At 44.7% G+C, this 131,070-nt stretch overlaps 3 protein-coding genes across 12 annotated transcripts; 2 read left to right on the top strand and 1 right to left on the bottom strand.

Annotated features, from left to right (window-relative positions):
- Positions 1 to 17,382: 17,382 nt before the first annotated feature.
- On the top strand, positions 17,383 to 66,141 carry PRDM11 (PR/SET domain 11). 9 transcript variants are annotated; one of them, XM_058421037.1, is made up of 10 exons: positions 17,383 to 17,473; positions 35,004 to 35,122; positions 35,500 to 35,603; positions 36,459 to 36,721; positions 37,525 to 37,592; positions 43,227 to 43,510; positions 45,078 to 45,225; positions 52,084 to 52,271; positions 55,380 to 56,030; positions 56,890 to 66,141. In XM_058421037.1, exons 2-10 carry the CDS (start codon positions 35,007 to 35,009, stop codon positions 59,052 to 59,054), a joined length of 3,987 nt encoding a protein of 1,328 aa, XP_058277020.1. In that variant the 5' UTR covers positions 17,383 to 17,473; positions 35,004 to 35,006; the 3' UTR covers positions 59,055 to 66,141. The 9 variants fall into 9 exon arrangements, with proteins under 9 accessions (XP_058277020.1, XP_039923930.1, XP_058277022.1 ...); XM_040067996.2 differs by lacking the exon at positions 17,383 to 17,473 and adding an exon at positions 17,945 to 18,018; XM_058421038.1 differs by lacking the exon at positions 17,383 to 17,473 and adding an exon at positions 33,276 to 33,292.
- A 3,981-nt stretch (positions 66,142 to 70,122) lies between these two features.
- SYT13 (synaptotagmin 13) lies at positions 70,123 to 89,258 on the bottom strand. Of its 2 annotated transcripts, none has more exons than XM_040068454.2 (6): positions 88,732 to 89,258; positions 84,635 to 84,857; positions 82,587 to 82,721; positions 80,726 to 81,039; positions 76,681 to 76,810; positions 70,123 to 75,971 (listed from the first exon to the last, which is right to left on the bottom strand). In XM_040068454.2, exons 1-6 carry the CDS (start codon positions 88,912 to 88,914, stop codon positions 75,667 to 75,669), a joined length of 1,290 nt encoding a protein of 429 aa, XP_039924388.1. In that variant the 5' UTR covers positions 88,915 to 89,258; the 3' UTR covers positions 70,123 to 75,666. The 2 variants fall into 2 exon arrangements, with proteins under 2 accessions (XP_039924388.1, XP_039924387.1); XM_040068453.2 differs by having other exon boundaries at positions 82,587 to 82,727; positions 88,732 to 89,245.
- An 18,147-nt stretch (positions 89,259 to 107,405) lies between these two features.
- LOC120754359 (astacin-like metalloendopeptidase) lies at positions 107,406 to 118,220 on the top strand. Its single transcript, XM_040067830.2, has 13 exons — positions 107,406 to 107,480; positions 107,705 to 107,729; positions 110,005 to 110,021; positions 110,400 to 110,424; positions 111,202 to 111,273; positions 112,119 to 112,253; positions 112,887 to 113,004; positions 113,757 to 113,935; positions 114,061 to 114,145; positions 114,538 to 114,665; positions 116,249 to 116,364; positions 116,762 to 116,987; positions 117,943 to 118,220. The coding sequence occupies exons 1-13, from the start codon at positions 107,406 to 107,408 to the stop codon at positions 117,975 to 117,977; spliced, it is 1,236 nt and encodes a 411-aa protein (XP_039923764.1). The 3' UTR covers positions 117,978 to 118,220.
- Positions 118,221 to 131,070: the final 12,850 nt, after the last annotated feature.

The following is a 131,070-nucleotide window of genomic DNA, read 5'->3' as shown; positions in this document are numbered from 1 at the left end:
CACTGCAGCTTGTAGAGCCAGGAAGCTCCTGAGGATGCAGCGATGCAGATGCGGTCAGTGAAACATTAAGATAGCAGCAAGAAGAGATGGCACATTCCTGCCCGGAAGGGAGAGAAGAGAACAAGGAAACAGAGCCCCAGGGGCCGCTGAGGTGCAGAGAGGTCACCGACCGTGGGCACACACCCACCACAGCAGACAGGGTCCGTCGCCCGTCTGAGGGCACAGCACCTTCCCTCCTGTCAGCCCTGCGGGACAGCTGGGCACACCGCACCCCTCTGCCCTCAGCACCCCTGGATCTCGCTGCCAGATGCTACCGGGGCAGAGCCGGGCGTGTCTCACCAGCACAGCGGAGGGACGTGGGAATGGAATTTTGATGCGTTCCCCCCAGGCACAGCAAAGCGATGGGGCAAGTACCACTGCTGGCAGGGCTCCTCCCACGGCACCTACTCACTGCCGGCTGCCCAACAGAGGGTTTTCAATTTTTGGATGAAACAAGGCCTGGAAATTTCAAAGCAACTTGGGAATTGCAATTGTGTTTTATGCAGCCGGTTTAATGGTATCTGTGGGGATAAATCCCTTGCGCCACTTCGAATATCACCAAAAAGATCTGGAATAATGAGTCATCAAAGGGCTTATTATATTTCCCACAAGAACTGATAGTCTGACGAGAATTCCAGATCGAGAAACCACTTTTTAATTCCACTTCTCTTATCAGCCACAGGCGAGATCTAACTAAGGCTCTGCTCCGAACCTCTGTTGAGCATTGTTAGCCAGCCTCTGTGATGTGCTCCAGCTGCAGAGGATGACATGGTGCCGCTGCATCTCCTCCTTTCCCTCCGGGATGCCGAGGCTTTGCCCTGCCGTCCTTTCCCCGCTGTGAGCAGACCCCTGAAGTCAGTCCACCGCCTGACTGTGGCAGGGATGCTCCTGCGGCTCAGCCCAGCTCAGCAAACGGCTCTGACCCGCTTCAGGCCCGAAACTGCTCAGGAGGGGGTCAAGTGCATTGCTGATCCTGCTGCAGGAATGTTCACGAGTTGCTTCCTGCTAGAGCCCCATCCCCCTCCATTAGCCTCCAGACCAATGTCAGCAGTAGATGTCTTCCTTTTCTTCTACCTTCTGTAAGAATTTCACTTGGTAGGAGCTGGGTGAAAGGGCTTCTAAATCAATTACTGATCATGAAAGTGGATCAGATCAAAGATAACCTTCCCCTCCATCCCTGGGAAGGAAATGGTATCACCCTCCAGACCGGCTTCTCCTTGCAGTTCTTTAAATCCTCGAAAAATGGGCCATTTTTCAATGTTTTCCACACTGCGTTTTGCACTTTTCCACCAGTTCTGATCAGTGGCCTCTAAATACATTCAGTTGCTACGGTGGAGAGTTACACAGTGAATTTAGGCACTTCCTTGGCAGAGTTTACCTTTGCTTTCTTCCAAGGGCCCTACAGGAGCAGACCACGGTCTTCCATATGCCTGCAGGCAGAAGCCATTCTATGGCATAAAAAATGCTCTTTTGTGACATGTATTAGCAAGCTCCTTCTCACGGTGTATGCAAGCTTCTCCTTACAGGGGACTATAAAGGCCAAAATTTGTGTCCATTTTAATCCCATTTAATATTTCCAGTAGACGACTGTGAAGCAGAACAGAATCACTCGCTTTACATTAGAGAAAGCTGAATAATTCAGAGACCTTCTTTAGGCCTCCTCGTCTCTTCCCAAGATGATAATCATCCCACATTTTTGCCTTACAACAAAACCAGCCACCGAGGACTTTATTGTATTCTCTAGGCTTGGCACTGACAGGAGGAAAAAGCACAGATCCTCTTGCCGTTGGAGTGAAAAGAGAATTTCATTTAATTGCTGGAACATGAGGCTTGTGATGTCGTTGCGCATTTCTGGCTGCCCTGGAGGATGGGCAGTGGCAGGTGCCCACTTGTACGGATATCTGCTCACACATTAGGGAGGATGTTTATGCAGCCCAAGGCTGGGGACTCAGCTTAAATGGGAAAAAAACCTTGCTGCAGATTTCCTCTGTGGTTTTGGCCACATCACTCCGTCTGTCTGTGACTCAGTCCTCCACCTGCAAAGAGAGCAGTAAAAGCAGTGCCTGCCTGCTGCTGATGGCCACAAGAAGCTGCAAATGCAGTGAGTGTCACAGGGTCACCGACCACAGTCACCAGGGCTGTTAAAGCTATTCCTCACCCTACACAACCTGTCCCCAGCCCTCCAGGAAGCATTGCTTCTCTCCTGTGGGATGCACCAGCAGCTTGTTCTAAGAACAAAAGAAATCCTAAAATTGTTATAAATCTTTTATCACATGAAGATAGTTATATATCTAATATTACTGTGCAAAACCCCTCAGCCATATCCAGTGTATATTTATCTGCTGTATTCTGGAGAGAAAAAAAAAAAAAAAAAAAAAAAAAAAAAAAAGTGCCATATTCTTATCCCACGAGATTAATGCATTATTCTACTCTGTTCTACATTAACAACCAAAATTGCTGAATATACTTTATTAGAGATAAATATTTTTAAAACAGGACACCTAAATAGCATTCAAAGGGTTTTTTTAAACTCTCTGAAGATCTCTCTAGACAGTTAATACCATTTTAAAATAAAATTTAGAAAAACTGAGATTTGTCTGCAAACTGTAAGGGAGGCATCATTCCATTAGCACTTTTAAATTATAAATGGGACACTAAGAGGAGAGGGAGATGGAGGGGGGGAGAGAGAGGCAGAGGCAGAGGAAAGATGTCTCCAGCTCACCCCCATGGCCACCAGCCCACTACTGGGGAGAGGGATACAGGGCAGAAGCAGAAGCATGTCAGGCTGGGTTATTATTGCACAGAGCAGGGTACTTTGTGTCTGGAGACATTTGGAGGAGGGAGAATCACAAATGTGCTTTTGTCCTGGGACAGTGACCGTGCCCATCACTAAACTGGCTAAATTAAACCCTATCATTTCTTGCCCTGCAAACCAACTAACTGGTAGACCTCAAACCCTTTTCACCACCCAGGAATGGTCAACATGATGTCCACTATCTCAAGATGTTTCAAGGGAGGTGCATCCCTGACCTGCTGCTCTCTCATACTCCAGCAGCAATCCAGAAAGGAACTTAGAATTAGTGTCTACAAAATTCTCAGCTCTCACTGCCTGGAAGGCTGGTAAATAATGAAGATTTACACACATACATTCTGGTTACATTGACAGAGAAAAGACTGTACTCTGGAAAACAGTATTTGTGAACAGACACAGTGATGGGCTGCCAGAGCACTGCTATGACCAGTGGAAAGGCACAGGCTTTGATTTACTGGAGTGATCCTGCCAAGAGGGTGCCCTTGCTGGGTCATCCTGCATGTGTTAGTGCAAGATAATGGCCAGACCTGCAATTACTGGAAAATGTGGGCAGCTGAAAAGATGAATTTTTCTTTTTTCTGCCTGAGCAGCTCTTCAAAAGGCTCTCCCTGTTTCAAGATGTTACTGAAGTGAATTTGAAGAAGGCAGATTTTTCTTTTTTTTTTTAAGCATTGTATGATATGAGCCAGCAGAAGAAGCAGTCTGTGTCCTTGGAAGGATACGGGCATGGTGGCACTTTGGGATTTGGGGTTTGTATTACCAAGCAAAGCCCAAGTGGCCCATGTCAATGTGCAGAGTCTCTGCTGAGAGAGCAGCTTGTGCACAAGCACCTCTGGGACCTGCCAGAAATTCGATGTGACATCTTTCTTCAGTATTAAGACTTCCTCTGGTTATTGAGACTGGCAGTCTCTCAAGCCACTCAGGAGTCCCTATGATCCTTTTCTTCTTCCAGTTACCTTTATCACAGGTATCTGACTTTGCAGTTCCCTCATAAAGGGGAAAGTCAGGACCTTGGTCAAGTGATTAAACTAAAGATAAATACAGCTAAACCCATTATCTTCAGTTTCACTGCCTAGCTTGCAGCTCCAGACAGGTGAGATTAACGCTTGCCTACCTCTACTCCAGTGCTTGAGTTGAATCTGTTCTGACCACCTCCTCTTGCTCAAAGTTTCTGAGGTAGCATATGCTGCAGAAAAGACAGAGTTGTGGACTCAGACATGAAAAAGAGGATAGTCCTCTCCTCATTTTTCCATGATAACGGGAATGGCTAATGGAATAGCTGCATGTAGAGGTATGCTAATACACTTGCACAGAAAAGAGAAAACCTTAAATCTCCTAAGCACTGGGAACGGTGCAAGCAAATCACGAGTATATGTGTGTGTGTGTGTGTGTGTGTGTGTGACTGCAAAAGAAGATGCATTGATCTCTTTCCTGCATGTGTATACTTGCTATTTCTTTTGATACTTGCTCTTTTCAAGCTGCAAATACAGTTTTTTCCCTGCTCTGTCCTGAGTAAGAAGGATGACTTATCTACCTGTTACATCAGCTTCTCCAAGTGGAGAGATAAACATGGGCCTAGGGAAAAAGCTTTGTCAGCTTTTGACAGAAAGATTAAATGCAAGTGGTTGCTGAACCTAAGGCAGTGCCAGTGCCCAACACATGAATCTCAGTAAACAATACAAATCCCTCCATTTCAGAGGCACCAGTAGCGTGAGAAATGTGTCCCACTTAGCTGTGACAATCAGTCTGATCTCAAAGGGGAGCAAAGCTCAGTCAGTCCCAGCATTTCTTATTGTTGCCAGCAGTATTGTTTGCACAGTCCTTCCTCTCTCAGCAGTTGGGCAGCAACTCCCCCTTTTTGGGGCTACAGAAAAGCAGACAGTTGGTCTGAGCTATCTCACCATGTGGGGGAAGAGCAGTATGAATTCAGAGAGGATTTACATCTTGCTAAGGGCAGGCTCAGCTTCTCCGCCCGAGTTTGAATAGTATTGATGAAAAAGCATCATAACAGAAAATTTCTCCCTATAGTGGAAAAGGGCTGATGAGATTTACTCTGGTAATTGTGAAGTGATATCGCCAGTCACAACCACAGACACATCTAGCTCTGCCATTGGCTCAATCCTCCTGCTCTCACCTGCACAGACCTACAGGGTAGCATGGATCAGAATTTTACTTGTTTACACACGTTTTGGATACCACAGCTGGGAGCAGAAATGCAATTTTATAGCCTGGCTCTACCTTACTCATCAGGTTCTGGGTCAGCCCTCACCCAGCAACACTGCACCAGTAACTCAGTACAGGGATTGAGGCTGTACCTTCCCTACCACTCATCCTGGTGCTTCTAGCTGCCCAGCAGAGACATGCTTCCCCCTTTCACAGTCCCCTCGTCACCCATCACCCCTGCACCAGCACTCAGGCGTGAACTGTACACAGGAAAATCTGTGGTTGGTGGTGTCTCCAGCAAGCAGGTAACACATGCATGCCTGCATCCTTGGGTTTGGTGGTGGTTTTTTCCAGCACATGTGTGTCACTGGAGCGCTGGAAGGATACAAAGAAAGGAAAAACTGAAACAAACCTCCCATGACATGTTGATCGGAGCAGGAACATTCAGAGCTTTTGCCTTATTCACTGACACCACCTCAAGAAGCACTGAGGCTGCTTTGGGGCTACAAGGGGCGGTTTACTGCTCTGAACATGAGAGGAAGGATGCCATCTTTCAGTTCCACTCTCTGTGAAATTGTGCTTTCAGATGCATGCGAAATGAAATGTGCTGTATCCCCACAAGTACTGAGGAAGCCTGTAAATGCATCAACAGTCCTGAAAGAGGAATACTGTATTTTCACACCTATTCCAAATCTGATGTTCTTTGACCCAAACTGGTGTAAACTATCGTTCAGGGATAACATCAGAGAGCAGCCTGCCAGCAGACCTAGAGCATCCATTTGATTCAGTCTTTCTAGGTGGCTCAGAGATGCACAGAAACATGATATCTCTGGACTTTAATAAATAGTTGTGCCAAGAACCTAGCAAGCGCCAGTGAAGTTTCAGGCTTCAGCTAAAGATCTCCCATGCCCCTTGCTGGAGAAACAGTGCCATAACAGAGCACTGGACAGCAAAGATTGAAGCCAGTAAAGTGGAGAATATAAGCTAAGCACATCATGAATCTATATTCCCATGGATAAAGAGGTTACCTAAAATTCATTTCCAGTAGTGAAAAGTTAACAACAAACCATGCAACTTAAACTGCAAAAGAGCACAGGCCTGGTATATACTGGCACCATATGTCTGATGTAATACAGTGCATATTCTTCTGTTTTTAGAACCAGGATGACCACTTCAGAGGCTGTGGTACGTGAGAAATTATAACAGATTTTCATATGGCATAGAGCAAGATGTGACTTTGTTGTTGTACAAAAGTACCGGAAATAACTTCAAAATAATTAAGCTAGTGTTAGTCCTGATAGCCATGCAGGGGTCCACTCTGGGATCAGCATTGCCATGGGCTGTTTCCATTGCCCAAGTTAGCCAGCTTCAGGCCAGCTCAGGAACATCCACTTGGCACCATCTGTAGTGCTGTTGACTGCACCATGGAGAAACCCAAACCTTCTGAGAAGATCTTGCACAGAGCCATTAAAAGCAGAAGAAGAGTAGAGAACAAATCAGATGGAACAAAGACAAGTGTAAGGTCTTGCACCTGGGAAAAGACAATGCTGAAGTGCAGCACGGGCTGAGGTCTACCTGGGGTCTGTGGGAAGGGACCTGGGGTCCTGGTGGACAACGAGCTCAGGGTGGTGCACAGTGTGATGATGTAACATAGAAACCAATGGGATGCTGGGCTGCATCAACAAGGGCATCACAAGCAGAGATAAAGAAATCATCCCACTCTGCTCAGTGCTTGCCAGGCCACACATGGAATACTGGGTTCAGTTTTAGTCCCCTCTATGCAAAAAGGATGTGGACAGGCTGGAGAGGGTCCAGTGAAGGGCCAGGAGGATGATCAAAGGGCTGGGAACTCTGCCATGTGAGGAAAAGCTGAGAGAATGGGGTTTCTCCAGCCTTGAGAATATAAGGCCTAGGGGAGAGTTTATCACCACGTTCCAGTATTTAAAGGGTGGGTACAAAAATGATGGAGACTGCCTTTTTATGAGGAGTCACATAGTAAAGATGAGGAGTAATGGGTACAAGTTACTCCTGAGGAAGTTCTGTCTGGACACAAGAGGACAAATGTTTAACAATGAGAACAATCAGCCATTGGAATAATCTCCCCAGGGAAGTGTTGGATTCCCCAATATCTAACACCTTAAAATTCTGGGGGGACAGGGTGCTGGGATGTCTTGTCTAGGTCATGCTTTTGCCAGGTGATCTTTGTATGATTCTATGATCCTCTGAACTTAAAAAGAGAAGTGATTTTGAATTGCTTCAGTTATGTAGAAAAGGTTAATGCTGTATTAACATGAACAGTATGCCCATGTGGGCAGTTAGAGCTCTGAGACTGCTGTCCAGAAGACTTTGAGCTTGTTTGAGAGACTGGCAGTGCTGGGTGGACAGGGGTTTCACAGAATTCAACATTACTGTGAGAGGTGATATTTGTATTTTCACACCCCACAGCTTCCTTTCCCCACTCCTTCACTGTACATTGTTCTCCCTCTGATACAGGCTATTCCAGTCCCAAAATACCTTCCCAACAATTCTGTCTTGCTCTGGCTTGGTTTTGATCCTCAGGGAGCTATCTTCCTTAAAAAATGAGCTTCAGTATGAAAGATATGGAAAATTCCACATTTAGAGGCACAGCTTTATTCAGAAATCAATTTGCACTTACTGATTCATCAAAGGTAAAAGAAACAATGTTGTCCTTTTTGTGGAGGAACACTCCAATATACTTGCTGCGTTTCACATGAAGAAGGAGCTCCATGGAAAGCCTCGTAAGATTCCCACTCTTAAGCTTCTGTTCTGCCTGCATAGTCTCCATGAATGCTGAAGAAAGATCAGTTTCAGGAAAGCTGAAGAAAATCAGTTTTGTTTAAAATATTGGGGGAGGGGGGGTGGGGGGGGGGGTGGTGTGGTGTGGTATAATTATTTTGCAAACATTTAATGTGTTCCTAATGGAGCATAAAGTGAGTGGACTCATCTTCTGACACTTCATTACGTCCTTTTTGCTTTGTTTATGGGTAGTGATGGCAACTGAGTGGCCTAGAGGGAATTGGCATTTAAATTTCTGTAGCAGCCGAAAACAAAATTTGTTTTAATCTAGGCGTGTATAAATGAATTGTTAATTTTCACAGAAGCATAGAACCATAGAATGGCTTGGGTTGGAAGAGACTATAAAGATCATCCAGTTACAAACATCATCATTGCAAAGATCCCACTGCCAGGAGGTGGGACACTTTCCCCTCGACCAGGTTGCTTAGAGCTACATCTACCCTGCCCTTGAACACTTCCAGGGACGGGCCATCCACAGCTTGTCTGAGCAACCCGTTCCAGCGTTTCATCCATCGCACGATGAAGAACTTCTTCCTCAGAACTAATCTAGAGCTACTCTCTTTTCTGTTTAAAGTCATTCCCCCTTCCTCTGGCCCTGCGGGCCCTTATGAGCAGTCTGTCTCCTTGGCCCTCGGAGGCGGCGATGGGGCGCGGAGCGTCTCTCCCAGCCCCTGCTTTGTTCCCAGCCCCGAAGGCGGCCGTGCGGCGGTGCCGGCAGAGGGCGGCGAGCGGCGGCCGGGCGGCACAACATCCCTCCGGGCCGGGAGAAGCGGGGTGCCGGGGAACGGGGCGCGGAGAGCCGGGCCAGCTGCGGCGGAGCCGGAGCCCGCAGCGGGGCTGCCCCGCCCGGGGAGCGGCCGGCCCATCGCGGCTCCTCCGCCGCCACACGGCGCCCGAGGCTGCTCCGATCCCGGCTCACCGGAGAGCGCGAAAACCCGCTTTGATCCGGAGAGGGGCTCCAGACCCGCGAGGGTTTGCTCGGGCAGCCTCTCGGCTCGCCTTCAAAGACCCCCACCGGCAGGCGGAGGTGCCCATAAAAGCCAGCCGAGCAAAGGGAATATGCACCACGCACTAACCCGTTCACAAAGGAAACGGAGGGAGAAAAACATCCTCCAAAGTACTTTTTCGTCCTGCTGGAAGAGATCACGACACATAATATTCTGACAAGTCTGGAGGAATCTGTTTGTGAAATTTAAAATGAAAACATTCTTAGCAGGAATCTACCCCATGTTTTAATGCACTCCTTTGACCAAATGCTCTTGAAACTAATTAAGATAGGAAAATCCATTCTGGTGAATTTTTTTTTAAGCTTTGGATCTGTTGAATTCTTCAGAGAGTAGAAAAGACAAATCCAGAGCTTTTACTGTTTTACTTTTCAACTTGTATGTATTTTTATTGAAATTGTTCTCAGAAACACTTTTGACACTTTGTATTAACCAAACGGCCTTTTCTTCGATAAGCTTAAGTCATTAACAATGTTACTAAAGGAAAATGTCATTCGGCCTTTGAGGTAAACTGCAGCTTCCACTGAGCAAACACGGGGTTTTACCTCCACCTTTGTGATGAAGCTTTCATCATAAAATGGAAACAGCAAAGAAAATGAGAAAATAATCTTTTCTCATTAGAAAAAAGAAAAAATAGTTCTGAAATCTCTTATCAATGCAAGTTGTACCCATGAAAACATTGTTTTCAGCTCAGTGGGGACTTTTTAATGTATTTCTTCACCTTGAGCACTTTTGGTGTTCATGCTTTTGATAAATTGCCTGCTTTGAAACTACCCTGCATCATCATCATTGTTGTCACTTGTATTAGTCCTTTTATTACTTGTATTAATGGAAGATGTAGAGACTGTGAGATTACCAAAGTGCTAATCAAATGCAGAACACACACACACACAAAGTGGTTCTTCACTTAAGCACACTATGATTAGGCAGGAGACCTGGAAGACTGCAGAGTTCAGGAACAACAGCGAAACAAAAAAAGGTAGCCAGCTACTAAACAGCCAGAATTAGCTTTATAATCATGACATTCAAAGCAATAATGAAAAGGAGGCTGCCTTTTATTTACTTCTAGCTTAGGTATCTTTAAATATTTTGTCCAGTAGCCCAGGCTTTCTGCAGCCTGTTAGCCAGAGGACAAGAAAGTGTTATTTTTAAAATGAAAGCCGAGAAACCTATGCAATCACAAGCTTTAAAGAAGATACCAAGTGTCATGACAGTGGGCAACACTGTAGTTCCCTTCCACTGTTTTTCTTCAAATTCTGTTTCTGATGCAAAATTTAAGGCTCTTTCCCCCTTACATTCTTCAATGCTGTGGTTAAGCACAGTATGTTGTCCTTTAAGTGAATGGTCTTTTTACAAAGCAATTTGATTATAGTCAATTATGCTGCTATCAACAGCTGAGATTAAGGAAAAAAAAAAATAAAATCAAAGCTCTACCATTATATCCAGTTTTCTTCTCCTTACAGACCAGAAGGTCTGGACCGTCATTTTACTTTTTGTTTATTATTAGCTCCCAGACACAATAATTTTAGACTCTGATGCATCAGAATAACATGAAATGGTTTGGATTGCAACAGTACAAGCAAAAAATTACTTGGTGGTTGTTGTGGGGTTTTTTTTGTTTGTTTGTTTGTTTGTTTGTTTTGTTTTTTTTCCCCCCCTTCAAGATTTCAAAACTACATGGAAGTATTTATTTGGTGTAAATTAATTTAGTTACCTTAATTAAAATTTTGATTCAGAGTTAACTTTGATCTACATGTCTCTAATTTGGAAGAGAGAATCCTGAGATTTCTAGATCATGTTCTCATGGTATAGAGCCTGTAACATAATATGTCAGTGCTGCAGTGAATGGCAGAGGCTCTGCCTGTGAAAATCTGCTGGAATTACTTGCTTTGGAGCTCTCTGCTCTGGTCGAGCATTTGTGTCGACTTATTTTACAAAATAGCCTGCTAAGGATAACGTCAGCTAGCGGGGAACTGTTGCACAGATTGTTTGTAACATACCATGTTAGCATTTCTGGAAGAGCAACACTCTGGCCCTCCCAATAAAATGAAACTAATAAATGATGTGTGCAGGAGGCATTCCATATGGTTGTCTTTAAGCTGAACTGGAAGAGCTGCCTGACAAGGGCCATCCTCTCACAACGCAGTGAGCATCATGAGAGCCTACCCCGGCCTTCCCAGCACGGAATATCTGCAACTCCCTGGTGAGAAGAGTGAATGCAGAAAGTCAAGGTGGAGTCGGAGTCAACCGCAAGACTTGGGCTGAAGTGACAACAACCTCTCTCAAATAATGTCCCCTGCTCAGGAGCTCTGCCTCCAGGTACTGCAATAGATAAACAGCTGGCAATGAATGGGCTTTCTAGGAAGTATTTACATCTAACCTATTCAGTCATATATCAGAAAGTTAAATATGAAATTACTGATGATAAAATTCACAGGTGACATCGAGATTAGCAAATGAGGGAAGAGAAGGTGTTATGCTATCTGATCTGAGAGTGCCTGATGTCAGAATGGGCCCATTCCCAGAAAGGGATTTTGCAGGCGGTGCCATTCATGGCACTGCGAGCACAAGCCATTCCCAAGGAGTGATGGAACTCCCTCTGGGTAACAGCAGCTCTGGAAATGGTAAAAGGACAGTTTCCTGGGGAACTTTTACTGTCCTCACGTGACAACATACTGTGGTGATCCTGAAAGCATAGCTGTAAAGATACTTGCATATAAATACATATGTGTATTTTTAGTGAAGTGGATCCTATATTGCCAGGGGCAGTTCAGACAACCGTGTTTTGAAAGTGATGTTGAAAAACTGAGTGGGGCTCACAGGAAAAGCAGAAAAATAATATAAAGACTGATAAAAATATCTTTTGTTGAGAGATTTAAAGACACAAAATCATTAACTAACTCAGAAGGAAATATCTTGAATTGACTAGATAACAGCACAGATAGTATCTTCCCAGGAAGAAAATATCAATAATGTATCTAAGCATTAAAAAAAGCATAAAAAGAACCAGTGGCTAGAAGATGGATGCTGCCAAATTCGTACAGAGAATCCAAGTCCATATTTATAATGAGGAGAGGACAAAAGGAAAGATAAATTCTTTATCTCTTGATTTCTGAGGAGCAGAACTCAGTGTCTTTCTTAAAGACAACTTTATAGTTAAGCACAAGTTATTTGGCTCAAGCCAGGGTAGCTGCTTGTGATATACAGAAGTGCACATTCCTATGGACTGCCAAAACATGTGACGGGTGCCTAGAAACAAACCACCGAGTTTTGAAGTGCTTGTGAGCAGAGACATTCCTCGCTTTCCAGTCCTCAGGCCAGCTACAGAGAGACCATTTCATATGGAAAAGCAGTCCTAGTTATTCATTAAAAACATACCAGTGCGAATTCTCAGACCCTAGTGTTTGAAAAAGGCTTTGTATGTGTCTCCTCTAGTCCAAAAGATTCCAGGACTGGTCTTGGGCAAGTGATTTAATTTCTGTGTTCCTGGCTACAGTTTGACTGCTCATTCCTGCTGCCATCCCTGCAGCCCGAGGCATGGGCACCAATCTCAGTAAAAGTCTATCTACGTGCACAGATCAATACTATGATACCTAAGCAGCTTTCTTGGGTTTTTTTGCGGATTATTTTTAACCCAGTTCAGCTTTCTTCTTCAGCTCATGGCCTATGTACAGCCTTGTCAGCACAGGCAGGACTGGGTGGCCATGGCAGCACTCACCACAGAACAGGAAATCCTAAAGACACCACTGCCTTGGAGGTGCAGATGCCAAAGCTGATTCCCTGGCTTGTTACTGCCAAGGGAAAGGTCTGGCTTTCCTCCTCTCCCCTGACAGCATGGTTCCACCACCACCTCCTTTTGCTGATGTTGGCAATTGCTGGGTTAGGCATGTGGCTCAGAGGGGGCAGCCCGAGGGACTGTGACTGCTGGAGCGACTCTCCCTGCCTGCTGCATGATGGCATCTCTACCATCAGACATACACTCAATTGCCTGTACAGCTCTACAGCGTTCCCAGGAAGGGCTCCATACACCATTCTAAACCCCAGGCAGGGTCATCCCTCCCTCCCCACTGTCCCTAGCCGTGCCTCTTCCTGCAGAGCTGCTGTGGCCATGGCATGGGCAGGCTCAGCCCTTCAGGCAGTGGCAAAACTGCCAAGGCTGGAGAAGACAGTAAAGGGTAGAAGATTGCACCCAGAAGTTTCTTGCTTACCAGTTGAACTCAGCAATATTCATCAGCCTGCTTGGAGAATTGTTCATTAGGCTTAATCCAGTGAAACCCATAACTTCAAGGAGAGCAATGCATTGCTAAAGGATTCGTATTCTTCTGCCGATAACAGTGGAAGACTCACATAGCATGATGAGGAAAAACACCCAGCACTGCTGGGTGAAGGTCATCACCGCTTCTATTGTACAACAGAAATAAAAACACAAGCTGCAGCTCTGCACAGTTACGTGCTCTTCAAAGAGCTCTTCCCCCGCACCTCATTCAGAGGCTGTCCCACCCTGCTACAGTAATTTGTAACTATGGGCTTCTGGCCGAGTTTCCTTCTCAGTCATGTAATTTCCTTTTCTTTTGTGGGCCATTTTCAGATTTTCAAAGGGAAAAGTTTGTGTTCTGCTGCACTATCCAATAACCTATGAATGTGGAAGTGTCCCTGATTTTGGTGTGGCCTATTAACAGACTTTTTAAGGCTGAGGTATGTTTAACAGCTAGAGACACACTGACTGAGAGCATCAGCACTGTGGTCCTGCAGTGTTTTTTCTGTGTGCCAGAGAAAAGCTGCCTGGGTAATAGCGGTAGGATTTTCCTTTCTGCTTGTAACTGAGTGACCTTTCCTGGAGGAAGATGAAGTTTGGCCCCAAGCAACCAGTTTCTTGGAGCCTGGGAAGCAGATGTCTCTTGGTATTGATGCGGTCACATATGATGTCGACAATCTTAAATGAGAGAATACTCAGTAATGTCAAGGCTGCTGCATGTTGCAGCTTTCAGAAGAACCTGAGCACTTTCCTACCTTTCCTTAGGCACCCTGTTGAAGACAGCCAGGCATCCCCCACCACCCCACACCCCTAGCACAAGTTCTGACTTCCACCCTCTTTGCAGTATTGTGCCTGAGACACTGGGTGTTTTTAGGTAAGCTCATTCCACAAAATCCAAACTCTTCTGGAGCAGGGGTCAGATTTTGCACCTGTCAGATGTACCTGCCAGCTCCCAGCACCTGGAGCTCTGAAGACCATTTAAGTGCATTTTTTGAAAAGCTTGATTCGGTTTCACCCACTCTTGCAAGCATTGTATTGTATACTTTGGCTAAAAGTTCAGTGTCAGTAGAAGAAACTTTTGCCTCTGCAGGAGAATATCCAGCATTTCATGGAAGAACAGATTTGACAGTATAATGCTAGAAAGCCAACACCTAATTAGACATTCATTTTGTCAACACCTAATCAGACAGTCATTCTGAACTGATGTTGCCATTTGCAAAGTTTTATTCTGAGAGCCCGTCAGACAGAGGAGAATTGGTATGGGTGGAGCAGTAGGGGCTGAATGTGCTCATTAAAAAAAAAAAAAAAAAAAAAAAAAAAAAATTCTTTATAAGGGAGGAGACAGCTTGTTGGAGAAGGGAAGACTTTTCAAGCTTCGAAGGTAACTTTTTTGCAGAGAGAGTACAAATTTGCACTGCCTTTCATAATTTGTTTCTAGATAAAAAAGATACAAAATCTTCTTCATGGGGATTTTATTTCCAGATGGGATGAGTTGACCTTGGCTGGACCCCAGGTGTCTACCAGAGCTGTTCTACCACTTCCCTCCTCAACCAGACAGTGGAGAGAAAATACAACTACTAAAAGCTCAGGGGTTGAAATAAAACAGGGAAAGATGACTCACCAATTACCATCAAGGGCAAAACTGACCCTACTTAGGAAAATTAGCTTATTACCAATCAAATCAGAGAAGGATAATGGGAAGTACAAACTAAATATTAAAACACCCTTCCCCACCCCTCCCTTCTGGGCTGAATTTTACTTCTGAGTTCTCTAACTCCTCCCTTCCACCACTGCAGGGGGAACAGGGAGTGGGGGCTGCAGTCATTTCATCACACATTTCCTTTTATGCTCCTTCCTCTTTAGAGGGACTTCTCCTCACATTCCTTCCCTGCTCCTGTGTGGGGTCCCTCCCACAGGCTCCAGTTCTTCACAAACTGCTCTTGTGCAGGTCCCCTGCAGGGTCTCAAGTCCTGCCAGCAAGCCTGCTCCAGTGTGGGTTCTTCTCTCCACAGGTCCACAGGTCTTGCCAGGAGCCTGTTTCCAGCGAGGGCTTCCCAAAGAGCCACAGCCTGATTTGAGCATCCATCCATTCTGGTGTGGGGTCCTTCAGAGGGCAAAAGTAGATATCTGTTACCCCGTGGGCCACCATGGGCTGAAGGGACACACCTTGCCTCACCATGGTGCTCTCCACAGGCTGCCAGGGAATCTCTGCTCTGGCACCTGGAGCACCTCCTCCCCTCCTTCTTCAACTGACCATGGTGTCAGGAGAGCTGTTTCTCTCATATACCCACTCTTCTCCCGGGCTGTAGTTGCTGTTGCGGTTTTTCCTTCCCTTTTTAAACGTGTTATCACAGTGGTGCTTCCACCACCACTGATGGACACAGCCTTGGCCAGCAGCAAGTCTGGCTTGGATCTGGCTGGACTCGGCTCTGTCAGACATAGGGGAAGTCTGGGGCAGCCTCTCCCAGAAGACAGCCCTGTAGCCTCCCCACTACCCAAACCTTGCCACACAAACCCAACACACTATTAAACATATAAAGGCAACTGGCACACATTAAAACCAGACAACTCCCACCAATAAATTAGCATGGCTGTGTTTGCAGGAAGACATAATAGCTGCTATTTATATTGCACTTACATATTTAATTTTCTTTACAAATAGAAGCTTTATGCCTCCCTTTGAGCCTCCTTTTGCAGCCTTTGACTACAATAGCTACAACTAAACTATTACTCCAAATTAGCCTGGCGTTCAGCGTGCATTTGTATTGCTTGCATGATTTTTATTGTTTTTTTAATTATTATATTTCCTTTTGGTTCATTCATCAATCATATTTACAAACCCATTGTTGCACTTACTGCCAGTTGAGTGTTCTCACACATTTCAGCACACAGACCGAAACTGCAAACTAGGGCAGCTCTATTAGGATCTCTAATATTTCTGAGGAGTCTGAAGGTGCTGACAGCTTATGGTCTTTCCAAGGCAAGTGCAAGTGCCTCAAAGTCCATCTATCTGCCGTTACTGGAAGGGGTAAAATGACACCGCACGCTTCTCCTCTGAGAAGGAATCCTCTCCCCAGAGGTTAGAAATGGGGAACAAAAAGCAAACTACAGCTGGAGATGGAGATCTGATGACTGATACTCGCTTGAACTTCCAAATAATCATCTGTGCCACACTGGCTGCTTTTGCAGAGAGCTTATTTTGAGCCGGAGTTGATTACCTTCCTTGTTGTTTTGCCAGACAATTTAAATTAAGTGATACATCAAGACCTAACCCTGAAGTTCTGCCACCCCACGACGCTCAGTGAGAGCAGGGGAAGCAGCTCAAGGATGGCAGAAGCAGGCCTCTATTTCGCTTGGGCTATATACTTTTTTAACTTTTTTTTTGCCCTCGCTCAGTTTTTCTCTTCTTTGCACTCGCTTTATATAGTAGGCACTTCAGGGTGGAGAGTATCAAGAAAGAATTTATTTCTCAGGGCTGCAGAAAACGGTGTTTCTCAGGGCTACAGAAAAAGGGAAGTAGTTCCAAGAATCCAAGCCGGCACATTGTCACCACAGCCCTCTTTGCATACAAGTCCACTGTCAACCGAAGGAACTGGAAAATTATAGCTATTTATCCATTCCTCTCTTCCCCCCGCCCCCCCCCCCCCCCCGGTTGTGCCTCTTTTGGCGAAGCTGAAGAGTTCGCATTGTTTCAAATTTAATACTTGCAGATGGTTTTATTTAGAAATTATTTTATTGGTGAGACATGCTTCCTCCGTTTATTAAATTGTGCCTACTCCTTGTCATCCGTCATGTTGCCCGCAATTTCTGCACAGAGCTCGGGGGTAGGGTTTATTGTTACTGTTGCTGTTGGGTGGGTTACTTCTTTTGTTGTTTTTTTGGGGTGGGGGGGGGAGGTGTAATTTGAAATACGATCGAGCTCCGAACGCCGGGGAAATTCCGCGTCTTCTCATTCACTTTTCCCGCGGACGAGCATGAGGTTCCCGACGGGCGGGCAGAGCCGCGGGGTGCAGCCGGGGGGACAACTCCGCCCCTGGCCCCGGCCGGCGGGGGAGCGCCGGGGCACGGCCGCGGGCGGGGGTCACGTCTGGCCGCCGTGCCCCGGAGCGGGCGGCCCCGAGGGCGCGGGCGGGCGGCCGGATCCCGCTCCGCGGGGCCCCGCGGCGGCTGCCGGGCGGCGGCAGGTGGTGGCCGGGGCAGCGCCCGGGGGGCAGCCCGGCGGCTCCGCCGGGACGGGCCCCCTGGGCCGGCGGCTCCTCCCGCGCCGTGCCCGCGGGCCGTCCGGGCGGGTTCCGTCCTCCGGAGCTCCCCCGAGCCCCCGGCCGGCCGCGGGCGCCGATCGCCGGCGGCTCCGCGCGGAACTCGCAGGCTCCGGAGCAGGAGGTGGGAACCGCGGGCGGTTCGGGCTTGCTCGGCTTCTTCTGCGTTTGTTTTTTGGTGGTTGTTGTTTTTTGGTTTGGGTTTTTTTTTTTTTTTTTTTTTTTTTTACCCTTGCTGTATGCGGCTTTTGGGGTTTGTTTTTTTATTATTTTTTCCCCTCCTCTTTTCCCACCGCGGGTATTTGGAAGGAAAGCGGGAATGCCGCGGCCCCGGGAGAGCCTCGGCGGGCCGGGCCGGGCCGGGCCGGGCGGGCCGGCGGCGCCTCCCCCCGGTTCGGGGGGTCCCCGGGCTCGGCCCCCGAACGCCCCTCTCTTCCGTTCTCCATGTCATTTCCTGTGCTAATAAGATGGTGGTCACGGCCGGGAGGGAGGGAGCCGCCGCCGCCGCCTCCGCCGAGCCCGGCCCGGCCCCGGGACCCGTCCTCGCCTGGGACTAGCCGGCGGGGCCGGCGGGGTGGGAGGGCGCAGCCAGCCGGGCTCCCCCCGCCCCTCCCGGGCGGAGCGGGCCCCCCGACGCCGAGGCGGGCTCCCCGCGCCCGCAGCGCCGAGGTGAGTCAGCCTCGCTGGTAGCCAAGGTGGCCACGAAAATGGCTGCGGAGCGCGGGGGGGAACCCGTCCCAGCCCGGGGGGGGGGGAAAGGTCCGGCCGAGGGGTGCCCGCAGCGGGCGGGGCGGCGGCGAAGACCCGCGGGCATAGGTATCGCCCTCCCCCCTCCTTTCCCCGCCCGCCCCGCTTTTCCCCCTCGGGGCGGGCTGCGCGGGGCCCGGCCCGTCCCCGCCGCTCCCGCCGCGCCGCTCCCGCCCGCGCCGCGGCTGCGCCCGCCCGCGGCCGCCAGCGGGGCCGGCGACTGACGCGGCCGGCGGCCAATGGGCGGCGGGGGCGGGCGGGTGCGCGCCACATTGGAACGCGAGGGCGGGGCGCTCCCGGGCGGCGGCACCCCCGGGACGCACGGGAACCACCCCCCCTCCCCGGGACACACGGCCGCCCCCGGGACCCACGGGCACCCCGGGACCCACGGGCACCCCGCCTGCGGCATCGCCCGCGACCCGTGCACAGCGCCAGGGCAGAGCTGCCCTTGTGCCGCTCAGCCGGGGTGCCCTCTGAACTCGCCCAGAAAAACTCCCTGTGCACCTACTTGGGCCGCCTTCTCTCTGTGTATTTTTTTTTTTTTTTTTTTAAGTTACAAAATTTCTCCAAGTTTCTTTGCAAATGGTCCCATATCGCTGATATTTCAGGGGGAAGTGGAAGATGCCTCCAGAGTCCCCTTTCAGATCCCTGACAAAAAAAAAAAAAAAAAGAAAGCGGGCCTGTGGGCAAAACTGTTGGCTCAGTGTTCCTTCCTCTTTTTCCTGTGATTAATGCTTCTCATTAGTGGGAGGAGAACTGGCAGAACCAGCTTAAAAAAATACCAGCCTAACTGTAAGATAGGATTGTTTTCCGGCGCTGCAGGTGTGTGCAGTGGTTTGTTGAGCAGCAAAGGAGCCCCAGCACAAAATACCAGCAGCCCCCTGGATCCGGTCCTGCCAGCAAGGTTTAACTCCCTGTGAGACTGGCGGAGCACAAGCTCGCTCTCTGGGTTGGGCTTCACCCAAATGTCCCCTAAATTTCCGTTTGTCTGATGACCAAGATTTTAAGCAGTGAAAGTGGAAAGGGAAATGAGTCTCCTGGTGTTCTAGTGAATTGTGTATAAACCCCACAACAGACAAGCATGCCTGATGAGGATGGTGTGCTTCTGCTTTTCAAGTGTAAGCTGCAGTCAGAAACAAAAGTATTGAGATGATGGGTGTTTGCTTCTTGTGGGGGGAGCTTTTGGACCAAAGGTGCTCCTGCTCTAGAGGGAATAGTTTAGCACAGGGCTGAGTGGCATGGAGCCTTGAAATACATTCAGCCTGCGAAGAATTGAAAGGTTGGTGTGGACTCTGTTAGCAAAGGAGGGGTTGGCTGCTGGAACCACTCAGCAGGGAGGATTTGAGGTAGCCATGGGGGATGCCGAAGTTTGCCCTGGCTCTTGGCTAAATGCTGAATTGACCGATCTCACTGCAGCGTGGAGTAGCAGGACCAGGGCAAGTCATTGTTCCCTCCTGCCCAGGAGTCATGTCAAGGCTGCTGCTCCTTCCAGCTGTTTGTGGAGCATTAAGGAGGTCCTGAGGCTCCTGATTCAGTGCTGGCTTGCTGCAGAGCTCTCTGGTTTTGGGATACCGGCCTGTTGTTCCTCTAGCATCTTTGTGGACCGTGCATGAAGCATGGTGCTTTCTGGTGCAGTTTATGGGGGATTCTCATTGTGAGCCTTATTGGTCACTGATAGCAGCAATTACTTGCACTCTTTTAGCAAGTAAAGGGGAGGATAATTCCTGATTTTAAATAATGAGGGCAAAAGCAAGGACTTCCTTGGAACCTGATTTTTTATGAATTCATCCAAGGTCCACCTTACTGGGATGGAATGGGGGCAGCTTGTTGCTCATATTCCTTGCTGCATAGTGATGGAACTGCTTGAAATTGGTAGGAGAAGTGTAAAGGTTGTGAGCACTGCAGGAGGAGCCTGAAGCAGGAGGGCTCCTGTGCTGCAGCAGGCTGGCTTTGCTATCAGGAGGGATACAGGCATTGTGGTGAGTGGAAGTTGCCACTCTGAGTCAGGAATCAAAGTCTGTATATTAATGAGAAATACAACAAGCCCAGGCAAGAGAGGTCTTTGATCTTTTTATAGAGAGTACCATGTACAGTTTATCCTTCTGTGGGCTTTTTTTTAATATTCTTTTTCCTTTTCGTAACTTCTTTCTCATGCTGGTTAATTCCCAAGTGGAGTTGTGGTGTTTTAAGTCTGTTTTTTTTCCATGTCCGTTTATGCAAGAATAGTATATGCTTTTACCTAACTATTCTTAAATTTGCTGTTAGCAGGGCCTGTCCATTTGTGCTACTAAATCATTTCCAGAGTTCTTAAAACACTGCATAATATTTGTGACGTTTTGGTGTAGTGTATTTAAAATCATTACTGCCAATCCGGTGGTGTCACATGGATGTGAAAAATTGCATGGAGAAACTAAATGTAGTCCCAAAGACAAAACTGTGTGAGTTTGTTTTTTGTTTTATAATCAGTTAATAATGCTGTGTGGTAACTTGGGAACCTTCAGAAGGAAGAAATAGGCTGCTAAAAGTTGGATCTGAAGATACAAGGCTGGGTAGCAGTGAGAAGTAATGACTTGTTCCCAGTGGAGTGAGTGCAGGTGGGAACTTCTGATGCCTCGTCTGCACTGGGAGTATGTGCATCTGAGACCTGTGGTTTTCCTAAGTAAAGCCAAAACAAGCAAATATCACTTCTACTCTTCAGTTTGCATTGCATTTTTCTGGCATTTTAAGAAATCTGGAGTCAGGGTTTGCTTGATGTATCTTCTTGCATCAGTGCTGAGTTACCTGCTCTGTTCTCTCAGCTGAGCACAGACCCCGGGGCTGAGAGATTCTAGAGCCGCAGGGGTAACCAGTGAAGGAGAGTTGGCACGTGCGATATCCGCTGGCATTGAGCAAGTGGCAGAATTCCTGCTGGCCTGCAACTGCGCAGCCCTGCTGTGGGATGCTGCCTTTACTGCTTCATGTTTCACCCCTTGTCATGCCCCTGGCGTTTCTCACTGTAAGTGCGTCTGTACAGCGCTCCTGCCTGAGGCTCTCTTGTAGTGGGTGAAGTTTCTTGGACCAGAGCTCTTGTGCAGCTGCAGACAGTTTTAAGTGTCTCCTCTTGCACTGACCCCTCTGCAGTAGTGGAGTAGAGAAGGCTTTAATTTCACGGGGTTCTCTGTTCTCCCTGTGACCTCTTCTCTGCTACCAAAGGCGTTTTTAAATAAAGCCTCTAGAGAAATGTTCCTTCTAAAGCTACGTAGTAAAATGTGGCTTTTCAGGAATTCCTGCTAGTTAAACTTGTCTGTGCAAGTGGATTCCAGTAGCAAGTCCAACCACCCTAAGAAAAGCAGAGGACAAGGTGAGAGGTTCGTGTCATCCTGTATGGCATCTTTGGAAAGATGAAGGAAAAGTGCTTTGGAAAGGGAAGAATTTTGCAGGTACAGAGGCCAAAGAGCAATGGAAAACAGAGCAGTCCTGTGTCATCTTTGAAAGGTAGAGGCTGCCAAGGTGGCTGGAGAAGAAACCTGGTGAAGAGAGCAGCACCAGTGTCCCATGCTGAAGAAGTTTTTAACGCCCACCATGTGAGGGACAATACTGATAGAAAAGACTGGGAGAATTGAGAGCACAAAAGCAGAGATGAAGGCAAAAATTTTGACTTGGCAACTAGAATAACATTTTCCATGTGGTTTTTTAGAAGCCTGGTTGCTGTCCTCTGCACGTAGGCTTTGAGGTTCAGCTATTATTGAAGGTGGTACTAGTACAGGCATTTTTCCAACTTCCATCCCAAGCTCTTCACGTAAGTACAAAAACATAGGTTTCTGCAGAGACAAACAATTAAAAATATTGATGCTTAAAGCTTTGCTGTTGTGTTTTCTTGGTCATCTCTCTGTTTGGGTGGGCAGGATAACTTGTATCCTTCAGAGCTGTTGCCGAAAGGGCACTTCTCTCTGCAAGGCTGGGAGGCAGTACTCTGGCAGTACTCGGGCTCAGAACAGTTCTGTGCAGTCAGAAGGTAAAAGCATTATAGATATGAGCGAAGGTTTAAGCTGCAGGAGCTGGCAGCCTGCAGCAGTCAATCAGTAATGCATACTGCAGAACTGTTTCATTGCAGTTCCTCGCTCATGGACAGCCGTCAGTAAGGGGCCCATCAGAAGGGTCTGTCATAAGCCAAGTTGTCCACTTTGAGCATGCTCTGCTAAATGGTTTCCTTTCTCTGCCCCCTTTTTTCTCTCTTCCTTAGGCTTTGACTTTTCAGCAAGGCTAGCTTTCCTTCGCCTGTAGTGACTTGTTCCAGAGGAGGGACTGCTGTTCTATAGCCTTGGCATCTAGCCCTGCTGGGGCTGCCGCTCCCAGCACTCACCTTGCTGCCTGCGCTGCTGTCAGCTGTGGCTGGCTTCTGCCCATGGAAGCCTGGCAGGGGGTAGTGAGGGAGATGTATAAGGACAGAGTGGTAAAAGTTCATGGGAGGTGATGTGCGGGATTAACTAGCGCAGCAGCTCTAGGGTTGCTGTAATTAGCTTCCCTGAGCACCAGCAGTGCTCCTGCCTTGCGCAGTGGGGAGATGAGGCTCTGAGCATCCTCTGCTGGTCCCCAAGCCAGGTCATCTCTGTGGGCTGCAGGGCACTGGCTCCAGGCACCCGACTGTGGATCAGCATGTCTGGGGCACACAGCTCCAATGGTCCCCCACTAACACCCTTTCAGAGTGTTTCAGAGTGTTGAAGGCTGCTGTTTAGAGATTTGGACTGATGGCCAGGGCCATCAGTCATTTGCAGGCTGATAATCAATATGAAATATTTTCCAATACATTCCTTTTTTAGTACAATGAAGCTTACTTTGAAAGTGTATCATATAAGCTGCATCATAAATATGCTGGGTGGAGTTAAATGTAGTCCTTCAACTGCAGACTCAAAACTAAGTATTCACAGCATCTTCCTTGAAAGGCAGCCTAAGTTTGACCCAGTATGTTCCTCTTTATGCCTTTCATTTGTATAGACCTTGACTTCCTCATGTCTGTGTATATCCAGGAGATTTGTTGTTATTTGCGTTTTTAAATTTCTTTTCTCCTCATGCTGCTGGAGTACTTCATGTCTGCTGCTTTCTTTGACTTGGAGACTCCTTGCATGGAAACGCTAATGAGAATGCTAAATATGCCGCAGTTTGCAGAGTCCTTTTATCAATTCAGGGGAAATTAATGAAAACACTTGGAAACTGACTGAAGGAAAAATCAATACTGATGACACAGAAGCATACTTCTGTGAGCAATAAAATATGTTCTGTAGTTGTCATGTTTCACACCTAGGCTTGCCGATTATCTTTTCCTAGATCAAATTAGTTCAAACAGCTTTTGAAGACTAGAAGCTTTTAAATTACTAATTTTCTCTTCCCTTTGTGATTGGTAAGACAACATTATTATGTGTGATATGTTTGTAAGTCACTTTTTTCCTTGAAAATTCTGCCTCAGGTAGTGAAGGGCCGCTGTGTGGGTGTAGAGGTGCCTGACCCTCAGCGCAAAGTCCCGCCAGCTAATGGTGCATCGCTGTTGCGAAGGTGGTGCCTCCAGAGCAGCAGATCCACTGGATGCACTGAGAGAGATGCTAACATATCCTCTCTAGCTGTGATGCAGTTAACTGGTGACTGGCTGGGTGGTTTTTTTTAACAGGTCTCATTCCTACTCAGGTGTTGAGATGTTGCTTTTGAATTCTTCTAGGATAGTTGGTGAATGTTTGTAGTCCCCTAGTGACTTGCACACATGAAGGTATTTCTGTGCAAGCCAGTACCTTTATGTAGAAGGTGCACTTAAGGTTGCACATATAGAACAGAAGTGCTTGGCCCTTGCTGGAAATGTATTTCTAGTTAGCTGTGTTAGGATATACAGGATCTGAACACCCCTCTCTGTGTATGGAAGGGAATGTGCAGATCAAATTGTGGTGGTGGTGAATTCAGCACACGGATATCTGGTTTCTTGGCAGATCTGACACTGGGAGTATCTGGACTGCTGCCTGCCCCAAGGAAAAGGGGGTCGGTGTGACCCATGCTCAACCACTACTCATCCAAGCCGTGTAACATGAGTCCCTAACCTGCAGACAGATTTACCAGCTCTGAATAATGTCTGTTGTGCTGTGAGATCTTATCTTCCTAATGGCCTGCAGGAGGGTACAAACGAGGAGAAATAAATACTGCTCTTGCTTTTGCTTCCTCTGCGTTTTGTGGAACGGTTGATGCATTCTCATTTTGCCTGCTGTGTTTGTTAGTGCTTTTAAAGGACTGAGCTACTTTGTTAGAATTTTGGGAACAAGTGAAAGTAAGATCTGCTCCTACCTCCTCATTTTCTCCCGCATACTCCTTCCCTTTTTGCAAAACAAGTAAGAAGGGAAGGGGCATCCTGCCATGTCCCGAAGTGCAAGTAGAGTAAAACCGCTGTAACAAGCATATAGAGGAACTGTCCTGTAAAATCCTTCCACAGAAACAGGTACTAACTTGATAAATGGTGCCAAAGCAGGATTTTAGCTTTATTTTACATCTTTGCTCATGGGTCCCAATGGAATGGGGATTCCCCTGCACCTGAAACTGCCTGCCTAGAGATATTGGTGCTCAAGAGGTGCTTTACAGTTTTACATTTGATTCCTGAAGCTTTTGAGTTGGGTGGTGGGAAGGGGGCATTGTTCAATAACCAGGTGCCTCCTGGAAATCCAGAGGTCTCTTGGAGGAATAGAAGTTTCTCTTCGGCCTTTGGGATAAAGAGCTTTGGGTTGTGATTTGTAAGTAATACAGTCTGCCCAAGAAACTTTCTGTCATGTGACTGTATCAAGAGTGAAACCGTGTTTTGTGATTCCTGACAGAATTTAGCAGGAGTCTTACAGAAAAATCGCTGGTATATGTAAAGGCAGACCAGCATTTGGTCGTTGCTGTTGAGTGTGTTGTTGGTTTTGTGCAGGAAAAGGGAGCCCTGGCAAAATGCACTGAGTTTTCTGAGTTGCTGGGGCAGTTTGATTTTAGTGCATAGCTTGGCCATGGCTCACAGATGTGCGTGCAAGCCTGTCCATCCATTTGGTCTTTTGACACCACTAAACATTCCCCAGTGGAAGAAAAAGACAGCATACTGCAGGTAATCTTTCTTTTTTAAAGAAAGGAGAAGCTGGAACTCTGGAAAAGTGTTGAGTGAAAGGCTGTCTTGTTAGAAGATGGATGTGCTTTCAGAGGGGCTAATTTTGACGCTAAGGAAATATATGTAGAGCTGATTGCTGGCCAGGTGCCAGTGACTGAAGGGCACGGGAGGCTGAAATGCCAGGCAGTGCTGGTAGTGCTGGCACTTCAGCCCATGACGGTTGGTTTGCATGAATTATCTCTCTGCCTTCTAGCTAATTTTATCCTGTTGATTTTCATGAATCATTTCCCATCTCTGTGGGTTAGAAATTAAAGTGGAAGTTTGCTAGCCAGAATAGCCACATCTGCTATTTAGAAACTAATGTCTGGGGTTTGCTTCCTGCCCACCCCCATGCCTTCCCTTCCCTTTCCCTTTTTACCTCCATCATTGTTGAAATACATGAATCACTGGTGTTGCTCACCCACAAAAACTTTTCGGCTGACCAGTCTGCACAGGTGCAGGGGTCTTCTGGGTGCATGTGACCCCTCTGTGGGCGGTGGGGCTAGCAGGCAGATGCTCAGTGCTATGTGGCAGGGTCCCAGGTGCACAGTGATGCTGGCAGGACCTGACCAGGCTATCTTGAATTTCCTGCACATGCTTTATAAAACATTAAAGGCACTCCAGTGTTTTTTCCCTCTCCCCAACACAGCAGAAGAGCAGGAGTGTGACAGTGGCCCAGCCTGTCGTGTACCTACCAAACACTTCTCTCCAGCTTTTTTGTCTGTCCATGAATGAGAGTAAAAGGTCATTTGGGCAGTAAATTCACATCTCTGCTTCCCTTTGTTGAGCTGTGTGCTCTTGACTGCCATTGTGGCTGACAGCTGGGCCAGCAGCAAGGGAAGGATAAGTTCATTATCCAGAAGTTGAGTGGGATCCAGGGACCCACATGGGAGTTGCGCAGCGTGGGGTCCTGTTGGTGAGCAGTTTTGCTAAGGAAAAAAGCACATTCACTTGAAATATAGTGAGCACGAGATGAATGAGAGGAGGTCTCTAGCTTGCTTATGTTCACTTTTAATCAGTCTTGGTGGATCACAGCAAATGCAGGAGACTGAATGAGTGATTTTGTTGGGACAGTTTTGAAAATCGCCGAGTGGATGGCCCAGGAAAATATAAGATGGGTAGCATGACACCAATCCTGAGTGAATATAAAGTTATTCATGCCTGAATGTCATGAAAAGTGTTTTGTAATTCTTAAAAAGGTCTGATTTTATTCTTTGAGAAGCTTACTGTTGGTTTAAAGAGAGGTCTCTACATGTGATATATATTTCCATAATAAAAGGCAGCTAACTCGGTGTGTGAGAACCCAATTAATATCCAATGCCAGAGAATATCAGTAAAATATATGTCACTTTGGAAGTGAAGGTAGCGACTGATAGAGAACCAGCATCCAATAAATAAACTGAAGTGGCATTATAAACAGTAAGAGGGATGAAGGATCCTCTAAGCTAAAGGACAGTACTAGCATACTAATAAATCAACTGTTTGAGGAGTAACTTTAAGATGAAGGTAGAAAATATCTTTACAGCATCAAAAGATCATGGTCCTGGCATTGCCACCTTAGACGAGGGGAGCAAATAATCCAGCTATTTTAAGCTAGAGCTTGATCATTTTACAGAAGAGTCTCTGCAACATGATATGTGGAGGCTATGTTTTCAAAGAAGTAGACTTGATGACCCTTCTCTTCAGATAAGGGGAAGGGAGAAGCCAGTTCTGCTTGACACTTACTCAGTGATGCAGAAGAAGACGTGACTCATCACTGGCAAAATGTGTAGATGAAACATGTTTGGTGAATTGTAGCTGTTGATAGGGGCAGGATGGTGTAATGCAGTTTGTTTGGTAAATGGGGTTATTGAAACCGAATCATTTTCGCACAGACAAGTGGAGATTTATGAACCTGGAAAGGCATGTCCTGGACGTGATCTGTGAAGGGAGGCTGTGTCCTGAGCAGGCCCATGCGAGAACATGGGGGTCAGAATGGGCAGGCGGCTCTGGGGAGCTTTCTGTGCCAGGTCCTAGCTGGAAAAGACAGCCATGATTTTGGACACAAACCAGGTGGTAATGAATCAGGGTGAGGAGGTAATTTTGTGTCTGTAAACCTTTTATTTACTTGAGATTCAGTCTTACATCAGTGTGGCTTTCTAGTGCCAGCATCTTGAAGTAATATAGAAAAAATTGGAAGATACAAATTGTTGGAAAGCTGAGAAGATACTGCGTGGGTACATATCCAGGACTCTGCTGTGTATGTGGTTTTATTCAGTGCTTATCACTATTGCTATCCAAACACCTTTCAGTAGTGCCTTAGGGAGGAAGGCTTACAGTTGTACTTAGTTGTACTCTTTATTCTGTCCTTGGGGAGAAAAATGGTAAAATAACATCTAGTTTTAGTACTGGGGTTTTGTGTCTGTTTGTTTTAACTTTATAAACATAGGTATATATTTATGTTGAAGCCAAAGGCAAAGAAGTGCAACTGGCAGTTCTGACCAAACATGGTGAGGTTTATTACAGCCATTAACCTGGGAAGCAATTCTTTCCAGTTGCTCAAAGCAGTGTCCTAGATGCCAGGTTTTTCAGCCTTTCCCATCAGATTCCACGGCCCTTGGAAAGAACTGCTGCCTGGTGCCCAAAACTAAAAAGAATCACATATGACTTGTCTGTGATGGGGATTAACAACTGAGATGAACTCATGAAATGTTGGCTTCTCTTCCTCTTGCTAGTCTCAGATGGAGGTTTTGTCATGTTTGTAGGCTAAAAGGAAAGGAGTAGGATGTACAGGGTGTCAGTCAGGTGGTCCTAATTCTCATTTCTGCCCTTAAACTGTGAATCTATGAGATCAGTGCATGGAGCTGAGTACAGCAAAAAAGAGAAATTTGCATGTATTTAAAAATGCAAATCACTTACACATTCTTTCAGCTGCAGTAAGTACCTGCCTTGGTTCTGTGGCTTGTTGCACTGTTTCAGAGGATTTTAGGCTGCATGGGAGGTTTACATTGTCAGCATCCTGCTTATTTGAGTCCTTACTCGACACCTAACTTGGAGAAGTTGCATTGAGTAATGCCTGCTTTGCATAGGCTGTGCTGCTCCATGACAGTGCATGGACCAGCACATGGATCCTTTTCCTGCTCTCCCTGCCATCAACAAAGGGCAAATGCTCTGAGACCACAACACGGAATTGTGTGACAGATCTAGTAGAGTTATCAGTACGTTCAGTCTTCACTAGAAGCTATCATAAAACAAAACTTAAGGCTGGTTCAGGGGTTATTTCAGCGACTTTCTGTCATCTTCACCCTCTGAAGCACATCTGTCGTGAAGAAGATCGTGGAGGGTTTTGATAACATGTTTTGCCAATGAACAATGTAAGAATGACAGTGTGAACTCATCTGACATCCATTTGAGACTACAGGAGGAGTTCCAGGTTGGCAAACTGGAATTTCCCTGTTCCCAGCTTGTCTGCAGTGAGGATGACAGTGGGAATTTGGTGTTGTGGTGCCCCATCCTGTTTGTCATGTCAGTTGCTGGTCTTGGGCAAGTTAAAACCACTGGAAACTTGCAGCCCTCCCTGCTTTAAAACAGCTTTAAGTCTTGTGGTTTTGAAGCTTGCTCTCCAAGCTTCCTCAGAAAGCTGCAGAAAACCTGGTGGTGTTTCCAGATACCTTCCTTGTAGTCCTGACCTCCTTCGGTGTTTTCAGAATTTGAAACTCAAACAAAATATTTCATACTTCTGGTGAATTTGTGGCTCCTGAGTGTAGTGGGATAATTGACAATGAGTTAAACAAGTCCTGGTCACAGCCCATGGCTGCTCAAATCCTACATCATGCATGACCTATAATTTTCACTAATTAAGTTTGAATTTGTGACTGCTTCAGCGTGTTGCCAGGCGTGCTGGCTGCATTCAGCCTTCTCTTTGGCCATCAGAGGAGAGCCCTGGCCTCGCAGCAGCCTGGGAGGCAGGTCACGGGTCTTGCCCTGCCGCCACCCGCCTTTGCTATGCCGGGTGGAGGGCAGCCTCGCCCACAAAAATGTTGTACTCTTGTGGGGAAAGCGCTGTGGCAATTGTCTAGGCAAAAGCAATTTTCCCAGTGGAGCATTGGCTTATATCTGTCTGTGGACAGTGGTCCTCCTCTGAGCAAACTGGTTCTCCCTCTTACTTTGTGGGATCTTTGATCTGTCAGAGTTTGTTCTGGCTGTAAGCATGAGCTGCACAGGCTTCATAAAGTGACCTGAAGTGGTTGGCATGGCCAAGGACCTTGGTAAGGGCATTCACCTCAGGGAGAACAGTCAGCCTGGGTCTTCCATGGCTGTATGGGACGGAGCTCAGAGCCTTGAATGCTGTGCTTTATTCCCTGTTCTCAGCTTGTCAGTAGCTGACTGTTCTGGATTACTATTTCTGGTAATAATATGCAAAAGCGTACGAACTCACGTCCATCTTTCACCATGGGTCCGCGCTTCGAATTTGGTACAAGCTAAGCAAGATCTGCCTTGAAAGAAGAGGGGATGACCTCCAGAAGGCCAGCAGTGAGAAACTGAGTGAAGGAGCTGTGTGCTGAGGAGGGGATGGATTCCTATATGGCTGTTTCACATGAAAGAATGTCCCAGTCTGGGAAACCTGCCAGTAAAATGTAAAATTAAAGCTCTGTTTTGGAGGCTGATCCATGCAGATAAGAGCCTGTGACTGTTAACTAATAACTACAAGAGGAGCAGTGATAAAGGCAGCATACTTGAGGACAGGAATTCACAGGTTCGTTCATGCTTAACCCCATTTGGAGTTTTTTTCTTGCATTAGAGATTAACAGCTCAGATGTTCTTGTGTTTTCTACTTCCCCAATTTTGAGCAATATGCCAAAGCTGCTGGAGATCTTAACAGGTGTCATGCAGAAATGTGACAGGTCCTTGCCTACTTTGTAAAGAAAACAGGAGGAGTTATGTGGCACTGCCTGTGAACCCAGGGATGATCCAGGGATGCCTCTTGGGATTTGTAGCAGTCACGCTGGTGTCCTGAGTTTGCTGAGGAGCACTGTGCACAACTGTCCTTGCTGTCCAGAGCGCTTGATGCTGTGTGCACACAGCACCTGGGTCATCACAGCGTCCCTCTCACCAAGGGATTGGCCTTGCTGACCCGCTGCTGGGACACTGCAGTAGGCTCTGTGCCCACTGAACATTGGGAGGGCTAAACCATGGGCACAGGGACATGTAGGTGAGGCCGGATTCCCCCTGGGAATGCCCTCAGCAGTAACCAAGGAGCCTGCTGTGCTTGTGGTGGCATGGTGCTTCTCCACAGCATCTGAAATCTTCAGAGGTTCTTCATAGTTAGGTGCTAGGACAAACACAATTATAAAAACTGGCAAGAAAACCCCAAAACAATGAAGTGGAGGGAGTGAAAATTGCAGAATGTGAGCTAGACTCTTGTAGCTGTGGAAAGCCAAAGGAGGAGGAGGAGAAAGAGAAACTAATGAGCAGTGAAATTACAAAACATTAAATACCACTTTGTACCACTTTGAATACATCGGAAGCTAAAAGAGTCCTAAAAGCACAGTCATCTGCTGAGGTCTGAAACTGGAGAAGTGTCATAGGTTTTTTTCCTGGAAGAAAAGCTAGAAGATGGTAATGCTCTCTGTTGTAGCAGTAGCTTGGGAAATTAGCAAATAGCAGCTATTACAGCAGTACATTTTAAAGTTTGCTATTCTGGCTTACTTGAGTCCAGGGATTTTAAACGGCCTGCCTGAGCAGCACTCTCTGGGCCATAAATGCTAATTTAAAAATAATTAAAAAAAACCCAACAAAAATCCCCACATGCGTTATGAGTTAGACTTAAAAAAAATGCGTTACTCATAAGTGAATAGGCCAATTTCAAGTTTAACTGGGCAAATTAAACTAGGCTACCCACAGTCTGATGTTCACTTCCAGTAAAATAACATAATAGCTGATATGGATCAGATTGGTCGTGATTTAAGGGGGTATTAATTGTAATAGTCAGTCTGTACAGGTTTTTTTAAAATCATTCTTTTCTAACAGTGTGATTTTCTGGTGTTCCTATAATTTTACTTGATAAAGGTAAAAACGGTTGGTAAGTCTAGCATGTTTAATGAACTGAAGTTGTGCAACAAATCATGGGAATAAATAGGTGGGATGATTCAGTGTGTCACACATGCACTGCTGGAGTGAGTCCAGAGGAGGCAGGGCTGTGAAGATGATCAGAGAGAGGGCTGAAGCACCTCTCCTGTGAAGACAGGCTGAGAGGCTCGGGATTGTTTAGCCTGGAGAAGGCTCCTGTGAGACCTGATTGCTGCCTTTCAGTACTTGGAGGGAGCTTTTAAGAAAGCTGGGGACAGACTATTTAACTGGGCCTGTGGCAGTAGGACAAGGGGGAATGGCTTCAAACTGAAAGAGGGTAGATTTAGATTAGATATTAGGAAAAAATCCTTTACTGTGAGGATGGTGTGGCACTGGAACACGAAGAAGCTGTGGCTGCTCTGTCCCTGGAAATGTTCAAGACCAAACTGGATGGTACTTTGAGCAGCTTGGTCTAGTGGAAGCTGTCTCTGCAGTGGGTTTGGAACTGGATGGTCTTTAGGGTCCTTTCCAAGCTATACTGTGATTCAATGCATAAAAGGAAACCTGACTAAATAAAGGGTCACAGTGTGACAACAAAAGGAGCCCCATTGCTGATTGTGTAGTAGTCTCAGCTGGGAATTTTTGGTTTTTTGGCTCAGTGCTAATCAAGAGGCAGAATTTGGTCTCTTCTCCCTATTAACAAGTGATAGGATGAGAGGAAGTGCCTTCAGGTTGCGGCAGGGTAAGTTTAGATTGGATATTACGAAAGAGTTATCAAGCATCAGAACAAATTGCCCAGGGAAGTAGTTGGGTCTCCAGCCTTGAGAGGTATTTGAAAGACGTGTAGCTATGGCACTCAGGGGTATGGTTTAGTGGTGCACTTGGCAATGCCAAGTTTATGGTTGGACTTGATGATTTTAAAGATCGTTCCCAGCCTAAATGATTCTATGATTTAGTGGTGGGCTTGGCAGGGCTAGATTTACATTGGACATGATGATCTCAAAAGTAATTTGCAGCCTGAATTATTCTCTTGATTCTAAAATTGTTGTTTTCCTGGGGAAAAAAAGAACAAACTTAATTTGGATTATGTTTGTGGGCAACATAAGGTCTGGCCAAGTTGCAAGTAGTGAAAAGAGGTGAGTTAGTGGTGAACTTGGGGTTGCATGTGTGCTGGGTGAGACAAGGACTTGTGTGACTCTTAAAGCAGTCACCTACTCTCAGAGCAGGCGGGAGGGTTGTCAGGATGTGTGGTGGCCTGGGAGCTGCTGCAGGAGCAAGGGCTCTTACAGCAGCGCAGTGGTTCTCTGAAAACAGAACCCCAGCTGGGCACGGTGACCAGAAAGTAAATGCAGCGCTTGGACACAGACACGGCAATCCTGAGCAGGGGCAGGGAGGGCGTTATCTCGGTGCAAGGTGCTGCTCCCGCCAGTGTGCTGCACAGGAATGTTGCTGATAAGTTGGAGGGAGTTCAGGGAGGACCAGGAGAGGGGAGGGCTGTGTAATGTGCTATACAGTAATACACAGAGCTTCATGTGTAAAGTAAATGCAGTGTTTCTTTCTTCTTTTTTTCCCGCCTTTGTTTGGAGCTATGCAGTAGTTTAACCAGAACCGAAGGAAGCGCAGTGACCTTCCTTGGCAGGAGGTCAGACTGTGTCATCACAGGGCTTCTCTCACTCTGTAAGACTCCATGGGGCAAGAATGGGAAAGAAAATGTCATTTTGTCTTCAGAAACAAATGTATGCATCTCTTCCTACTGAATGATTGGGGGATATGGGTGTTTTAACTCCAGGTGTCCTGTCTGCCAGGTTTCCAAAAGAGGTGGTTGTTCTAACTGAGAGCATCTGCCCCACGGCCAGCATCCACCTTTCCTGTGACAGTGCAGGCCCCACAGCTAACCAGCTCTGGGGCAGCACCTGTCTCTTCTTGTCTTTGAACATTTTCCCATTCCCCAAGCTTTCTCCCTCTTCAGCTGCTTTACTGCAGACTTTACGGAAAAGACCTTTTCTTCTCCGAGAAGGGCAGGTAGGCCCTGGTTGCTGCACTGGCTGGTGCATGGGTACAGGACTGCAGAGCTTTCCTCTTGCTCCAGAGAGCGCAGACAAGGGACTCAGCCTGCCAAAATAATGAGCCCTTCTTTGGCATTACTATCGCTTTCCTTCTGAATGGCTGTGGTAATTCCGAACAAAAATGTGTCTTGTTTTGGACATCCTGGAAAGGCTTAAAAGTGCATGTGTTTGCATGTGTCTAGTTGTACTTATGCTGAGGCTTTGCTTTCAGACCACTGTATGAGTATGAAGTAACACTCCTTGATAAAGGCTCGATAAACGTCTTTCAGGCTGCACATTGGCATGTGAGAAGTTCGATTGGAAAAATGAATCATTTGTCCCCTGGCACAAAGAGGAGCCAGAGAGGTTGAGAATGGCATTCCTTCTTGTGGTAAATAGGGCAGAAATGCAGACCAGACTTCCATGGTGTTCAGGCCCATACAAGCATGTGTGGAATAAGAAAATTCCTGTTTGTGACATTAGAACATGAATTTAAAAATGCCCTGAGCCAAGTCATGGTGGGGATGGGCTCTTCCACCAGTTTGCCCGACAGAAGTGGCCTGATGACCCACAGAGGCCCCTCTGTCAGCACTGCAAGTATGCAGCATAACAGAGCATGTCATTGGGCAGTGGACATGGAAGGGGCCAGCACAGGGGATTTGGGGGGAGCAGCTATGAAATCTGTCTGATCTGGTGTGGTACCTGAGAGCAGGCAGTTTGTGTTCCTTAGAGGAAGTCTTAAGATGAATGCAAATGAAAAGATGAGCAGCACTCTAATGTATTCTTTTTCTCAAGCTGAGATGCTGTTATGCTTAGTTGGCCCTTCCAAAAATTTAAATTAAATCCATTCCAAATTATTATCACTTGACATATATATTTTCTCTTCAGCACCACCCCGTGATGAGAGGGGGAGGGAAGTGTTATTGTTTTGCAACTTGCTGTCCTTAAACATAATTAAGTGATTGATGATTCTGTGAAGTGCCTCCTGGCTCTTGTGTTGGGCAGAGGGAGAGGCATTTTCACTACGGCAGCCTTGCGTGCCAGAAGGGTGGTGATGGCTCAGCTCTGGCTGCTGCTGATCACAAGCATGATTTGTACAATCTTGGTGGAGTCCCAAAGGGACTGTGGGCACTAACTTGGTCAGAGGTGTCAAGTGCACACGGAAAGCCCTGTCTGCAGGGATGTAGTACAGAACTGTACTCTGTTCCCAGGTGGAGACTGGCATATGAAAGGTTTGTAGGCAGATCCCGGTTCAGTGTCCCAGTCTGCATTCCTGTTTCTTGTCCTTCTGCCCCCACAGACCTGCTCTGAGGTAGTAGTGCTCCGTGTTCCCAGAACGTATCACACCCATCGCTCTTAAATTCCACGTGCAGTTGGGAATCCCATGTGTGTTTTTAATGGGCTCTGTGAAGCATACTTCAGATTCTCCATGCCTCAGGTTGCTCTGTGGTGTCTCACGTTCTTCACCTGACATGCAACTGAACTGCTCTTCCGTACCCAGTGCAGGAAGAGGTTTCCTTGTGCACGTGTGGGTGCTCTGATGTGGGATGGTGACTTTTGGTGCCAGAAGGGAGCCTGATCTCCTGCCTGCATTCTGGCCTCGGGGAGATGGCTGTGGTTCCTGGGGCAGCAAGGTGGTCATTTCTCGGCTACTCATATTTCTACTCCCTTCTTCCATTCTTTTTCAGAACATGAGTGAGAACTTGAAGGACTGTTTGATCCAGACCCAGGCTTCCTTAGGGGAAATGGTGACGATAAAAACAGAGACCTGCTCTCCACACCGGGACCAGGAGTATGGACAGCCTTGGTATGTGGCCCAGCTTTGGTCTGATGTACTCTAACCCCTTCTCTCCACCTACCTCCCAGCTTAAAGGTGGTTTTGAAGAATATACTTGAGCTGCTTGAAGTAATTAAAGCTCTTCCTTGTGGGGTCTGCCTTGGAGTGTTTGACAGGGGTGGTCACCTACTCATGTGCACCTACTCTAGCTGAAGCCATTATCTGCTATGGGTTTTAGCCTTAAGGATCTGCTGTACCAGCTTTTGGCAGGTTGGGTGGCAAGTTTGGTTATTTCTCTGCATGTGGGACTTAAGGAGTTGGTCATGCCCCATTGTTTCAGCTTCTCTCTGTGTGCAGTCCCAGCATCTTGCTAGGTTAACATCATCCTTCTGTTGTTCCCTCCTCAGTTCTGGAAGGCCTGACCCACAATCCATGGAGATGGAACCCCAGAAACTGAAAGGGAAACGAGATGTAATCATGACCAAGAGCTTTCAGCAAGTGGATTTCTGGTGTAAGTGTCTTGTGAGTGAAGGAAAAGCACCACTGCTGCTTGTGTAGTCTCTGGTCTTCCCTGTCAGTTTGAGGCAGGAAGCAGGGGGGCAAAAAAAGCCAGGGACAAATTTGCATTCTCACCTGAAAAGATTGGCATGGTTGATAGGGAAATTGCTGCACAAAAGCAGTTTGTCCATGAAGAGGCTAGGCAGAAGTAGAGAGGTAGGGCGAAAGCAAGCTGGAATGTGAAAATGCACATTGGAAAACCCTGAGTCTGGAAAACCCAACAACTTCAGAATTCAGAAACTTCAAAGGGAGCATTGGGCAGATGACAACTTTTCCTCATATCCTGGAAAGAAAACTGGTGCCATTTATATTGGCATACCTACAGATTATCAACTGGTAGATCTGCATCTCTGTCTGGACACAGCACAGGTGCCTGGGATACTGTCTCTCTCCCAGGCACAGAATGAAGGCTGTGTGATGAGGGTATTTGTTTTCAGGGATGCTTGTTTTAGCTCCTGTCTGGTGTGTGGGCAGTCACACCTTTTGGCTGCAGGACTTGCTGCTAACCAGGGATGTGCAGGGATCCCTCAGCCTCTGTGTCTGCAGACAGTGATGGGGCCATTCTGCGTGTGTTCAGCCATCAGTGGCAAACACATGCAGGGCACCAGGGCTCACACAGGTGCAGGGGAAAAGGGCAGGTGTGGGTTGGGCAGAGCCCTTGTTGAGAGGCGTGGCAGAACAAGGGAGTGAAGTGTCTGTGTGTGTGCAGGGTGGAGCCTGGGGAAGGGGCTCAGAGGACAGGGAGCTGTCCTGAGTGCTTGTGCATCATGTCTGCCCTACCTAACCCCTGTTTCCTTCACATCTGCAGTCTGTGAGTCCTGCCAGGAGTACTTTGTGGATGAGTGTCCAAACCATGGGCCCCCAGTGTTCGTGTCCGACACCCCAGTGCCCATTGGCATTCCTGACCGGGCAGCGCTGACCGTCCCGCCTGGAATGGAGGTGGTTAAAGAGCCCAGTGGGGAGAACGACGTGCGCTGTATGAACGAGGTGATCCCCAAAGGTCACATCTTTGGGCCGTATGAGGGGCAGATCTCTAGCCAGGACAGGTCTGCAGGATTCTTCTCGTGGCTGGTGAGTGACAAGTTTCTCCAACTAAGTGACACCTCAGCCACGCAGCTCAGAGCTGGGGGAGTCACGGGCTTGTGGAGCCAAACCTTAGCCGTCTTCCCCCTTCTCTGAAGGTCTTCTGCTGGCCACATGGGCACTACATCAGCATCTACCTGCCGTAAATATTAGCAGCTTAAGGGTATGGATAGATGATCTAGAGATTGCAGAGCTCTCTCATGGACCTCTAGCACTCCCTCCCAGCCTGCCTGAGCAGAGGAGGTGACCAAGAGGCCAGAAAAAAGATCCAGTCCATCAGGAACTGATCTTCATGTAGATTGCAGCACCAAAACCTTTTCCCCCTCATACTACAGGACTTGGTTATCATAAGAGATAGAGAGATCACTGGATCAGCACATGTTAATTATTATGAGAATTGCAATGTCAGACTTGAGTTATTATTAGTGAAAAAATTGAGAGCTGTTGATACGAAATGCTCCTCACACTTCCCTGTCTGTGAAATAAATGTGTGTCTCAGCCCTGTCCCGAAAGGGAAGTTAATCTTTTATATCCCAAGATTGTTAATGATTTGGTCAGCTGCATCCATAGTTACAGATATTTGTACACAGAAGAATGCCTCTCAGTTTGTTTAGAGTAGCCTCTATGCACTCCAGGTCAGCAGCCTGTAGTACTGGGAGAGCTGAGGTTCGCAGCCTAGAGTTTCACACCATGACTTCAGGCTAGAATTGGAGCAGTGATTTGAGATTCGTAGACCTTCTCCTGCCTGGACCAGCTGGTTGATGTGCTGCATCCATTCTCTTGTTCCACAGATCGTTGATAAGAATAACCGCTACAAATCCATTGATGGGACAGATGAAACCAAAGCAAACTGGATGAGGTGAGTCCAGAAGTTCTTCTGCCTTCCCTTTTGGGACTCCGCCTTCCAGAAAGAGGCTATCAAACACTCCTTATTGTTTCGTGTGTTGGAAAACCAAACCAAAATGTCACCACCCATTTTGCAAATGGTGTGCTTGTACTCTTTCAGTATTTATTGTAATGATTATCTTCGGCATCAGAGTCAACGAAATGGTCTAAAAAAGGACAAGGATGTCTTTGGAGGATCGCTGTTTTCTGGAATGAGGATAAATGTTAAAGATGATCCTATTTATCCACTCTTACAAGCACTGACAGGTCTCGCTCCATTTTTTTTTCACTCATTTCTTTTATGTTACGTTCCAATATTTGCAAAATGCTTTGCGCTCCCCCCCCCGAGGTAGCATTTGATTCTATTCGGGGTTTTTTTTGTCCCTACTCATTTGACAGATGCTAGAAGAGGTGCTTTGTTTTACTTTCTTCCTGGGCTTCAGTTGAGCCAGCCGTGGTGCTGGCTGGCTGTTGGCAGTGTCTGCTGTCCCGTGCGAGCAGAGAGAAGGGCGAGCTGGGCGGCTGGCGGCAGAGCTGGCGCTATGCTTGCGCTCCCTCTGCCGGCGCCGCGCCTCGGCAGAGCCTTCGGCAGCGCGGCTGGCTCTGCTGCGGCGCCCGCAGCGGGAGGGGACCCTGTGGACCCTGGGACAGCCGTTCGGGTGTTGGCAGAACCTGCAAACGTAGGTCACCGAGGCCTCGTACGAGCGGCGAGTCACCAGAACGGGGCGCTGCCGCACCGTGAGGCCCGTCAGACCTCTAGTCCTGCTTCTGCGCGGAACTTTGGAAGCGGTTATTGTCAAGAAGGCATTTCCTACGAGAGTAAAGCGGCGTGGGATTACCTGGTTTGTTGGCCTGGATGTCTAGGATTTTCAGTTTTCCCTCGTTAAGGGACTGAAAAAGAATGAAGTACAGGTAAATGCAAGATTGACCTAACCGGTCGTATCTGGTTTCACCACTTTCGGCCATTTCAGCCTTCACATGGATAGCAGCTCTTCTGAGATTTATGTTCATAAAGTTCAGCAAAGAATTTCACTTTCCTATAAGCTATTACAGTTGTTCACTGCTGGATGAGATAAAATACTAGACCAGGACTGAGGCTGGAATCATCACTTCAAAAAGAAGCAGTGGTGCAGTGAAGAGATTGGTAGGCAGACGTGTGTCTAGAAGTGAAGAATGCAAAATTCAAATATCTGCACAGATCTGGATCTTGGGGATCTGCATGACAGTGAAGCTGGGGCAAAACACAGTCTTGGAAAGCAAAAATTCTACCATGAGTTGTTCTTACTTCTGTGAACATAAGCTTGATGTCTGGATTTAAACGGGCACTGCTCGTGGTTCTAACACCGAAGAGCAGAATACTCTTGCCTAAACTTGTATTTGCTGTGGTTCAGTCTCAGTATGAGTGTGGTCTGGGCCGTTGTGTGCAGCTTTGAAAAGCTTGGAGGTTAAGGGTTTGTGAAAAGGGGATGTTTGTGACCCCTCATGGGAAGGGTGTATCAAAGAGTCTCTGCAGGCTATACCAGTCTTACTGACCTTTCTGATTTTACTCTTGAAAAGTGCTTATAACCTGTAGTATTATGTAGAGTCTGACTGACAGATCAAGTGGCGATAGAAGTCCTCAAAAAGCCTTGATTGTGTTTGTTAGCACCTTTTAGAGTAAGGTGTGCTCAATATTCTGCATTAGAACATCACCTGACACTGAGGTCACATGCAGAATCCACATTTGACTTCCAGGACGCTGTAGACAGCGTTTTGTTTTTCAGATGGTGCTCTTTGCTATCACTCACAGAAGGAGTGCTTTGCAAAGCAGATCTACTCACCTTCTGGGTAGGTGGGACTGGCATGGGGAGGGCAGCTTGGGCTGACTCCTCTCTCTTCTTGTAGATTTGGCTATTGTTTTTGTTGTTTGAATACCACATCCGAGTCCATTTTCATGTTGCCTGAGGACAATATGTACACTGCAGCACTTGCTTTAATTTCAAGTGCCAGTTTATCCAAGGCAGTGGATAACAGGGAGGAAGTAGTAACAAGAGCAGCAGGTGGCATGGCAATGGTAACATCCTCTTGCCCTTTCCCTCATCAGTTAGTCTGTGAAGACAAACTCCTGATGCTGGGAGCATGTTCTCCTAAGCTGGCTGCTGGCACACAGCTAATGCACTCCATCTCTGTCCAGAGTAAAGCCTTCCTGTTTGCAATACTTCATGGAACTCCATAACTTCAACATATGCAAACATCTTCCTCAGGCTTTATTTTTCTGGGGGCTGATTACCATGGATTACAGCAAGCACAATTAATGCTTTCTTGGACACAAACCATAAACTGCTGCAGATGGCAGTTCTTGGGGCTTCTTAAGGGTTGCAGAGGATCATCCATTTTCCTTGTACTTCTCAGGGAATTTGTTATTCAGTTGTTGGTGTCCTCTAAAAATAATGGATCTGACAAAAAACCAAAAGTAATTCGGAAAGTCCATTCTTCTGTGTATGTATCATTTAGCCCAGAATGAGAGATGTAGGATAGAAACTGGTGGTGCCTAACTGAACTATTGAAGTGTAGTGCCTCATGTTTGAGGTTTCCAGCATATTTTCAGCATTTCTGGTCTAGCCCTTCTTACATGTGAGCACATGAATTCTTAGGCTTTTGGCACAGTATAAATTCATCCTTTGCCTTAGCTGTTGTAAAAAGGCTGAAGCAAGACTTTCTCACTGCTGTCTCTTTGCCTTCCTTTCTGCACCCTTTCCTCTCCAAACATAGTAACAGAGATCATGGGGAGCCAGACTGTCCTGTAAATCTTCCTGTATCTCCTTATCATGGAGGCATTTCTGATTTGATTTTCATACAATAATAGAGGTTGGAAGGGAGCTCTGGTCAAATGTTCCAATAGCCTGCTTAAAGCAGGACCAACTTTGACTAGTAGTTCTTTTAAGTACAGAGCTGCTGTTTCAATCTTTTAAAAATAAGCATTTAAGAAACAGTCAGGGTTACTGTGGCTGCCCTTGTGTTCAGGGTGAATAAAAGCCACCAGCCTTGAATGTCATTTTGTCGAACTGACATAAACTGATTTCTGCTACCTTGCAGAAAGTGGAGCAGATGTTCTTATCTAGTACAGAGTCAAATTTATGCAGAGTGACGGGATCCTAAATTACTGTAGGACTGAGATCCTCGCAAAAAAAAGCCGAACCAAAAACTACTGCAAAGCCCTGGGAAAAATTGCATGCTTGTTTCTTAGAGGCCAAGTGGAGTTGATTGATATTTTTGTGGGGTAATCATTAAGTGCCCACTGTTCAATGTGTCTTGCACTTTCAGATTGACCTAGGCTGAGGTGTGAATTCGCAGCCTCACAGCTGGGGCTGCTCTGCAGCTTGCTAAACCCTTCATGGCATCACCAGAGAGGTACTTGCAAATATCAGTGAATGCCTCTAAGGACATACAGCATGCTAGAGGAGAAAAAGATCCCTCTGATAGTAATACTGTCTGCATTTTTATAAGGAAGAGGTTGATGTGGCTGCTAGGAACCTAACGTTAATTGATTTTGTGATTAAAACTGGCCAGAGCTCATTACTCAGTGTGGCAAGTTTGCTGTTGGAATATGTAAGTTAGATTGTTTTGACCGAAGTCGTGCTGGAGCGTATGAGTGGAAACGCTAAAATCTGAATATCCAGGCCGACCATAAGCTGTCCTAAGTGCACTTGAGGGGATGTCCTGCCTTGGAAGAGCAAACAGGGCTCTGGTTCCCCATTGGTGCAGCTTTGCTGGTGAGAGCAGTTGTGCGTTCAGCAGAGAAGAATGGGCACCAGGTTTGTGACACGGTGGCTCTGGAGAGCGCTGTTCTGTTCTGCAAGTTCACCCCTACCCAGAGCACTTTGCAGAATACGGTTACTCTTTATCGCCTGAGCAGCTTGTCACTGGAGGTTTGTTGTCACCTCAGGGAGGCACTGATGGTACTGTGTAGTTGTGCGTACCTGACCAGGAGATACACCAAGCCCAGTTCTGCTGAATGCAATAAAAGTCAGACTGTAAATGTTCCCTTGCTCAATGTTTTATGTAGCCTTTTCCTTCTTCTCGTGTTCAGCTGGGGGAACTCCTTTTTCCTTTTAAGTTTGTTGAGTTTTTTCGCTGGGGTTTTTTGAGATTCAGGGTAAAAGGTGCTTTGCTGGCTTTCCATCATTTCATTACCATCTCCACTAAATGCTCGTTCTTTCTCTCTATAAATGAAGCTCCACCAAGACAGCATCTCAAGCATTCATTTATGTTTGTTCCCATGAAATGCATCTGTGCACTTAGGTCCCAGCTCTCCCTGATGTGGCCTGGATTTGAGCAGCTTCTCCTACTGGTTTTCCAGCTTTAACCAAACTGACACTTGCCCCAACGACAGGCAGCAGTGTCAGTGAGATTGATTAAAGAACAGTGTTCACACCACTAGGAAGGAGCTAGAATAACATGGGTCAGCACCTTTGTGTAGGTTCAGACAGTCTGTTTTCTCTTTCCTTATTGAATAGATCTACTGCCTTCTCTTTTTTTTTTTTTTTTTTTTTTTCCAAATAACAAAACACAGGACTAATGTTTTGTTTATTTTTGTAGTTTTCTTTGACTGTGGCTGGAGAAATTAACACACACCTCCTTTGGACAAAACTGTTTGTTCTCAGGACGGATGCCTCCTTTTCCCAATGGGCTGAGGCTACAAGTCGTTCATTTGAAGCACCAGAAGCTGAGTGCAGGGTCACGTCAGTGGCAGTGACAGAAAGCCTAGCCAGGAAAACCAAGTGGGTGGCCTCATTCCTTTTGAGAACAATGGGAAATACCAGTCAGTTCTGGGTGAAAAGAGCTTGCTATGAAGCAGGCAAATGCTGGATGTAGAGTACCCCAATGCTCAAAAAAGAGATCCTTCCTTAGGGGAAGCGAGTTGCAGAAATTGCCCACCAGTCTAGTCAAAACCTACCTGTGCTAAAAAACCCCACAATTTAATGTAGCCTTTTCATGACATCGTGCAAGTTGTAACAGAAAGAGTGGTGTAAAAGTTTTTGTTGCATGTTGTGCCAGGTAGAACAATAAGAAATGTTTCAGGCCTCTAAATTTCCTCTACGTTTCAAGCAGTGTCACATTAGAAGCCAATTCACCGCTGTGATTGCGAGTTCTCACCTTTTTTTCTGTGCACAAACTGTGGCAAGTGATGTGAGGCTGAACTGAAAATCTCATATGTAAGTCAGGGCATCAGATGATGTGTAAAATTTAATTTTAACTTTAAAGCTGAGAAGGCTCCTTCACACTAGTGTTGCTTGGTATTTTTTTTAAGCTTGAAAATTGCCTTCTAAAAACAAAACAGCTGCCTTTTCCTGGTGAGAGGTTGTTGTGGGTCAGGGGAGCTGGATCCCACCAAACTCCTCTGCCCCAGTACTGCACTGGCCAAGTGGTTGGATGCAGGGGCTTGCTTTGCGCTGATTTCCTTTTACCCAATTATGCTTTGCGGGATGTTCAACCCAAGGAACATGGCTGAACGAAAGAGGAAGCCCAAGTTTTCCAAGGAAGAACTGGACATTCTGGTCACTGAGGTGACCCGAAATGAAGCCATGCTGTTTGGGAGGGAGACAATGCGTCTATCCCATGCTGACAGGGACAAGATCTGGGAAGGCATAGCCAGGCAGATCACATCCGTCAGCCAGGTCCCCAGGTCTGTAAAAGACATTAAACACAGATGGGACGACATGAAGAGAAGGACCAAGGACAAACTGGCATTCATGCAGAGGTCCCTCTCCAGCCCCGGCAGCGCGGGGCGGCCCTCGGCCGTCGTCCTGAGCGCCCACGAGAGAGCCATCGAGTCGGCGCTGCACTCGTCGCACCAGAGGCACGGCTGCCGCAGAGCGCGTCTGGACGTGGTTGACAGCCCATCAATGAGCTGTAAGTATCACTGCCTTAACACCTCTTGGGCTTATGCTTGCATATCTGTTTGACACCAGAAGAGCGTTGTGTGTTGTGTGAGATGGCTGGGTTGCCTGTCGAGACAGGTCCTTCTGCTGTGGCTGGTTGTGGTTGTTGAGATGGATTATTTCCAAGTTAAGATCATCTTTATCTAGTTCTTTTCCATACTGTCATCTGATTAGACGTATGGATTAATCCTACAGGTGAGAGAGCATCTGTAGTTGAAGTATGACTGCCTCCAGTCTTTGGAAAAAGTGCTTGTAAAGGATTAGGAGGTCTTCACCCTGATAAAACAGCAGTGCTACCAAACTGAGAGGCATCTGCCTGTCACCCATGGATCACTTCCAAGAGAGCTTTGGGGGGTCTCAGTGATCACTGGTGTTCACTGCTGAGGTTGAGCCACTAATGATTTCTCAGTAGTGGTCTGAAGACTCAGCATGAACGCTCTGAAAAAGGTAGACATTAGTGACTCCTTCTTCACTGGTTTTAAAGAAACTGTTGGCCCTGCTTTTGAAGTTAATCTTACACCACAATTCTCAGACACCTTCCAGTGCTAAACCACAAGCTGCTTTGTGCAGATTCTTTCCATAGTTTTTTATACACAGTTTTCTTTTGTGGAAGTCCAGCTTCTCGTTTGTGAGTTTTAGGGATGCAGAGGAGAGAAAGAGGCGATATCTTCTTGGGAAGTGAGTCAACTAACACCTCATGGGTGGCGCTGGTCTACCACACTAGGTCTGATCTCATGTCTGAAGTTGGTAGTGGGAAAGCCAGAGCAAAATCTTCCAGAACTGACAAGGTGGGACTTAGTCCTTCTTTGCATCTATCTTGGAAGCCAGTTGCACTATTTCAGAGAGAGAAAGAATACAGGTTATGCAAGGAAATAGTGGGCAGGTGCACCAGGTGAAACCTTGTGTCTTCTTACTCTTCACATACCTATATCTGTGAACTGGCACATCACTGGGTATTTACCAGACTAATGAAAATTTTCCCATGGCATTTTGCTTTAGTTTTGATTTTGCATCGAGTGTATTTGCCCGATTAACATGGGGTCCTGTTGCTGCTATATCTGTCTTAGTGATGCCAAGCCACATAGTGGCCTAGCACACTTTGAGAGCAGCAAATACAACATCTGTGCTCGTGTCAGTGCAGAGGCTGTCAAAAACAATGGGGGAGTAGGATTTTTCCATGAGAAGTCTGTGTCCCTCCAGAATATTAGTGCTAGCTACCTATGGGTTTGGGAAAGAGAAGTCGTTGCTGCTGTCTGAAATGGATTCATATTCTAGTAATGAACAGTGCTCTGAACAGAATACTATAATAGCTTGGGTTCACCCACTCTCGGGTTTCTCATGGCTAAGCTTGTCACCCAGATGCTAACACTGCAGCACTTGTATGCTGGGTTAAGCGTCAGAAGCTCCAGGCTTGTCTGATCTGGCAGACCAGGGGGAGGGGAAAACCCTTTTTCCATGTTCTTTGAGGTATCCTGAAACAGAAGCCAGTGTTGAGAGGGATTTCTCATTAATAATTCATGCTTCCTCTTCTGTTTAAGCTGATGAAGAAGAAGAGATGCCAGGCACTTCTCAGGAGCACCACTTTGCTTCGCTGCAGAGGACTGGCGCAGGTGTCAATCCGTTCTCCAGGCCCTCCTTCCTTCGCCCTTCCTCCTCAGCAGAGCCCTCGGAAGCTGCCAGGCAAAGGCAGGAACTGCGCTGTCCATCCCCACGCACCACCTCGGCCCGCAGACCCCCGCACCCCCGCTCACGGAGCCCGCCCCTCTCCAGCTTCGATCGCCAGCTTCTCCATTCCCATGCACAGCAAACAGACCTGTTCAGGCAGTTCTGCCAGGAGCTGGTGGCCATTCACAGGGACATGGCCGCTAGCATGCATGCCGTCAGCCAGAGCGTGGCTGACCTCGCCGGCCAGGTCAGCCAGATGTGTCAGACGCTGACAGAAATACGCGATGGGGTCCGGGCTTTCCATAGGACACAAGATCCTAGTGTCGTGCCAGGGTCCTGTCTGCAAGCAGCCTGCTCTGAACAGCCCCCCGAGCCCAGTGCAGAGTCTAACCAAAACTCTCTAAAACGGACGACTCCTGCACGGGCCACCAGGTCACGAAAAAGAAAACATCAGTTTTAGTCTCTGTCTTATAAAGTAAAGAAGGATGCCCCTTCCTGAGCTGTTGCATGTTCACGTAGCTTCTCCATGTGTATCAGTGTTCTGTGGGGAAGGTCAGCAGCTGACCCAACCCATCCATCCATCCCCCTGCTGGCCAACGGAGCAGTATGAATATGGCAGCTAATTGCAGAACTGGCCCTCTGCAAAGGCAGAGAGGAATCTCAAATACCTTAGAGCTTGGAATGTAGGACATCTTTGGGTTCATAGAGATTAAGAGTTTTCACTGGCCTCCCCATGCTTTGTGTGCTGTATAAACTAAGAGATGCAATAGAAATCATTATCTGGATCTCTTCCCATGCCTATGAAATATTATTTACTGAAACAGCATGCTACAGAGATCCCTTTGCAATCAACTCACAAATTTATCCTACTACTGCACTCCCATCATCTTCTTGAATATTAGTATATGCAGTGTGTGCAGAAATACAGCCTTATGATTCTAAAAACTCTTACTGATCATTGCTTTTATCTTTCATTCAGCAATAGTGGGCTATCCAGGACTTACTGTGACTTACAGCTTTGGGGAGAGGAGTGTAAAAGCAGAGCTTGTGCAGGGAAGGGAAGAAGGCACGATTCTGAGGACAGGTCTGAGCACCGTGGGGTTTTAGACTGCTGAAAAGGGTTACAGAAGCATAGGCCTGGATCCTGCTATGCCACATGTGCTTGTGTTAAAGAGTTCAACTTTTGTTTGCTCCAGTCTGAAACCCCTACCTTTCACAATTGCAGTTAAAATACAATTATTTAATAATATGACAGCATTTAAAGATAATTGTATCATATTATTTTCTTGCATGTTGTCAAACCTTCAGATTTGAACCACCTCTCCCCTTCAAAAAGTGAGAGACTGAACAGAAACCAGAAAAGATGTAGGGCCTGCTTCTGATCTCAAGCCAGAGATTGTTTTACTATAATTCAGTTAGCTTCAGTATAGCCACTTTGCACTTAGTTTTATTTGGGGTGGGATCTGTACTATGTTCTCCTGTCATGAAGAGTTTGCAGTCTAAATTCACAGATACATAGGTTAAAATCTTAGACACATTGGTTTTACAGTACTTTCTTTCCCCATATAGATGCAAGAAAGAGCTGTGTTACAACATTTGAATTGCTCTAAAGCTGTGTGAGGTTCCCATGTACAACACTGATTCTGGAACTAGGCTTTAATATTATCACTTCAGGTGGTAATAATGTATGTGCTAGCTCTTTTATGATATGTCTGTTTTCTACTTATTTTGCACCTCTGAATCTAGCATGCTACCCCCATCTCTGGAAAAACCCAGACCATTATACTGATTAACTTCAGCAGGGAAAAGGGTCAAGGTGTTAACAACACAGCACACTGTGCTCTCCAAACTATTCCAGTTAATATGATTGTGCATCATCATGCCATGACTGGGCTACAGACTTGGCAAAAAGTTACAGAAACTTCCATGAAACTGAACATAGGCAGCACAGTGTTGCAGAAGGATGGCTTGTTTTGTGTGGTCTTCAAGGATCATCTTTAACTTCTCTGGCCTCTCCTTTGAAAGTGTAGTGCACTTGCTTCTTCCCTGAAAAATTCATTGTATATCTGCTGTGTCAGGTATTCATTACATGCTTTTCTTTTTTTCTTTTTTCTTTTTTTTTAAGATGTTCAGTAATTCTAATTCAATTAATTTATTTTTAGTGGTGCAATAAAAGATTGCTCAAGGAAGTAATGGTCTGGCGAGGAAAAAAGCTTCATTTCTGAGGAATGACCCAGCTGGTTTCGTGCAGAGGACATTCCTCTTAGTGCTGGTGCCAGGCCAGGGCAGAACTTGCTCACCTTCTGCTGAGGATGTCCTTCTGCTTCTGTTGAAACATTTGTATTCTGCAAAAGTCACAGTCTCTCTTCAGATGAAAGGAAGATTGGGAAATGTGGCAGAAGTGCATCTAATTTATGAATCAGAGAGAGCTGAAAAAAGGGTAATATGTGTTAAAGGCTTTCTGAGTCAATATAGTGCTGCTGCTATATATTAATATTAGTATTTTATATTTTTATAAGATACGGTCTATACTGATGTCCTCCCATGGATATAGTGGTAAGATTAGTTCCTTTGATGTTGTCCAGGGGAATCCCTTCTGGGAACCCTCAGGTCTGCAAAGGAGGAGACTCCTGCAGGTGCTGGACACTGGAGGGAGTTTGCATCATTGCTGCCATCAGTTTGCCCACACAGATTTATTTAGAGAGAGAATCCTGGTGCAGGATGCACAGCTCTCAGTGCATATCCCCATAGGCTGAGCACTGGTCAGAAGAAAGGATCTTGTTTTCTATAAACTGCCTGGTCTCTCCCCTTGTTTCCTCTGTGGACTATTACAGATTGGCCCAGATCTGGGGATGTATCTCCTGCCCTGTGTAGACCCCTTGTGGAGTGGCTTTTCTGTATTGGCTCGCAAAGGATACTTCTGCACCTGTCATGTTAACTGGCTGTTGAAGTAAGTGTCTGTGTCAAAGCAAACTGCTGTGCTCAACCCCAGTATCTCTTGTACATGCTGAAAAAATTCTCTCTTTAAAAGTATTTTTGTTAAGAATGCAATAAATACGTAACACTTTTAACACAGATGCTGTTGAGTCGTTTGTTTCTCTACAATTTTTGCCTGAGCTGGTAACAAGCCTGTCACAGATGTGGGTCTCCTGGAGACACTTGTCATCAGAGCACTGAGGCAGGGTTTATGGGTATGGCAACCCATGGCATCAGCCTGGGCTGGTGGCTGCTCTCCTGCATGGGATCTCCTGCCCTGGCTCTGGACCTGAAGTTGGTTTGGGAAAGGTCCGTGGCTTTTTCCCTGCAGTGCTCTGTCCTGGCAGGGTGTCACTGGAGCCCCCCAAGGCCAGCTGGAGGGTGAGCTATGGAGTGGGCAGCAGGGAGCCATGAGGCAAGTCCAGGGTGATAGTGGAGAGGAGAAGGGGAGAAGCCTGAGCCTCCCTCCAGCTGCAGAGGTCTCCTTCCTCTTCACCATCTCTTCTGGATCCTCACCAGTGGCTCTTTTCCCCTCCTGGGGAGGAATGATCCCAGCTGCAGAAAAATACCTTGACATTTTTCTGGGTATGCTCACTTGACCATCCCAAAACTTGGGAATTTGGTGTCCTGAGTAGGCTGGGGCTTAGAGAAATGAAACAGTGATTTTTATTTGCTGCTAGCTAAAGAGTCTGTGGGAAAGGTGGTCCTGCAGAGCAAGGAGCTGTGCTCTGACAGCTGTGGGGTTGATCCTGGCCCAAAGAGCTGCAGATGGATCAAACTGGTTTCCACTGGTGTGATGTCTGGTCCTGAGTAACCTGGTCAGGATTTGTGGTGTTCTGGAGGCTGGCTTGTCCCAAGGACTAGACAGGACATGAAGTGATGGATTTGTGGCTGGTGGCAGTGCCTCTCTGCAGGACCAGGTGCAGCTGGGTCTGCCAAAAGAGCAGTATGACTCCGCTCCTTCTCTGGGGATCACAGTCCCTTGGGAAACCTGCTCTGCAAGCAGGGCTTTGCCCATCAGTGTGCAGTGCTTGGGTCAGCCTAACCATGCCTGTCCTGAGTGTCCACACCAAGGCAGCCTCCTTGCTTCAATTCAAATGGAGGATTTGGCGTTGGGAAGTGGACTGGACTCTATGCAGCCTTTGCAGGAAAGATTAGATTGTTCAGGATGTGAGCACTTGGGCCTTGGGTTGTATAGGAGTGAAGGCAGATCATGCAGTCTCTCTTCAGCAGGTAGTTTGTGCCCCTGGTTCACCAGTCTGGCTGCCCTTTTGTGGAATGACTCTCCATCCTTGGAAAGCATCTGCCTCTCAGCCGTGGTGTGCAGGGGCACTAAGTGTCTCAGATGGAATGTGGGTTTATGCAGGCCTTTGTAACCTGTGTCTTATGTGCCTCTGGGGAAGCTCGAGCCTGGGGCTGGACAGCACTGGTTCAGAATTGGGGTTTTTTGTGTGGATGATCTCATCCCATTTACCTTACCTCAGGGAAGTATCACAGATGGGAAGCTTCCTCACTAGGAGCATAAACCTCTTGCTAGCTGGGCACAGCTGTGAAGGAACATGTTTGTGACTGGATCATCCCAGTACTCTCTACTGGGGGCTCCTAATGAGACTTGTGTCAGTGGCTGCAGGAGGCTGGATGAGCAGCCAGGCAGCATTTGCTGCAGTGTTGCAGCAGTGCTGCAGGTCATGCCCTCCAGCCTGCGCTCTCCTCCCAGCTACCTGCTGCTCCAGGAGGTCGCCAGAGCCACAGGATGTGGGCAGCAGACCTGATGGATACTCAGGCAGAATTGTGCAGGGCTTAGAGGCAAAAGGAGAGCAGAGAACAGAAAAAGCTTTTGCTTGTGCTTAACAAAATACTTCATAATAAAAGTGAGCTCTGGTGGGAATTGTTAACTTCCCATTCAAAGTTGTATTTTCTACATCTCACTGTTAAGTGCAGTTTTCTGAAAATGCATTAGACCATCCTGCCACTGCTGCATGAATTCCTCAGTGCCACAGGCTGTGGATGTGCAAGTCATGTATATTGTATTAAGGATATCCGAATGACTTTACGTTAGTAAATCTCCACAGGGGCAGCCTGGTCTGTTTTGGACAGTGGCGTGCAGAGCAGGGTCTCTCCTTAGTTGGTGGTAGGAAGCATCCTGACATTTTGCTTGGACTGGAGAGAGCATCGTCTAGGTTCTCCTGTGCTGCAAGGCATCAGACCGACCACAGGACATCGGTCTGTCTCAAGGGTTGTGTATTTCATGGCTGGCTGAAGGCCTGATACGCCTCTTGAGGAGTGATCACTAACACCCAGAAAGCATCAGCCTGGCAGCTGTGTGCTGTTGTAGGACCTCCTTCCCACCACACTGGTCCAAGTCTCTCTTCCTTCTCAAATACACAAACTGGTACTTGAAAAGTTGTTTGTTTTATGATCAGAAGTAAATAAGGGTTAATCAAAGCAAATTTTGGCAGTACCAGTCTGCTGTTTAAATAATTACTGAAGATGGCAGAGAATCCCGGGTAGCACACATTAGGAAAAATACAACTGCTTGCAGGCGCATGCATGGTTGCTTAACATTGAAACCAGAATTGCTTGAGCCTCAGGCAGTCTGAGACACTGCCACGGCAGACTTGTTTTCTGTGAAGTTTCACCAAGTTTGTGACCTTATTAGTGTGTGTTAGTGGGATCACGTGCAGGTGGGCTTGTGTCTTTATCTGTGCATTCACATGGCTAGAGAAGGTAGAATATTCAAAAGATTTGGCAGATTTCTTAAGCCAAAGAAATACTTGTATATACGTTAGGGAATTCAGGCAAGGACTAATAGCAGCCGATGTCAGAGGAGCCATATGCTCCCTTGCAGCCTCCTTGCCTTTGCTGAGGTTGCTGCAGCAGGGAGTGCTGATCAGAGGCAAATGGCATAAGAGAAAAATAAGTTTTGGCCATGAGCTGTTCAGGCCTTCTTTGGGGTCTGCACGTGCTGTGATGGGGTCTCCTTCCTGGCTGGGTGTTGTAAGTTCATGCTGGTGGAAGCTGGAACCAGTATTACCAAGCCTTTTTCTTGTCCTCTAGCAGGAACATGAGGAGTGTGAGAGCAAATAATATGACCCTAGTGATAGATCTCTGTCTTAGCAAGTTGCACAGAGGGCTAGTTGCTTGGAGTGGGAATAAATACATTTCTCCTGAGCTGAAATGTAGCTGTTTCAAATCAAGAAAATAAATCTGATGCCCTGAAAGTGATCTTTTTGTCAGCACTGCCAAGAGATCCCCACAATGTGGTGCTGGGGTTTCCACCTGCAGAGCTGAATTGGTTTATTTATGTCACACTCTGCTGAACTCTGAAGTGCAAAACCTTTCAACAGTGGCATGTCCTTGGACAACCAGCACATACTCCCATGCACATTAGGTATCCATGTTTCTGTCCTTAGAATCTCAATTCTGCTTGCCTGAGAGGAGAGAAGCGAGCAAATCTGTTACCAACTGAAAAAGGAAGGTAGTGTTTTGGGGAAAGAGACAGGCGGAGGAACCCTGCCATATTCCAGGTATTCCTGAGAACAAGGGAGGGAGCCCTGGGATGTGAAGTGACAGTGGGGAGTCCAGAAACTTTGTTTCCATCACTAGGCAAAGATATTTCTGTCTGGAGGAGTCTGTCACCCTTGCTGGCAGACATCTCTTCAGACTGGATGTGCATTTGTGCCACCCCTTCCCCAGCAAGAAGCGGCCCCACTGGTTTACTGTTCCCTGGGTGTCCATGCTCGTTTGCACACCATTGCTTTTAACTCCATGCTTTCCGGCCTGGCTGTATTGATGGCTCTCTCTGAAGGTCATTCTGGCTTCTTCATGGTTGTCATTCTGATGCAAGGGGGGGCACAGGAGAGAAGTTTGTGCTTCACACCTGACTTGTCCCCTTGCCCTCAGGTACGTCATCATCTCCCGGGAGGAGAGAGAGCAGAACCTGATGGCCTTTCAGCACAGCGAGAGGATTTATTTCCGTGCCTGCCGTGACATCCACCCCGGGGAGAAGCTGCGGGTCTGGTACAGTGAGGATTACATGAACCGATTGCATAGTATGTCCCAGGAAACCATCAACAGAAATTTCACGAGTGGTGAGTCCCTTCCCTTTCCATCCTCTCTCCTGATCCCCTTGGGCTGCGCCACGGTTGGGCCAAGTGTGGTGGGTGAAGTAGGTTTTGCACAGGCTGTGTGAGGAGAGCTGCGTTTCTAGAAGTGGAGCACCTCCCGGTGAGAGCCCCCAGCTCTGCCTGGCACAGATGGATGGGTGTTCCAGGAGAAGAAACCCACAGTCATGGAGATCATGAAAGATTTGTGCTGTGATGTGTCACGTCATTTGTTGTGTTGTGCCATGTTTTGTGTGTGTGTGTGTGCTGCAAGGGCCTGATGCAATGCCAGGGATCACAGAGCTCCCCTGTCACAAGACTTTCTGGCCTGAAGATTGCCAAGCTGATGATCCTACAAGACAGCATTATGTTTTTCCTCTGAACGTGCTGCTCTCTCTGGCTCTTGTGAGCAGCCTGTTTGAGGGAACTCTGGCTGGTTTTGTGTCCATATGAATGAGATTTCCTTGGTGTGTTTGTATGTCCATTTTCCTCGTTTAATTTATCTCCTCTTTCTTCAGAAAGATAATTTGGGATCAGCGCGACATCAGCTCCTTAGTCTCACAACCTTAGAATGTGTATACAGCGTACAGGAGGCTTTGTACTTGTCAGACTGATTCTTCCTTGGATAAAAATTGTTGTGTAAAGAGTAGCAAGGTTGAAACAAACCCAGCAGTCCTTTGGGCCCATCTATTGTCAGCAATATAGGAAGCTTTAGAGGAAAGCAAAAATTCCTAATGCATCTGTTCATCTGTACAATGCTGATACCTGAGGTTAATTAGGAGCGTTTCTTTCCAGGCTAGATGCAGAACAATAGGGCCTCAGAGGGGCAGCCACACTGAATATAACTTTGTAATTATGATTCCTGAGTATATTATTACACAGCTGCTGTTGCTGCCTTGACTTGGTAAAAGGTGTCTCCTCTTCAGTGATGGGGTGGACAAGATGTCCTGAAAAAGCTGGTTATCTCTATCACCTTAGGGTTGTTATGCACTTGCAGTGTTACATCTTGGTGGCTGTACTTGGACAATTCCCACTTCTGAATTAACATTGGTATGAATTTGCTTTTTTATGTTAATGAACACCAGTGATTGATTAGGTAGAGGCTGCAGTGGTTTTGCTGCAATGGCATGCACACGTTAGTCATCCAGATGGCTTGGTGCTTTCTTAAAGTACAGCAAGAGACAGTCTGTGCCCTTGGAGCAGCTGCTCTACAGGGCTACCAAGGCTACAAGCTATTGCCCTGCCACGTAGACATGCCTTTAGTCCTGGTTTGTCATGGTGTCATGGTTTGTGAGAGCGGAAATGGTAACTCACAGCCTGCTCTGTGCTACAAGTGTGGTGAACATCCTCCTCAGGACTCTCCAGAACTTGACACAGCCTAATGCACCCTCAGGTAGAAACTCATGTGGCTACAGAGACCATTCCAGAAACCCCCTGACATCTTGGTGAGTTCATCCTGCTGCAAGCTGGGCTCAGTCTGCCTTCACAAAAAGGGTGCAGAGATGTTGTTAAAATGGAACATCACCTGGGCCATTGCTAGACTTGTGAGAGACATCAAAGCCTCAGCTGGGAGGGCACTGGGAGGTGGTCCCTTCCCACAGGAAGGAGCAAAAAAATCTGTCAAGTCACTTTCTATTTAAAAGATTGCAAATCCCTGCAGATGAGTCTGTCAAATGAAGTGGCACACTTTATGAATTCACAGAAAAATTACATGGTTCCTGGGTTTTGTTTCTGTTGATAGTTTCTGACCCACCTCATCATTGGAGTTGAGACCAATAATATGAGGGATCATCTTGTGATTTCTAGATTTTCCATTGGGCTGAAGCACTCAGCTAGCTGGGGGAAAAATCACTGAGAAAGAGGAACCTGTTCTTTAAATCCCTACCTTTCACAGTAGTTGCTGTGGTTTCCATAACAGGGGAAATACTAAGAGAGAGACTGAAAGCTTTGTCCATAGAAATTCTCATCAATGTGTTGAAAATGAGATCTGTTGTTATGGATTCCCTAAAGAAGTGGCTGGGTTTCCCAGCCAGCATCCAAACCCAGTGCAAAATCCCATCCATTCAGACTAGCTCTTTTTTACAGTGCCTTACTCTAACTGTTTCAAGTCTTGCATCTTTTCTGCATTCTTAGCATTGCTCTCCTTAGAGAGGGAATGGTAGCTTTTGCTCCATAACTCTTATGAAAGCATGAATACACTTTAAGCAAACAAAACCAAAAATCAGCATAAAGCAGCGTCTTGTTTGGGAAGCCATCAATGCTTGAAGTTATTTACAAGATAGAAGAGTGATGGAAATTGAGCCAAACCTATCGTCTTTTGAATTTCCAGGTAAGGAAATCTGGCTATTCCCTTTATTTTAAGCAATTAATAATTTGTATGAGGTTGCTTTTAATATTTTTTTTTTCGATTACTGAATGGTCATGCTCTCAGACTCCACCAGGACAAGCTAGATGTCCCATCCTTGGAGGGCATTCACCCGTTGTAGCTCAGCTGACAACGTGTACCTTAGGTTTTAAGTGTGCAAGTTGTGTTTACTCCTTTACCTTTGCATTTCTGAAGCAGCCTCCAAACTGAACAAGAGTAAAGGGGCTTGCAAACTTTGTGCCATGATGTGCACAGACACTGGGGTTGTCATGAAATGGTGTAAATCTCTCACTGCACTGCTGTACACTTGATACCTTTTACCAAGTCAAAACAGGCACAGAACTTCCAGCCAGCCAAAATGGCACTTAGGCTCTGGGTATAGTTTCTACCATGATCAGTCACTCACCTCATAGTCCTCTTCCAACTCAGGTTGGTTATACCTTCAGGTTAAACAAGCTGCCTGTAGTTTCTCTTCTCTTTGAAATGTGTGGGTTCTACTGTGCTGTGGTTACCCAGGACTGTCTCTGTTTTTGCCAACATGCCCATTAACGGGGCTTCTCCTCTTGCAAGACTTAGTTTCCACTGAATTGTGTCAGTTCCCTGGCTTGTAACATAACATGCAGACCTGCAGGGATTCAGTCTGCCTTTTTGTTCTTTTTTGTTTGAGTTTTAGATTGAAGGATGTTGCTCGGTTCCCAGTGATAATCCCCACCCCTCATTTTCCATTTTAGGAGACAAAATGTTACAGAATGAAAAGTCAGAAAAGAATGTTGAAAATCAAGAGGATGCAAGGGGAGCACTCCAGTTCACTACCTTAAAGCAGGGGAAGAGCCCTTACAAGCGCAGCTGTGATGAGGGGGAATCCCACCCCCAAACAAAGAAAAAAAAAATTGACCTCATCTTCAAAGATGTCCTGGAGGCTTCTTTGGAATCTGCCAAGTTTGAAGAAAACCAGTTAGCAACAAGTACACCACTTTCCCTCAGAAGAGCATCTAAATACCAGGCTGAAGACATCTTTGAGCAGTGTGGCAGTGCCATGCAGCACGGCTCCCTGAGCCTCAGCAGGAGCCAGAGCGAGAGGGAATGGAAGGTCCCTCACAGTTCCTCTTTCATCTCGGCCAAGGAGATGAGCATCCTTGAAGACGAAGAAGAAGAGCCCCTGTCACTTAAAGCAGACAGCCCAACCGAGCTGTCACTGGCCTCTGCACAAGGCAACTCCCATGAAATCCCCACCACATCCTTCTGCCCTAACTGCATCCGGCTGAAGAAGAAAATCCGGGAGCTGCAGGCTGAGTTAGACATGCTGAGATCTGGGAAGTTACCCGAGGCAGCTGTGTTACCGCCCCAGGTACCCGAGCTCCAAGAGTTCTCAGACCCCACAGGTAAGCCTTGCCAAGTTAGAGCATTCTCCAAACCCTGCCCAAGGAGAGTAGTGAGATGCCTGTGTGCTGTGTACCCATCTAAAGCATTTTGCTCTGAATATTCAGATAAACCTGTGGTTCTGTGGAAGGTTCTTTGGTTTTGTGACTGGGTGGGCCAGGAGCTGATGCTGTGGGTACAGTGGAAAACACTGTCTGGGAAAGACTCTGTATGACAATTTGCTCTATTTGTTGCTATTGTAATTGATAATGCACTGCCAATAATAAAGACATTCCATTGCAGACAGTTTGTTTGCTGTATTTTTGATGCATTCTCTTCCAGCGGAAGCCCCTCCACAAAGCCTCACATGCTACTAAGAGAGTATGAATGACTCTGGTAACACTGAAATGTGCTCTCTTTGTGTATGAAATTATGTCCTGCTGTGTCCCTTGTTGGAAATCTCTCTCTGTTTCCTCCACTGCCTTAACACAACCACGTGTCCCTTTCAGAAGACATACTTAATTTCCCCCAGGAACATGCTGTCAAGCAGCCAGGAGCCTTCAGTAAAAGGAAAATTTGGGTCACACAGTGTATTGTTCAAGTGGCCAGGATGTAGTGTCCATTTTTGCTGTTCATTGTGGCATGTTGGAGACAAAGTTCTTATGCAGAAATATTGATTTCTTTTCCTTTCAAAGTCATGTTTCAAATTCCATCCATAATGTATTGTGGGCAGGAGAAGAGAGGTTGCAGGCAGGAGAAGAGAGGTTGTGGCCAGCTCTTTGGACAGTGCTCTACTGTCTCCAGCAGGATGCTTATCTAGCTCAACAACTTTGTAAATACCTTTTTTGTTTTTTTCATTCTTTTTTGGTTTTTTTGTTACAGCTTCAGAAAGCATCATCTCAGTTCCCACCATCATGGAGGACGATGACCAAGAGGTGGATTCTGCTGACGAGTCAGTTTCCAATGACATGATTGCTGCTACAGATGAGCCTTCCAAGATGTCTTCTGCCACAGGACGGAGGATACGGCGGTTCAAGCAAGAGTGGCTTAAAAAATTTTGGTTTCTGCGGTACTCCCCGACGCTGAATGAGATGTGGTGCCATGTCTGTAGGCAGTACACAGTGCAATCTTCTCGGACGTCAGCCTTCATCATTGGCTCCAAGCAATTCAAGATACACACAATAAAGCTTCACAGCCAGAGCAACCTCCACAAGAAGTGCCTGCAGCTTTACAAGCTCAGGATGCACCCAGAGAAGACAGAAGAGATGTGCCGAAATATGACCCTGCTCTTCAATACAGCCTACCACCTGGCCCTGGAGGGCAGGCCCTACTACGACTTTCGGCCTCTGGCAGAACTACTGAGAAAGTGTGAACTCAAGGTGGTGGATCAGTACATGAATGAAGGAGACTGCCAGATCTTAATTCACCATATCGCCCGGGCTCTCCGAGAGGACCTGGTTGAGCGCATCCGGCAGTCGCCCTTCCTCAGCATCATTCTGGATGGGCAGAGTGACGACTTGCTTGCAGATACAGTTGCGGTCTATGTGCAGTACACAAGCAGCGATGGGCCTCCAGCAACTGAATTCCTGTCTCTTCAGGAACTCGGCTTTTCTACAACAGATAGTTACCTCCAAGCATTAGATCGGGCTTTTTCCAGCCTGGGAATACGATTGCAGGATGAGAAGCCAACTATTGGCTTGGGAGTTGATGGTGCTAACATTACCGCCAGCCTGAGAGCCAACTTGTTCATGACAATCAGAAAGACCTTGCCCTGGCTTCTCTGCCTTCCCTTTATGGTGCATAGGCCCCACTTGGAAATTTTGGATGCCATTAGTGGGAAGGAACTACCATGTCTGGAGGAGCTAGAAAACAATTTGAAGCAACTGCTCAGTTTCTATCGCTACTCCCCTCGACTCATGTGCGAGTTAAGGGTCACTGCTGCCACTCTGTGTGAGGAGACCGAATTCCTGGGGGACATCCGAGCGGTGAAGTGGATCATTGGGGAGCAGAACGTGCTCAACGCTCTCATCAAGGATTACCTAGAGGTTGTGGCCCATCTCAAAGATGTCAGTGGTCAGACCCAGAGGGCAGATGCTTCTGCCATTGCCTTGGCCCTCCTGCAGTTCCTGATGGACTACCAGTCGATTAAACTCATCTACTTCCTGCTGGATGTGATTGCTGTGCTTTCACGCCTTGCCTACGTCTTCCAAGGGGAGTACCTTCTTGTGTCACAGGTGGATGATAAAATAGAGGAGGCCATCCAGGAGATCAGCCGGCTAGCAGACTCCCCTGGGGAGTATTTGCAGGAGTTTGAGGAAAACTTCCGTGAAAGCTTTAATGGCATTGCTGTGAAAAATCTACGGGTGGCTGAAGCCAAATTCCAGTCGATCAGAGAAAAGATCTGCCAGAAGACCCAGGTGATCCTAGCCCAAAGGTTCGATTCCCGCAGCCGGACATTTGTGAAGGCCTGTCAGGTATTTGACCTTGCAGCTTGGCCCAGAAGCACTGATGAACTCATGAGCTACGGGAAGGAGGATATGGTACAAATATTTGAACACCTGGAGACAGTCCCATCATTTTCCAGAGAGGTTTGCAGAGAGGGGATGGACACCCGAGGGAGTCTGCTGATGGAGTGGCGAGAACTCAAGGTGGATTATTATACCAAAAATGGTTTTAAAGACTTGCTCAGTCACATTTGTAAATACAAGCAGAGGTTTCCCCTCCTAAATAAAATAGTTCAGATCCTCAAAGTCCTTCCCACCTCTTCGGCCTGCTGTGAGAAGGGGCGCACCGCCCTTCAGAGAGTGCGCAAGAACAACCGCTCTCGGCTCACGCTGGAGCAACTCAGTGACCTGTTGACGATTGCTGTTAACGGGCCGCCCATTGCCAACTTTGATTGCAAAAGGGCACTCGATAGCTGGTTCGAGGAGAAATCAGGCAATAGTTACGCACTCTCGGCCGAAATGTTGAGCAGGATGTCATCTCTTGACCAGAAGCCGATGTTGCAGAGCATGGACCACGGCTCTGAGTTTTACCCTGATATTTAGGAAGGAATGCCTCAGATCAGATAATTTTTTTAATCTATACTCTAAACTTTGATATATTATATAAAATATATATATTATCTATATTAAGGAAAAACCCACACTGAAAATTTAAAAGTTAAGACGATGTGCGTCTGATAGAAGCTAAGCAGAATTTTAAAGATTGAGACAATGTTTAGACATTTACTGGTGTCTCCAACCATGGCAGCTGCAATGTAGGTGGCAACATTTCATTCTTTAGAAGCATGTGCTGGGGCCATACTCTACATGTTCAAACCTAACAACCTATAAGCTAAACAACGGGTCTTTGTCAGCCTTATCCTCCCAGCGGTTTCCTTTGTATGTGTTTTGTCAGTTTGCTGGGTTGTTTTTTGTTTTGTTTTGTTTCGTTTTGGGGTTATTTGTTTGTTTGTTTGATTGTTTTCCCCTCGGTTTCAATCTCTGCCTCTCTTTCCATTGTTCAGCCCAGTTATTGAGCCATTTGAGCCTTTTGTTGGCAATCATCAGATTTCTGGTTTCTGACAGAGCGTCCCGTGTGTTTATGTTGCCCCCAGCTCCACCCAGTTCTCTTCAGTTGAGTGGAAGCTTTCTTCACTCAAAAGAGTAATGACAGGAGAGAAGGACTGGGGGCATGATTTTGGGGTTTTATTCTGATTTAGAAACAAATGCCTCCACTAAACTGTGATGCCCCTTTCTCAGTTCTCCCTACCTTTGGGCTGTAGAGTAATACTTGGCTTTCAGCTCCTTTTATGATAACCGTAGTACCAGTCTATCATATGTATGTTATAACATGATGTCATGTGCAGACTATAAAATAGCAAAATCGAGAAGGCAGGGGGAAATTTTTGCATTTATATTTTTATATTGTATGAGATAAATATATATATATATATATATACAACTATTCATTCAAAACCAGGGCTGCTGTGGAAGCTAGACAGCCAATGAGTCGAGAGCCACCTCTGGGCAGAGATTCAAAGGCTTAAAAAATTATATTCTAATTTACATTATTTATACTATGTCTTTATAATCCTAGATTGTTGTGGGGCTTTTGTTTTGTTTGTTTTGTTTTGTTTGGAATGACTGAAAGAAAAACCTGCTGCAGTTTGGTGGCAGGAGCTATCAATGCAAGATTATCTTGGATTATATTCATGTGTGATGTCCTACAAAGGTTCACTTACTCTCTTGTGACCAAGGTAACATGTTCCACAGCACAGCAGACTGATGACAGCAGGCAGAAGGGTTGCTCTGCTTCCTATGAGATAATTCTTCCTTTCTTGAAGGAATGCAGAGTCCAGCTGAAATGTGAATGGGGGACTTGCACCTTCCATCACAAAGAGATTGTTTGGTGGGGTTGGGGCTCTTCTTTGTTTTATTCTTTTAAAGTAAACAAGCTCCAGGCATCCACACAATATCACTTCAGGTTAGAAAAGAGAAAAAAAAAAAAAAAAACAAAAAAAAACCCACAAAAAAAGCAAACCAAAACACCACACAAACAAAAAAGGTGCAAAAACTCCACAGATGCTAGTGCCTTGCCCTGCTGATGTGGCATGGACAGCACCAACCTGACCAGACCATCGTGGGAGTGAGACATGTTATCCAAAAGGTGTCCATGTTCTCACTTCTCCGAGGGATGAGCTTTGTGCCAAGCTGTGTTGTTTGGAAACATGATGGTGGTATCAGCAACACTGAACCTTTCCTTTCTCCTGTTACCCCCCTGCCCTTGGTCTTGGTGCTAAGATATCTCTAGAACCGTTGCTGCTAGTTGATAGCTTTTCATTTATATAAATATATATATATATATAATATTATTTTATTTTTTAAACTTTTTTTGTTTGTTTTCAATGGAGATGTAGCATGTTTGGAACCGATCTCTCTCTGAGTCACTTTCACTGCCAGGGTTCACGCACTGTCTTCCCCGGGAAAACACACACTTCTACCTAGGTCTCACTCACCTCCTGCTAGCCCCTTTGCCTTCAGCAGAACTTCACACCCAGCACTGGCAGAGCTGTGCAGCCAAGCCACCGTGGACTGGCTGAGCTTTCAGATCCTGCAGGAACAGCTAGGCTGGTGTTGGTCAGGGTTTTGGAAGCGCTTGCCTCTGTCCCTGTGGGACTGAGGAGGGACTGAGCCCACCCAAAGCACAAGTGGTGGCCTGTCCTTGTGTCCTGACACTGCCCCTTGGCTGTAAAACGGGGCCTTTCAGTCAGACGGTCCAAGCGAAGCAGAGCAGACCCTGTGAATGTAGCAGTGAGGGCTGGTCAGGCCGGCCAGCGAGGGCTGGTCAGCACTTTCTGTAGCACTTAACCCTTGCCTTACCTCTGACAGCATGTGCAGCCTGAGGCTGGCTCAGGCAGGAGAGGGCACATGCGCCAGGGACACCCACCTGCTGCCAAGCTGCCACCAGGGGTGCAGGCACTGGGTGCTCTTCCTTGCGGTCCTCATGGAAATGTCACAAGCTAGGTCAGGGCATCACACAGTTGCAACATAGGGGCATTGATATGACACACCTAGCAAGCATGAAAAATGGCTTTGTTTTCATGTTTTCCTGTATTTTCTTATAATTGATGTGATCAAACTGATGCGTTCATGCAGAGGAGTAAAATTTAAACTGGAAGCCCTCTGCCAGCTTTGGATGATTGTTTGCCTGACCATAAAGCAGGGTCCTCTACACAAGGCGCTCGTAGGCTCTCCAGGTGTGGTGAATTGACTCTGTGCAGAGTGCTGCCACAGAGCTCTGGAGCTGCTGCCTGCCAGGGAGTGGCAGGCTCCCTTCCTTTTTAAAACCTGAGGAGACGTAAAAAGGTAAAAAAGATAGAAAAACTGCTGCTCCATTAGTTTCCGACTGGAGATGGGCAAGGTGAACATAGATCATAGAATCCATAGAACTCCATAGCTCTTCATGGGTGGAGAGGAAAAATCACCTGCCTTTCTGTTTGCAGCAGCAAAAGCTCCATGGCAGAGCGGCCCATCAAAGTGCCTGGCTCACACAGAGGGGAGGAACATCTGGGGACTGTTTCCAAACACCTTTGGAGAGAGGAATGCTCCACCAGGGCCTCTGCTGAGCAGCCCAAGAGGCCTGTTTACAAATCCTGATCTAAACCTCCTAACTTTTGCCACTGGGGAGGAAATGGTAAGGTAGGAGTTGCCAGAGGCCTGTTAAGAAATTATTCTTCGAATTTGTCACTCCTTCCCTTTGGTTCACTTGCAAATCCTGCTTTCATCAGTGACACCTTTCACTGGCAGCTCTTCTTTCTAATGGTGCAGTGAAATGTGCAGCATGTGGTGACTTTCTCTGGCAGCCAGCTGACACAGGCAGAGCACTTGTTCCTTTAGCAAATAACTTTGCTTGCAAGCAGTGATCCTCTGCCACTGGTTGTTGTGGATACCCGTGATGAGGAAGGTCAGAGGCCCCTTACATTGGTGATGGGGATAGCAAGAGCTTGGCAGTGCAGCTGGCCCGGCCCAGCCTATCCCAGCTCCTCCAACATAATTCCCTGTTACCCGCACATCAGAAAATAAACCTAGCCTTTGTCCTAGGGCTTAGCAGGTGCTTTGCAAGCTTTCCCTCCAGGTTAACCTGCCTATATCAGATCTGTCGCTCTTACTTTCATGGATAGTCTGTGGATGGAAACACGACTACCAGCATAGACAAGATGGAGTAGGGAGGAATATCAATGCAAAGCACCTCTGGCTTCCCAGGACTCCCAAGCCATTCCCAGACTCAGGTGCATTTCTGTGCCCTGTTTTTGTCTCGGCCCCGCCTGGTTACAGTGAGGCCAGGAGGCAGCAGCAGGCATGGGGAGGGCTTAGCAGGGTGCTGAGGGAGGCCTCCATGGCTCCAAGATTGCCGTGCATCGGGTTTAATCAATGCCTTTCCTGTTGTGCTGAGAGAGCGAGAAGAGTTGTTTTGAACGTGTTGCTCACAGCATCTTGAACTGTTTAGGCTACAAAGACAGAGGGTTCAGTTTTTCTTGAATGAGCTCTTTATTGTCTCCTTCCCCTGCATCTTAGCTATGGCATCTGACTGTGAATAATGCACACTTCTCCACACCCTCGGGTTTGTATTTCTAGCCCGTGGGATTTTTGGTTGCCAATTTCCCTTCCTCCCTTTTTGCTCAGGCTCCTTGCCTCTTTTACCCTGCTGTGAAGCAGAAATCTGTGAAGCACATTTAGACATGTCCTTCTGCAGGGTTCGCCTGTGTCCACAGGGGTCTGGGCCCTCCAGCCACAAGACCGACCTCAGCAGGGATAATCCTCACAAGAGACCAAAGCTCTTCTCATACCTGCAAAAGTACACGGAAGTTACGGGGGCTGCGAGGGAACAAGGTGGTCATGGTCCTCGTGTGGCGTCTGCCTTGGGTCTTGAGCCAACTGCAGCAACGTACCCCGTGCTGGTCATGCTTTTGCTGGTATGATTCTTCAGTCATGATTCAGGCTCGGTCCATCTCTTTCTCACAGCACAAACTCAACCAGATGGCCCGCAGGGTCTTTGTAGTTCCCCCTCCTTTCTTATCTCATGAGGATTGCTGTTTGTTTGACCAGTGCCTGGGCAGCTGGCTTGCAAATAAGCAGCAACAGCCTCTGCTTTTGCAGATTCCCCTCTCAGCTCTGTCAAAAGAGGTCTTAAAAGCAGAGAAATGGTACGTTAATCCCCCAGCCATTGTATCCAATGCAGTAATGCCTATGCAATTCCTGTCTCCCTTGGAGACACATATGATGTGTGTGCATGTAAGCTAGTGTATGTATACAGTACATATGCATATGGTCTATATATTGTATATACGCACATCCCAGTACATATACACACAGTACAAAAGATTAAAATCACGTGCTTATATATCTATAAATGAAATCCTATATATTTATATATTTCTATGTTTTCGATAGATATAAAGATATAATATAGAGATAGTCTCAACCACCCTTGTGTAAGGCTGGCCCTGTGTTCTAGCACAAGGCACGTAACACTGAAGACTTTGGACTTTGGGATGGTTTTAGCCATACACTGAGGCCTACATTTTTATGGATAGCACTCAATGGAGAGGGGCTTGGCTGTGTTTAGGGCAAGGGATTTCCTTGCTGGCATGTTAACCAAGTGATAAATAAGATTTGTTTAATAGTGGGATGTCTTGGTAGGGGAGAATGCTTGAGTGTCCTTCTCCTAAGAAAGCCTCTTGCTGAGGTCCTGTGTGTTCATGCTTGGACAGACACATATCCCACCCTCATATGCACTTTTGTCTCTCTGCATGGATGCGGCTGGCAACTGCGGGCACTGGTGCTGTGGAAACGTGGCTTTTTGCTGTTCCACCTGGCATTCCTCAGCAGTCGCCGGCACGCTGCCAGGGAGACCCTGTGCTGGCCAGCGCTCGCGTGGCACCAGCGTGAGTGCACTTGTGGGCATCGGTCAGCAGCACCGCTGTGGCTCTGGGACAAAGGCAGCAGGAGAGCCAAGGCGGTTTTGAGTGGAGGAAGGGTTACGGCCACGCCGTTGGAGGTGGCAGGGATAGTGTATGGAGCTGGAACAGTGCAAATGAGAAGGAACCGTGAAGTCGGAGCGATAAGGATGAGAGTGCGCGATCCCGGTTGGGAAGGTGCATTCAGCTCTGTTGGGTTAGGCTGGCCGCTGTTCTGCTGCAGGAGCCACTCCGCTCCCTCAGGTCTCACAGCCGCTCCTCAGCCTGTGAGCAGCCTGCCTGACCAGGGGCCCAGGGATGCTTTCTGGAGGAAAGGGAATGATGTGATTGTATGGAAGACATGGTCGGTGTCGCTTGTGTGCCTTTGGGCCCCAGCACACAGCGTTCGGACCTTGCCAGGCTGAAGCACCAAAGGGTGCAGCCCTCTTACCCTGCCCATGCAAAAAGACACCTGCTCTCCCATGACCAGCATTTCCGTGCTGGGATGGGGGTGGATCTGGGCAGTGAACCAGCCCTCCCTGAGTGTCTGCTGATGCCTGTGGGATGGACAGCTGTCTCATCCCTCCATCCCTCCATCCCTCCCTTCACGCACCCACTCGTAGGACACTGGCCCCGCTGCATCCTGAAGCCTTTGGCTGACGCGTGAGAGGACCTGAAAGGTGCCTCTGGCCGGTCTGGCAGCAGGTGGTCAGTCAGCGAACTGCTTCCCCACAGGGGCTGGAGGGAAAGCACGGACGTTTGCCTTTGCAGCTCCGCACCAGGCCTGGCAACAACTGCACTCCTTGCCGTTCGTTTTATTTGTTGGCTTCGGTCGGGAGGAGGGTGAGTTGTAATTCCGACATCCGAATGGCTCGTTACACTGGTATTGCCTGAGCAGACGCTGTGCAAGCTGCCCCCAAGCCCTGTCACACACCTCAGTGCCCTCTCCCAGGCCTCCCTCCTCCACACAACTGGTAATCCACCTCAGCCGCCCCTGCCCGGCGGCGGCTCCCCGCTCTGCCGCAGCCCCTCAGCCGCGCCGCGCCGGCGGGGAGCTCTCGGCACCTGTTCCTCACAAACCTCAGAGACAGTTTTCTCACTCCAGCCCCCTCCTTCCGATGCCACTGACGCTCGCGTAGGCCCAGCCCGCGGCCTCGCCGCCCACCCGCCCTGCTGGTGGTGCTGCCGGCCGGCGAGGGGCTCCCATGCACTGCACCTCATGTCGAATAAGCTCGCTGGGCTGCGCGGGGGAACCACGTCTCATATGCTGTAATGTCCCGAATGCTATAGGAGGGCTACGGAGTTTTCTGCCAGTCATGGCATCCTCATAGACTCACCTGACAGTTAGCAAAAATGCATTTCTACTTCCAGAAAACGAGGTTTTGTCTCAAATCTCTCCGTATCCGTATCCAAGCACAGCCCTGCTGAACTGTTTCAAGCGATCTCTCACCCACACCCACTCACCCACCACACACACATATGAAATGAGAGAAAAATATCTAGACGTCTATTACTATATATGTATTAATATGTTAATATCACTCTTTTGGAGACATTAAAATGTTATTACTTTACAGACTATGCTTTATAGTACCTGTGTGAAAGGACCTAGGACACTGGATACGAATAGAGCTATGTTGATATATCATAGTATGTACACGAGAACTTTCCTTTTGTCATATTATCCTTGTAATGTAAAATGATTGTTAATAAAAAAAAATTTAAATTTATCAAGTTTGTTGCTAATTCTTTAAATTGTTGTTGGAGGTTAATGTAATTTTGCCAGTCAGAGGGCATCTAAGCTGATGTACTCCCATTTCCCTCAGCCCAGGACTATGAAGAGCAGATCCAGTGCTGATTAATCCAGAGGCGTCAGTTGCAGCCCCCTGCGGTGCTGGTAGTTCTTCCTCCTGAGTGACTGGCTCCCTGACATGCTGCGTGTCACTGCAGCCCCTCAAAGTCCTCACCTTGGCGAGCAGGTCTAGCATGTCCGGTGATGGATCTGCCTTGTTTCCTCGTGGGCTGGGTTATCCTGGTGCTGTGCCAAGGCTGCAGCAGGCAGACCAGGAGCTGGCACCTCCCAGCAGCCCAGGGCTGCACTGGGTCAGCCCTGGCAGCTATGTCAGCACATACTATTTTTGGGTAGGGATGCAGAGTGGGTGTCCTTGAGGCTCTGTGCTCCCTTTCTAGTCAGGTACACTGGCATTATCATTAGTTTTGCTGTGGTGGGCTTGTAATGTGGATTGACAAAACTTTGCATATGTGCCTGGTTTGTTTTGAAGGATGGAGAGATTTTTCCTGAGCTCTAAATGCTATAAATCCAGGGGGAGCTGGGCTTTTGCTGTCCTTAAAAGAGAGGGCTGACTTAACTTTGGATTCCTCTCTTTTGACACTGAGCTTGCTGATGATTAACTAAAGGTGCAACTTTTAAAACAGCTCAATGTATTAAGAGTATTTTTGTACTCCTAATGGAGGGTCTTACATCTGCTAAACCATTGTGGGCAAGAAAGCCAACCTCTGAAATAAGTACATGGATTAGCCCTGGGTTGTGGGTTGTGTTTGCTGACCAAACAGCTGAAAACGTTGCCTCCATGGGCTGAGTCTGGCTGCTGCTGTGGATACACCTTGCAGCAAAGGCACTGCAGGAACTATGGATCATCCTTCCTTCACTGAGGCTCAGGCTTGCATGGCAGGGCAAGCAAGGACAACCTTGAAAAGGTTTAGTCCATCCCTGCATGACAGCTATAGCTAGAGAGAAACCTAGGCAGAAAACAAAGCCCTTCCAGCACAAACAGTTGCTCATTCAGCTGTAATTGTGTCCATGTGGCAGTGGAGGGAAGCAGAAAACAAGGAGCCATCTGTGCAGCTGATGGTGTGGATCCTGGGTGTGGCGCTGCATACGGTGACTGTTGATACTGATAGTATTGCTGAGCTTCAGTATGTAGGGATGGAAGCATCAACAGAACTGGCTCTTTAATCGGGTCTGAAGGAATCCCAGTTTTCCAGTTGGCCCAGGGGAAGCATGCATGTAAGACCCATCAATTCCCACAGGTGAAGGGCTGTGCAAAAATTTTGGGTTCAGAGTGAATGTCTCCAAATTTTAATGGAGAGTAGCCACAGGGGCTGGAAGTGAGTGGCAGTTTCTAGGCTGAGAAGTCAACGTAGCCCCAAATTAGTCATCCAATAGGTCCTGTAGGAAAAGTTGTTTTCGTGACTTCCTCAAAGTCCACTTCATTGAGCAGACCACATATTACACAGTGGTCTGTACACATATTACAGCTTGTCATTTTCTGGCAGGTTTCACTGTAGTGATTTAAAATTACTTGGTTTTGAGCGGTAAGTAAGCCTGGCAAAATCCTGGTGGTTGTCAGGGCTTAGCTTCAGCTGGGTTTCCTGGGCACCTGTCAGTCAGCAGTGAAAACCTCATCTCTAGGGTTTTTACCTTTGCTAGTCAATTGACAGCATGAAGGCAAGACAGTGCTTCACTTTCAGCAGCTCAACCATGTGTAAAGAGACAGAGCTGTTTGTGAACTACATTGCTGCATTGTAATTCATTTCCTACAGGCAATTTTGTCTTGTGGACTCTTGTTAGTCACCCTTGGCAGTGATCAGCCTCCTTGCTGGTAACTTCAAACAAAGGACTTAAAAGCAAGATCCCTTCATGCAAAGTGCACTGTCTGAGCTTCTGTCAGGAGTGGAAGCTTGCACAAAATTCATTTGATCTAGGGCTAAAGGTGCCCTTCACTTTTAGGACCAGTGATTCTCACGTCAATATGAGTGAAAAGGAAATTGAAAAATTCCTTGGCGATGGTTGTCATAGCATTAAAGCCTGACACGCACTTCCCCAGCACTGCTGGTGTCCTGGATATGCTCTGTGGAGATGACTGTTGTTAGCAGCTGGTGCTAGAAACTTCATTTAGCGAAAAAACTGAACATGTTTCTTCCTGGAAGCAGGAGGTGTAGAGCCTATGATGCCAAGAGCTTGCAGGCATAACCAGAGGGGGTTTGCAGCACTTCCTGGGGCCTGTCTTCCCTATCTTACCCTCCTGAGGCAGAAGGAAAAGCACAGTCTGCTGAGTACATGGGTGAGTTTAAGCAGGTGCCCTCCAAGAGGGCAGAGGCAGGTGTCTGGGCAGTGCCAGGTCCAGCTCTGCGGTGGCACACAGGCTGTTTCTGGCAGAGCTGTCGCCACACGCCACACAAATGGAGCCACAGCTCATTTACAAAAGGCTCTAAAAATATCTGCTGGATAATCAAAGGCTCCCACAGCACAGCATATGTGCTAGCTAGACTTTTTGACTCTCTGAAGTCCCCTGTTTGAAGTTGTTTTGATCAAGGAGAAAAACAAGTGTGCTGTCTGCATAGCTGCCAGACACCCTGTTTCTGGGGATACTGGAGGCACGCAGGAGTGGGAGAGCCTTGCAGAGGTGCCAGGTCTGGGATGGGGAGCCATGTGCAACAGAGGGTCAGGAGTGGCAGAGCTGCACTCCAGACCACTGCTGCACTTGTGTTCAGGAGAGCTGTCTGGAGGACTGGGTAGTGTGGTGGGTTTAGGTGTCACCTGTTTTCTCAGGGGCATCTTGGAGCCCTGTCCTCGCTGGGTTTATTCCACATTCTGTGATCACTAAGGGTTCAGGGAAGTGGAGGAACCAGCTGCAGACCTTCAGGACTAGCACTGGCAGTGACTGTGATATAGCTGCTGGATTAGGTGCCACTCTCTCTTGGCAGACAGAGGATTACTGGACAGTCCCAGTTTAATTTTTAAATACCGTAGGGGGGGGAAAAAGCTGCTAATAAATCTGAAGTGACAATGAGAGCAGGGTTAAGAGGAGAATGGTTCCGTGGCAGCTATTGCTGCTTTTCAATGTGCTGGGCTGGGAACTACTGAGTAAGCCTGTGCAAATCCCCCAGGTGGGAAGGATTGTCCCTGGCAGATGTACCACCGGTGTTCAGCTCACTGTACAGCAAAAATACAGCGTTTTCCTTCGTCTCTACAGTAAATTCTTCAGTGCCATCAGCTTCGCTGTGCAGCTGACAGGCACCCCTCTTTGTGAAGCCAGCAACAGCCTGTGGATCTGCAGACTGGCTTTGTTTTCTCTCCTTGTGCTTTAACACTGACTGTGATGGGTGAGACTGCCCCCAAACTGTCAGAGGTAAATACTTCCTGCTCCAAAAGTCTTTTATGTGCAGGTTTTGATCTGTGTATCTTGTTAGGAACCAGCTAATTCTGGTGATGGTATTAGGTCAGCCAAGCACGCTTTCCTCCTTACAAATGCATCATTTAGAGAGTATCATCAACACCAACTTGGAAGTAGAGAGATTGGCAAAAAGCAAAATAATAATTTAAAACCCCTAAATTCACTTCTTAGTTTTGTTTCAGAGTCTGGGAAGAAGAACCTCGTTCCCAGATCCCATTCTCTGATCTCCTTGTAGCTACTGGAAAGCCTATAGAGCTTTGTTTAGCTGTCACCTTGCTGAAAAAGCCAGTAGATTGCCTGTGCTTGCCGAGGACAGGACTCTATTGCTGACTGCTCCCCTTCTCATCATACACCCATCCTTTAATGACACCCTTCAGAGCATCTTCTGTTGACTCATGTCAGCACCCTGTGCCCCTGACATGAGCTGTGAGCAGAGGGGACTTACCGCAGAGTAAACAATGCAGACACAGCGTTGGTACAGTTTGGAATTATTTACTTGCAGTGTTTTACATTTTGTGCTGTAATATTAGACACAATGGCTGAGCATTGTGCTCTGTTTTTTGTGCATTGGATGGTGAGAACAATATAGACTTTTGACAACAATATCTGGCTCTGTACAATAAACACACTCAGTGGGACACTAAAGGACCAAGTAAGCAGAAAAGCCCCCTCATGCTGGAAGGCCACAAATCACTATTTCACTTTGCTACTTTTCTTGTGCATATTGAAAACAGAAGAAATAATATTGAGTGTTACTATTTACTCATCATGCTTGTCTTTCAGCATATTAACCAAACACATTTTAATACCTAGTTAAATTCTGAAACACATAAAAATTGCTGTCAAAGCTCTGCCCTTCAGTTCAATCAGACTTCAAACTGACCTTTAAAAGAGTGCAAGAAGCATGGTCCAAGCCACTTTAGCTTCCAGTTCTTATTAAATGTCATTGTCGTCAACTCATCTTCGACATCAGGAAAATCTGGGCAAGCCTTAGGCTGTAATTCTAGAGCCCAAATGACAACCTACTTCATTCTGGGGAATAAAAAAGAGTGGTTTTGAATGCTGCTACTAGATAATACTGATGACAGATGCTAGCAAAATACAAGGTACAGCTGTTCAAGGTGTTGAAAGCCCATCAGTACCTGGGAGAATAGTTGAGCCTGAAAATTTTCCCAGTCCTGTTGAAGGGAATTTTCCATTACTTTCTGATGTATTACCTCTTTGCAAAGCAAACACATTTCTTATTATCATGCAAGGATATTTGGTACAACAATTGAGGGGAAAACCCTGCACTGAAAAAATGTTACCCGTACAGGGCAGCAGCTGTAACCACTCCCCTTACAACTGGGGAAGTAATGAGAATAAAAATCTCAGATATTTTAGTGACTATTGATGATTTGTGCTTATTAATCCTTCTAGTGTAGGACAAAATGCTTAAAATCAAACTAGATAATTTTTGGGGAGGAAAATCTACCTCTGAGGGCAGGTTGAGACAAAACAACAGATTGCTACAGTCTGTATTTTAACAAAGGAACTCAGTGTAGTCACAGACCATTTCCTCTGGCTTCTCAGCCCCTTCCTCTGAGCAGAGGCCACCTTAGGATACCACCTTTCCCAGGCAAAGCTGGGTAAGATGAGGGAGCTGCATTTCTCAGGCTGTTTTACAGTAATCTGATTGTTTGAGCTTTGTCACTGGATGAGGGATTGTGAATCCCTGTCCTTAAACACACAGTTTAGTTTAATTTTCACTCCTTTAGTGAAAAGGAACATTCATTCCGACCAGATAGACTGCCTGACACCATCTTTCTTTTTTTTTTCTTTTTCCTCCTTCCTTATTCCCTGCCGTCTCTTGGCTTCCAACTTCTTCCTGTTAATGCTTACAGCAGGCAAAATAATCAGTCCAGCCACTAACTAGCCACTGGGGACTCTTGTGGCTGCTTTTGTTCACACATATATCTTAGGAACATTAATTGCCATAGCTGAGGGGGTTTTGCTTCTTCTCTTACGATGCAATTTATAAGCAGCATCCTTTAATTTTATACGCAGTGGTGCTTGCTGATGCTCCTGCATTTTCAGCTTCAGGAGCTGAAAACCAAGGGTCTGTCTGCCTCTGTCCTTACGGCACTTCAGCAATACTTTGACAGCTCACGCTGCTGGAGCTGCTTGATAGAATGGCATTTCCAAATATTTTCGGGTTTACCTTCATGACGTTGTCACCTACCACAGGGACACGCAGGTATTGCTGCAGAGGCCGTTCGGAGGGATGAGGGCAGGGCTTGGGCAGACGCTGGAATGCGATGACACACAGCTCCTGTTAGAGTTCAAAAGGCCGTGCTGGGCGTCCCTGCCCCTCGGGTACCACACGTACACAGCATTCCTTGTCCCCGTTACGTGCCCGCTGTCAGCCCCGGCCGGCGGCTGCCTCCTCCCAGGGACACCTGGCAGCCTCTGTTCAGGCTGTGCGCATGGCGAGGAGCATTCTTTGCAGGCTAGAATGCCAGACAGCAAGAATGATCCAGCCGGGGAAAATGTATGCATTTTCACTCCTTCTCTCTTTCCCATTAAATCCCACCGCAGCAAAGGAGGAAACAATGCCGTTCATTAACACTGATGGCACCACTTTGCTCCTAAGACGGATTTGTGGTTAAGTAGCATGTGAACACGTATTTGTCTGCTGTAAAAGAGGACACTGTTTTGCCAGAGCTAAGTCAGATTCTGAGGATCTATACTTTTAAATGCCATAGGATTGCTATCTATTACAGGGTGTGCCAGAATCACCAGAGCACAGGCAGATAAAATGCGGTTGACAGTCAGTCATCAAGATGTTGTAAAAGGCTCAGTGAAACAAGCAAGATGCTGAGCTAGAGGAGCTGGCAGCAAGGCAAATATTTGGCCCTTCAGGCTTTCTAGTGCCAGCCAAATAGCATCATACTGTGATGTTATCCTTCTTATTATCATCCCCCAAAAATATCACAGTGCTGCCTGGAACCTTTATGTGGATTAGACCAACATTCCAATAAATTCTGCACTTATATGGAAATTATTATTCCAAACCTATAGGTATATCTACAGGTAAATCAGGATCACAGTAAGCATTAAGAATTTACTATCAACTAGACCTCTGTGTCCAGTTTACTCACAGTAACATAGAGCTTTTTTTGTTAGTAAACAAAAACCCATAGAGCAAAACAAGAAACCAATTTTCTTTTTGTTTACCTGCCCTCTAGCCAATAGATCGATATCAGAGATTAAAATATTGGATGTAAGATTCATGGGCATGCTTAGATTTTCTCTCTCTCTGATTGCTCAAAGCTTTATTGCTGTCTTCAAAATGATCCTGTAATTCCTGGCTACACCACCCACAAAAGAAATAGAAGTGTAAAGATAACAGTTTTCAGTGTGCATCAACCTTGTCTGTTTCTTCACAGAATCATAGCATTGCAGAGGATATAAAGGGCCTCTGGAGAGCATATTGTCCAAACTCACCCCTGCTCAAAGTGGGATAAACTAGAGCAGGTAGTTCATGCTGTATCACATCAAATTTTCACTGTCTCCAAGCATGGGGACCCCCAACAACCTCTCCTGCCAACTTGTTCCAGTATTTGATTATACTCTGAGTTTTAAAAAAAAAAAAAAAAAAAAAAAAAAAAAGGGGGGGTTTATTCTTGGTATTTTTCATGTGTTCAAATGGAATTTCCTACATTACAACTTGTGACCTTGACTCTTGCCCTTTTCACTGGACACCAGTGAAAAGAGTCTTTCTCCATCTTCTTTTGTCCTCTCCCAGGTCAGGTACCTGTACACATTGACCTAAACAGTTTCAGCTCTCTCGACATCTCCTCTTACAGAAGATGCTCCAGTCCCTTGAATGTTTTCATGGCCATTTGCTGCACTCTTTCCAGAAACTCCATATCTTTCTTGCACTGGGGAGTCCAGCAAAAGACACAGCACTCCAGAATTGCCCTCACTGGTGCTGAGCTGAAAGGAAGGATCACCCTCCTTTGACCTGCTGGCATTGCTTAAAGCAGCACAAGTTGTCCTTCTCTGCTGCAAGATCCCACTGCTGGCTCACGTTCAACTTGGTGTCCACCAGCACACCCAGGTCCTTTTCTGGAAAGCTCCTTTATAGATGTTCAGCCTTCACCCCTGCACTGCAAGGGGTTGTTTTTCCTTATGTGCAGGACTTTCCACTTCTCCTTATTGAATTTCAGGAGGTTCTTGTTAACCCATTTCTCCAGCATTTGTCTCAGCATCCCTCTGAATGTCAGCACAACTGCCTTGGGTACCAGTTACTACCCCTAGTTTTACATCATCTACAAACCTGCCAAGACCATGCTCTGTGCCATTGTCTAGGTCATTTATGGAGCTGCTAAACTCTGTCAGTGTCACGACCAGCCCCAGTCACCACTAGTTACTGACTTCCAGCTGAACTTTACTTCCCTGTTCATAACCCATTGTGCCTGGTGCTTCAGACAGTTTTCAGACACTGGTTGTGGTGTTTTCCCTCTGCCAACAGGATGACAGCCTTCCCTTGACAAGCTGCTAGACTTACTTGACAGCACCATCAGAATGGAATGGATACTAGTTAAAGCTTAGCTCAGTATTTTGATTTAAACAAGGGGCAATCTGACCCTGCAAATATGAAGCTCTCTGAGATTTTCAGGGCTACAAGTTATATGGTTCAGTTTCCAGATTTTTGGATGCCTTGTCCCCAGGGAAGTCCCTTAAAGTTGTGTCTACTACTTGGAAAAAAGTAGTAGGACAAGTATTGTGCTTATAGGGTCATGACATCATCACTGTGAATGCCAGACTTTCAGTCCATCTAGAGACACAAAAAAATGACAGTCAAAAGTAACATTTAAGCCACATCAAATCTTGAAAGTGCACACGAAAAACAAGCCCCAGAGAGTCTGTCTGGTTGGTGAATTCCTTCTGTCTGGAAGTGATGAAATACATGGCAGTTAATAAGGGTTGTCTTTGAGTAATGCTGGTATGAGGATTTGAATGCAATAGTTAATTGTCAAACCAAAACCATCTATCAGCTGAGGTACGGAATGATCCCACTTCTTTTGCCTATTTTTAGATGTTGCCTGGAATATAATTAGCATTTTTGAAACTTGGGAAAAACCCAAGCAGAAAAGATGGCAGTAAACAGAAAGATTTGGTCCAAGTTTTTGGAGGTAACATCAACAATAAATTTATGTCTATATTTGGGATCATCCTGGATGACACCATAGAAAGATAAATGATACAGGTATTCTGCTAAAGGGTCCTGAAACATTCATATTTTCAGCAGTTTTCATGAATCTCAAATACAAGGTATCAAACTCTCCAGGAAACAAAAGTAAATTAAGGTATTTGACTTCTTGCTCGGCAGTGTTTGCTTCAAAGGCTGCACAGGATGAGGGTGTTGACTGTGTCTCCCTTTCTTCTTCCTCTGTTCTCTGCCTTCATTCTGTATCTTTTTCTAGGTATCCATTTACCGCACTTTGGCTTCACTCTCTTTTTCATACTGATTCTTTGTGCCTGCCATGACAGTCAGTTCTCTGATCTTCATTTCTCAGTCTTGTAGAGTATTATGAAAAGCAGTGATTGATAAAAACAGTTGTGTGTTTGTGATTATGGAGCCAATACTCATCAAGAGACTTGGATGACAGCAATCGATACCAATGAAGGGCTTACACTTCCGTGATAACTTTGCTCTTCTCTGCTTCCCTCTGCTCTTTTACAGAAGCAGGGACCTCTCGAAGAGACAGTGGGCAGGCAAATAGAATTAATTCAAACCATCCTGACAGCCAAACCCTTGTTTGAGACAACCGTTTGATTAGGTGAGAGATTGTCCTTTAAATGCATTTTCCAGACAGTTTCCTGGGCTAGAATGGGCAGGAAGATCAGAGAAGGGTGGTGTAGTCAGAGTGCTGTGCTGAGCAATTTCATGGAGGTGAAGGTGGAAGGTGAAATTCAGCTTATTTCCCCAGGGTTTGAGGCCTGATGGGAATCTTGTCAGTAATCACGATGAGCCTACATGTGGAGCTGGTGCCACATGGCTATCTGTTTCCTGGGGTTCCTCAGCATTTCTTCCCAGTGGTTCCTCTCTGTGCCTGTGACATGTAAACCCAGGCTGCACTTGCCAAGCACATGGCTCTGGCCAGCTCCATCCTGGCTCAGCATTTCCAGCTCCACGCTGGAGGCACGCAGGAGCTCATGAGGCACCTCGAACATGATCATCTCATTCCACACAGGGTTGATCTTGTGTTTTGCACGTTTGGTCTGCTTCTTCTTCAACTTCAGTGACTGATGCCTCAGTGTCACCTTGACAGAAACATCTGTGTAGAAAGGGGAGAGAGACACCATGTTAATGAGCATGCAACAAATACACTAGACTAGACTAGAATAGGCTGAGTCAGAAAGGACCCATCAGGACCATGGAGTCCAGCTCCTGGCCCTGCACAGGAAACCCCCAAAATCACATCATGTGCCCAAGAGCGTTGTCCGATGCTTTTTGAGCTCCATCAGTCTGTTGCTGTGACCAACCTAAATCTCCTTTGACTCAGCTTCTTGCTGTGTCCTCAGGTCCAGCCCCTGCCCACGAGAGAGATCAGTGCCTGCCCTTTTGCTTCCCCTTGTGAGGATGTTGAAGACCACAATGAGGTTTCCCCTCAGTGTCCTCTCCAGGCCGAACTGAGCAAGTGACCTCAGCCACTCTTCATAAGGGTTCCCCTCCAGGCCCTTCACCATCCTCATGGCCCTCCTTGCGACACCCTCTAATATCTCAATGGTTTTTTATATTGTGATGCCTGAATCTGCACCCAAAAATGCAAGAGTATTTACACTGACATCAAACTGAGAGAGCACAGAAGAAATATTGATCAGGGGGCATTGTTTTCACTTTTTAGAAATTTTTTAAATCCCTTTGGCTTTCTAAGCCAGACATCTATTTTACTTTTTCCTGCCAAACTTCACCCTTCCCACTTTCTTTCTAGATTTACATAATAGCAGAAACAACAGTATCTATTTCCTTGCTTTAACACTCACCACTGCCAAGTAGGTCTTTCAGCTGCTTGGAATGGAGGTTTTTAGCCTTAATAATCACCACCAGCAGACGATTAGCTGCTGGCAGGTAGCTAATAGAGAGCAGAACCTCCCCATGGCCCGTGGATGGCTCCTGGAAATGGAGACACAGAAAGGGTTAATTTTTTAATATAATCTTGGATTAGGAACATTAGGAAAACAACAGTAGAAGACTGGGGGGTGGAAGGTCATGGACCAACTAAGTTGTCTCTCTGTCTTTGTACAGGAGATCTTTCCAGTTATGCTGGATGAGAATAAACCTGGCAAAGATGCCTGAGAGGCTCCTCCACTCATAAGGCTCCCATAATGTGAGTTACTGAATCCCTATGTCACTGGAAAGTAACTGCTTCCTGACATCAACTTTTAGTGGAATGTTTAGTCAGAAGAAGATTTAGGGCTGACATACAATGCAAATAGTCAGAAATTCCTGTTTTGAGAGATCACCTGACTGCCCTGTATTTATATCCACTACCCACTTTACTGCTTTTCATAATTCACATTTGGTTTCAGGTGTTCCATTTCCCAGAAGGCTCTGACTGGATTCAGCCCCCACCCTGCACTGCCCAGTAGGACGTGGATCTCCCAGGGAAAGCAGAGGTGGTGCTTGGTGCTGAGTCTTGAGCTGGAGCTACACCTTCCCTGACATCCTATCTGGTATGAGAAAAAGCCCAGCCAAGCTGAAATCCTCCACGAGCTGGGCACAGTACGTTACTCTTCATTCCCACCTGCCTTCCATCAGGACTGTGAGCAGCTCTCTCTGCTTCCCCTGTGGGAGACTCCCTTTCCCTTTCCCTTTCCCTTTCCCTTTCCCTTTCCCTTTCCCTTTCCCTTTCCCTTTCCCTTTCCCTTTCCCTTTCCCTTTCCCTTTCCCTTTCCCTTTCCCTTTCCTTCCATTTGTCCTGGACAAGCAGCCCTTGGTGGGAAAGCCTAGGGACACAGTGACACCACCACTGCTCTCCCATAAGACAGAAATGCCATTTCCTTCTTGAGAGACAGCAGGGATGGAGAGAAATCCCACTCTGTTGTGTGCAGAGCTGACAGCCCATGGCAAGGAACAAAAGGGAGAGTAGTTATTCTCTCAGCAAGTGGGAGCTTGTGACAGAAATCTGGTTTAGTGTGAGGTTAATGACCTAGAAGAGTCCCAGAAAGCCATTGCCAATTCAACAGACTCGTTCTGGGCTCCTAAGCATGTTGTGCGTCCTCAAGGATAGACAGCCCTTCTCCAGGCTATTTCTGAGCTCTGCAGTGTCACTATGAAGTGAGCCATAAATATTTCTAAGTAAGTTTTCAACCAGTTACTTGAAACAGGCAAGGACAGGCCCCTGTATGCTCTCCATGAGGTGGTTGACTCTCCAGAAAACATGGCTGTCATCGCTGTCTGGTTCAAATGACTAATTTGTCCTGCACAAATCAGGTGGAAGGCCATTAGCAAGGAAGCCTGAAATTCAATCCCAAGTCAGCCCAAATTTTTTTTTTCATGCACTCAGGTAGAAATGAAGGGCTTTGTACGCATTTCACTTACAGGTCTTAAATTGAAGTGGACCTTAGAAAAGCCCACACATAAAAAGAGGCAGTTTCAAATGGCTGTATGCCCGCTACAAAAGAACTGTACACTGAGGGACAAACCCAAACACCACCTCCATGCAAACCCAGGGTTTAGGCATGTCATAAGCTGCTTTTGTTTATTTACCCCCACTACATCTCAGCAGGTCCCATTCTATAGCTCTTGGCTAGAATTTGGTTCCTGTAGCTCCAGGCGCAGACGGATGTGGTGGAGGTTGGGAGGGGGTGGGGCTGCAGACGTGCACACACGCACAAACACACACATTGTACTCGGATCACATTCTGTACTTATGACTTTCTAGCTCCTAGTGGGCTGATCAAGTTTTTGGCCAGCCCTTATCCACATGAAAACTAAACCTACAATGGTTGGTCTCTGCTGGAGTTTTACGTGAACAGACCAGACCAGAGGTGCTTTTCTTTCACCTTCTGGGCTTTGCTGTCTTTGTTTCTTTTTTCCTATTAAATCCATAACCTACATGTTGTGCCGAAATACTGCAAATTCATACAAGCATCAGAGCGTCAGTCTTTCTTTCTATGCAATATGAGTAATAAGCAACAAGGGGTCATCACTGAATTACGTGCAGGGGACCACGAAATCACGAAAGGGAAGTTGCTATGCAAGGACACACTATCATCAACCCACTATTATCACTGTCATTAACAAAGCAGTGGGAGGGAAGGAAGAGAAGATAAGGATATCAGTCTACAGGATCTACGGTTTGCATTGCTCACAGGACTCAATGAATTCCTGAATGCTAATTGCATTACCTGGTTAGCTGTAGGCTCCTCTCTGGGCTCTTTCCCTTGTGTGTGGGAGAATTACTGGGAAGGTAAGAATGAAATTTCTGCCCTTCCTGGCATTTAAAGGAAATGTCACACTTTCGACAAAGCTCAGTAACTTTGTTTCTGGATGAATGCTGTCAAAAATAACTCCTCTTTTTTGATCAGCTTTCTCACTCCCTCCCTCTCTGGTCCTCAATGAATGATTCAGGATCTGTATACATAAGCTATCTGTGCAATGGTTGGCTCTCTCAGGTCCCAGATGACGCAAATTCAGCTTTCACTGCACATCCTCAGCTCAAACTGGGGCACTGTTCAGCAGTATTGCTGCTGTTAACCTTGTGCTGTCAGCCTGGAGAAGAAATGAATGCTGTCCTGTTTCTGTGTGTGGTTGTGAAGCTAGACCAAGGCAGGATTCCCTGTATATCGGGACTCCTCAGGTGCACTGGAGTAACAACTTATCATTGCTGTGAACAGGCTGTTCCTTGGGCATTACTAAAAAAGGAGATTCTTCAGTATGGTGGGAGAGGGGGAGAGTTACAGCTATTGGACAAATACTGAATCTTGTGCTTGAAGTTTATTAAACTCATTCAGACCACCCATTTGTTTCTGCTGCCTCTCTCCCTGACAGATTTTTTTTTTAATGTGGGAAGTCCTATTAGTATTCAAGTGGTTATCAGATAAATCAGCACTATTGGAAATCAGAAATGCTCCATACTCTGTGTCTGTGGCCAGCTCAGTGGAGAGCCCTCAGCCCTGATGATGACAAGCAATAATTTTTTTCATCATGCTTAGTGACAGTGCTGGTGTTGTTTTGCGTCGCTCAGCCGTACCACAGCAGACTACATGAGGTGCCACTGGTTGTGATGAATGAGCAGCAGCAGCAGCATCCTGCTGCCATGTTAAGTGAATTGCTGCTGCTAGAACAATCTAGTTCATGGCAGGGAAAAGGCTCCTGAGGAAATGTGCAAGAAATTAGTGCACATGAAGCATCCCTGCACCCACTTCAAGAACTGTTGGAATTCTTTCCTCCATTTTTCCTGTCTGTGCAGCTGGCAAGATGTGGATAAGGAAGGAAAGGAAGATTTTGATGTTTAGGGAAACCAACATAATGCAATGAATATTTTGACATCTCCCAGAACAAATAGCACTGGATTGATTCCAGTAAGTATAAGTGTCCTTCAGTCCTGCATTCCAGTCCCAACAATGTATTTCACTCCTAGCCTTAGGCTCCCTGGGTGCCACCATATGTCCTACCACACCCAGCTTTGCAGAGTCGCTCCATCAGGTTCTCTAGGCATTCTGATATTTCACCTCTTGCCACTCTGGTCCTGTATCACTAATTCTCAGAAGCTCACACACCTTTTTCTAGATATGTCATTTAAATTACTGATGCCAGTGTCAGATTGTCATGTAATTGGGGAGGAGTTGAGGGAGTTGTGACACATTAAGGGCTGGGAGCAATAGACAGAAGGGCTTCTGATATGACGAGCTACAGACCAGCACAGAGCTGTGCTGAGTGATCTCTGCAGTCATACATCCCCCCTCCAAACTCCAAACAAATACAGCCAACCACCCACATGCAGCTCTCTAGGAAAAGGGCTTCTCTCATCCAAATTCTTAACTATTGGGGTTTTTGAACTACCAATACAGACTGAGTCCATACCTTCTCTGGGCTCTTTAGCCTTTCCCACTGGGCCTTCCCAAAGGATTCCTCCATTTCAGCAAGGTTCAGTTTGAGTTCCCCCACAATGCTGTGCCTGGAGAACTTGTCACAGTTCCTCAGGGTGAGAGTCAGTGTCCCTTCTGGCATCTCCTCCTCTGTTAATGGGAATCGCAGCACCTCCTCCCAAAGGGTGTGCAGTACCTTCTTCTTCAGCTCAGTCTGGGCCTCAGCAATACCAGACTTGCTCTCCAGGGTTCCCAGTATGTAGCAATGGCAGCCAGCATCTTGGTCCCCACTCATTCTGCCATGCATAGCTGGAAAAGATGGATGGTAAGGACCTCTCACAAAAGACAGCCCTGAAATATCTGAGGCTAAATTGCTTGTTTCATGAGAGCCATAAAATAAAACAGCTTCATAGACATTGACGCCTGTTCCTGCCTGCATGGGGGCAGATTAAGCTGTGAGCCCATGCTGTGGTGTTTTCCTCAGGCTGCACAATGTCCCTATCCTTGTGCCACTGCAGAAGGATGCTGCCAGTGTTTGGGAGAGCAACAGCTGAGTTCAAGGAAGCACATTCTGTTGAAAGATGCAGACCAGCACCGAAATGAGGCAGCATGAAACAGGGATTGGCAGTTCTCATCTACTTCTACCTAGGCACGCAAAAAAAGCTTCTTACAATGCCTTTAAAAGCAGGAAGGTCAGTTACAGCCATCAGAGATGGGCTGGAGCTTCCCCTGGCACACATCCATCCATCCAGGCCAATGTGGGATATGTCTAAGGGTTATTGCATTCTGCTGGTCCAACCTCTGGTAAACGAATCCATCAGAAGCCATCCCACATCCCAGGTCTCTTGACCTGTGTCAAGAGACATCCATCCCTAATTTTATATCCCTTTTATGTTGAAAAGCCCAGAGTGAGAATGGCATTTCACACTCCTCTTCAGATGCATCAACAGAATTGCACTGCCTTCTCTGGCCGCAAGAGGAACACACCCTCCTCCAAGGGGTCATTGATTATCATGGCTTTGAGGGAAAAGCTGTTGTTCTTGCTGCAGCCAGCCCAAAGACAGCTGCCAGTCTCTGGACTGCCAGCGCCCGTGGATCACAGGGCTCTCCCGGCTTCTCTGGGAGTGAAACTGGGGAGCAGAGCCCAGTGCTGTGCCCAGGAGTGCCAGGGTGGCAGCCAGCTGACGAGGGTATCCGTCCTCAAGGGGACCTGTGGGCTTGCTGCTGGCAGGAGGCCCTCAGCAGTGGCTGCCATTCACCACCCTTTCAATTCTCGCCTCAGAGGGTGTGATTTGATTAGGTTTCCACAGAGATCTACACTGTGCATGAATTATTCAGTCAGCTTATTTTACTCCCAGAGGAACTGATGATGCTCCAGCCCTGAGTGGAGAAGCTGTTATGGTTGTCAGAGTGACACAGAGCCTGGCTGCCTGGCCAGGCACTGCCAGAGGGGCTTTTCTCAAAATAAGTCTGGTTTCTCCAGCTCAGGCATTGACTTGACTTGAGGAAAAGGCAGTAGGGAGTGGATGAAGAATGAAAGGTATAGAGAGGAAGGAGATAATAACTCCATTCCTCCTGCCCCCAAAGGAAAAAAATAGAAAGAAGAGTTTGCTTTGTACCGTGTCTGGGACTGGAGGAGCCTGTTCTGGCTCCTGACAAAGCTGTGCAAACAGCTGTTCCCAAACAATGCCCTCTCTTCAAGCAGTGCCATTGACAGGTATTCCTGTTCTGCAAGCCCAGAAGACCAGCAGTCCTGAGGGCACCTGTTGGTCTAAAGACAGGAGGGGAACTGTCTCTAAGTGTAATCACGAGGTGTGTTGCCCCATTCAGGCCAGGAGACATGTGTCCTTCCTTACCTTCCAGGAGGGCCACGCGCAGCTCTGCCTGCTGAGGATCGTACACCAGGGAATAGTGCAGCTCGGGGGCCTGGCTACCGCTGGCTGCCTGCTCGGGCTTCAGGTGCTCTGTGACACACACGTCCTTTACCACACCTGGAACTGACACAACCCCTTTAGCACGCAGCTCTTCCCCTTCCCGAGACAACAAATCCACCTTCTTTTGACTTTACTTTTCTAAATGTCTCACTATTTCTGCACTTTGTATGCAGGGCTATAATTTATTTTCCTTCTTCCTCCATCATCATACAACCTTTTTCCTCTGTTTACTTGTGCTTTCAGCTCTTTCTACAGCATTTGGACAAGCCTTCTGCTCTCCACCACCTTGTGTTGTATGATAGTTCACACACTTGTTCTTCTACATCATGACTAGGCCAAGGTGTCTAAACAACACTCATTACTTATTATGTTGTTTTATATTCTTTAACCGGCATTATTAAATTAAATATTATGTTCTTTGCAATGAGAATGTGAGTCTGCTCTTGAACTGCTTGCGACTCTGCATTAGGTAAGACCTCTCTCAACACTTTGATTTTTTTTTAATTTTAATAATGAAGTCTTTGTCATGCAAAAACCATCAATTTCCATAGCACCTGACCAGCTTGAAAGAAATGAACTTTGGAATTCATAAGGCAGTTTCTCCATGCATGGTTTTGGAGCTGAGTATGTATTTCATTCTGAAATAAAATAAGTTGCAAGACTAAAAGAGAAGCCAGAGATTTTTGTCAAAGCTGTTATCTGCAAGGTCAGTTCTGATTCACACAAAAAACAATAGTGGAACCAGCACACTTCCTCCTAAAAATCTCAGCCACAGTTCAGACCAGTTCATTGTGGCATCAAAAGGAGAACACAACAATTCTTGCTTAATTTTAGCAACACTTGAGCTATAAAATCAGGCAGAGCAGGAAGGAAACTTGCTTGTGCCATTAGCAGTGCAGAGAGGCTCTTACACCAACACTTATATAAAGCTTTAGCTTAAATGCAGCCATCATCTTTCATCCTTCCCACCCTATAATATTTTCCCTGACACCTAAAGCTGCAGCTCAGACAGTCTCTTCCTCCAATCAATCCTCTTCCCGCTGGTACTTTCTTTTCCATACTCACAAACCTCAGTCTGGAGGGGTGAAGGGAGCAATTGTCTTTCCAGAAGAGCAAAAAATATAATTTCAAAAAAATAAAAAAGAAAAAAATTAAAAAGAGTGCTCAATAAAAATAATGGCAGATGGCATTGTCTCTCTGGCAAATCTTCAGGAAGGTTTTATTAAAGTGGTAACCATAAGAATAAATTATCCTGTTAAAAGATGGCTGTGAAGTTAAAAATCAGTATGGAAGAAACGCAGCCATACTGCGAGATGCATATAGTTAAGATTACATTTTCTCTCAGGCTCCAGAAATCTTATGTTTCAGGATTTGGAGTGTTACCCTTTGGGCTGTCTGGGAAACAGGAATTCTGTTTGGCAAAAATCTTTGAGGTGTCAGCCTTCAGTTTCACTGAGCATTGCGATAAACGAAGAACATCTCACCAAACCATGGCAATGAAGGAGCAGAGAAAATTAGAAGCCTTGACACCTGCTGTCCCTGACAAGGACAATTGCTGGACAGCTAGCATTTGACCTGGAGGAGATACTCTGCCTAATTTTGGCCAGATATTTCACACATACTCTTGCTATTGCTCTCAGCACAACTGCACTAAAATGTGCTTTTCTACAAAATGTCTATTGCCAGGGAGACAGAGTCTTCAAAACAAAAAATGTTTAGGTTAAAAAAAAATTGCAAAAAGATACAACTACAGCTTTGTTATCAGAATGTCCTTATTAGCTCCATGAGTACTTTCTGCTAAACAAATGTATTGAAAACAAAACTCAGACTGCTCATGACAAGAAAGAGAAAGGCATCTCATGTCTTCACTTCCGTATTTATTTATCTAACAACAATCATGTTATGCTTAGAAGTATTACCAATCTACACCCTCTAAAGAAACTGTTAGATTGAAGACCAAAAGTTCCTACCGTTTTGAGGAAGAACAAACAGCTCTTCGTTGACTTGTATCTTCATCCTATTCTCATCCAAAGCAGTAAGTTTTCCAGTAGCTGGTTCTTCTGTTGTCTTCAGAGAGTACTGTGTGTAGTTAACAATTTCAGGTGAAGTTACTTCTGGTTTGGGGCCATAAATGTTGGGAAACTTCAGAAGTGCTCGAGGCTGGACTGGCTCTGCAGTTTTCTTAACGTTGAACTGAAAATTAAAACCTTGTTTATTACTTTGCACTAATTACACTAATTCCTCCAATTCTCTTAATATTAGGTGAGGTAACAGGAACAGGGAAAAAGCAGGGTCTTTGGTCAGTCCTACCACCATTTTTCCATGGTTTGTAGAAACCACTGCCTGTATGTCTGGAGACTTTCTTGCCAACACTGATATCTTCTACTTGCATACGCTTGGCAGTGGTAGGGAACTAATTAGGTCAGTGACTCCATCTTCTCAAGGCAGCCAGTGCACCAGTTCTTAGGAAGTCCACTATGCAACATAGCATTTTGTCTTCTCTAATTTTATGGGCTTTGAAAGAGAAGTGGGCTGAGAAAGAAAGATGTCATTGTGTGCCATCCTCACCTAGCATTCAATTGAGTTTAGATGTTATGTAAATTACAAGGTGTGGGGCTGTAAATTCACCTCATCAGTCCTAAAATACCTAGGAAATGTGAAGTTACTCATCCAAACTTTAAATGCAGTTTTCCATTCTTCTAAAATTAAAGCAAACCAACCAAGCAGAACACATGAGGAATCACTGGACAGTGGATAGAAAAGCCAGGTTGCTTTTGTTGTGCAGAGGCATTACATCCAGCACACACACAGTGCCTGATGTGGTGGTCAGCCTCTGCTGTCCTCTCTCCTGGAGCTGCTGTGTCAGGCTGCTGCCCTGCCACTCACTGGCCACACACTGAAGCCTCCTGCCTGCATTGCTCTCTGCTGCCAGCACACAAAGCACTTCCAGATCCTTTGGGATGAAAAACACCACACAAATTTGAAGTATTGTTAGTACAATCTTTTCTTTGTCTTGCAAAAAGCCAGGTATTTAGTCAGGAAATCCATCAGCACACAGCATCTAAGAACTCCATTGGGTCTAAATATTCTTCTTGTCTGTCTGCTCTGCAGAATTAGAGACGAGAGACATATGCAAGCACAGTGGGACTAGCCCACCCCCTCTTCCAACTGCATCTGCCTCTGTTTATTATTTTGCTGCCAGCTCTTTTCCCAAGTGCTGTGTGCTAATCCAGTTATATAGCAGTGCCCTATGGAAGTTCCCTTTGCAGCTCAGCAGTTGTGTCCTAAATAAAGACGTGAGAAGACATGAGATAGTTCTGCAAAAATGCATGAAGGTAAGTAAACCAAAAGGAGCAAGGAAGCTGCAAATGATCCCTCTGTGTCCCTGCCCGGTGTCACTCAAAGAACCAGTCTGTTGCCACTGCTGGATGTGTTTAGGAATCTTCTGCAGGCTTTGCTGAGACTTTGCAAATTTACAGCAGTTTCTCATTGTTCTGTAGATGTATGTTTGTGTTTGAACTCTTCCTCCTCATGTGTGCAGGGCATGTCCGTGGGGAGCCTCTGTCTATAGCAAATACTAGCATCACTGTCATGGGAGACATGCCAAATGAATAAAATGCAGACTTGCTACGTCTTTCTTTTGTCGTCTGTGTTTATCAGAAATCAGTGGCCCCGACAGGTTTCAATAATTAAATGTGTCCAACACTGACTAGGACATACTGTGTACTAATGTAGTGAGAAAAAAAAGTCCCGACAGAACAGTTTATAAACATAGAGATAATAAAATTTCACAAGCTCAGAACTCAATTTGAGATTCATTTCTTGAAGGTATAGAGCCTGATTCTGAATCAGTGATAGCACAGAAGATTTCATGTTCCTGGCAAGAAAATTATTTTAATTGGAAAGAATTGCTAAACATATGGAATATGCAAACTAAGAACATTTTGCACATTTCTGTGACAGAATGTTCACTCGGCTGCTGTAATATGTCCCGACTTCTTTCAAAAAAACCCATAAAGCTGTTAACATTGGAAATAATACTTCAAAATAAAGTCTACAATGCTGAAATCACTCTGATATAATAATGTAATAATGATACATTTAGGGCAGATTGAATAATTTTATCCCCTATTGGTCAAATACTGGATCAAGTCATGGCAAAACTTGATGAATGTAGACATATTTTGAGGACTTTAACTGAAAAGCTGCTGGGTACTGGAGGCTTAACTGAATAATACTGGAAAAAGGATAGCACCTCCATGGACAAGATCCAGGATAAATTAACACTTTCCCAAGATGTTTCCCAAAAGGCTGTACAAAAGAAAAAAAAAAACCAAAAAACACCAGTTCAAGGATGGAGTTAAAATGAAGATTTGAGATGTTTCTGGGCTTTGAGATTACAACATAAAGCTTTCATAGAAAGAGCCTGATAGTAAAGTTGTCTGTGGATTGTGTTGCCGCAGACAACAGCTAGAAAAATTGCTATGCAAAGTGATGTGGCTGTCAAAGTTACACATTTTGCATTCATGTTAACAATAAACTTGGAAAAATCTCCGCATCATTATATATTCTTATATACACATGTTTGCAAATCCCTTCTGTGGGGTAGAAAAGACAAGAAAGAAGCCTGAAAGGGACATGACTAAGCCATCAAACAGAATAGTGAGTGATATTCATCCTAGGGAAATGGAAGGAGGTACTAGGAGCTATTTACCATAACCATGGAGGGAGGCTAGCAGCAATCTCTTGAGAAGCCCTAAACTCCATGCAGAAGTTAATCCACGGTCAGTGGAGCCACATCTCTCCTCCCCTCTCCAGCAACCACAAGATCTGCTAAGGCCATTCTGTGTATCTGAACCAGTTCTTACAATACCGTTTGTAGATTTGGTCATCTTTCCTCACCATAAACTTCCACAGGAACATGAGGATGCCAAGGTTCTTTTCTACTAAGAGCAGAAGCCAGAGAAAGGCTGAATATTTAATTACAAACATTACAGAGGAGTTCAATTAGGACTCCTGCTACACTCTTTAAGAATACAAAAATAATAGTCAGCTCAAATAATTAAAATGCAAACAAAGACTGTTATACAATGGAGCACAGGCCTTTGGAATGGGCTGCTATGGCATAACAACTGATTGAATGGCTAGGTGAAAGTGAAAAGGATACAGGCACATACAAATGTCAGGAGCAACAGCCAGTAGGTAATACTTTCAGAGACTGACGAGTGCTATAGCTAATGCTAAAGACCACATTCAACTGAGGAAATCATCAAACACTTCCCTTTGAAGAAGAGATTCCCATTATTAAGTATATTAGAAGAGTTCAATAATTCCCCTAGATCCCTCTTGCACTGAGCTCAGGAGTAAATCAGGCTGTTTGGATTCTAACAAAAATGAAAGAGCACACAGGGATGCCTGAATACTATCCATACTCCACAGTGCTTTTACTGTAAGAGAAAAAGAAATTCACAGTGTGATGAGATTGTTCCGTCATCACGATCTAGATTCCCTCTTGCTTTTTATGATTTCAATGCCTTGCTTTAGCTTCACACATAATTAATCCTCTCAGTTAGAGGGGCAGAGGGAGGAGGAGGGAAGGTTTTCACAAGAAACCAGCTGTTGACAGGGAACTATCCTGCAGGAACTAAGAGATACTGTGAATAGAATTAAATAGCTGCCATACAAGATCTCAGCAGGAGCCATCTCGTCTTCACAATGCTGCATGCCACCTGGTACAGTCCAGTCTTCTCTTCTTAGGAAATTATTTCTCTTTTGCTCTATCTTAACAACTAAGCAGCATTTCCAGTCCTCATCCCTGTTTCTGCCATTAGCAGCTTTCTCTTTGGCTCCGTGGCAGCTGTCTCCTGCTCCAGTAATTCTGTGGTACCCAGCTCATCTCTGTTTTTCCCTCACTCCTCCTCCCACTGGTATGTTGTTATATCCTGAACACAGTAAGCAGATAAACAGGCAGCATAAATCACATGCTGAGTAGCCTAACAGGGAAGTTGCATTCCCACCCTCTGCATTTAAAGAAAAATCACAGAATAAATTACAGATTGTGTCTTACTTGCTGGACTGGCTGAAGCACACTGGGCTTAGTATTTTCCGTCTCCTCCTCTTGGTCCTTTTCTGAGAGTCCTTTCGCAGGTTGCTTGCATTTGCAGAAGCAGGTGAGACCGCAGAGGGCAAGGATGCTAGTTGCAGTCCCTAAGGTAGCCCCCAGGGCTATAACTGGAGCAGACAAAACCATTGTCCCACGCTGCACAGGAACAGAAAGCACAGAGACCCTGTGGCTCTTTCTACTCCCTGGGAGAGCAGCTCTCCCACGTCCACTCAGATTTCTAGCCTGGCTTCATTCTCCTTGGAAGTCTGAAAGCAATTCTCTTGTGCAGCAAAGAAAAGGGACCGATCTAGACACACAGATAAATCATCCCACCTTTGCTAGGCAACAAGGCTACCTTTCTATCCTGCTGATGAAGTTGCTGCTCCAGGTCAGGGAGAGGAAATAGTAATTGCAGTGGCTGCAATCTCCATATAGCTGCAAACAGGCAGTTTTCATTGAAGCCTGTTCTCCAGCTCCACTGGGAAAAGTCTGATGTGTGATAGAGAGGAAAGACGTCAGCAGAAGGGGCTGGCCTTGTTAGCTAACTCACAGAAAGTGCATCCAAATGTTTGATCATCTCTCTAGCAATACTTCCTGGAGTTGGCCTGCTAGTGTGCTCAAGAGGTTGCATTTTTGTGTCTTAAAGCAAAGATAGTGACTGCCAAAAGCTGCTGGCCTGAGAAGCCCTGTTATGATAGTACTGCACAATAATTCTGTAGCCACAGTAAAGCCTCTGTATAAATCAAGCAAAACTTTCTCAGCCTTCAGAGGCTGCAGAACAAACACAAGCAATAATTAAGCACTGTCCCATGGCTCACCACCTGCCCCTCAAAGCCCAGGGTCTGAACCTTTTGGAGCTGCTTTCTGTGGGATAAATGCAGAGCAGCACCTCTATTTAAAAAGAGAGCAGACAATCCTACGAAACAAGACACACTAGTGCGTATGCTGCTTCCTCTGGAGAAAGTGAGAAAGCAAACAACATATGCCAGATATTAGTCATACTGCTTACCACACTGGTGACAGGCAGTGGGCTGCTGAGCACAGGAGAAGAACCTGCATGAAGAGACTTGAAGAGCTAGATGTCCGTCCCAGTTTTCTCTTGAGGGGATAGAGTGATTATCTTTCTCTGACTCATTTATTTTTGCCTTATTTCTCAGAATGCCCAGTGTGGAGAAGAGGATAATAAATGCCATCATTTGATACATTCTCACAATGTGTGACAACCCTTTTCTGGGTACTTCACAAGGAGAATCTAGTGGCCAGAAGGTGATTATAATTCTGGTCACTATATCTTTCAGCTGGAGTGAAAATAGTAAGCAAAATGCAAAACTTTCCAAAAAAATACCCAGTTCTACTGATTCTACTGGGAGTTTGTCATTCTATTTTGGAACAGAGTTGATGCCCATGGATCAGGAAAACAAATTAACTATGTACAGAAAATTGTTTAGAAATTCAGGCATTTTGATCCTTCTGTAGCTCAGGTTTTGCCTAGATTTTTCTTGAGTTTTTTTTCTTTGATGTTTCACATCTTACTCATGACAACTTATTCAGCCTTTGTTCCTTGATGACATGTTTACCTCCGTGGTACAAAACTTCTCTCACACATCTGAGTGTCACTTTAATTGTTAGATTACCCTGTAGCACTGCATTGCACATTGCCCTTCTCCTCGCCCTATCTGGTTTGCCAGACAAGTCTCACCCCTCACTCCCAAGCTTCCTGACCCCTCATCAAGAGTCAAATCCCACTGGACTCCATAAGCCAAGGCAGTTCCCTAATAAACTGCTGAGCCCGTGGAAGCTGGTCTTACAGCTCAGCCCACTGAAAGAAAACCTTGAGCTTTGTCCTCTATGTACAAGAACAAAAGTTGGGCACACGAGGCTGGGCCACTGGCACAGCTCTCTCCCTCTGTGTTCAGCAGTGGTAAGAACATCACACAGAGGAAGTTGAGAAATCTGACTAAACAATCCCTTTGCTTCTTGCTTTTTGTGTCTCGGGAGACCCCAAAGCCTCAGCAGCATCCTTGTGCTTACCTCTTCTGATGTGAACTTTCTCTGCCACAAGTAGACTGTTCCAACCATTTGCTGACTTATCCAACAGCTATTTCATTCAGCCCACAGTTCAGCAGGTGACATTGTAATCATGGTGCCATGAGGTCTCATCTCGAGTTGGAAGTGTGACAGTCCATATTGTTATGGACTTTTACCACCACTCAAGAGAAGCAGAAGTGAGAAGAGTCTGAAAGATGACAAAAAAAGGTGTACACACTCTGTAGATTAATTGATTTCTTCCACAGGATGGGTTCTTCCTACAAGTGCTAATGAAATCTAACACAGCTCAGTCAGAGACCCCAGAAATTTGGAAACCACATGAAAAGGAAGAAGGTTCTGTTAAGGGTAGAATATGGAGAGAGATGTTTGGAGTGGAGAAGGCATTCAGTCCATTCATGAGATGCAATCTTGATGTGATTCCCACAAGCTGTTCTTAGAATTATACAAAGACTGCTTACAACATACTGTACAAGCAAGGTCACACTAAAGTTTCTCTGCAAGACAATAATTTAATAGCATAATCTCTGAGATATTTTCTGCCTGTTTATTTAGGAAGATTAAGTTTTCCTTGCCAGAAGTTGTATTTGATGTGAAATGTAATAGGCACAGAATCATTGTCAGATACAATTTTTAAATAGTAACGGCCAGGCAAAAGCCTTTTACTGCTATTGCTAGGAAAACAAAGAAGCTCTCCTCAAATGCTGAATATTATCAGTATGTGAGCTTCTACAAGTGACAGGCCAAAGATTTCAGATTTTTGTGTGTGTTCTGATGCAGGTACAGATACATAATTTAACTGTAGCTTTGGCATATACTGCCACTGCATGGTTGTTTATTTTTAGCACATTCTGTTCTAAAAAAAAATTGGACCATAAATGTGTTTCAAAGTCATCTTTACACTTGCTTGTTTCAACACCTAATAATTAAATGGCTTATTTTTCTTTAAAGCAGTAGTAGGATAAAATGGGGTCAGGTAATGACCTTTCTCACTGGCCATTCACACTGATACTGTCCAGAATTGCATAGCTTTTTTATCTGTCACATCTGTCATTAGAAAGAGGCTTGCCAAGGTAGAAAGATGAAAGCCTGTTCTTGCAATCCAGACTTTAGGGGCAGGTTCAGGCCTGACAGCATATTTCACAGTCATCCTATCCACATATTTTCTCTAGATTCTGATGGAAGGCATGTATAAGAATAGCAAAAGCATATACATGGTATTCAGCTTCTGGTATTTCAGACAGGAATACTCTGTGATGACAAAATGCAAGGTACCAGTAAACCTTTGGTACCTATAGATTCCTTGTTCCTGCTGTGAGCTCTTCTGCTGACATTTTGGGCCTTTCTGTTCATTTGCTATATAAAAGAGGCTTACTCTGAATGAAGACTTGGCAGTACAGATCACATGGAAAATTACAAGAGCTTTTACATTTCCTAGCTATAGTTCATACTTTAACAGAAAAAAAAAAAAAAAAAAAATCCCTTTAATATAATTGCCAACCACTTGAATAAGCAGGTGAGATTTTCAACCTTTATTTTGACAATTGAAGGCACAAATTAAAGTTCCAGAATCCAGAAGGAAAAGCTGACGTACATCTGAATGAAAGATGTTTGCACACAACTTTCCCTGACTCAGCCTACTCCACTCCATCAAGGGCTGGTATCAGAGATACTCTGTTTCTCACTGAGGCATTTCACCAGGCAGAAGTGCGACTTAACAGATGGAAATGGGAAAGAAAGTTGTTCGGGCTTTTTTTTCTTTTTTTTCTTTCCTTCTTTTTTTTCCTTCAGGGAAATCCTTTTGACAGTCAGATTTAGCCTGAAGGTGTAAGCTCATGTTTTCACTTGTTATGTGATTCTGTTCTATGGAAGTGGAACAGTTTGAACAGAATGGTGGTCCAAAATAACTTTCCAGATCATAACAAGGTGTTTATATCATCCACTTCAGGTACTGAAATAGTCAGTTAGTTACAGAAGACCACATAAGGCTGTCATGCATTTTGTTTAATAAGTAAATGAAACATTGTGAAAACAAAAGTAAACGTAAAAGGCTTGTGCTTGCAATGATTGTATGTAACTCTTTATACTTTTGTGTGCTTCTGCCTCAAGATGTAAAAGCTTTAAGACATTCTGTCTTCCTCCAAGGGGTGAAGTATTCCTCCACCAGGTGGTGAAGTATTAACAAACCACTGAAATAATCCTTTGCAGCACTATTAAGACAAAGCAGTTGTCTCTACATATTCATATGCAAAAAGAAAATAAAGAAGGAAGATCTGTGAGAGGAATGTGGGCTTGGTCCTTCCATCACTGTCAGTGAAACAGACTTATAGATATAAATCAAGTAAATTAGGTAATTAAGGGAAGAACAAAGAATCAGTTTCTAAAAGAAAGCTGTACAATGATCAGCCTCAACAAAATGAGCTTCAGGGTGTGGTGCTTCATCTGATGTTAATGGATTTGGAACTCCTGGAACCTCCAGACTTACAGGAGCACCTGCCAGCTGTGTGTGTAGTCTTTTGCCACATTTCTGCCCTCAGGATGATGATAAGGATTAACACCGTGGAGGGTCCAACTAGTTGCATGCATGCACCATAGGGTTTGTGGTTAATGATCCTGTACTGGGACACTACACTGTCCTGAGATGAAAATCTATGAAATTCAGGAGACCTATGGAAAAAATATGGCTGTCTGCCTGTATCAGGAGGCTGCCACGTACCACCTGTCACCAGCAAACCCTGCAAACATGACTGTTGTACATCTCCTGCATCCCTTGCAGAAACACTGGGTGAATACTGCCAGAGGGTGGAAGACTCAACACCAGAAAGTAGAGAGAAGGGGTCAAAAAGCAAAAATGGTCAGGAAGTGTAGTCTATTGGAGTCTTTTGCTGGCTACCACCTGTTTTACAGGAAGGTATGAGAAAAAAAAAAAATTGCTGAGGAATAGGAAGAGTCTGTAACATGAGAACTATTAGAAAATTAGGAAAATTAGAGGGAGTTCAGGAAAGCACCCACATGAATGAATTAAGGGGTGTGAGACAGTGGATCAGAGTGTGCCTCAAGAAGGTCAGTGTCTTTATCCATGAAAAGGCTAAGGCATGTCTTGGTCAAAATCCGTAAAGACCCAGTTGTGGAATAGATCTTTGATGACAGAGGTTCTCTCCAGCTGAGCAGACAATGTGTTACCAGGAGCTAATGGACAGAAGCTAATGCCAAATAAACTGGAAATGTGGCAGATTTCCAACAATGGGCATAATTTCTGTGGGAGCAATCTCTGAGGGACTGTGGAGGGTCATCCATCACAGGTAGTTTTGAAATCAAGACTAGTGTGGTGCAGATTGTTTTTACAGGACTATTTTTGTTCAGTTGTGGTCTACACTGGTGTTGTACCACCAGTGACACCACCAATGTGCTGTCCTGTGTTGTTCCATAAGTATATGAGGACCACGTGGGATGTGAAGAGAGTATTATTGTATGAGGCAAGTTTTCAAAATATCACAATTCCTCTGAGAGCATCAAAGGGCCAGCTGCAAAGAGAAAAGTAGCTTTAGAAGGTCACATCAAACCACACAGTCCAGCAGAAAAACAGTATCTATGCACTACCAAGTGAATTGCTTTAGCAGGAGAATCAGCAATGCAGATTCAGAAAGGAAATGGCAGTTCCAGATCAGGACAGATCCAGGTGAAAGAAAGAAAGAAAGAAAGAAATGTATCACTGGAAATGCAACTGAAAGGAGAGTGTTGTTCAGTAAAGATGCAGACAAAAGGTTAAGTGTGAGCCTAATTAGCAGGTGAAGTTAAGCAAATGAGTAAATGCTTTCCTGTATTTCCTGTATATTTCCTGTATATTACTCTGTATTCAGAGTACCTTGCTGAGAGCAGACAACTCAGATAGATATCCTGCTTCTCCATTGAACGCTGCTAATTTGCTATTGAAAATCCAGGAAAATAGAGCTTGTTTGGTGCCTAACTCATTTTAATGTGCTCTTGACTGACTGAAGAAGCAGAGCTTATTTCTGGGCAGGTAGTTCCACTCTAAGTGTACTTTTTTTTTTTTTTTTTTTTTTTTTTTTTTTTTTTTTAATAAACACTGGAGATTTTTTTTAATAGCCACAGGAGATTTGAGAAACTTCAAAGCCTCCCGAAGTGCCAGTCACCAGAGTGCACATAGTGTATTTGCAATAAACGGCTGCCTCCTAGAGGTGACAATATTTTTCCTACAGTTTCTGTTTAGAGTTTATAGCACGCCAGAATTTCAACCTTTTGCAACACAAATGCTGTAAAGGATACTTCACAGATAAAATCTTCGGATCTCGTACTTTTAGTTAAAATTATATCTCCAGCTATGTTAAGGCTCCAAAGCCAGGAAATTCAAGAATTATGGTTGCCTATAAATCCTTAGCTCTATCTACTTTCATGTAAGCCTTGTCTTTAAACCTTTAGGTACAGGATAATACCATTTTATTTGCAAATGAGCTGTGAATAGTTTGCTGATAAGATGCACTCTGACAGTGAATCAGGGTTATATACTGAACACATCTGGGTTTTATAGGTGTCTCCCTCCAAAGAAGCAGATAAAAATATTATTCCAAATTACTGGCTATGACTGATTACTGATATGACAGTTTAAGCAGCTAGAAATATACACCATAATTACATGGGATTTTTCTCATTTGATTTACACCCAACGTGACACTTGTGGCCTGACTTATGCAAGATCCATGTGCTCATTTCTGTGGCAAAATTCCGTGGAAGTTGTGATGGAACATGAGCAGCACGGTGTGGTATTTAGCTGGAAAAAAAAGTAACCTACAACTGTTCTTTAGGAGGTACCACTGTTTGAGAAAGCCCAAGCAGGCAAGCAGTCCTTCTGGACTTGCAGCAGAGCCTGGAAGCTCTGCCATCCACATCTGGTTCCTCATCTCACTGCCTCTCAGACTGCAGATATCACTGTCACTGCAGAAAATCTTCCTGAGAAAGATAAGGAAGACCCATCAAAAAAGGCTGTCATATTTTTCACTGCATTTCAAGAATCAAACTAGCAGCAAAATGGCCAAAGCGACATCTGCTTTTGTGTCACTTAATTCCAGTTTTGGAGCAGATTGCTTTTCCCTTAAGTGTTACATGCAGCTCTTGCCTTTCCAGTCTAAAATAGGATGTCATCAAACAAAATCAAATTCATGGATGGATCAGAACAGATGACTCAAGGTGTGGAACTGGTTCTGTATAATGGGATGAAAGAGCAAATTACAGCTCCTCAGCCCAGAAAAGTGATACTGCAAGGGAAGAAGAAAGATGTCTGTAAACTCCTGAGTGTATGAGAGAAACTTGTTAGGGATCAGCTTCCCAATGCCAGTATAAGAACTACAGGGAAGATTCAAGTAGGACTCACATTCAAAACAAGGGGGAAGTATCCTATCCTAGTTTGTCCTGCTCTTATGCGCTTTTCTAGGCAGCCACTTTTAGGCTCACGCCAGAGAGAGGCCACAGGGTCACAGAGGCCTGTGTTTATTCTAGCAGACATCACATGCCATACAAATTTTATTTCCTGCGTCTTTTAGGTAAAACCCTGAGAATCAGCTTGGATTTTGGAAATGTTATTTTGGGTCATTGACTCAAGTGAAGTTGCAGTTTGTCAGCAGCTGTTGGTCTCTTATTGTTTCTTCCCATGTTTCCTTTGAGTCTCAGTGAATGTTTTCATGTACCCCCTCCATCTGTCAAAGAGGCACAGGCAGGAAGGTGCAGTGTACAAACTGGGAGCTCATGTGCTCCATGTAGTCGCTCACTAGGTCTCTTGGAGCCTTTTGCTGGCTCCCTCAACCAGTAGAAGGTGCAAGTACCTGAACAGTGGTAACTCTTAATGTCTAATGGTGAATCACTTTTAGTCCTTCTAATATCAAGAACAGAACAGGATCATTTTTTCCCTAAGATGACATTGTTTGATCTCGTTCTTTGACACAGAGACAGAGAACAAAGAGGAGGAAATAACTGTAGATAAGAAAGGTTCACTTCTAGTTCCGAACTCAAGAAATTATATTCTGTTCACGTTCACCTCTAGCCATTCCTTGTGGTCCACAAGGTTTTGTCGTGCTTTGGAATATTTTAAACAACACTGCTATTATGCAAATTTCAGCCCGCACTCTGATAAAATGAGTTGGCACATAAGATCATGAAGCCAGACCTTCCAGTAAAGAGAAAAACACCCTCTACAAAAACAGCTTTTTCAGAAAACAGCCTCCAGCTATCAGGATACATGCCTTTCTCCGAGTTTACTGACTGAGTTAAGTGCAAGAGTGGCACAGATCTGTGCTTAGGGTGTCCTTGCTCCTCTACTGCTGTGATCTCTCTGGCCTACACGCCTTCCTTTGAAATAGCTCAGACAAGGAATTGGTGTTGTTTTTTGCAGAAATATGTTTATTTTGCAGAAATGTGCAATGTTCAGCTTTTCAGATTGAGAGCACAGTGGGATCTGACCTCGTCCTGGTCAAGTTGATAGGTGATTGCTGCTCAGAATTGATGTTGTCCAGTGAGAAATAGGGCAGTAGGTCTTTCACATTTTACACTACTGCCAGCATCATTATTGACAGCTTTGCAGTCAGGTCTAATCTAAATGATCTTGAGATAGCCCCCACCTTCAGGATTTAGGCACTTCTGTGGTGGAAATCACAGGGGCATTGCCTGTGATTGCCCCAGAGGGCTGTACTTGCTTAGTGTACAGTTTTCAATCTTCAAAGTCATTGGGCCAAAACCTTCCCCTAACATAAGACTGAAAAAGTTACCTCCAAGTTTGAGAGGAGCCCTCCCATGTGTGCTCCCTTCAGTAGCTCTAGGGAAATGTTTCCTTAATTTTCACAACTGCCCGAATTACACTTCAGAAGACTGTCCTCTCCTCAGTGGGCTCACTGGCTTAAATCCCTGTGTCTTCAGCAGTTCCCTAGCTGCTGTCAAAACTCCAGAGCAAATAATCTTCGAGCTGCAAATCTGCAAAGCGGGCCAGAGGCTCTTCCTTGGGTACAGTAGGAGGAAACCTGACACAGTAATGGTGAAGAGTAAAAGGCTTAGTGCAAATCCCCTTACTTGACTCAGTTGTTTCCACACTGGTTTCCACAGTCTCTGCTTCACTGCTGTGCTTACACTGGCCAGCTCACTTTGTCTTTTCTTCCTGGACACAACTGTGACTTTCAAAACTCAGCTGTATCCTCCCTCTGCTTTTGTATAACTTTCCCTCCTCCTTCTCTTTTTCCTTTTATCTGTTCATTTTGTAGATCTTCCCTTTCCCTCACCATGTGAGAATCCACTGTCTATTAAGGGGATAGATGATTCTTCTTGTTCTGTACCTTATCTCCGCTTAGTCTTTTCCTGATCATATTTCACTGTCATATTTCATAAATAGATTACATATCCCATACCAACATTTGATTGATCTGTTTTCTTACAGTGTGAAATCTCAGGCTGACACTGATGTCTTCTCCCAAGAGACTTCAAATGAACTTAAGCCTACCATGGTCATATTAAAACTCACAATTTTACCATGCAAGTTGCCTTTACTGTCCAACATCTTTCACACCACTATGTATCAGGAGCCCTCATCACTCAAGCAATCTTGGATGTCCCCAGAATGGCCTACACACATCACATCAGCAGCAGTTTGCACTTTCTTTGTCACTGTCAGTCCCTTCTTGTCTGTACAGCCTAACTCCTCTGAAGTACCAGTTCCGCTGAAGGTGTTTCATGGCATTATCAGACAAAAAATAGGTGATAAAGTTTAAGTCATGCCGAAGCTGTGCTTTAGAAGCTTTAGAAGGGTGTGTTCCAATAAAGTTTAGATTTTGCATTTCACCTAAATTGTGGCAAAATACATGAATCTTGTGTCAAGATTTCTGCTCAAAGTTGTGACATGCTTGGTACCAGACAGTAGGAGGGAAAGGTCGGCCCCTGTCTGTGGAACAGGGACAGTTGTGTAATCTTCAGCAGTTGCATGGCAGGTGCGTAGGAGAGATTGCTGCCTACAACATCTTAACCTGTCTGGCTTTCCCTGCACAGATCAGGAAATGATGGGGGCATGGAAACCACACTATGATTCATACTTCACTTTTTTTTTTTTTTTTTTTTTTTTGTAACTACCTTGTAGATGGTCTAAACATCCTGAAAATCTAGGTAACTTTGTTCCAGACACAATGGAATGCACAGTGCCTCCTGGGTCATACTAATGGCCCTGTGAGGAAGCTCCTGAACCCGCTAGGTGTCATGTCACAGCCAGAGAAAAGACAACGCACAAGACCCCGGTCCCTGCCAAATGTGGTGCCACATACACACACATTGCAACTCAGGAAATACTGCTTAATGAAAATCTTCTTTAAATCACCTGAGGATAGCCATGTGCTGCAGTAACCATACACTAGGATACGGAAAAAATATCATCTCCTAACAGCTCGTAATTTGGGACAGGTGTCTTCAGTGGCAGCAAAGAGAATCCCCATTCATTTCAGTCTGTGAGTACTTTAATCAAGAACACCCATAAGCAGAGATGCATGTGGTCCTACTCCTGTGAAGATCAGTAGGTCAGCAAGCCTGCTGCCCACTTAGTTTAATGATTGGGAAAAAATGGGAGTTTTTCTGGTTTATTGGGTAAAAAGGTTGATTTGACCATTTGATATACGTATTTCTTTTCCTATTTGCATTTTACTGTTCTTTTCAGTTATGTCATCACACTAACCAGCACCTTAGTCCTTGTTCTTTCAACAGATCTTAAGATATCAGAATTGCAATGGTCCGAGGCTAGAGCCATAATTCATTTAATGGCAGGCCACAGAGACAGCCTCTATGGCCCTCATAAATTCTTGGAGAGACGAGCTCTACATTCTCTTCTCCTTTTTATGATGGTCCAAAACGAGTATCACATGGGCCCCTCTCTCTTCAAGATCAGAAGAGATTATCAGAATAAAGTAGTAAATACTCCACCCTTCTCTCATTTGCAGAGAGTAACCACTTTGAATATTTCACATCATTCACTACTCCCATTTCCTACAAAAAGAATTTACTTATTTAAAGGAGGAATACAAATGTCCATACAGAACCTGTTTATGATACTCTTATCAGATACAGAAGGCAAATACATGTGCAAAAGATGGAAGCAGACCTCTAAATAGAAGATTTCTCTTGAATTTCTCAGAGTGCCTTGACCTTGATTATTTTTCTGAACTCCTACTGCATCATATGCAGATTTACAACAGAACCACCACTGTAAAAACACCAGAGCTGCAGTTCAAATCTTCCATTACAAATAAATGGTTTTCCTGCATACAAACCAGTGAACTGAGAGCCAAATCTGAGTTCACTGAGGAGAACTGAAATATTAGCAAAGACGAATCTAAAGCCAAAAGGCTGTACTCAAAGGCCCTAACGTTAAATTTTGGCCATGCATGTTTCCATCAGCTAGTTAGATAAATCTAAAATAAATTATATATGAAAACATAGATAGGCTTTTCTCTTTAGCAGAAGATCTCAAGGCAGCCTCTCTAATTTATTTCAACTGCGCTTACTCTGAGGAGAGGGATGTGTTCTCTGAGCAACAGAGGAACCCTGGTAAGGACTTCAGAAATTGTAATTGCAGGTAATGTGTCAATGTGCCTTTAATGTGTTCAGTAACTAATGGGATAGTTGCTGCAGATGAGTGGAAAAGAAAGTCCCCTGTGGAAGCTTTTCCTTTAATGTAATCACAGCTGTAAGCCAAGGTTAATGTAGCCACAGCTCCCTCAGGAAGCATCACAGACAGATAATTCATGGGTTGAGTAGCCACCATCCTCTGCTCCCTCTTCGGTCCACTCTTCCCCAAAGGAATGGTGAAAGCTATGGTGGCACCCTCACGCACCAGGATCCTTCCAGACCCTATGGTAAAATATCCTGAAATTCCTGGTGACCCAAATAAAATCAGTAGTGGAAGGTGGAGAGAGGTGCAGACATAAATGTATGCATTCAGCTCCTCCTCTGCAAAATAGGGGAAAAAAAATTTCCTTTCCAGATGGAATTGCTGGAAGGGTAAATCTGTGATGGTGCATTTTTTTTTTGTATGTGCTTTTAACAGGATCTCTAGCATGGCACAAAGAATGAGGCAGGAACATATATCCCTCAGAAATAGGGAGGGGATTAAGGGTGGTTTTCCTGTTAAATCATGAGTCACGGTGGTAGATTTAAAATCTGAATTATTTCCTCGTAAAAACTAAACCACAGCAATGTGAGGTGACAGGGTGGTTAGCCCAGGCCGAGGCTGTGCTCTGCAAACCACCCCAGTCACTGTTTGAGAACACAAGGCAGGAAAGCCTTCGGCCTCCTACTCTCCCTGCCCTAACCACTGCGGCTCTGCAAGTGCCGCTCCAGCATCCCTCACATCAAACCTGCTTGTCCAGTCACTCTCCCTCGATGTCTTAAGTTCCAGCTTTCACGTTTTCAGATTCTGTGCTGCCTAGGGGTGTAGTTCTGAGCCTCATATTAAGTGCCAGTAAGCTCTCTTCACAGAGTAGGTAGAAAAATCCTTTTCCCGCTGAGGACCAAGGACAACTTTCAGGCCCAAAAGCACAAACAATGGTGAACTGAAGGAGGATGAGACCTCACAACCTGAAGCTGTAACTGAACAATTAAACCCCAATATGCAAATGGATGAAAATTTATAAAAGTGTGAGACCTCGTGACCGGTCAGGCATTTTGTGACCATTCTTAGTCCACCTTGGGTGTAGCCCTGGTCAGGTTCCTGTCCTGCCCGAGGTGGACCCTCAAAGCCTTCCAATAAATACCTACTTTATTCTCCAGCTCTGTCCAGTCTCTGTTGCAGGTCGGCCTTCCCGAGGCATCACCCTGCTCTCCCCAGCTCTGCGGTGTCCCGCCTGGCGGGGTGGCAGACCTGCTGCTCCAGTGTGCGCCCCAGCCCCCGGCCGGGCCGTGCCCCTCAGAGTGGCTGTGCGCGGCCCAGCAGCCTTCGGTTACACGCTCGCGGCAGACACGGGGCGGGACACGCCGCTGGCCGTGCTGCGCGACAGGAACCCACGCTGCGCCGCGTACTGCGACCAAAGCCTCGGAGACCATTGGCTGCTTCTTTGGGGGCAAATGCGCTCTTCGGAAAAAGACACCTGGAACATGCAAGCGGATTCTTTGTTTCGATGACTTTGAAGTTTGTTATTAGGTAATCTTTCCAATGTTAATATTTAGCCACTAGTATCTGCCTCGATAGCAGCTTGCTTAAAACAAGACAGGAGCCGTAAGAGCTGAGCTTTAACTTTCCCTAAAGTACTTTTCTGTGGATCCAGATAAAGTCAGAAGTGGCAGTGTCCAAACTCACCCGCTCAGCAGACATGACAGGAGCTACAAATTATCCACCCAGAAGAGGAAGCTAATCCATAAGCTAACCTGGTGAATGGGTGCAATTCACATTGTGCAGGGAATTGGGAAGCAAACATGTGAATAACAAGCAAAGGTATTGAGACAGGTACCGAGAGAAGCAGTGCAGTCGGAGAGCACAGCCAGCCTTTCTGATGAGGGGCAAAGGAAAGAGAAGGCAGTGCAGTGACAGACAGCACACACAGGCAGCTCCCGTGCACTCGTCTGAGAGGCAGACATGAGACATTTCCTCTGCCCTAGGTAAGTTGCCAAGCAGGCACTCACAAGGGTAACTTTCGTGGCAGGGTTACTGTAAGCAAAAGCTTCCCTGTAGGCAAAAGGACGCTTCTGCTCCCAGGAGATCGAACCAAGCAGGGAAGCTGGCTGGCATTGCATAATCTGTCACAAGGAGATTCCCCCCAGCTGGGGCAGCACTGGGTGTCTCCCTTCAGAGGGCAGAGAGACCAAAAATGACCCCAGGCACTGCTCAAACAGCTTGCACCTTACCCCATCACATGGATTCCTTTGCAATCAGCATAACATTGCTCTGCAGGCTGGAAACATCGGGTAAACCCTTTGATCCATCCTTTCTTCACCTGAGGGCAGCAGACAAATCAGATGGCTTCTCCTGATAAAAGACTGGAATTTGTTGTTTTTTTCAAGGCAATCAGAAGTTCATTACTAGAATTGTCCAAATTAAAGTTCCAGTTTCATCACTTCCGATCTCCTTCCCTCAGCCCAAATAACCATCGGATCACACATCAGTACAAATGCTAGTTTAATTGCTAAATTCTGCTTTGCTAAATTTTGCTTTGAAATCTGATTTTGAAATTAAAATAGTCGTTTTTAACTTTTATTTGAGAAGTTACAACATTTTTACTATTCCAACTTATTTCTTTTCTAACTCCATATTTTTCTTTGGTAAAGGAGAATGCATTACTAAAAATATATTTTTTCTTCATTGTCCTTCTTCTCACAACAGACTAAAGTTCAAAGTTTCTAGGTTTCACTCTTTGAATAGAAAAGTGACTAACCAGTAGCAAGCCAATGTTCATTTTAGGTTTGAATTCTTTCAATAAACAGTCAGAGCTAGGACTGCAGCTGGAGCTAGTCATTAATATCATGGAGGATGTGTCAATGTTCTGCCAAAAGAACCTGTAAATCATGTGGATTCATTGCTCCAGATGGTGTTAGCAATGACAAAAATGGAAAGCAAAACAGAAAGTGGCAGAGGAACCAGAACAACTCCAGGTCTTTTCTGAGAGGTAGGATCCAAAGAAGAAATATGAAGAAGGACATGAAGGACAAGTAAACCTATGAATGCAACAAGGATGGTCATGGGCACTAGGAAACAGCTTCTAACTCCACTTTGACTTGTCAAGAGCTGTCTTTCAGAACACACACCAGTCTTCAATAGAGGGACTTGAAGTCCATGCTGGTTACTTGTGAAACCCTCAGGAGCACTTCAATAACCCTCTCAGCCAGCAAAGTGCAGTACTGGCTGGCATGAATTCTGCTGAAATTGTCCACTCCTAATCACTGCACTACCAAAAAGGTACAGGCAACTTGGGAGGAATGAAAATATAATTGTAGAATCAAGAAGAGTGGAATTATTAGACTAAAGGGCTGAAAGTCCTTTAAGCCAGCACAGAAAAAGCTTGTGTGAGGACTGATTTATATCTGAAAAGTGTCTGATCATAAAGACACCACAGAAAATGAAGTGATTTCTGTGTGATTAGGGCACTTGGAATTAGTGAGAGGGAGACAAAAAGCACTGAGCTGAAAGCACTGCACATGAGCAGACATACTAGCCAGAGGATGGGGGCTCAGAATTCAGGAAGCCAGAGCTCATTGGAAATGAGAATTCCTTTTCCAAATGAAAGTGAGCCAAAATACTGAAATGCTGCACAAAGCAGACATTCCTGGGAAATTATACTGAGCAATTCTACCTAAAATAATATATTCCTGGTTCAGATTTGTTATTAACCCCAGACTGCACATATAGTTGTGTGGTGTTCATTCATGTGATGCCAATTCACAGCAATTTCAGTTATGTGTTGTGGTCCATACCATTGCTTCAATGGTTGGTTTTGGTAAAGCCAGATGATTTTAAACTTTCAAGATTAGTTAGTATTCTTACCATGCATCAGTTATGGTTGCTATCACATAACTTCCACAAGCTGTTACATATAAAGTTTTCTATTAGTTCCTGGAATTATTTTTTCCCTGCATTTCATGGCACAGCAATTAGTAGCAATTAGTGCAATTTCTTTCCATAATTAAATCTTGATGGTTTACATTATATTTTGGGAGCTGTTTACAGTGAAAAACTCCAAAGAGAATAATACATATGACTAAATGACATATGACTGTGCAAAATCTGAAAGATTTCTGCAGAATTGTTGTACCTTTCATGCATCTGCTGTTTTGATTTTGACTATATATACTTGCAGTGAATTTCCATATCAACAGAAGGGAATATATATATATATATATATAAAAAAAAAAGTGGTATGTTTGTAAAGTATTTTCTTGGTTATGCCAGATTTCTGCAAACAAATCTATGTCCTCAGGCATAATTCCAAGTTTTGTAGTGGTCATTTAGGAGCAGTGCTATTTTTTGCTGACAGATTTCTTGCAGACTATGACACTGTTCATGTGCTTCTTGATGTTTTGTTGATGGTTTTGGACATCTGCTAATAATTGCTCACATGTTCAAAATCTGTGGAATCTCTACTGTCCACCAGAAACTGGTATATACTGACAGGAGAGCTCAGGTCTGACAAAACTTCTACCATGCTTTTCATGTATACATGCAAAGACTGCTGCTCTTTGCAAAGTACTTTTTTGGTTCCTTCAGATTCAAAACAATTTCTGTGGCACTTTCTCTACTAGAGGTACCAGCTTTATTGTATCTGGTAAAAAAACTATGTCCTGTTTTTGCAAAATCTCAATAAATTAGAGTGGTGTTTGATTAGTCAAAACAGATTGGCTGACAATAACTCCCCCATGAGTACCACACTTTGGAAAATAACCAAATATTGAATCTAAATGCCAGGCACGAGGTGATAAGATCTTTAGAACAGGCAGGAACCATGAGTACCAGCACTCCCCCTCACTCTGCTGTGGATGCTTTGCCAGCTGCAACATTTACTGCCACATCCTTGATCCCAAAAAGTCACCTCCCCCACCAGCACTATTTGTTAGCTTATGGAATATGTGGCATGTGGCAATCTATTTCATGAACTGTTCAGTATGTCAGCCCAGTAACAAGTCCAGGATAAAATGTGCTGTACCCTTTTTGCTTCACTCTTTCCTGAGCACTTCGTTCAGGAGTAGTATATTCCCAATAAGATGCTACAAAGATGCTGAGGTTACCAACCTTCCAATCTTGCTTTTTAAGTTGGTTTTGTGCCCTCACTACCTCTGATCCTTCCTTTAGCTCCCAGACTGGTTTTCCCTGAGAGTGGTCTTATTTTTCCTTTTTCCTCCTAAACTAATGAAAGCAGATGATGCCCCATGTTGCAGTGTGTTTTGGTGTGGTTTTGGCATGCCAAGGTATCTGGCGTCATGGACTTTTGTTTTGTCCTCGTGTTGAGTGAGAAACACGGAGAGCCATTCTGCCGCTGCAGACCAGAGCTGCACAGCCTTGCTTCAGCACAAGGAAGATTTTCATCCTTCTGAAAGACAAATATTAAAGAAAATTAGCATTGCTTATTGAGAACATTTATGTGCACAAAGGACACACAATAGGATTAACATTCTGACAATGGCTTCTTGATGCTCGTTCATGGTCACAAGGACCATGTGCCACCCTGCTGTTTAATAACCTAGGGCAGACCTTCAGCCAGTGTGCAGAGACAGAAAAGGAAAAGTAATATCCCCCCTATGCTGCCTCCCTGTGGGGTGATAAAAGTTTATCCCTGGACTTTGTCAATCCAGTCTTTCTTAATGTAGTCAGCAGTGTGCACTGTGAACTTTACATCACTAAAATGAAGAGTAATCCCTCCCAACATAATTCTGATCTCATTTCCATCTAATTCCTACTCTTGACTGGGTATGATTTGGAGACAAATAGACAGAAGGCCTTCTGCTGCTTCTTGATTCATTCACCAACGTGGAGAGTTTCTAGAACATCTTATTCAATACAGAAATAAGGAATGAGCAGGTTTAAAATCTACCCTGAGGGCGTCTGAGCACTAGCATGGTCTAGAGACAGAATCAGTGCATTCTATAAATCAGTTTCCTTTTCCATGCATGGAAAATGTACTCTGACACAAATCAAAAGTGTATCAGAGACCAGAAACTTTCCCAGCTACAGCAGCTTCAGCCAATGGTTCACTAAGCAGAGCTTTGCTGTGGGAAGAGGTTGCTGTGATAAGAGGCTCAGTGGTTGCTGGTTTGCCTCCTACAAGCATTTCTTGCTAGATCTGCTCCCTGCTTCTCCTGGACAAGTGCACTCCACTTCTGGACAAGTGCACTCCAGCAAAGCAAGTCTGTTAATCATTCTCAAAGTGAGTAAGTGCTGCTTATGCTGCTGCTCTCTTTTCCCTCGTCTCTGATTGCTGGTCACAAAACTCATAAGGACACCTGTAACTGTCAGACTGCTAGAAATATTGGAACACAGGAGACACTCCTGATGTGGTGATACATCAAGAAACACACAGGAAAACCCAAAAATCTGTACCTATAGAACCATGAGCTGTCTCAGGGCAGGCACATTGAGTAGCCATGCGTTCTATGCTTCAAAGCAACACAAAGCAACACTGTCGTGGCCTTCTGTAATTTCAAGTGACATAAAGAAAAAAGTCACTTACTCTCTGAAATCCTAACAATCCAGTTCTCTGGAGGGTAACCCAGGAACAAGAGGTTCCCATGTGCTAACAGCCAAACTGAACATTTCAGGAAAGACCCTCCAAGAAGCAGAGGAAGTGCGTGGCAGCACAGGCATGAGGCTGAGCCAGCTCCAGAGCAGCGCGAATGACCGTGGGAAGCGCAGGGATGCTCCGGCTCTCGGTGACAGCGATAGCGCAGCGCCGGGAGATGCCCAGGGGCTAAACCGGCTGTTGAGGCAGCAAAAGAAGTTTTCTTCCTGCCGAGATTCCCATTGGCTGGGGCAGGATTCCCCGGGCCGGGCAGAGCAGGCTCTGCGGGTATATGTAGCCGCAGCGCTGCCGGGCGGGCAGAGGCGAGGGCTCGCACTGGTGCGCTGTCCCCACGGCACGATGGAGATGAAGATGTTCCTGGTCCTCATCCTCACCGCACTTCTGCTTCACACCGCCCTGGCCTTCCCTATTCAGGTGAGAGCAGCCCCGTGCCATTGCGCTCCATCTTATCTGCTCTTCCTGCAGTGAAGCTGTGAAGGCACACTTTGATAGATTTTCTGCAAGAAAATATTAGTAATATAATAATAAAGAAAGGCAATGTAATGTTTTAGTTCCTCCGTTCATCCTGATTTTGATACTATTGTTGCTGCATTTGTCGGCTATGGAAGAATAATGCCTCTTACCTGTTGGTTTTGCAGGAGAACTATGAAAACAGCACAACAAGTAAGTAGGATTTATAGTGTATTTTGAAAAGAACTGTTGTTTCTTGACTGTTTATTGCATACTTGGTTTTGACTTGTTTTTAGAGCATGTGAAAGCACTGACTGGCATTTTGAATAAGGCTATGTTTCATAACTTGTTATTGACCTGAGTGCAGATGTGTTTTTACAAAGATGTGCTTTACACAGACTTTTGGGGTATGGTTTATTAGGTTAATTTAGATGTGCTTTCACAGGCTTGAAAATAAGATTTTAATTATCTTGAAACCTTTTCATTAAATTGAACGCTATAATAAGGCTGCTAATCATTTGCCTCCTTGCCTACTTCAGTGCAGCTGTATGAGAAAGAGATGTCAGGCATCAAAGAAAGCTTTGCTTTGTTCTGGTTTGGAACAGGCTTCGCTGAACATCTTTTGTTAACTTGCAAAATACGAGGAGATAATTCCAGACCTTCTGAGGTCAGTGGAAAGAAAACTGTAGGCAGACTTTAACTACAGCAAGAAACTAACAGGCTGGGTGTATTGTGTGTAAAAAGAAGACACCTTGGAAAAAATGGCTTGACATAGTCAGAGCAAGTCAGTGACAAAAGAAAATTGACAAATTCTGCTTTTGAGCAGTCATTTGTGGGGAAAAAAGGGAGGTCGTAAAATTACTGCTCAGTATATTTAGAAGGGACCAAGGGACACACTTGATCAAATTCAAGGTATTCAGTTGCTCAGACTCAAAGTTGCAGGTGTATTGGGACAAATGCATACAATGAGTTTTAATTTATCATTGTTACTGCTTTTTGTGCCTTTTGAGACATCTTTCAGTATTCAGAGTGTAGGGAAAATGTGAGCTGTATAATTTTGAAAGCCCTATCACACCAGATGTTCATTTCATCAAGGAGATGGCAGATGCCTTCTGTGGTGTCTCATTTGGGTTTTAAAAAGAAGTTGCAGGCTTTATGTGACTAGGAATCTGGAGCCTAATTTCCATTGACTTTGACTAGTCAATTAATCTAGTGCCTCTTGGGTGCATAAATTCTAGATCTGGTCAACCCATCTCAAAAATGTTTTTCCCTGCAGAACGTTTTAGGTGCCATGGATCTCTCTGATGCAGCGGTTGGGAACTGACCGAATTTTTCTATAATCAGCCACCATCATTACAGTGGACTTCCATTGCTGTATAACTGAAGTAACAGTCTGAAACCACAGACTGAAGTCTTTTTGGCTCAATAAAAGCAATTCTGCTGCAGGTGCTAGATAGAATCTGGAAAGGAAGACATCTCCTCATTACATTTGAGCAATAATTATGAAAAGGGAATGGTGCTGCAAGGTGTAATAAAGCTTGGTGTATCATTTAATGAAAAAAATATAGTAAAATTTAGGGCACAGATGGGCTTGGAAATAATAACTGTTTATGTGAGTGTTCTCTGTTTCAGCGTTGATTAGGAAAAGCAAAATTGTTTCATACTTTGACAAGGAAGACTGCAATTATTAGGAAACTGGAAGAGATTGGCAGATAGGCTTGCAACATATCCATCATACTTAAGAACAGGTCAAACAAACTGGAGTTTGTGGTCATGAGTAATAGAGATAAAACTGTTTCTGCCTTAGGGAAGGCAGACAAACTGATGACCTCTGAAGGGTCTTCCACTTTTTTTTTTTTTTTTTTTTTTTTAATATTATAGAATGAATGTATACACCAGGTCAGATTTTCCCTTCTGGTTTGTATCTAGAATCTCATATTTGGTAAAAATCAGAAGGCATCACAGTACAAAGGCACCTTGGGACTCAGAATGGTACCAAGTGGCTGTCAGGTACTTACTGAAGCTGAGATTATATTCCCCATGTTAAATTATAGCCTCCATCACGTTATAACCTTATTCTTTGACACTGTGAGACCAGGGGATATTGTTGAGCTAGTTAGCCCGCACCTGTTGCAGAGAAATCTGGGGACAAAACACTTCTTTTTCACTGGTTTCTTATGTAATTTTCCACACTGAAACTGATAAAATGCTTTGCTGATTCTTAGATGGTAAATGATCAGGATTCTGTTCCTCAGCACAATCCACTAGGAATTTTCATAGTTGTTTGATTAAATATCTTTTTAATTTCTGTGCTTGTGCATCAGCTGGTGCACACCATACCCCTCCACTCAAAGGGATCTGCCAAAGGCATTCCCATGACTGATGAGGTCCATGCTGTTGTACACTGTGAAGTTGCATTCAGAATCTAATGCCTGTCTTTTCTTCCTTCTATTTTTGTTTTGTTTTGTTTTGGTTTTGTTTTTTTCAGCAACAGAACCTACTGAGGTAAGGAAAGATAATTGAGCTCTTCTGATCACTTTGGGGTTCAGCATTGTGGAAAGTAAGGTTAAGGCTCTTGTACTCCCCCTGTATCTACACCTGTGCAGCAAAGTCTTCTCTGCTCAACCATGCGTCAGTGTGTATCTGAAACTTATTGCATACATCATATGGCATTTGCCTTTATGATATCCCTATTTGCCAAGGTGCCAAAGAAGAGTTATCTACTGTGGTAATTCTTTACACATGGCACAGCATATAAAAGCTCCCTTGGTGAAAGATACTTCCAACAGTAGCCTGGACACCGTTGATAATTTATATGTTACATTATTTAATTTAATGTTATATTATGAATTGTGAGATAACACTAATGTATCCTTCCTGCAGGTTACTACGCAAGAGAATATATACGGTATGTATTACTCCATCTACAGGTACATGTTTGAGAGGACATATTGATTGTTATGTACTCAATTACTCCAGAAAATAACACACACTTAACACAAATCAACCTTTATGAGGCATTTTAAATTAATGCACTCACCACAATGTTTCATGCAAAGCAAAGTCTCTTGGTTTTGACTAATTGCTTGGCCTTGTTAGAACCCCCAGTTGTTACTTTTCCTAAAAATAGCTCTGCTTAAGTAATGTCCTGAATTAAGTCACTTCTAAAGGTTAGAAGAAGCTCAGAAGTAACGTGTTTCTGCTTTTTATTGATGTCAGGGCTTGTTGCATAATGTGCAGAGTTTGCTGATTTTGGTAGCAAGGTCTATGTGTCCCTGATGCTGGGCTTAGCTGGGGACATCAGTCCAACCTGTGGAACAGGAGCATAGTTCCGATTTCATTGAGTTTGAGGGTTTTTCAAGAGGTTATCATGTCCAGCAAGAAATAGTGGGACTGCTCTCCATCCGTTTTTATTTCTCGTATCTTATGTTGGGGAGAGAAGGAAATACTTGAAGGAGAATGGCTCTTGGGACTAGATTAAAGTCAAAATAACCACAGCTGGGAGATCCTCAAGATTGTGTCAGTGAACAAACATCTACATGAGTGAACATCTCTCCACCCTCTAAATAGGCTCTGTAAGTTTTATATGTATCACTGGAAAAATCATGCCATCATCAGATTAAAAAAACCAGGACTCAGGTTTTTCCTGGGAATGAGAAAGTGATGCTCTTGTGTTTCTGCACAGAATCTCCTGTGCCTACAGAGACTGATGAGGAAGATGAAGATATTTTTGACAAAATTCTGAAAGTCAACAAAGGTAATGCCACCAAATTTCTGTCTATAATGGGCCTGTCTTTGTTGCTTTTTTGGGGTGATGTGGGAGGTACGATGTCTTACCACAATCTGTGCAAATGCTTTACCCACCTTACACACCACCATGTAAGAGATACCACTGGGATTATGGTGTGGTCTGCTGAAGCCCTACAGCGTCTCAAAACTATTGTGTCAGTACTCAAGATGCTCCCAGCTGTGGAGACAACAGAAACTATTCAGACAGTTTCTTCTGCTTTAGCTTTCAACATCTTCGTCATTCTTTAGACATAAAGAGAATATGTGGGTACTTGTATGCTTTGTTATTTAAAGACCTTTTTTTTTTTTTTTTAGTGAAGCATTGCTTGCATTCAGCCATCATAGGGCTTTGCAGTACAGACTCCTAGACAAGCTGCAGTCAGTTCCATGCTTGCTGCTCCAGACTTCCTCTTCCCTGATCATTCCAAACATTCCCTGATCTATCAGCTTGTCTTTCTTACATTTTCTCCTCCAGGAGTCATTCAAGTGACTTTACTTGAAGTAAAGTAGTCTGTAGAAAGAGACACCAAATATTCCTACAGTTTTCTGCTGAAAACACTCCTCTTTTTGGTTTGCCCACCTTCTTGGGTTTGCCCACCTTCTTGGGTTTCCCTGTTGGTATCTCCTGCTTTTTCCCAGCACCTTCCTGGGGAGATATTTGATGCCATTCATTCAGTGTTCCACAATGGATGATTAAATAGTACCAGAGTAAAACATCATTCTGATTATTGCAACTGCTTGTTTTTCCAAGTGTGCTTAGCAAGTGTCCAACAAGTTGTGGCTCAAAGGCTTCCACCCTTTCTCTCTCACCAGACAGCTCTCAGTTCTTGCAGGAAGGTGACATAGTTCCGCAAAGGCGTCGCAGTGCCATCAACTGTCGCCATTGCAACTGGCCCCAGTCCAGTGATGGGATTGTTCGTATTCCCTATGTATTGGATCCTACTTATGGTGGGTTTAAATTTCAATTATTTTTCCTAATGGATTTTGTCCAATACTTTTCAGAGAGAAACTTACATCAAGTGAACACACAGAACCACACATAAATCAGTTCTAAGGATTTACTTGTGCTGTGCAAGCATAGATAAATTTTAAGTTACAAGAATCTGAACCAGATAAAGATCAAATTTCATTGAGACACTTTGCCTGCATCATGGTTTGGGACAGTCTCTTGGAGACAACAATAACCATTCTCTCTAATGGTGTCTTCCATAGTACCTGCCTTTATAAGCTTCATGACTATTACAGTGGAGCTTCAACGGTCTGCTCTTCATCAGCAAAACAGCTTCCCATAATTGTCTCCAAGTGTCCAATAAGATACATCAAAAATCACCGCTATAATTAAGAACAAATCGTTGGAAAAAAAGAGGCACCTGAATGCATTTGGACAAATATATGGATAAAGAAGTTCTTGTGCCAGGCTGTTAAAATCTTAAAAAAAATTCAGTACTGAGCAAAAAACAAGAATGAACCTAGGCTAATGTTTCTGTCCCTCATTTACCCTGTTTTGGAGAATATGTGGCATTTTACTGTCATCTGCTAATATCCACTTGTGACGCCTAAAATTAACCCTTTCTTCCCCAGAGGAGAGCCATGTAAAAGGGATTCATGATGCCATGGCAGAATTTGAAGCACTGACTTGCATTAATTTTGTGAAGCGCAAGACGGAACGTGACTACCTCAGTATTAGATCTGCTGATGGGTGAGTTGAATAATAAATTCAACAAGTCATTTCTACTCTATTTTTCAATCCTTGCCAACACTGGTTCTGTGTGACCTCAAAGAGGCTTTTGTTTTATCACGGTGCCAAGGTATCCTCCTTGCACTTCTACTACCTTAGTAGTGCAAGGGTTCATCAGATACATCAGGAACTCACTGCAGACACTGAAATAATACAAATAATGGAAAAATGCCATTAAGGGGGAAAGAATGTCTAAGCTCATGTTTTCTGTGTGGTATAGTGCATACTTCAGCACAACGTGTATTGAATACTGCAGGTCCTATTTACAAAAGTAAACCAATTTCAGCTTATGAAAGAAACAGTTCTCCTAATCACACTGTTGACAATCAAGCTCAGAATTAGAGCCTATGAGAAAATTGTTCAACACTTAGCTTGAAAATGTTATCTCCCTCTTATTTGCAGCTCTGATATTGTCTTTAGCATTTAAAAAAAAAAACAATGTTATTTCAAGAGCGTTAAAATCATGGTAAAGTCAGAATTCGGAAGCCTCTGTGCTAACAAAAGTCTTCCAGAAAGGTTTAGCAATGATCATATGCGTCATTCTTTTATATGCCATAGTCACTTTTGCCTCTGTAAACTCTATCACAGTGGAGAGAGAGGAAACCTTCTACTCCCACAAGAGGTGTGTGAAGCAACGTTCTCTGTTCTGCTTCTTTGCCTGCCTGACAATAAAAACCCCATAAGCTTCTGTTGTTGTTCATTATCTCTTTCAGCTGCTGGTCCAACTATGGGAAAGTAGGAGGTGGACAGACTGTCTCTGTGATGAAAGGAGGCTGCATGTGGAAAGGAGTAATTCAGCATGAACTGGAGCATGCTCTGGGCTTTTTGCATGAACACTCTCGAAGTGACAGGGATAAACACGTAAAGATCATGTGGGAGTACATCAGTCCTGGTAAGTTCTTTGAACTCCTCCCTGTAGGAAGTGGTGTAGATACATACTACTGCTCCCAGCTCTCCCTTCTCCCCTGAAGGGAGTAGGAGGGAAGCATACTCTAAGTACAGTATCATATATTACAGCCGACAGACCAGACTTCAAGAAATTTGAAAACTCCAATAACCTGGGTCTTCCGTATGACTATTCCTCAGTAATGCACTATGGCCCGTAAGTAGCAGCGTGGCATTGCTATTTTAGGAACTCAAATCTTACATTAGAATTAATTTCTGTCATAACTTTCTCCTAACTACCAGTTTCCCCAGTTCCCCTTCTGAGAAAAACACGGTGGGTCAGTTCAGACAAGCTGCTCCCTAGGACTGGGAGATACTATGCCTTAACTTTCCATTAGGGAGCCCTCCACTGCTGGGCCTGGGAGCAAAGGAGGGCATCTGGACATTGACTCTGCTTACTGGTGGAACTCTCAATGAGACCAGTTTAAACAATACTATTAGTCACAGCAACAGCTTACATACAATTCTTGTTCTCCCTCAAAGCATCCTACTGAATCCTGAAAGAAGTTATGGTGCTTAGAGAACATTGTTTCTCATGGGTTTTTTCAGGTACACATTCACCAATACCACAGGGAAAGCAACTATTGTGCCAATTCCTGATGGATCAGTACATATTGGACAGAGACAAGGGATGAGCAACTTGGATGTGGCCAAAATCAACAAACTTTACAACTGCAGTAAGTATCTCAAAGCCATCCTGTTATCTTCAACTCAGCTTTGGGCACATTACAGAGACAGCAGTTTTTCATCAGACTGTGAGACTATTCTCATGAATTCCTGGTACCCACTAGGGTTACTCTGGGAGGGAATGCAAAGTTGAAGCTGGAGGCACACTGTGATTAGTGGGGAAATGGAAGCTGTCTCTTAATTAAATCAAACACCTTTGCTATTATCTCAAGTGTCTGCTATGCAACTGGACTAACTGAATACCACATTTTAAACTTCAGTGGAGTAATTCGGTTTCTTACAGTTCAGCAGACAGCTGTCTATAAATCCCAAAAGAGTCAGACCTCACTGCTCCTCATGGCAGCTGGTATTTAAGACCTGAGCCAAAACAAAACAGTTCTATTGAGTCATTGAAAACCGATATAGCCACGGACAAAGACCCTCTAACTAATTAGAGTTAGGAAGTGGTATGTTTATTCACCGGCGGGCGGCACGGGAGTCATCTCTGAAAGGCGTGGCCGCCCCGAACAAGGCTCTTTGCTCTCTACTTATTTTCCAAGCTCTCACATACAATACATATGCATAACCGCAGCACCTCCCATCCCCGCTCTCTATTAAAATGAGGCTATCAGTCCTTCACGTGTGCACAATTCTTCTCTTGGATTGGGTCGGTGGTCTCGAATTGGGTCAGTGTCTCAAAGGATGAAGTCAGGAGAGTCTTCATCAGGTCTCTGTGACCCTCTGGCACTGTCCAAGGTCCCCTGCTTTGTGATTGATTGATACCAAGTCCAGGTGCTGGCCATTGTTCTTAGTGGTTTCAATCTATTCTTATGACGGTTCACTTACTCCACTTTTTCTATAAAAAAGCTCATAATATAACAGTTAGCTCTAGCTTGGGCATCTAGTAATCATTAACCTACCATTTACTAATCTAACTTACATCTTGATCAATATAAATTGCTTCTAACCCTTAGCTAAAATCTTAAGTCTTTAAAGTCATGTCTCAGTAGGCTCCTTTGAACTTGAACAGTTTCATGTTGCCTTGTCCAGTTCTCAAAAGTTTGTCATTCTAAGTTTGTATGTTTAAACTCTTTATATGTAACTCTGCCACAAGAATTTTTTATATACAATCACAGAAATTTATTCAATCAGAGGAAAGAAAAACTGATGAAAGTATTACCTACTGCACCCCAAGTGCTCCTCCTAAGCTAAGAATTTAAGCATTGCAGAGGCATCATATTTGTGCTTGACTCATCTGACATCACTTGACTTCTCCTTCTCAATGGAAAACAGTGGCACCAACTGCAGTGAATTGAAATGTCTCACTTTATAGAGTTGCAGAAAGAGACCTCTTTTGCTAAAAACAGAGCTAATCAATAAAAATCAAATGCTTTTCAGAGCACTACCTTACTTTCCCCTTTGATGCATTATGTGAAAACTAGGACAATGTGATTCCTCCTTTTAATCAAGATGTACCTGTACTCTGAAATAAATGCTGACAGATCAGGAAAGAAAGATCAGTCCATTCTGAAGAGATTGTAGCTGTGAATGACTGAAAACTTCTGCAATCCTCAAGCAAGAATTTTTTCTTCAGGTCGCTGCAGCACTATTCTTGATGGACCTTCTGGGTCACTGAGAACTGCCAACCACCCAAGGAATTACTCAGATAACACCAATTGTGTCTGGCTCATCAGAACCCGATCCAGAAAGGTAACCACCAGTTAATAGTGGTCTTGAAATATGACTGAACTTCTTTCTATGTTAAGCATCTTGTGCTTTGTACAGCAGTTGCCAGATGAGTTCTTCTTCATGAGAAAAAATTTCAGACTAGTCTCTACTTCTTATGTTCTTAAGCCAGGTATAGACAAAGACGATGCAGAGTTGTGATTTTGAAAAAACTCCACATGTTGGGGTTCAGGTTTGCAAAATCAGGACAAAGCTCCCTGAGCATGGGAGCATTCACTGATTAGACCTGAATCCCACAACTTCAGGGGAAGAGAGGCAAAGGTGTAAGCAGTCTGTGCTTGGCTACAGTTTACATTCTGTTTCGAAGGACATGAAAGAGGTATACTTCTATATTAAAAGCTGATTTTCTCTTCCCTCCCAGGTTTCCCTGCATTTTCAAGCCTTCCAGCTGCAGAAAACTAGAGGCTGTCAGGGTGACTATGTTAAAGTTTATGATGGATCCAGCAAGTCTTCTCCAGTTCTAATGGACAAGACCTGTGGATCAAAGATACCCAATGGCATAGTTGCTTCTAGTAATCTTATGCTCGTAGAGTTCATCACAGATGGTGCCCATACAGCTTCTGGTTTCCAAGCCACCTTTAATGCTGGTAAGTCTGATAACCAGGAGAATGGCAAGGAAAACAGTCCATGCCAAATCAACCTTTCTATTCACTCAGGAAAAACATTGAAGAACAGCTCTCCATGAGGGTCATCACTTCCTTCCTTGCTTTTGACATAAGGGATCAGTTCATTCGTGCAGATGGGGTCACACTCAGGATAAGTGGTGTTAGCCAGGTGATTCACCATTCACCTTCCCTCTCAGATATGTGCCATTCCAAAGCATGTGCCAGTAAGGGCAATCAATTTAATGACACTGCTAGTGTTACTAGCACAGTAGAAAGAGAATAAATCATACTGCAGCATTTGAATATATCATTCCCCTGGAAAAGGAGCAGTTTGTAATCACACAGTTCAGAGGGTGAGACAGATCTTCAGTGAATGAGGTCACCCAGACGGGAGGAAAGGCAGCATTTCCATGGTCAGGGTTCCTAGAATCTTTCCAGATAGAACGCATTTTCTTCAGTCCCATTTAATTAAGAACTAAGGCCACACCTAAACAATTAAGTGACCACAGGCTTTTGAGTTAGCAGCTGGAATAAAGGAATTTCTGTGTGTGTGACTGCAGCCTACAGCAACTGCACAGCAGTGCAGCTTGTGTTGGTGGGAAAGGAAGCTCGGCTGTGTCATGCAGCCTTGTACCTGCCATGGGATAAAAACAAGCACACAGGGTTTGTATGAATCCACTGAAGTGCACTAACTTGACCCTATACCCGAACCGAACCAGCAATTTTGCATTGTCTCTTTGTAGTATCTATTTCTGTCCACTGTTGCTATGGAAGGAAAGAAAAATAAAAAAACTCCCTGTGCCACTTTGATGTGTCCACAAGTACAAAGTAATCTTAGCTGCCAGATAAAATGTGATTTAGCGTGTACGTATTTTAGAGATGCTACAGTTTGTTTAGAGACCTCTGAAAACTAAGTATTTTCTCATTTCATTTACAGTGAGGACCCAAAGAAGATCTAGCATCCACAACTGACTTAATAAAGAAGAACTTATTCTGTGAATATTGAAATTATGTGCTTCCTGCTTTGTACCTATCTTGGCTTGGATCAGTATGAAATTTAATTCTATTAAGAATCAAAGTTTTCATCTTCCTGAAAAAGTTTATTCCCCAAGCCATATAAATGTACAAATTCTATACATCTGGTGTGCTCCTCCTTTTGTCTACACAGTTAAGTTATTGCCTCTTTGTATTTAACAATTGAATAAAAATCTTCATTTAAATAAAGAGTTTCTGTTTCTCTTTTCCAGTAGTCTTTCCAGGCAAACACACTATCAGTGTGGTCTGGCATCTTATCCCTCTTCATTCTGTCACAGGGATGTCTCTTAAGTATACCACTGACATCAACATGGGTTTAGTTAGCTGGCTGAAGAGACCAGCTCCAAACTTTAAAAAATCAATTTATAGTCTTCACAGTCTTGAGCACCAAGAGATCTTGGACAAAGTCCTACTCCAGCCTAACATTTCAGCTTCCAAAAATTACCTCATCACAAGAAAGGTGGACAAGACAAATCTGCTTCCAGAAAAGGACTGGTATTTCCTGCTGCAGTTTTCCCTGTACAGTTCTGGCAGGCAGGTGTTAGCTGAGGGTGTTTGTTCAGCCACAAGCCATTTTTGGTTTCTGCAGAGATGTTTAAGCCTATCACAAGAGGTGGACCAGATAATGCTACCAGAGTTCACGCACATGTTCAGAGAAGAAAATTTTGTCAAGTAGTTAAACTCTTCTCTTCTGATCTCATAAGAGAGCTGCAAGAGTGTCACAACTCCTGGAGTATTCATTTTATAGCCTTGCCTGCAATCACACTTTTAAATTTATATTCCCTTGACCAAGACAAGCCTGTAAGAGATCTGAGAACAAAATAGGCTATTTTAGGCTGCTATTTTAATTTGTAGAATAGTCAGATAGTTAAATATATTACTAACCTGAGTATTTAATACTGGTATTTTTAAGTCTGAAAAAAATTAGGTACTTTTCCTCTTCTTCGTAGTACTAGAAACCTTAATTAGAAACCTAGAAACCAATTTTTCTCCGAGAAATACATTTCTACAGAAGAAGAGTGGGAAATTAATCTGAATCTTAGTGTAAAATTTACATGGAAAATGAATTAATTTTTATTATTTTATTTTGTTAAAGGAGGCACCAAAAAGTCTTAATCTGAAAGAATTTTCTCTAAGACCTGTCTGTGTTTATACTGTATGATGAAGAATCAGTCACCTCCTGAGAGAAGTTTTAATTCCACTGAATACTGCTTCCTTACCCGCAGTGGTTGTGCAAATGCCTCTGAACACAGCAATTTTGAGTCTGCTTTAGAAGAGGCATTACTTCAGTTCTTCAGACACTGCAAGACGGGTTCAGCTTCTGATGTGTTGAGTTACTCTGAGCTCAACTTTTGCTATCAACATATGATAAAAGAGTAGTCATTCTAAAATGCTGTTAAAAATGCAGGTCTAGAAAAAGGTTTTGCCAGTTTTGATTCCTAAGTCCCTGCAACAGAAAAAAACCTGGAGGAAATAACACTGCAAAGCCAGTGGGTGAGGAGTGACATCCTAGCACTACTTTCGAGAGGAATTTCAGGTGTGATTACGATGTTCACATGATGATGAAAAAGCAGTCACAGGTGATTCAGATACTTACCCTTGAAGGAGGAATGATGATTTCAGTAAGAGTTCTGATATGTTGTTTGCAATGGCTGAGAAATTAATAAAGATGTGATCATATGTGTATTGCTGAGATTGCCACGATAGTTAACAAGTTTTCTTTTCAGGAAAACCAAGCAATCTGGGCCAAGAAAAAATTAGACCCAGCTGATGTTAAGAGCCTGCAGTTTCTCCTGTTAATTCCACTGGAGCAGGAGACACTTCCCTGCCAAGATGCAGTCATGGCCAGGTCTGTGTGGAGTTCGTTTGATCCTTATTTCACAGGACTTTATTCCCTAAAACTGGTCACAGAGAGAGAGCCAAGGTTCAACCCAAGGATGTGACTGCTCAGTTGCCCCAGGACAACTCTCACGAGATACCAGCAGCTCAGGATGTGGGGAGCAGCCCAGGCAGTCACTGATTCTACCTGGCCTGGTGTCCAGCCATCAGCTGGAATGTACAGGGACAGCAGTAGCACAGGCAGCCTGTGTCTGAAAACCATTTCCATCCTGAGGACTTTAACATCCCCATACTGGGATCATAAATGCCCCTTGTCCAGTTTCAACCTGAGGGTAGAAGCCACCCTGTTCTGTGGGATCACATCTCTGCTTACAGCCCTATAGCAAAGTGTAACATCTCCCTCATGCAAGTGGGGGTCCCTCCCCAGCTCTAGGGACATGCACAGCCCCACAGACAGGGCTGCAGGATTACCTGAGTGTCAGCCTAGGTGTGGTTTCACAAGGCTACGGCTGAACGGGCCCAGTTCACTTCAAACTCTCACTGTCACACACACGCACAAACACACGGTTATGCCTGCATCCTCTTCCTCATCCTTGACTATCTCCAGAAGAGATAAAAGATAATGCAGCACCATCATCTTCAGAGACACCATCTTGCTGAAGAAAACACCTTTTGAGCAAGAGAATATTTCAGCAGGGAGAGCAGCATCACAAATCATGATGGGAATGGTCCTGATCCCGTATGCAGGCAAGCACTCAATCTCCTCTGGGACAGGAGTGGGCATCGCCCTCAGGCAGTCCTAGTCTGGAAGCTATGGTGGCTGGACAGAGCCCTAGGCACATTTTGAGGCTCCCTGCCAGTTTGTATGTCTGTGGTGCTACCCAGGAGGGGTGAAACTAAGGCTTCTGAACCAAAACCACTTTGGGAATGTGGAAAACTTCATGTATGCAAAGCCTCCCAGAGATGTAGCAGAACATCTCTTTTAGGACACTGTTTCTTTCCCCAAACTACATGCACAGCAATCCAGCTGGGCCAGTCTTTGCGGAATGAAATACAAAGATTTCCAGGAATGCTGTGGGGATGGAAATGTGCATGTGTGGGAAATCACTGGAAGAAGTGGCCAAACAAGGGTTACAAGAACAGCCTGTATTGATAACAAAGGACGTAATTCCCATGACACAGCACCCAGGAGGATCATGGAGGAATGCAGTGCTTATGGCATGACCACAGGGTCTGTACCCCATCCAGCAGCAGCACAGAAGACCTGTCGGTGGAAAATCCTGCACTCACGTGCCAGCAAGTTTGCAGCTCCTGACCGTGCCTTCCTTTTTTCCCATTACCACAGAGGAAAAAGGTTGTATTATTTCAGCAGTGACAAACAGGTTGTTTGAACATGAGAGGCTTTTCTCTGAGGAGGCAGAAGGCTCTAATTCCCATTCTTATTTCGGTATGTTTCCTCCTCATGGTCTGCATTCTTCTTCACTAGGCACTGCACAGACTCGGGCAATCATATGAGTGATAGCTTTTTTCCTTTTTTTTTTTTTTTTTCTTTAGAGAGAGGTAGTAACTTTTAGTCTGCCTTCTTGACTAGTTTGAATTGTTAAAAATAAAAAACAAAGGTACCAAAACCCATAACCTTCCCTTTTCCCCTTCAATTGTAGTGCATACAGTCATTCATTACAACTATTCTGAATTTCATTCAAGCTTTAAAGAAATTGGCATCATCCTTGACCAGGAGAGTCCAGGAAAATAGTTACAACTCAAAGCACAATCAGAAGTTCATTAAACAGTAATAATCATTCTACATTTTCAATGAATGCTTGTCCTTTCACATGAAGTGATGCATATAAGAGTGAGAGACCAAAAAATAGAAATTAAAAGAAAGAACTTTTACTTGGCATTAACGGGCAAAATAGTTGTTGCCTGAATTTGCCTGTTTTATACCTCTTTCAGGAAAACTGTACAGGCAGTATCAGAAGGAATAGGCTGAGACAGCCCAGCGATCACCAGGGAAGTTCACAGTGACAAGGAAGATCCAAAGTCAAACGGTGAAACTGCTCCACAGGCCAGGAAGAACAGGGTTCATGGCCAAGTAGAGGCACAGCTTTGACAACACTGGAGAGGGACACCCCTCCCACACAGCTTAGCCAGAGACTGAAGGCGTTGGTCTCAGCTGCAGTGGGGCTCCCGGGCCCATGGGTGGAAGGCTTGGAAAGAGGTCCCGGGTGAAGCTGATCAGGGCAATTATGGTCTCACTGCACTCAGGGATCTGAGAGCATGAAATAAAATGGTGTCAGGAATGTTGTTGTTCTTTAGTCAGCCAGTGGTTTAGGACAGGCTTAGGATGGTTCTGCAGTAGGTACGAAGGTGATCAGACAGCAAGTACCCCAAAGACTCATGAACATAGAACTGTCAAACCAACCGCACAGTGAAAGCGCTTAAATCTTAGGAGAATGTTTAGGTAACTGTTCGATTCATTATAATGCTTTCTATTCTTCTCAACCCTCAGTCTAAATTACAGACCAGACTCATTTTAGTCAGTAGCTATATGATAGGAGTTATCTTCTATGATATGAATTTATTTTTTAACTCTCCACCTGTATTGAGAGTTGATATGTGAACATCAATAGGCCATGTCTGATTCTTCCATGATCTTGCTGCTGCCTTGTCCTGCTGGCAGTTTGTGTCCCCACTTGATGGCAGAATCTTTTGTTTTTCTTTCCAGTCCTCTGTCTTGGTGCAGGATGTGTACTTCCATTACATAGTTGTCTTCTGGAACATCTTTTTGGACGCTTTTAATCTATAGCTATTACCTTTTACATCGCTGTGTTATTGAATTGTAATGATTGAATTCAGTTGTGTTGTCTGTACATAATCAATTTAAACTGAAAGAAAAAAACTCAGAGAGAACATTCACAGAAGGAGATATGTGTTTATAATTATTTTTAATTGGCTTTTGAGCTTCCGTTTGCTGTATACTTTATTGTTCTTCTTGTACATGGCAAACTTGGAGAAAATTTTCCATTGGGTTTAGCCAAAAAGAGCTAAGAATCTTATGTGTTTTAGGAAGATGTATGATCATCTTAATATAATGATTCAAAATTCATTCTTTTAGCTGTAAGCAGTCCAAAACTGGCTCAAAGCTCTCAGCTTCTAAATACCAATGGTTCTTCATTGTCATATATTTTGACTTCACTAGCTTGTATAGATCCACCTCTCAAATACACATATGAGTGTGGGTAATTAATTTCCTAATGTATTTAGATGTAATTTATTGCACTTGTAAATTACCATTTGAAGTAAAATGGCATGAGGGCATGGGACTGTGGAGTCGAAGCATTAATTTAGGGGTAACTGATAGACCTGGCTTGTGGATACCCACCATCAATGCAACATTTTGACTGCAAGCTCAGGGTTATATTACAGGAGAGGAGTAAAAGGAGAAGCTGTTTACAGGAATGTGAAAAGCTGTATGAAACCCCAAAACCTGATTCAAGTAAGGTATTACAGGTTAGGCTTGAGATATATTATTAGAACCTGAAACATGACTCATTCACAGGAGTGCAACGCTGATTGCCCCAAAGGGAGAAAAAATGGATGCTGTGGTTACACTTGAACTCCCAAATGTAATCCTTCAAATCTCTTGGAATTAAAACAGCTGTTTGTAGGAATGAAGATGTGCAAGAGAGCTTAAAATATTCCTTTCTGAATGAAACATAGTTGTAATTTTTACAGGCAATAAAATCACCGGTCCTTCTACAAACAGAATAAATAGCCCATTAAATCTGTTCTGGTTTTGATCCTGCCTCTTTCCATGGCATTTAGCAAGATATTTCTGCAGTAATAACTCAAAGTGGTTTTGATACAATAGGACTCAGACTCCTCTTTGCATTGGTTCCGGAAGACATCATTTTTAGCTAATATATGCCATATCTGACAGCAATCTAGTTTTGTACCTAAGCAATACTAAGTTCTCAGCTGATGGACAACACTCCAGTGTAAAGTGTTCCAGGGTATATCAGCTAGTAATGTTTATTTTTAGCTTTTCTGTGTGTTGGATATGTCCATGATACACCAGATATATGGGAAATGGATACCTAGCATTGTTTGTCTTGAGAATAAATATTTATAAAATAATGTAAATTAAAGAAAAGTAACAGCCTACTTAAACTCAGCCCCCAAATCTTTTGGTATTACCCCAAAACCTTTGAAGTTATGCTCTGCATAATAAAATGGAGCTGGCAGTAAATATATTTGCAAAACTAAATGCATTAGTTTGCTTTGGTCTGAAGTCTGTTATCTGGTTATGTTTCTACCAGATTCTGATAGGGTGACTGACATTTAGGTTTTGCAATACCTTACCGCGACAGACGTGTGAGAAAATCTATTCCAGTAGAGATAATAGCACTCAAGTGGTTTTCAAAACAGAAAAAACATCCCCTTCCTTACAGGATATACAATTCTCCTCTCCCTAGAACATTATTTAGGACAAGGCTATGCCAGTGTGGTAATAATACATCCAAATCAACTGTGCAAAATGAGATAAACTTGCAAGTTACAGCAACTTAAAAATCCTTAAATTATCCCATTTAAATAAGTTGTACAATAAAATGTTAATACTCAGTTCCACTGAAGTTTTTGTTACTTTTGCCAATCTACTCAGTAATCACAAAATAAGAGGCTATTTTTGGAGGGTAATTTATTCAGTACAGTAGTTTTTTTCTTCTGTTGACAAAACGCTCAGAAAAATCCTCATAATAACTTTATTGCCTGAGTTTGTAAATTTATTTTCTAAACGTTTTCCTGTGAATATTTTATGAACAATCCGTTGTGGATATTCATGATTCAAATTATAACATTAATTCAGTGCCCAAGAAGCATGGTTTCTGCATTGTAATTGTCACTTGTGCAGCTTACCTGCACATTTCCCATTTAGAATTTAAAGTGTGAATAATCACATTCAGACATACATTTTGTCACTATTTAAGCTTTCAAATTTAAATTTATTTTTGAAAGTTAAAGTAAGCCCTTTTTTCCTCTAATGAATATTAGTGTATTTTTTTCAATTGCTTACAAAGCTCTTGTAATTGAATTTTGCTGACCTTGATTTCCCCTGTAGTTTCAGTAGCTTCAGTTGAGTACAGCCTTTTCCCTTCACTTCATTTTCTAGACTTCTGTAGTGTCCAGTAACTGAAAATAAGTTTTCTTCCTGTATAACATGATTTGGAGAGATTGATGACTTGATTTAGTTATTGATTACTTCACTTTGGAAATTATGACAGAAAAAAACATCAGAGAGTACTATCACACCTGTTGTAGAGTAGATGAATGGGGTTTTTCAATCCTTGATCAAGATCTCTTCTTCTGACCTCTCAATTGACATATTAACTGTCTCTTGTCATTTGGGGGGATTATGTCAGTTTGATGAAAGAGCTGTTTAAGAGTCTCACATCTATACAGCAGAACTGGGCATGTTGCCAAACTCCACACAAATACATAATTTCACTTCTTTTAATTGGCTTATATTCTTCCATGACTGTCAGTGCAGTTTCTTACTGTAACATTTTCTGTAAGTACAGAAGTTATGTATTTCTCCTGAACATCCTGAAATACACTGCTCTTGTTGATGACATCCTCCTTCTTATTCCAGAGACAGAGGCAATCTTACTTCAGAGATTCTACAGTGTCTGAAAAGGATCAATTCTTGGAGGAAGAGCAACTATCTCAAACTGCGCTTAGGCAAAACTGAAGTGACACTATCCGATACCCATTTTCTCCAGGGAGCCCTTTCTTTTTCTTTTAGTCTAAAAGCCTAGACCCTCACACAACAGCCGACTTTAAAGGGCAGAATACTGGGATATTGGCTGAATTCCAAAATTCATCATAGGTCTGCCATCTGTATCCAGAACAGTAAATATGAAAGCCACCACAGAAAATTATACACTCATAGAGAGAGGGGTTTTTTTTGGTGATGATCTCCATAGTCCTTTTAGGAAACTATTCAGCTGTATTTACAGAGTGATATTACACAATTTTTTACTGCCATTTTAAAGGGTTAGGATTTTCACACAGTCATTTTTAACACACCTCCTCAGATATTTGTCGAAATCCTTAAGTCTCGTGCTCTTCATAGGAGCATTATAAAGAAGTTAAAAGAGTAGTATGAAGAACTGACATACAAGAACTGATTTTCCTCATTCTAGAAATAAATCCAGTACATTCACTGCATCTGTTACTCACTTATTCAGCACTGGATTATTCATATTATATGAATATTGGCCCCAGGTAGGTGTTCTCCAGCACTGGTTCAAATCTGGTTTTACACTCCACAATTCAATACACTTCACTATTTTTAACAATTAATTCCCCAAAGTAGTACCTTGCAGTATTTGAGGGGTTTTGTTGTTGTTGTTATTGCACGCTTGTGATTTTCTTTTTGGAATTTCATTTCTCTTTTAAGCATATCATAATTCTCCTGCTTTTTTGTTTCTTTGTGTGCAAAACCCACAAAGACAGAAATGAGAGCTCCAGCAGTTTCCTGGGTCGTCTTGTCCAGACCAATCTCATCCAAATAGTGATGTCACTGGGTAGTTTCATTTGCTGTTTAGGAGAGCAGTTCTTACATTTCTTCAGGAGATGAGGAGATATTCCAGATATTTTCATCATCCTTTATAGGAGAGGAAAAACTGAGGTCAGAGAGAGAGACGCTGACAGCTATATTAGAATGTGTTGTATTAATGGTTATGGTATGGGAATTGGTAAGTGCCATTTGATGAATAGAGACAATATACCTAATAAGTCAAATTTACAAATGAAAATAGCTAAAAGATAAGGAGGTATTTAATTAGTTATATTTAACCTCTTAAATCTGCTAATTTTTTTTTCAGTTCAGTGTATTCCAAAAAAGTTCTGCAGTTGATTCATTTGATTGGGGTTTTTTTGTTTGGCTTGGTTTGGTTTTGATTTTTCCATTGACTGAACAGATTATTAAGTCAAGAAAAGAGTTCTTGAGATAACCAGAAGCAATGAAGAATTGCAAGTAGCAAAAGCAATACAAACAGTGAGAAGTGGAAGCAATCTAAAAGAAAAGTGAAACTTAAAATAGATTATGCATGCTACTTACTGTTTTGCATTTGTATTGTATAGCTTCCACTGTTCTTGTGCTTTCGTGTGGTCTATCTGGCAGAGCTATATCTTCTCTTTTAGTGACTGATGTAATTTTTAAAAGGCACTTGAAAAAAGTATTTTTAAAAGGTTGAGACAACTCTTATTTTCCCAACTTACAGCTTAAAATCCATACATTTTTACGAAAATCCATGTAGGTCATTTTACAGTGTTTTACTGCCAGTAACTCTTTTTCAAATAACAGCTTATATGGTTATTGGTGCTTGGCACGGCATGATCTTTAAAGAATTCATGGGAATTTTGCTTGTTTATGGAGAAAACTATAGAACAGCAGCTGCCAGAAGTGAAACAAAACCGAAAAATTTCTTCATAGGTTATTGACTTGACAGCTTGCACACATTGGCTTGCTGTACCTTAATTCTACCTCCCAGGCCCATAGCAGCACATGCCCAGCAAAAGGCAAACCCCCCCATATTTCATCCTCTGGAAGTTGCACAGTTCAGTGCTCCACAGAAGGAGAAATAAATGCTATATTTATGTATGCACTGATGCTGCACAGCCAAATAAAGCTGCTGTATCAACGAGTAGGTGAGTCAGCAAGGCATCTGCAGAGGGAAAAGCAGGCATGGCTGTTGCCGAGATACCACGTCTGCAACACAAAAAGTACAGACTGAGTTTCTTTATGAATTTACTGAAGCACATTTACAGAAATCTTGGCATGCAGAAAAAATAAGGGACATCCTACATGTACAGCAAGTTAAGCTGCGCGGTGACGTGAAGCAGGGCCACCCTGATGGAAAAAAATAGGCAACAGGGAGAGATTAATAAAGCGTTGCTCTGTGTTCATTCTGGTTTTGCTGTGGATGAGGCTGGTGAAATTGGCTTGACACTTGCTGAAAAATTACTGCTTGTATCAGGTATGAGTATCTGAATATTATTATCTGGGTACGGGAAACTGTCCTGAAATCATTAATCCAGACCTAGATTTGAATAAACAGCTGAATTTCCTGAAAAGCATGCTTGTTTTAGTTGACCAGAAAATGGTAAGTGATTTCAGATTCGGAACCACTTTTCAGCAAGAGGCATTGTCATTTGCATTTGAAAATAATGTAAATAACACTGCACTTTATGAGCCAATAGGCGATATTATTTCAGTAATTGAAAATTTGGGAAATCCACTTAACATCCTCAAGCTACTCCTGCTTAAAATAGACAGGACTTGTTCCAGTTGCAGAGTTTGGAAAGTGATCTATTTTTCCTTGGATTACTGGTGTAGGTTATATGGATAGTAAAAATATGACTTTAGAAGAAAATTATTACCAAATAGTCTGAAGTCTTGAAAAGCAGAACTAAGATTCTCCAGTTGTTTAAAATCTCTGACCTGATTTGCATTGTGCTCATACTGATTTTGGTATAAGGCATTAAAATCATTAAACAAGTGCTTTAATTTAAACAAACCATTGAACATTTTGAAGATGTCCTGGCTGCTGACCTGCAAATTGGAAAATGCTTTAATTGCATTACAGCTTTTAAAGAACATAATGGAAACTTCAAGCAAGTTCTCCAGAGCAAGAGTGAGCTACCTAATCCCGAATTTGAAATTTTCAGTCTTGTCCAAGAGAAGGCGTGCACAAGGTTGGACAAGTACCTCTAAGTTGACAATTTATAAATGGTAGTAGAAAATGTAGTCTCAAGTTGGGGCATGGAGGGGAGTATGCGTGTGTGTGTTGTGCAGCAGAGTGTAGAAAAATGAAGGTTCTGGAAACAGGGGCCTGGATATGGGAACAAATCGAGCATCCTTGGATGCGCAGTTGTTAATGATGCATGGATGATTTATCTGGGTCTCAAATTAATGATGCCGAGGATGCAGAGACACTAGTTCAGAGGTTGTGAAGAGTCAGCTCAGGTCTGTGGAGTCTGTCAGCTTTGATGCAGTGTGGTGCAGAGCTGTGAAGGGGCCAGCTTGGCAGCGTGTGCATTTTTAATCTGTGGTTAAATCTCCAGGTAGACCTCAGCTAGCAATTTTCTGATCTCACCCTCTGTAAATCTCCTCAGGATTATGCCATGCTCCTCGCTGTCTCCTGTTGTACCTAGAATACCTGGCTTGTTCTAGGTATCTGCTTCTGTGGCTAAAGATCTGATTGTGTTCTCATTCAGTTGGTTTGTTAGCTGTGAGTCAAAGTGTTGGAGAAAAAAAATATCTCCCTGCCTTAGAGAACTTGGTCATTGTCATTTTAAAGAACTGCTAAGTGCTGTTTGGTAATTTTATGGCAAAGATTGGGATTAAATGTCTTTCTCCAGAGCGCAGTTTTACTGCTGTGGTGGTGCAACACATCCCACCCTTCTCCTCAGGCCACACCATGATCTCAGAAATGCTTGTTGATGAGCAGCACCTGTGCTCAACTCCTCTGAGCTTATCAGAAACACTATCTGCTCCCAGGAATTTGGTGCTGGCTACAGAACTTCTGTTTCTTAACAAACAGCCTTGGAAACTTATTTTTCTTGCCTGAATAATAACCTAAATGGAATAACATTTTTGTTGTCAAACCTGTAGAGAATGTTTCCAGTGTGAATTGTGGTCAGGATGGGAAATTGCTACGTCTAAAGCCATTTTTCATGGGACCCTATAAGCAGTGGTGCTGAGAGTGAGACCCTTTATGCTGTCCTGGACTGCACTGGGCTGCAACCAGCAATCTTCTCCTCAGTGGGACAACTCCTAGAACCAGCAACCTCTCAAATTTGCTACACTTAGGCACCTATGATGGAGCCTGGGCTGAATCCCCCACTGCCAGAGGCTCAACCCTTTGCCCATGGAGAAGGTGCAAAGGCATCTGATGTGAATATTTCTCTGAATTAGAGGGGAATTTTCACAGGTACATACCTTGTACATACTCCCTTAGGTGTCTGTGTGTGTAGGTGTGAATATGCTGTAGCAAACATGCCGTGAATGTTGCTTTCTAAGTTTCTTTAGTACTTTAGATACAGAAGTAACTCAGGCCTATAAGTGAGTTACTGTCGTGTTTATAGTAAATTTTATGTAAATATTTTGCTAAACTGTTTAAATTGAGCTATCGATTGAGTGCTGTTAGATTGAAGTGCTGTTAAAACCTTTCTGCCTAAACCACTGGGCAAGTTCAGGGCCAAGTTTAGCAAGGGGGTTTACCTTGAACCTTGTGACTCAATGGGAGGCTCTCCTTGCTCCTTTTCATCCTTCATCTTTTCTATCCTTACCCTTTTCCATGCCCAGGCTCTGCATAGAAAATTTTTGGTTGATTTTAGTTTTAGATTGATGGATTTTTTTAGATTTCAGTCCAATTTTTCTCTGTGTCCTTTAACTATCTAGTAAGTATAGAACAAACCCCGTTGTGCTTCCACTTAAATATTAAACCTGACTTTGCTGACACCTTTGCTGGTGATTCTTTGAACAGAGTAAGCCACTCACTTATGTTGACTACACAAATCATAAGACTCTTATTCTTCAGTCTATTGCCAGCACTATCTGCTTGCCATTTTCTCCGACAAGTGTCACACCACGCCCCACTTGCAGTCGTTCCTCCATGCATAACCTTAGCCCATCTCTGGCGGGAAGGGACCAGGAACAAAAGGCACACAAGGTGGAGCTAATTTTATGTCATTTATAATGTCACTTTATGCTGTGTGTGGGTGCCAAGGCTTTGGGAGCAGAGCAGAGCAGGGGTGGCCCATGTGGGGAGAGGTCAGAGTTTGGACACAGCCAGCTGGGGAGAGCTGCACCACAGACCCACACCAGGACACAGCTGAGCCCAGCAGCCAAGCTGGTGGCACCTCTGTGGAAATGTGTTTTAGAAAGAGCATGAAATGTTAAACGGAGAGAGGAGAAGGAAACCCAAAGTGTGAGGAACAAGACAGGGGCCACCAAGATCAGAGGAGATGCTGTGTGAAGAACAGTCACTGCTCTCCGTGGAAAACCCACAGCAGAGCAGATGGATGGTCCTGAAGGAACTGCAGGTTGTGGAGAGCACATGCTCATTTTAACTACAGTGCCAGGTAACAGATCATAGAGAAACTCGTGCGTTCTCAGGGGTGA

This window comes from Hirundo rustica, chromosome 6, assembly GCF_015227805.2.
Source record: "Hirundo rustica isolate bHirRus1 chromosome 6, bHirRus1.pri.v3, whole genome shotgun sequence".
Taxonomy (NCBI): domain Eukaryota; kingdom Metazoa; phylum Chordata; class Aves; order Passeriformes; family Hirundinidae; genus Hirundo; species Hirundo rustica.
Note: the sequence above shows the minus strand (reverse complement) of the source record. Positions and strands in the feature narration are given on the sequence as shown.

What these genes read in the sequence shown, in the direction of transcription:
- SYT13 (XM_040068453.2), bottom strand. Translation starts at nt 88,914, where the DNA reads ATGGTTTTGTCTGCTCCAGTTATAGCCCTGGGGGCTACCTTAGGGACT. An exon ending in GTTTGTTCTTCCTCAAAACG is followed by an intron (nt 82,728 to 84,634) that starts GTAGGAACTTTT and finishes GGGTTGTGTCAG; the next exon opens with TTCCAGGTGTGGTAAAGGAC. An exon ending in GGCTAAAGAGCCCAGAGAAG is followed by an intron (nt 76,811 to 80,725) that starts GTATGGACTCAG and finishes CTCCATTTCCAG; the next exon opens with GAGCCATCCACGGGCCATGG.
- PRDM11 (XM_058421037.1), top strand. Translation starts at nt 35,007, where the DNA reads ATGAGTGAGAACTTGAAGGACTGTTTGATCCAGACCCAGGCTTCCTTA. An exon ending in CAGGAGTATGGACAGCCTTG is followed by an intron (nt 35,123 to 35,499) that starts GTATGTGGCCCA and finishes TTCCCTCCTCAG; the next exon opens with TTCTGGAAGGCCTGACCCAC. An exon ending in TGACAGCCCATCAATGAGCT is followed by an intron (nt 43,511 to 45,077) that starts GTAAGTATCACT and finishes CTTCTGTTTAAG; the next exon opens with CTGATGAAGAAGAAGAGATG.
- LOC120754359 (XM_040067830.2), top strand. Translation starts at nt 107,406, where the DNA reads ATGGAGATGAAGATGTTCCTGGTCCTCATCCTCACCGCACTTCTGCTT. An exon ending in GTGGGAGTACATCAGTCCTG is followed by an intron (nt 113,936 to 114,060) that starts GTAAGTTCTTTG and finishes CATATATTACAG; the next exon opens with CCGACAGACCAGACTTCAAG. An exon ending in TCAGTAATGCACTATGGCCC is followed by an intron (nt 114,146 to 114,537) that starts GTAAGTAGCAGC and finishes GGGTTTTTTCAG; the next exon opens with GTACACATTCACCAATACCA.